Source organism: Helianthus annuus, chromosome 14 (assembly GCF_002127325.2).
Source record: "Helianthus annuus cultivar XRQ/B chromosome 14, HanXRQr2.0-SUNRISE, whole genome shotgun sequence".
NCBI classification, from domain to species: Eukaryota; Viridiplantae; Streptophyta; class Magnoliopsida; order Asterales; family Asteraceae; genus Helianthus; species Helianthus annuus.
In genome coordinates this window covers 154684395-154820768 of record NC_035446.2, presented here as the reverse complement: position 1 = coordinate 154820768, position 136374 = coordinate 154684395, and the positions used below count along the sequence as shown (strand labels likewise).

General features: G+C 37.2%; 1 protein-coding gene, 1 long non-coding RNA gene and 1 pseudogene across 6 annotated transcripts; 1 reads left to right on the top strand and 2 right to left on the bottom strand.

Moving 5' to 3' along the window:
• Positions 1-17852: 17852 nt before the first annotated feature.
• Positions 17853-20993, bottom strand: LOC110904473 (annotated as a pseudogene).
• A 16059-nt stretch (positions 20994-37052) lies between these two features.
• Positions 37053-76906, bottom strand: LOC110906130. 3 transcript variants are annotated; one of them, XR_002573684.2, is made up of 5 exons: positions 76339-76906; positions 76127-76204; positions 38188-38614; positions 37948-38123; positions 37053-37412 (listed from the first exon to the last, which is right to left on the bottom strand). It is a non-coding gene; the product is annotated as an uncharacterized LOC110906130 (long non-coding RNA). The 3 variants fall into 3 exon arrangements; XR_004879672.1 differs by having other exon boundaries at positions 37948-38118; XR_004879671.1 differs by having other exon boundaries at positions 37948-38105.
• A 23325-nt stretch (positions 76907-100231) lies between these two features.
• On the top strand, positions 100232-103089 carry LOC110904464 (transcription factor RAX2). Of its 3 annotated transcripts, none has more exons than XR_002572541.2 (4): positions 100234-100489; positions 100563-100692; positions 100802-101602; positions 102804-103089. XR_002572541.2 is itself a non-coding variant. In XM_022150309.2 (3 exons), exons 1-3 carry the CDS (start codon positions 100354-100356, stop codon positions 101532-101534), a joined length of 999 nt encoding a protein of 332 aa, XP_022006001.1. In that variant the 5' UTR covers positions 100232-100353; the 3' UTR covers positions 101535-101789. The 3 variants fall into 3 exon arrangements, 1 of the variants encoding a protein (XP_022006001.1); XR_002572540.2 differs by having other exon boundaries at positions 102800-103089; XM_022150309.2 differs by lacking the exon at positions 102804-103089 and having other exon boundaries at positions 100232-100489; positions 100802-101789.
• The last annotated feature ends 33285 nt before the right edge of the window (positions 103090-136374 follow it).

Below are 136374 nucleotides of genomic sequence, written 5' to 3'. Positions count from 1 at the left end.
AGGGTACTTAAACCTGTGGGCTTATCACCAACCTGCCCCTTGTTCCTTCAAGCCTCCTACTCCATGTCTTCATCGCTACCATCACCTCCACCCCCATGCCTCGCCATGTACTCCCGGATGCTACCGATATCATCTTGTATATCGTTAATGTTGCGCTCGATAGCTCCAACCCGGTGGTATGTGTTGTTGGCGAGATTGTAGGTGTTCCTGGTGCACATGAGGTTTTCCTGCAAAAGATCATGTAAACTTTGAAAGTTAGGAAAACCGCCTCCTTGAGAGGAGGATTGACCCGGATCGCCCTGGGGTTGGTACTGATAATGGGGAGGTGGTGCATGAAGAACTAGAGCCTCCTGCGGGTTCCATGCATAGCCTTGTGTCCTTTGAAAGCTCACCGTCCCGTCTTCCGCCTCATAAAGTAAGTTCATGGCTCGGCAAATGTGGTAGTCAACTCGTCCCGACCATGGACTCCTTTCAAAGGACCTTGGGATATTCGTGAAATGCTTGAAAAGACGGTACACCCATCCCCCGAAGAAGATAGGTGTAGGAGCGTGAGCAAGGCGATTTAGGTGCATGTTTCGTAACAAGAGATAAGGAACATCGAGAGGCTTCTGGTTGTGGATGCAGTGAAGGACAACCAAATCTTTCAACCCTACAACGCCACTACTGTCGTGACGCTGGTTCAGCGAGTAGGTGAGGAGCCTGTGAATGTAGCGGTAAAGCGGGTCCCTCAGTTTGGTACTCTTGGTGCTGCTAGGGTTGTAGATTCCTTCACCGATCTGAGCCCATGCGGCTTGACGTTCAGTTGCATCCAAGTCTCGTAATCCCCCAGTATTCTCTTCATTCCCCGATTCCTCTTCACTATATAGCCCTATGATAGATCCAAACTGTGCCATGGAGGTTGAGAACACAGTCCCTCCACATCGGAATTGGACCGCCTCATGGTCAAACGGGTCACACCTTGAGTTGAAAATGAAAGTACTGTAAAACTCCATTGTGCATTGATGCACCGACCGAAGCCGGGTGTTCAATGCAACTGCCAGTGGACCTCTCACGATGTTGTTGAATCGGTCAAGTTGATTCACCATGGTTAACAAGTCGGTACATGCCCGCCTAGGGTACTCCTCCGGTATTGTTTGTAGTATCTCATACCGTGCCCTAGCGTCAAGTTCGCTTGCGTTAAACCTCGTGAACTTTGACATCTGAAAGAATACATCAAAAGTTAGTACGAAACAAGGATAATTGTAGTGAAACTGCAAACAGTGGGCTGGACACCGCCCCGTGTTCAGCGGACACGGCCCCGTGTCTAGGCATCTGTAACCCAAAAATTTCATTTTTCGTCCCGGTTTCGAAAACCTGAAAATTTTTAGCCCAATAGAAGCGGTTTCCCCCGAAAATGAAACCCTAAGGGTCCGTTTGGTATGGGGTAATGGAATAGACGAAGGAATGGAATGGACGAGGTAATGGAATGGATGAGGGAATGCAATGGATCATTACCATTCCATGTCTTGTTTGGTTACCACCATGTGTGAATGGAATGAATTATGACTTTGTATTGTTTGGTGGCAAGAAAAACGAAGCAATAAAATTACCGGTGAATGGTGGTGGTCGGTGGTAGTGATTGTGGGTGGTTATAGGTGGCGATGGTGGGTGGTGGCGGCGGCGATGGGTGGCGGTGGCGGCGCCGACGACGAGTGGCGGTGGCGGCAACGGCGGCCGTTGGTGGTGGGTGGCAGCGGCGGCGGTGGTTGGTGGTGGCGGTGGCGGTGGTGGCATCGACGATGGTGGTGGGTGGCGGCAGCGAGTGGTGTTGGCGGTTGGTCGTGGCGGTGGGTGGTAACGGTGGCGGGTGGGTGGGTGGCGGCGGCGGCGGCGGTGGCTGTCGGGGTGACGGGTTGCGGGTGGCGGCGATGGCGACGGTGATGGGTGGTGGTGGTGGGTTGTGGCGAAGGTGGTGGGTTGTGGTGTTGTTGATGAATGGTGTAAGAGGGGATGGAATGAAAAAAAAAAACATGGGGGATGGATGGAATGATTTTGAGGGAATGGAATGCATTTTAGAATGGATGATTCCATTCCATTGACCAACCAAACATTCTTTTCTCCATTCCCTCGTAATCATCCATTCCATTCCGCCTCTCATTCCTACATACCAAACACTACCTAAGTGTCGTTTTTCCCAAAACAAACCGTTTACCCTTTCAATTTCATGTTTTTCGGTTCAAGAACAAGGGTTTGGGGTTTTAGTTGGAAATCGAACAAATCTATCAACAATACATGTTTATTTACTTCCTACTATACTAATCTAAACTACTACTAACAGATTTCATCAAAAATTTTGAGTTCGATCCGGATGAACATGAAGAACCCTAGATTTTTCCCCAATTTTTTTGATGTTTTAACTACATGCAAGTAACTAATCTAACTACTAAAGATGATAGAATCATACCTTGACGTTGTTAAACTCGGTAGTGACGTCGGAAAACTGCAGAAAATCGCCTGGAACCAGAGCGTTTTCGGCTATACGGGGCGTGTGGAATGATGTAACTGATAAGAAAAAAGGGTTTTATCCCGACAGTTGCCTCGACACGGCCCCGCGTCCAGCGGACATGGCCCCGTGCTGAGCAAAGTTTTTGAAAAAATATTTTTTTTTGATGTGCTCGTGTTCATGCCCCTTATTTCCAAAATTGGCTAGAAGACTTACCGGTTTTTAAACGTACACTTACCTGTAACATGTCGGGTATGAGTTTATTCGTTAACCGTTTGAAGTGAGATCTCCTCTTCCTCATCTTCAATGGATCCTCGGTAGAGTTTTAGCCGTTGGCCATTGACTTTAAATGGTATTCCATTTCGAGTTTTAATTTCTACTGCACCGTGTGGAAAAACATGGGTGACGGAAAAAGGTCCTGACCACCTAGATTTTAGCTTACCAGGAAATAATCGAAGTCATGAATTAAACAATAGAACTTGATCTCCTACCCGAAATTCATTAGATTTAATATATTTATCGTGTAAATTTTTCATTCTTTCTTTATAAATTTCGGAGTTAGAATATGCATAATTCCTTAGCTCGTCTAATTCATTTATTTGACAAAATCGATTTTTACCGGCATTTTCTAAATCTAAGTTCACGTTTTTTATTGCCCAGTAGGCTTTGTGAGCTATTTCTACTGGCAAGTGACAACTTTTTCCATAGACGAGTTTATATGGGGTTGTGCCTATAGTGGTTTTATAGGCAGTTCGAAAAGCCCATAAAGCGTCGTCTAATTTGTCGGCCCATTCTTTTTTATTTATTCCTACGGTTTTTTCAAGTATTCGTTTTAAACCTCGATTAGTCACTTCGGCTTGCCCATTTGTTTGAGGGTGATATGCTGTTGAGACCCGGTGATAGACCCCATACCTTGTTAATATTTTTTCGAGTTGATGATTGCAAAAATGGGTACCTCTATCACTTATTAAAGCCTTTGGTGTCCCGAAGCGAGAAAACAGTTTTTTCAAAAATTTTACCACTACTCTTCCATCATTTGTTGGAAGTGCCTCGGCCTCCGCCCATTTAGACAAGTAATCGACTGCCACAAGTATATATTTGTTTCCCTTTGAAGGTGGGAACGGTCCCATGAAATCGAGTCCCCACACATCAAAGATTTCACAGACGAGAATGCCATTTTGAGGCATTTCGTTTTTGGAAGAAATATTACCTGATCTCTGGCAGGCATCACATGTCTTTACAAGGTTTTGTGCATCCTTGTAAATGGTTGGCCAGTAAAATCCTGAATCAAATACCTTTCGTGCGGTACTTGCGGCACCATGATGTCCTCCGTATGGACCTTCATGACAATGACGGAGAATTCTTCGTGCTTCATTACCGTGGACACACCTTCGGATGAGCTGGTCGGCACACATTTTGAAAAGATAGGGGTCTTCCCAAAAGTAATGCTTTACATCAGCAAAGAATTTCTTTCTTTGATGATGTGGCCATCCTTTGGTGACTATACCGCTAGCTAGGAAATTAGCGTAGTCGGCATACCATGGCTCTTGTCTACTCTCCATCATTTCCAAGGATTCCGTGGGAAATTTCTCGTTGATTTGCTCGTCTCTGGTTGTCTCCAAAGCTGGGTCTTCTAAGCGTGAGAGATGATCTGCAGCAGTGTTTTCTGCTCCTCTTTTGTCCTTGATTTCGATGTCGAATTCTTGGAGGAGTAGAATCCATCTGATCAAACGGGGTTTTGCGTCTTGTTTCTTGAAGAGGTACCTGATGGCTGCATGGTCTGTATAGACTACTGTTTTAGAAAGAACAAGATAAGAACGAAATTTATCAAAAGCAAATACCACTGCTAGTAATTCTTTTTCTGTAGTTGTATAATTTTCTTGTGCATCATTAAGAGTTTTACTAGCATAATAAATTGGGTGGAAATACTTTTCTTTTCTTTGTCCCAAGACTGCTCCAACAGCAAAGTCACTTGTATCACACATGATTTCGAAAGGAAATTTCCAATCTGGCGCTATCATGATAGGTGCATTGACTAGCATTTCCTTGAGGGTTAGAAATGCTTGATTGCATTCCTTGTCAAAGATGAAGGGTGCATCTTTTTCAAGTAATTTTGTTAGAGGCCTTGAAATTTTAGAAAAGTCCTTGATAAACCTTCTATAAAATCCGGCATGTCCTAGGAAACTTCTGATTGCTCTTACGGAGGATGGAGGAGGTAATCGAGAAATAGTTTCTATTTTTGCTCGATCAACTTCCATTCCTTCGCTTGAGATTTTGTGACCGAGTACTATTCCTTCTGTTACCATGAAATGGCATTTTTCCCAGTTAAGGGCGAGGTTAGTTTCCTCACATCGGGATAGCATCCGCTCAAGATTATCGAGGCATTGGTCATATGAGTCTCCAAAGATGGAAAAGTCGTCCATGAAGACTTCCATTGTCTTTTCTATCATATCATGGAAAATGGCCACCATACAACGTTGGAATGTTGCAGGCGCATTACATAGACCGAATGGCATGTGTCGATATGCGAAGGTTCCGTAGGGACATGTGAAAGTTGTTTTCTCTTGGTCTTCTGGTGCTATCGGTATTTGAAAGTAACCTGAAAAACCATCTAAGAAACAATAAAATTTATGACCGGATAATCTTTCTAACATTTGATCAATGAAGGGTAAAGGAAAGTGGTCTTTCCTTGTTGCTTCATTTAATCGCCTATAATCTATACAAACTCTCCATCCTGTGACGGTTCTCGTTGGTATTAATTCATTTTTCTCATTAGTTATTACCGTCATACCTCCTTTCTTTGGGACTACTTGAACGGGACTTACCCATGGGCTATCGGAGATAGGGTAGATTAGTCCGGCGTCAAGTAGTTTGATGACTTCATTCTTAACCACTTCTTGAACATTGGGGTTCACTCTTCGTTGTGGTTGAATTACCGTTTTGTAGTCATCATTCATTAAAATTTTATGCGTGCACATGGAAGGGCTTATTCCTTTAATATCTACAAGCTTCCAAGCGATCGCGTTTTTGTGTTTTTTAAGTAGGCTAATTAATTTCTCTTTTTCTACGTTACTTAATTTAGATGAAATAATTACCGGTAAACTACCATCTTTGCCTAGAAAAGCATATTCCAAACCTTTAGGAAGTTCTTTGAGCTCAATGGGTGGGTCTTTAGAAGACACCTTATTTTGTGGCTCATTTAGATTAAGAACCTTAAAGGTTTGTTCTATGGCTATCTCTTCTTCGACAAAGTGGTCTTCTTCGTTAGTCGTATCGGGTGGTTCAGCTTCATCTTCAATTAGGGGGTCATTATTGCCAAAAGGATATTTCATTGAACGCTCAAGGTCTATGCTCCTTTTGAATGCCCCTAACTGAAGAGGTAGATTGTTGAATTTCCGGTTTTCCAAAGCTTTATGAGTTTGTACAAAAGGTTTTCCCAAGACTAGTGGGGAGTCATCAAGGATGACGAAGTCGGTTGGGATTATCAATTGATTTGTTTGAACCAAAACATCTTCAACTACACCGATTGATTTTATCACTTTTCGATCGGATAGAAAAATGGGAATTTGAAGTGGAGTAAAATCGCTAATACTTAATTTTTCAAAAATGTAGTTAGGCATTATGTTAACACAAAGATCTTTATCAATGGTGATATTGCTAATAAATGAATTTTGAAAAAAACATGGAACCGGTGTAATGTTAATTTCAAAAGGGTCTTCTTTTATTAGCGAGGTTTGATCATTAGTTAACTTAACACTTACTAAGTCTTTGATTTTAGCACTAGTGTTTAACTCTTTTAAAAACTTGGCATGAGGGGTTACTAAACAATGATTTTCGAAAGTAGGTGACAAGAGAAAAATTTCTTCAAAATTAGACTCTTCATGAATTTTAACATTATCGGACTCACCTTTTTCGTTGTTTGACTCATGTGTCGGTTTTTCACTTTCTTGTTCTTCCATTTTTACATTTTCAACTATCTCTACGTTATTGTTTTTTAATTCTTCTCTTGCGCGGGATTCCTCTTCCCTTGCGCGAGATTCTTTTATGTAACGTTCGATAGTTTTAATGTGTTCTAATATCCTATTGGTCACTTCGGTGAGAGAAAAAGAATTTGGATCCTCAAAGCTTGAATCCGGTTGTTCGATCCTTGGCTCCTCATAATTCTCATATGAAGTAGATGGCTCACACCATTGTTCTTCATTGTAAGTATATGATGGATAAGGGTCGAAACTTTGTTCTTCATAGTACTCATATGAGGTGGGTTGTTCACACCATGGTTCCTCATAATAAGAATATGAAGGTGGTGGCTCATATCTTGAGCCTTCAAAGTATGAGTATGAAGGCTCATACCTTGGTTCCTCAAAATATGAGTATGAGGGAGGAGGTTCATACCTTTGGTCTTCATAGGATGTGTATGAAGTTGATGGCTCGTACCTGGGCTCCTCATAGTAGTTGTATGAATTGGATGGTTGATATGAGTTATTATATTGAACCGAGCGTGTGTTACGACAATTAGTGCAATAATTACCCCTATAATCACCCTCATCATAGGTGTAGTTGCAGCCTCTTGAGTATTGATCCATAAGAATCACTCAACAGACCACAACTGAGTCTCGGGACCAGAAAACAAAAATAAAGACGGAAACAGAAGCTGGACACGGCCCCGTGTTCAGTGGACACGGCCCCGTGTTCAGGGACTGTATCTGGGCGTTTTAATTAAAGTTACTGGTCACGTTGAGCACGGGGGCGTGTTCAGTGAGCACGGCCCCGTGTTCAGACTCTGTATCTGGGTATCTAACTAAAAATATGCAGCACGGGGGCGTGTTCAGCGAGCACGGCCCCGTGTTCAGGCTACTGTAAATGCAAACTAAACTAAAATGCAGAAAAATGTGCGCGCGTTTTGAAAAGGTTTTGAAAAACTGATTAGGCCGTCGATTTTAAGCTTTCTTAAAATCCTTGTGTCCCCGGCAGCGGCGCCAAAAACTTGATGCGTGTGTAGTGTAATATAATTTAGATGTATAATTAAGCCCCTTTTTACACTTTTAGCCAAGTTTTAAATTTATAAAACACGATATTTACTAACACTAAACACACATATGGGCAAGTGCACCCATTGTGGACGTAGTATAGTGTTGGTAAGATACCGAGGTCGTCCAAGGACACAAGAGCTTTTAATACCGGTTTATCCTCAACGTCTAATCAAATCAAAAAGTGAGAAAAATGTTTTAAACTAAGAAAAATAAAAACTAACTAAATGCTGAAAAATAAAATAAAATAAAAACAGATAGACAAGATGAATCACTTGGATCCGACACGTGTATTAGTATAACCTTTGATTATTTTCGCACTTTTGCACTTGTTTAAGAGATTATCTTAGTTATTGTAGTAGGCCCCTCTTTTGAAGGCGACGTTACCCTCAACCCAGTAGTTTGAGTCAGCAAGGATACAATCCTAAAGGGTCGGATTATTGAAAGATAATGAATAAGTTATTAATGCAAATTGTGGTAGGCCCCGCTTTCGGCGGTGACGTTACCCTCGGCTAAGTAGTCTGAGTCAGCAGGGATACAGTCCTAAATAGACGGGTTATAGTATTAATAGTAGTTAACTTATGAGGGGGTCAAAGAGTTTGGATCCCCGCCATCCAATACCTATGGGCATTGAAGGAGATCCTACTAAATTTGACCCAGGTCCCAAGCAGGACCTCTAAACGCTGAACAAGGGCAAGACCCTTACCAAACCGTTCCCTTAACCCCCGACCAGGTAGCCAACATACCTCCATATAGACCGTGGAGATATGAATGGTGAAAATCTTTTATTTTATATAGACAGTAAAATAACGCCAAGACACCACGGACAAACGATAAGGAAAGATCGCCTTCAACATAAGTAACTAGTTATTAAAGTCATTAATACAAAACCAAATAAAAAGCGCAAAAGATTAAAAATAAAAAGTATTATACTAAACACTTGTCTTCACCAAGTGATGTAAGAGACTTAGGCAAACATGGCCTTGATTGTCAAGAACTCTTACGATCAATCTTGGATCCCGAGACGACTCACACACTCTACGATGGACAATGGATGATGGTGGTGGATGATGGTGTTATGGTGGTGGTGGGTGGTGGATGAGGTGTGAGAGAGGTGGTGTGCCAAGGGATGAGATGGAATGAAACCAAGCACCCCTATTTATAGGCTGAACAGAAGGCTGGGCACGGCCCCGTGTCCGCTGGACACGCCCCCGTGCCCGTCTGACATTCTCTCTCTTCATTAATTGTAATTCGCAATTACAATTAATGCGCCTGCTGTACTTTCACCACGCCTTCGTGCCCACTGGACACGGCCCCGTGGTGGGCAATGGAAGCTTCTACTGGTTTGTCTTTTCTGCTGCTTCTTGGGCACGGCCCCGTGTTCGCTGGACACGGGGCGTGTTCAGTCTTCTGTTTTCTCTTCTTTGCCTTGGGGGTTGCCGTTGAGGGTCCGGGCAGTCTACTTTTATTCCTTTTCTTGTATTTATGCTAGAATTAGTTGTCTTTTTGCTTCTTTTGTGATTTTGAGCTCATTTCATCCTGAAAATACAAAAGAAAGACAAAAACACTCTTTTTCCAACATTAGTACTTAAAAAGGGTTAGTTTTATGCCTTAATTGATGTGATTTATATGTTGCATTTTACACACATCAGTTGCCACCACCACCACCACCCGTCAACGATGCCCACCGCTGGTGGGTCCCACCAGTCGCCACCACCCGCAACCCGACACCGTTTCCACTAGCCACCGCCTCCGACGGCCACCCCGATGGCCACCGTCGCAGTCGCCACCCACCCGCCACCGTTGCCACCTACCGCTTCCTCCGACGCCACCAACGCCCACCACTATCGCCGCCACCACCGCAACTCGCTGTTGTTGCCACCCACCACCTCCGGCATTACCACCTTCGTCGTCACCCAATGCCACCGCTACCCACCACCATCGCAACCACCCACCACTAACGCCCACCACTGACGCCGACCGCTGTCGCCCCCTGCAACCCATTACCGCCACCACCGGCCACCACCTCCGCCACTGCCAACCACCATCATCACCCACCCGCCGTCGTTGCCACCCACTGTTGCCTCCATTGCCACCAGCAACCACCGATGGTCACCGCCGCCGCCACCCTCCCTTCACCGCCACCCATGGCCACCGCCACCTTTCAGCACCCACCACCACCACTCACTTCCGATTTTATTCCTTCGTATTTTCTTACCTACTAAACAATACACGGTAATAATTCATTTCATTCCCACACGGTAACTAAACAAGACAAAGAATTGTAATGATCCATTGCATTCCCTCGTCCATTCCATTACCTCGTCTATTCCATTCACTCATCCATTCCATTACCCCATACCAAACAGACCCTTAGCAGATTGTCGAATGACGTCTTGCCCCATTTGCAATATAGTGCATAGTCAGCTTTGGACGGATCAACGGTCTTCAGGGCCATTTCAATTCGAAGAAGATGAATGGTTGGTAAGTTTGGGGAAATGTTTTCTGAAACGGTGTCCCCTCAGTCATTTTATATTACACTGATACCTTTTTTGAAATTTGAATTTGGAGCCTAATAAAACACGTTTTTCTACGTGGTTGTTTTAGCTGTCACTTCACTTATCCCATAACTGACATACGCCGTCGTTACCCATCATTTTTGAAGCACGGGTTTTCCTTCTTCTAGGGTTGTTTTCCTTTTTTTCTCTTTTAAGTCCGACCCCAGGCATAAATCGCATAACATCGGACTGTGGGACATGATGAGGTATGACCCAGTCTGGTCTAGTTAAACCTATATTTTAATAATATAATATATATTATTCTAGAACATTCTGGTAGAAGATACATATAATATATCTACCAAATCTCCAAAATGTTAGGAAGATCTACATGATCTCCTAGGAATGGGTCTGCTACTAAGGTAACCGTAATTCCTAAATATGGGGAAACCCTAAAACCACCAAATAGTATAAATTGGGAGCAAACATTAAGGTAAGGATTCATTCACTCTCGTTTCTCTCTCTCATATTCCATTCCTTTACCAATACTTATTCTCACGTTAGAGGATGGTTACATGAATAACCATATTCCTGTAACGAGTCCTAACGGTGTTCTCTTTTGCAGATCGTGGCTGAGATCATTGCTTTTGAAAGCACACATCGAAAATACGTTCATCAAGTTTACGTTTCTACACTCATCAATTCAAGTAGTCGAACAAACTATGTTTATGTAGTTTCCAATTGGTAACCTGCGATCAAAAAACAGTTTTAAACCTAAAACCTCAGTATTATCCATTTTTCCCCACATAGTTTTCTAAATCAATTTTAGTTCCCACTAAACTTTCACAATCAAATCCAAATCTCAATTTTACGTTAATGTCTAGTTTAAGTAACATCTTCCTAAACACCATTCTCTACTGATTCTTCGAGTTTCGACACCCTACTTACATTACATGTACTAGTTAAAGGTGATTAGGACTTTGATTTTAAACTTACTTCTACCGACCTGTAGACATCGATCAACACGTGTACACACATACAAAGTGTTAGGATCAAATAAAAATATTAAACATATAAATAACTAGAGTAATTATGCTAATACTAGACTAATTAGTAATACTCTACAATTTTTTACTAAAGTAATTAGTATTACTCAACTTCAATTTTTAGAGTGTAATTACCCTAGTTTAAAAATAATAACTACTATAGTTACTTATATCCTTAGTAGGTTAATGTATATAAACATATTATTTTTTGAAATTATATATTTCATAATATATTTTTTACATAATAAATGTGTTTTTATCTACTAACCATAATCAAATGTTCGTCAACAATGTCAATATTATTTAATTTAAATAATAATAATAATTATTATTATATTTAGGATAATTCTTATTAATTATTTCACCAAATATTTAGAGGACCGTGCTACCTCGTTTAATCCCCTTCAAACACGTACTTGATTAACGTTACTCAATGTGTGACCCTTTAAGATCATAAGTCTAAAACAATGTTGTTACTTAGACATACATGTCCAACATATTTATAATATGAAATTGACTTAGTAGATGATGCCCTTAAATTTTGAGATTTTAGTTAGGACATGAAATCACAGAGTTATTTGTGAACATGCTTTAATTCCTTCTTGATTAGCCATCACCAAGAACTCATATTCAATAATTTTTTTTCTTTAAATGTCTCAAGTGTTGACATGCTTTAGAACCCTGACTCCATCCTTCAAACTTCTCTTTGACTCAAAACTAAAGCGCTATTACATAGGTTGTGTCATACTGTCATCATAGAAAGCATTGCACTAGGTTAGGCTTACCAATAAATGGTCAATGTATAAGCAGAAAGCTTATTTGTTTTGGCTGATGAACATAGAGTCGGACGCTCACCTTATACCTAGGGGGTGAGTGCAAAACACTTACGCATATTTATGTCTTAGTTAGTGCAATCACCTTATGACAATAGGGTTGATGACTTGACGTTAAAAGCAGCAATGGTGGTGGTGGTGGTGGTGGTGATGATGGTAGTTATACTAATTGTAGTTTGTCATCACCATGGCTTAAAAATTTGGGCATTTGTGCAAAGGATCATGCCATCAACCTTATCGTGTAAGGATGCAAAGGATGAGTAGGGCCAATTCATGGGAGCCTTGTCAGCAATCTTGTAGAACCATTGGTATAAGGTGTCACACCCCAACCGATGGCGGAAACATCGGGGTGAGGCACTGAGCTAAACAGATTGTCCAGAAGAAATTCATAACAACTAAAATTTCCAGATATTTAACGTTACGTCCCATACCATAACATATCAAATAAAAGCAGTTATTATAGACACTGTTTTCTCAAAGACAAATATTGTTTCGACAACTACAATATTATTTAGTTTGTTTCTAGACCACCTAATCTTGATTCCATGACATCCAGCAAATCCTAGCATCTTAAACACCTGTCACATACGTTAAAATAGGTCAATACACATAGTGTAAAGGTGAGCATACAAGTTTAATAGTATAATAGTAGCGAAAACGATTTATGCATAACCAGCATGTAACATGTTGAAAAGTGAAGCTAGCAAGTTATCGACAATGAAATATGCACAGACATGACTGCGAGTTATAGAAAGCGCAACAAATATCACCACTGTGACACGTGAAGAAATACCCTTAACAACCCCTGTCCACGACATGTGCTGAGTCCAAACTATAGTACTATCGTTGCTAAGGTGTCAGGAAACAATCACTGTGTAAATATAACATACAAGCATTCATCGAATATCACGTATAACATGTAGTAACGGTTAGCGTATAAAAGTGTTTGCGTTATGTGTCGATTGTGATTGGGATGGGTAACGTATGTAACACTCAAAGGTGCGTAAAGCAAAAAGGGTTCGAGTATACTCACAGTTCGTGTTAAATAAATAACACAAGCTTGGATTGAAGGGAACTCTGGAGAGTTAGCATGAATAGATAAAAACAGTATAAGTGTTGGACGGTGCGTGAAACGGTGTCGAGTGAACTGAGTAACGGATATTGATCCGCACGGATGACCATTCGGTCGGATAGTCATTCGTTTGGGAAGGATGTGTTTGTGTATGATGTGAACTTTGAAGTTTTCGTTGTAGCATTATAAAAGATGAAAAGTATCATTATTTGTCCAGCCATCCGGTCGGATGGTGGTTCGTTTAGAACGTCACAAAATTTTCACGTCCATTGGTAGAATAGTCATTCGATTGGATGGTCGTCCGATCGGATGACTATTCGTTTGAAACATATATTCTTTGAGGTTTTGTAGAATGTTTAAGTGTTGAAAAGAAAAAGTCATCCGTTCGGATCGTCGTTCGATCAGATGGTGATCCGATCGGACGACAATCCGTTCGGCGGTCTGTTCGTTTGAAAACTTGTAAAATTCGTTAAGTTCAGAAAGTTGCGGTTTGACCGAGACGATGTGACAACGTGCTAAACAACGGAAACCTCATCAGGTCCAACTTATCCGGTCGGACGGGAATCACCCCGTTCGATCCGAACCAGCTGTTCATGACGATGTTTCATGTTCAACCCGTGAATCGGTTGTCTCTTTGATAGTAATCCGTTCTCAGACCGGCACTTCACCAAGAAACGAGTAGAAGGCCCGAACGAGCTCAGATTCTATCGGTTTTGAGTAAGAGTGAAGAAAGTTTGAAGAAAAGTTTGAATCTAGTTGAAAGTGTTCAGTTTTAGGTGAAATCATTGTTTAAACATTGCAGAAATCCCTTAGATCTGAGTTGTTCTTGGTGGAATGAGGTCACACTTTGGTGTTCATGAGAACCCATGATGATATCATTCTAGAACAACCCAAATCCACAGATTTCATGGTGAAAAGTTGAGATTTGTGGGTGAAATCGATGGAAAAGTGTGTGTAGATCAAGGAAGTACAAGATTTGAGATGAAAACTTACAAGAATTGCGAGGAATCGAGAGAAAATGGCTGAGAATGCGAAGGGTCGGAGGAGAGCTGTTACATCATGAACAATGATATGACAGGTGAGTATTTATAGGTGAAGAGGAGAGAAAGGCGGTGGGAGTGAATGACCATTCGATCGAACGGTCCTTCGATCGGATGGCTCGAGTGAGTTGGTTTTTCGATTTTCGTTTCGTGCGTTGAGCGTTGCGATGCGTTTAAGCGAGCGTCGAATAAGCGATGCGATAGTTTTAAATAATAGTTACACAAATAACATAACTAACATACAACAATATAAGTAACCTTGCGTTTCCAGTTCGCGATGAGATTGTGTTGCGATAGAGTTGCGATTGCGTTTGCGATTAATCGCCTTTAACATAATTAAACATGCACAAGTACCACATAATAACAGACACACATAAAACAATATCCAGAACTGCGATTCAAGTTGCGATGCGATAGCGTTAAATAGAATAGCGTTTAACAGCGTTTATTGCGTTTACTCCACATAAAACAACTAAAACAACTTAAATTAAAGTATCGATATTCGAGTCAAAGAGTACAAATAATAATTAGCAAATAGTGACAGATCGAATTAGCAATCTTTTTTTTTTACTTTTATTTTGACTTTAACTTGTACTTTGATTTCAAAAAATCGAGTTGTTACATAAGGAGGCATACTTAAACTCTAGTGACAATGACAACTATTGGTGACGACACAACAAAGAAAAAGAAAAAAAAAATAATGCTTGTTATATTAAATTAAAGTGTATATAGTAATTTTTGTAAACTATAGTGTCTAAATACTTAAAAGAATGAGAAATGGAAAAAACATGAGGGAAGTGGGGTTTAAACATTTATAAACAAAAAAAAAAGAGGCTTTCCATCCACCAAAGCAACACTTAACTAGTCAACTTTGATTATTATATTTCACATTAAAGCAACACTAAATTTTATTTAGGAGAAAAATGCCCGGATAGTCTTTGTGGTTTGTCAATTTTTCACTTTTAGTCCTTAACTTTCTAAAATTATACCTATAGTCCCCAACTTTTGCAATTTCATCCCGGATAGTCCCTGACGTGAATGGGAGTTAGTTTTTAGTGTTAAGTGAAAGTGAAATTACTAAAATACCCTTGTTATTAAAAAAAACAAAAAGAGAGGCCCACCCTTCATCTTCTTTTCCCCACCTCTCTCTAACCCATCACCACCTCCTCCACCTCCATTATCAACCCATCATCACCAGAGAGGCAGGGGCGGATCTAGGTTTATACGTACGGGTTCACACGAACCCACTCGGTTTAAAATTACTAGTAGAAATGACATTAAAAAAATCGGATGAACCCATAAATGATTTGAGAGATGAACCCATAGCAAAATTCCTGAAGCGGCGCAGTGGCTAAACATTAGCCCTTCTAATTTGGAAGTCAAGGGTTCGAATCTTCTATTACTCATAAATTTCCTTTTAAGTCTGACCCTAACTTAACTAGGCAAACCCATTGGATAGCTGAGTACAATTATATATCTCATATTTGGGGTGGTGATTACAATTACTAACATATTATGTCTTCAGTGTCTTTTTCTTCTTTTTTTCATCTTGCATTGCACTCTTTACTACTCACACTTAGTATTAACAATATTACAATAGCTTTCGCTATATGTGTGATTCCTTAGATAACATGCAACACTTTTAGGTAAAAGGTAATTGTTTTGGTATTTAGAGTACTATGCCACTGTGCTAATATATGTTCATGTGTGTACATTCAAGTATGGATGAGCTTGATACCGGAAGTATCGGTACCGAAAATCCTCAAAAGTGGGTACTGGTACCGGTATTTAAGGATAAAAACCGGTAAATACCCGACCGGTACCGAACCGGTACCGAAAATGTAACCGGTTCGGTAAATTCGGTACCAGTACCAGTTCGATACCGGTACCGGGTACCATTTGCTCATCCCCACATTCAAGCTTGTCATAAAGCTAGATCTTTTGCAAGTTACTTAATACTTATAATTTATTTTATTTCAACGTGTATTTGCAAATACCATCGTATATATGTTACGTGTTTTATAATTTCTGATGATCATGTTCTTTATTATTGTATCGTATTTTTTATTATGTGATGTATTTTTATTATGTGATGAACTTAACCCGACCCGAACCGTCAAACCGACTCGAAATTTTTACGTCTGGTCCTATGAGATTGGAGCATCTATAAAGAATGAACCCACTGAAAAAAATTCCTGGATCCGCCACTGCAGAGAGGTCTCATAATTGTGGAAAAACCCGGTCGACTAAAGGGTTATTTTAGCCAAAGGACTAAAACCGTTACCTCCCCTACAAATATATATGCCGGTAGAAAGAACCCAGTATCTCTGTGCGCCTTGTTTCCGATTCAAAATTCCATACGTTTTCAAAACCCTCACTCTCACATATTAGCTGCTCATCTTCATCGTTACCGTTCTGTGTTCGACGGCGTTCTACACTTTCGGAATTTCATGGTTTCTATTCGCAATGTCGGTGAGTCATAATCGCACCTGTATTTTGTTATTCTTTTTCTTCTTGCTGTTGTTACGATCTTTGCTGTTGAATCCTTTTTTATGCATGGTAGTTTTGTTGAATTTGTATGCATCTGTTTAACCTAAAATAGACTTAACGGATGCATTTTAAAACAAGTGAAATTTGGTGTAATTAAGCACATTACTCGTGTATTTCGTTTGAAATATTATAATTTGAATTAGAATCGTAATAATATCGTTGTATTTTTTATGATGGTGATGATCGTTGAATTCATTAATATCTGTTTTTTGTATACACTGGTTTATCAGCAAAGCAACTGGTTTGTATAGAGAAATGGAGGAGGTGGTGGTGATGGTGGGTTAACGGTGGAGATGGTGGAGGTGGAGGTGGTGGGTTAAGGAGGGTTGGGGGAGAAGAAGATGAAGTGTGGGCTCATGTCTTTTTGTTTTTTTTAATAACAAGGGCATTTTAGTAATTTCACATCCACTTAACATTAAAAACTAACCCCATCCACACCAGGGACTATCCAGGAACGAACTTGCAAAATTTGGGGACTATAGCTGTAATTTTAGAAAGTTAGGGACTAAAGGTGAAAAATGGACAAACCACAGGGACTATCCGAGCATTTTTCTCTTTATTTAGAGTTAAATGTCATTTTAGTCCCTGTGGTTTGTGTTATTTTCTCAGTTTAGTTCAAATGTTTCATTTTTTACCTATGGGTCCAAAAAGGTTTTAGTGTTGCCATTTTAGTACACTGGGTTAACTTCATCATTTTTTTGTTAACGAGAAGGGCAATTCGGTCATTTTATATGTAATTCTGTTAACTAGAAGGGCAGTTCGACCATATAAAATGACCTAATTGCCTTTCTCGTTAACAGAAATAATGTATGAAGTTACCACAGTGAACTAAAATGGCAACGGTGAAACCTTTTTGGACCCACAGGTAAAAGGTAGAACTTTTGGATTAACTGGCAAAATGACCCAAACCACAAGGACTAAAATTAACATTTAACTCTTTTATTTATTACTCCACATTTCTACAAATATTGTTGATAAGAGTATTAATCTAAATCTAACTATATTAATCACATTATAATTATAATCTTACTAGTGGGAAGGCCCGCGCGTTGCAGCGGGTGTTCCGAAGTCATTTGCCGGCAACGGTCCTAACTTAAAAAATAACCGGTGGTTGCCCCACCTTTTCATATATTATAAACCAATGAACCTTGACTAAACCGAAAAGGACAAGGGGATAAAAATAAATTAAGGTTCTATTGGTAAAGGTCTATTAGTTGACAATATGTGAAAAGGTGGAACCACCACCGGTTATTTTTTAAAGTTGGGACCGTTGCCGATCAACCGCTAATAGTTAGGTAGCTTGCTTCCATAAAAACTCAATTTGATTTGAGTCAAGTAACTCTAAATGAGCCGAGTTCAAGTTGACCCTTGCCCAACTTGGTTCATGAACATGCCTAATACAAAAGGGGCTTAATGCTCTTAAAAACATTTTGGAAACCATTTGTTTCTATTGGATGCTAAACCCTCAACCATTTTAAGTCTGTTAAAGATAGTACATCCTCAAAAATTTGTTGGCAAAAGCTATAAGCAGGTCTCAACCTGTTGCACCTGCAAAAAAAAAACATAACACCATTGTTATACGAAAATCGAACGAAATTTAATAAACGAAAATAAAAAGATTTAAGCATTATTACCACATTGTTTGATTGCTTGTTCACAAGCTGGAAGTCTTTGGTTTATTTGGTTGTAATCTGATTTTGAGATCAGATTATTAGCCAAAGCATAATCTGTGTAGGCTTGATACTGGATTCCAGGGTGGGTTAGCCCATTCCCGATTCCGAATCCCTTTAAGTTTATATGAATCCCTTCTTTGTTCTTGTTTCCACGGTTAACCCGAGCAGCAAAAGCTGGAATATAGTGTCCGGCATATGAGTCTCCCGTGATGTAGAAATCGTTATCGATGTAATCTGGATGGGCCTTGAAGAATGCCTGTGATTATAACGTTAGATTCCCATGGATGAAATAACAAAATTGTTGATTCTAGTATCTCAATGAGTGAACAAACCTGTAAGAAGTTGTAGAGATAATTGCTAACACCATGTTCATCGTGGCGAATATGTTGATCGTTTAGAACTATAACTAAAGCCAGTTAAACAAAATTCTGTTATTTTTCATACTAAAATTATCATCGTTTTCGTGTAGAAATACATTTAAACCCACTATTATTTCTTTGTTATGAACAATGGTCCTTACACCATGACCCGTTATCGATTCGAAGTTTTGCACTTCTGCTCATACCGGGTTCTCTTTGTCTCCTCTAAATTTCTTCGCATATTCTACAATAGGCTTGGCTAACGGGTGTTCACTGTACACCTAAAACATATGCATAAATGTCAAAACTAAACATTTTAGTCAAATTAAACCGCTATTTGTGAACAAGATGTACCTCAGCTGCAGCAATCAATTCATAGAACTCTTTAAGTACCATGTTCTTTAGCAATCTTGTGTTAACAACTTGCGGCTTGCCGATTGTAAGAGTCCCCGTTTTATCAAACACAATGCAAACCACTTTATGTGCACTTTCTAATGCTTGACCTCCTTTTATATGAACGCCTTGAGAAGCCCCGACACCGGTACCAACCATTACAACAGTTGGAGTAGCCAAGCCTAAAGCACATGGGCATGCGATAACCATAACCGATATCCAAATTGGAGAGCGAGCTGATAGCTATCCATAGAAGAAGGTATCCAAGATTTCGGGTACCCGTCAAATTTTCGGGCAAGAAACCAAGCAAGCCATGTAGAAAACGAAAAGAAAATGTCCAGAGGCACGAAGAATTTCGAAATCCGATCAGCGAGTTTCTGAACCGGAGCTTTAGCCATCTGAACCGATTCAACAAATTGAACTATTTGCAAAAGCGCGCTTTCCGACCAAACCCGTGTCGCCTTAATATGCAAAACCTCGTTCTCATTAACTGTACCCCCGATCACAGGGTCACCCTTCCTCTTTCCCACGGGTCGAGCCTCACCCGTGATCATACTCTCGTTTACATGACTCTGTCCCCAAGTAACAGACCCATCCGAAGCTACCTTCGCACCCGGAAGAATCTTAATCATGTCGTTCCGTTGAATCAGCCGACTATCAATCTCTTCTGCATTTACGACATTCCCTTGACTATCGAAACTCAACAGTGTTGCGGTATCAGGAGTTAAATCCATAAGCTTTGCGATCGCCTCAGATGTCTTTCCTTTCGCCATAACTTCTAAATACTTTCCGAGTAAAATAAACGAAATGAGCATCGCACTTGTTTCAAAGAAATCAGTGGCTTCGAAATGTGGTGAAACAGCAGCTCTTAACACGGAGTAAACTGAATAAAAGTAGGCTGCGTTTGTTCCCAGTGCGATTAAAACATCCATATTTGCGAAACCGTGGAGCAATGATTTGTAGGACCCGGTGTAGAATCTACGACCGATAAAGAACTGAACTGGAGTCGATAGTATCCACCTAAACTTGATGTAAATTTCATGGACGTGATGAAATTGAAGCATTTGGAATTCTCAGGTTGTCAATGCTCCACATCACACGCTCCTGATGCACAGAATCTACAATCAAAGAGTATACAACTTCAAATCTTTCAATTACATTAGCTAATGAATTTTAGAGGTGTTCATCGGTTTGGTAATCGGTTAATTCAGTTACGTCTTCCGATATGGCTAACCAAACCGATTAACCTCGGATAAAAAAAATTAAACTGAATTCTGCAGCTTTTAACAATTTACCTTCTGACGATCATTCAATGATGACATAGGCAACTTCCTCTCCTTCAAAATAACATTATGATTAACTCGACATTCTCGTCTATAACTCTCCACCAAAAAAAAACTCAAGCTTTTTCTGATTCACGACATGAGCATTACATACAATAAATTATCTCAAATAACCTTCATATCAAGTGTCAATATTCACTTTCAAACACTCAACAAAACATATACACAACAATACCTACAAAATAAACATATAAAAAAATCAAAAACCAAACCAAAACATACAGAACCAACGGTGATCAGGTTGAATATGAGTAGACAGAAGCTCTTTCTACTTCAAATCGTATTTCAGAATCGTTCTTTAGCGTCACGTTGATACGATTCTATTCAAAAAATTTAACAGTCTCCATCATCGGTTGAATCGTGCAAACCCTAATTTAAGAAAAAAACAGTCTCCATCATCGGTTGAATCGTGCAAACCCTAATTCAAGAAAAAGTATGTAATCTGATGAAAATTGCCTGAGGATGAATTCGAGATCAAAATTAAACAACCGGCACAAACTGAAATGGGTTACATCTTAAATATTGGTGGATCAAGAGGAAATTCAATCATCATCTTCAATTTTACGTTCCATCGTTCAATCTGCTACTCGCTTTTATGGTTCCGTTTCACTGTGACTATTAGGTTTCTTGAGGGGCAGTTGAGGAAAGTTTTTTTTGTGCGTGCGTATGAAGTGTGATCTAAATTACTATTATACCCTCTAAGTGTCTTAAAATTCCCTACTTTTTACAATTTCACCCTTATAAAATAAGCATTGTTTAGTTGTACATATTGCATAAAATGATGGACGCCATGTAAAATTACATGTGTGTACATCACTTCTCCTTTTTATAGTATTATTATTATTATAGATATAGATTAATCACGTTATAAATTTTGTGACTGCGCAGGTCTATATGTTGTGCATAATGTTATACTTGTTCATGTTTTTACTTTGTTATTCTTCCATCTTCCTTTTTTATTTATGATGCCTTTTTATTTAGTTGTGTTTAGTTTTTGCTATCTTGTTTAGAGTCGGGGGTCTCTCTGGAAACAACATCTCTATCCTAAGGGATGGAGGAAAGGTGTGACTACATCTCAACTTCCCACACCCTACAAATAGCTTGACTATGAGTGGGATTTACCGAGTATGGTTGTTATTGTTGTTATTTTGTTTTCCTCTCATTTTTTTTCATTTGTTTTGATTCGTATATAGTTTGTATCTAATATATCTTAATGTAATTTCAGCCTTGAAACAATAGACCGTACGTTCTCACAATATAACAATGTAATTTTCTATTTCATTTAGTCATTGGTTGTTGGAATGTAATTCTACTATTTATTTTAGTCGTTGGTTGTTAGAATGTAATGTTTGGTTAATTCATAGATAGTCATATCATAGTTGTGTTGACTTGTATTCTTTGTTTGTTGAGGTCATATTGATTGACAGTGCAAACGGGTATTATTTAGTCATAACTTCAAAATTACCCTATATATTAATAAAAGAAAAATGCTCGGATAGTCTTTGTGGTTTCGGCTTTTTTACCTATAGTCCCCAACTTTCTAAAATTACCTGAATAGTCCCCAAGTTTTCATTTTTTGTTCCCGAATAGTCACTGAGTCTAACTTCAGTTTGTTTTCTCTCTTAAGAGGGTGTGAAATGACAAAAATACTCTTTCCTTAAAAGGACAAACCACAGGGACTATCCGGGCATCTTCTTCATTTTTATTTATAAAACCCCACCACCACACTTCATCTTCAACCTCCACCCACCATCTCCGTCCTCCACCCTCCACCATCACCGCCACAGTCACTCTGCTCAAATCTGAGGTGTCCCAGTCTGCTCTAATTTTAATAACACCAAAAATCCCAAAATCACACCTACTCTCCAATAGCCACCACAGCCGCCACCAGAGCCACTGACGCCACCCGAACAACCACCCTTCGCCGCCGTAACTCCATCGAAATCCCACCCTTTCTAACCCTCCACAACAAACACCACCACCCATCTTCAACACCCTCATCATCATCAGCTTCATCAGCCGACTACGAGCTGGTGTCTATGAAGCCGGCTTCTTACACCTCACTCCGTGACATCTTACCAAATACAGTCGTCCAGTCACCCAAACTGCTGTCATTTGCCGTTAATTCCGGTTATGAGAAACCGACTTGTGAAACAAGCGGCTTGGACTTACCTCCAGCCGATGTCCAGCTCACCTGGAGCCGGCGGCTCCACTGTTTTTCAACGCGTGTGGAACCGGTTTTCTAATGTTTTTATTCGTATTATGACCAGAATGTTTGACTGCTTTCTCCGGTTATGACTTATGACCAATAATAAGGTAATGAGTTGTGAAACATGTTTTGTGTTATTGTCAAACTGTAGAAACAGATAAAACAATTGAATTAATAAAAAGAATTGTATTACAAAGTCTCTTGTTGTTGGTACTTATATAATAATTTACAATCTGTACTAAAGATAGATAGATATGGATAGTTTAAGGGAATTAAAGGCCCATCGATTGTCGAAATCGTAGCCAAGTTGGTTCGTTGTGAGCCGTGCTGTACCCGTGTTGGTGTTGGTGTTGATGTTGGTGGTGGTGGTTGTCGGTAGTGGGAACCGGAGGGTGGCGGTGATGGTGGAGGGTGGAGGAGGGTGATGGTGGGTGGAGGTTGAAGATGAAGTGTGGTGGTGGGGTTTTATAAATAAAAATGAAGAAGATGCCCGGATAGTCCCTATGGTTTGGCTTTTTAAGAAAAGGGTATTTTTGTCATTTCACACCCTTTTAACAGAGAAAACAAACTGAAGTTAGACCCAGGGACTATCCAGGAACAAAAAATGAAAACTTGGGGACTATTCAGGTAATTTTAGAAAGTTGAGGACTATAGGTGAAAAAAGGCGAAACCACAGGGACTATCCAGGCATTTGTCTCTATTAATAATCAGATGTAATGAACAGTATTTTTAAAATATTTAATATAACAAACCATTAGATACAATTTTTTTATAGTTTTATTATTTTAATATTAGAGTTAATAGCCAAAATGGTCCCCGAGGTTTGCTCACTTTTGACACTTTAGTCCAAAATCCAAATTTTTTAAATCTGGGTCCCTGAGGTTTGCATTTTGTTGTCATTTTAGTCCAAATTTCAAAAAAGTCTAATTTTGTCAGAATTTCTTACTGAATTTTGTCTTCTTCCTCATTTCTCGTAAGGGCAAAATTGTCATTATAGATTATTATAAACTAATTTATATTAAAAAAATACACAAAAGTCTCAAAGAACTTTAAATAACCCTAATCGATCAAAACCTCTCACCTTCCCCCATCATCTTCTTCCTCAGACCTGCATCAACAATGGTGGTATGCACATGTGATGCGGGTCTGAGGAAGAAGATGATGGGGGAAGGTGAGAGATTTTGATCGATTAGGGTTATTTAAAGTTCTTTGAGACTTTTTTATTTTATTTTAATATCAATTAATTTATAATAATCTATAATGACAATTTTGCCCTTATGAGAAATGAGGAAGAAGACAAAATTCAGTAAGAAATCCTGACAAAATTAGACTTTTTTGAAATTTGGACTAAAATGGCAACAAAATGCAAACCTCAGGGACCCGGATTTAAAAAATTTGGATTTTGGACTAAAGTGGCAAAAGTGAGCAAACCTTGGGGACCATTTTGGCTATTAACTCTTTAATCTATAATACTATAAAAAGGAGAAGTGATGTATAAAAATGTAATTTTGCCATATGTACAAGTTTTGATACAGTATGTACAAATAAGTCCAAGCAGATAGAACAGAAAATGAAACAACTTTTTAAGACGCTCCAGGGGTAAACTCGTGAAATCCTTCTCCTGCATTTAGAATCAAGAAACCCAATAGTCAAAACCGTCGGAGTGTAAGAGGATGCCTGGTGTTCCCGGAATGTTGATTCATCATGGCAGTCCTTCAATCGCATGACTTACCCCTTCAAGAAACCATCACTCTCTGGTTTGTATTTGCTTTTGTTTTCTTCAATCCCACAATTGAAACGGCCGATTAAATATCTCATTATCAATTGAAATCAACAGATCACAACTTGAACCAGGCGATTACATCTGTTAGGTTTCTCCTCTCTGTTCTGATGAAGATGGTGGTGCCAGGAAGAGGATTGCGGCTATATTACGAGTATCATCTCTTTCATAAAACCTCATCAGAACCCTTTTTTTCCTTTTCATGAGGTTTATACTCTGGTAAAGTATTCACCACCTGATTTACTTCATTGTTATGTTCTTCTGAATGATTCGAATTCAAGATACGTGTTAATTTTTGTTTTAATTATTACTTGCGAGTGTAACCTAATTTGAACGATTTGTAAATGTCTCGTATAAATGTCGCTTGAAGTTTTTGTTGATATTACAATCGCCCGATGACTCTATTTTGGTGTTCTGAGAAGATTTTTGTTCATATTGGTACGGGTCATTTCATTGAGGTTTATGTTATTTTTTTTCTGTTTAACATTTTTGGTTTGTGTTGCCTTTATAAGTTAACTACATTTGTTTTTTTATAATTAGGGTTTGTATATGGTGGACAAACAGGTTAATGTAAGTCTCCGGTGAACTAATTGGCGTGTGGATGGGTGGATTAAAGGCTGGGATAAAATACGTCGATGAACAACGAATCTAATTCGTTCATGTCACTCACAACATCTCTGCACAGGTGCAGGGTGATCTTTTTCTCTTAAAGAATACCTATTTTATATCAATTCAATATAACTTTTGATGTTAGCTTAAAAAACCAAATCACACGCGTCTGATAAAAACCGAGCAGTTATCAAAAGAATCAAATGCGTTCTTCTGAGAGTGGATAGCGGACACTACATATGCAATTTTTGAAAAGAACGCGCCAAATCTGGAATATGAACTTTAGTTTACTCTTTTTTAAGTTAATTTTTATCATTTTTAGCCAACTAATATTGACTTTAACAATCTTTGAAAGACAATAAGTTGTACTTTGTGCAGAAGTAGCAATAATACTCGTCTGAATAAGACCAAGCCCCTGAAGTACAAAAAGGTTGAGCCGCTCCTGCCACTACCATCATAAAATAACACCCTCAAAACACCGAAATGACATCGTTGTGGCTGGAACTCCTGTCAAGCAGAATCGCAACAACTATTGATCATGTCGGTGAAGACCTTCTTCAAAACATATTTGGCAGACTTCCGGCCTTGTCTTTTGCCTCCGCTGCTTGCGTTAGCCGCTCGTGGAACCTTGTTTGCAATCACATCCTTTGTTGCCCCAAGCTCCCCTCCGCCTGCTTGGTCAACCCTTCCCTTCAAGTAGGTTATTCCGGGCCCTTACGTTTACATCAATCATAAATTATATCAGGAATTGTGTTATTCGAGTATTCAACCATTCTCTATTGTTTATGCCTTAATATTCATTACGTTGCTATAGAAGGTGTGGTGAATAAAGTACTATCAGAGCCAATTCGTCCTCACTTTGCCATTGCTTATGTTGGTCCTTTTTTCGGTTTGCAAGAGGCTCACCAACTCGTATGTTATTTGGACTTCAAAACTTTTGAAAAAAGAAGATAATCATGAACGGTTTTCTCTCCATTGATTAATTATTTTTATCGATTTCACGGATGAATTGCAGATTACTGCAAAACTAGGCTCCAAGGTTCCGGTCGTGACTAATCGTCCTGCTGGAGTTATAGGAAGAGAAGAGTTTATAATGAATTCAAAGAGGTTTACTTTATTTTCGATTTTTCTTTTTTTGCTAAAATTTGTTGCTTGTCTACGTGAAGAAAGTAATGAATCAAATAACCTACAGATTTGGTGGAAACGTAGTGATATCCACGGCTGGAATTATAGGAAGAGAAGAGTTTATAATGAATTCAAAGAGTCTATTGCCGATCATATGTATCGAATGGCATTAATGGCTTTAATTGCTGATGATCTTCCCGGTATTAACAGAGAAAGGTCTTATTTTTATTAATCTTTGCTATTGTTTTATTACCATTGAACCTACTTACAAAATAAAGTCATAAGCTTCGTTTACTTTAAATAGGTGCATCAAGATTGCCCTTGTGCATGACATTGCCGAAGGTACATGTTTATTACTTGTATACTTTTTTTTTGTCATATTTGAGCTTATAAATGATATACTAATCTGCATTTTATAGCTATCGTGGGCGATATAACACCATCGGATGGTGTACCTAAAGTAGAAAAGAGCAGACTTGAGCAAGCGGCTTTAAACGAGATGTGCGAGGTTCTTGGTGGTGGAAAGAGGGGTACTTTTAAGTTTTCATTACTTGTTATCAAAGATCGATATATTTATATTTTTATGAAATGGGTTTGAACCATTTATTTTTTTTTATAACCTAAAGCCGAAGAAATAAAGGAACTTTGGAGGGAATACGAGGATAACGCCTCCCTTGAGGCTAATCTTGATAAAGTACTCTTTTTATTAATCTTTTCCTTAGCTCATTGTATAACAATTAATAAAAATGTTATCTTTTTGTGACATTTATTCTTGATATAAACAGATTGAGATGATTCTGCAAGCACTTGAATATGAAACTGGTACGTTTAGGTCACGATCGTATTATTGCTTACAGTAATATTGGACGACTTTCAACCCATTTAACTCATTTGGAAAACATTTGAAGTAAATAGTTAGAATCAATGGTCTGGCCTAAATATTGTTGATGTGGGCAAATTTCTTCAGCTTTTTTTTAAATAAATGCATCTGTTTATCTTGTTATATATGTTTTACATTTTATATATGTATAGATATAAATTCTGCATGATATAAAATTACCGATATCCCACCGCGATAACCTATATCTCAAATTTCGGCCCTTGAACGCTATTTGATTTTGGATCGCTATAACTGCATAGCCCTTGACCAGTTTGGTCAAAACAAGTTTTGACCCGAACCGAAATGATTTATTTATGAAACGGTTCATTTTGACCCGTTACCCGCCCCACCTTTTTTTGCCAGGCTTACAAAAAATGTATTTGTTTATCTTGTGCATGCTCTCTGCATTCTTAGCTTATTATACATGTCCTTGTAATGTTTGCATTGATGTTTGTACTGCAGGGAAGTTTCAGACCGAAATCGGCAAGAGTTAGGCCGCTGAGATCATTGCCAGGAGAAATTCAAGACTGGCAAAGATGGGGTTGATGTACAAGATCCTGATCAAGAAGTTCAAGAATCCGACTCTTTAAGAAAGAAGAGTAAGATACGTTATGAATAATCAAGCTTTATCTTGTGATGAAGAGGATAATGATCTGACCAAAAATGATGTATTAATCATTGCAAAAGAGGTATTTTTTCAAAATATACACGTCTACAGTGAGACTTAGCTATTAAATTTGGAGCATTCATTGGTCGTTTAAATTTTTTTTAATACATGGCAGTTTTGACGCGTTTTACATGTTCAAGTTGTTTCATTTTATCTTGTTTTTTTTTTTTTACATTTGACCCTTTATAAAAAGACAACAACTAAAATTGATATGCTCTTAAGTAAATGATCTGGTGCAGTCCCCTGGATTTCGTTGTTGTAAAACATATGGGAAGTAATGGTTTTTTGCGTTGGTGCTCAAATTCTACTTAGTGTCGGTTTTGACTGTAACAACATTAGTGGAGGTTAAAATCTAAGTTATTTTTTTTTTTTTGTAAATTGAAAGCCCTATTTCATGTGTGGTTTTTAATTTTAAAGCTTGGATGATTGTTTATTTTAAAGATGATAAATAAAGTGATGGTTGAGATACCAACATCATCAAACCCGTGATGATACAGATTTATAGAATGTATCAGTGTATAAAGCAACTCGTCTCCAAACTCTTGCTTGATAGTATCCTATATATTGTAGTTCTATAATTACAATTAAGTCCATATATTAATTCCTTTCAAGCTTAAAACCATGATATGAAATTTTACATCTGGATAAAGTAACGATCCTTCAAAGTTGGTGTCAATATACTTGATGAAATCAAGACTTTCTCCTTGGACTTCAGTGTTGCGTTCTAAAATTGGCACCTATGACATAACAAGACACCACAAGCAAGTTAATTTTATTAACATATTACAAATAGCATTTTGTCAAAGCTTTGCCTCATAGGTTTCTACTCGGCGCATTTTTACATGTTGAAAAGGTGTAAATGTGTAATAAGAAATAGATGTTGAAAAGTCGATTTTTTTATTAAGGTCAAAGGGTTTAAAATATCGTCTACCATCTATTATATTATTGTTTTTTATGTCAATTATTTTATTCATATTCAATTGCTCCTTGTGAATTAATATAATAGCTTTACTAACATATTATTCGTATAAATAAAATCCGTGAAACCCGTCATGCAACATGCGACAAAAAAACATAAATACCCGCGGCAACGCGCGGGCATTCCCACTAGTGGGTGAAGAGATATATAAAATTGTTTTAGATTTAGTGAGGTCGGAGACGGGTCAGACTAGTGGTTAACGAATCATATTTAGTGAGGTCAGACTTTCCCACAAAGAATCATATTTAGTGAGGTCGGAGACGGGTCAGACTTCGGGTCAACTGTGGTTAACGCAAGTAAACCGAGTCAGATTTGGTGCTTATATATACACACACAACTTACATATGATTCTTTTTATTGCTTTAAGATTTCAACCATGTTACCACCTCGTATTGTCGACTCCGCGAACGCCCGGGTTCCCACTATTTCAAATACTTTAGCTGTTTTACGAAATTGGTATTAAAAAAGATTTGCGCCAAAAAAACATAATTACTCGCGGCAACGCGCGGGCATTCCCACTAGTGGGTTTCCCACTAGCTGTTTTAGATTTAGTGATATTATAAAATTGTTATTTTCTTTACTTTTTAAGTTTGATAAGTTTGGTGTCAACAGGTACTTTTATCGAAAATACCGGTTCGTTATCCATACATAAAGATAAAAACCAGCACCAGCCTGAAACATGATATTTGATTTCGGGCCTATATAATTTATAAATGATACATTGGGTCGTGATTTATTAGGCCGAACAACACAGGCCACACTTTTGGACCTTTATAATGTGATTTTTTGTATACTTTATGGAATTGTATCTTTGGTCCCTAAGCCTTACTATAATGTTAATTAGTTAATGTTGCTTAAAGGAACGAGTTTCAGACGTTGTAGATTAGACCTTGAGCTTTGGATATTCTTTATAGGAGGAAACAACAAATAATGATAATCATCATCCACTTTATGTTATACTAGTATTAAGCCCTGCGTTGTAGCGGTTGTCATAAAACTGTGTTAAGTAGTAGCAATACTATACCATTGTCAGCGACCACCAACACCGGAAAAGTTCGTAAAAACAAAATAAATAAAAACGGGAAAAAATAACGCCGAGCGAAAAGCAGATGTAAAATCTTTGAATCACGCACGCTTGTTGCTGACGTAAAACATAGAAAAAAATAACTAAATCCATCCAGGACCCGCTTATTGGACGAACTTGTTAAACGGAGAAAAATAGATGTGACGCGACGGGCCAGTCAAACGGAAAAAAATATATGAAAAAATGTTGAACCCCACACGCACGTTGCGGTGCGTTAACTCACAAAATTTAGAACGAAACGAAAAACTTGGGAAAGATGAAAAGTTTGGTGGATCAAAATTGAAAATAAAAAAATGGGATTAAATTGTAAAAGATGAAAAACTTTGGGTTAAAAGTAAAAAAGAAAAGGTCTAAATTGCAAAATTGAAGTTATTCATTAATTTTAGATAAAGATAAGGATAAAAATAAGTGATATCTATAGATTGGTTATTAATTAATATTAATATTAAAAGAAATTTATTAAATAAATATAAATAAAATTTATGAGGTTCATTATTTAAAGTCTTTTATTATAAGTTAGATAGATTACATACTTATATTATTATTTTAAAAATATTCTTATTATTATAATTTATAAATGTTTTTGAATTAGGAATCTAGTAATTTTAAGATAATGAAATAGTCACGTACATGAAAAGAAATGGATAATAAAATATCTCTTAAATGGAAAGGTAAAAAGTGGGTTAAGTTTGTATATTTTAAAAAGAGTTAATTGCCCGGATGGTCCCTGTGGTTTCACGTTTTTTCACGTTTAGTCCCTACCTTTCGGAAATAGCAGGTATGCTCCCTATGGTTTGTCATTTTGTTACTCGGATAGTCCCCTGACATTTACTCAGGGGACTATCCGAGTAACAAAATGCAAACCATAGGGAGCATACCTGCTATTTCCAAACTAACTGACATCTACTCAGGGGACTATCCGAGTAACAAAATAAGAAACCATAGGGAGCATACCTGCTATTTTCAAAAGGTGGGGACTAAACGTGAAAAAACGTGAAACCACAGGGACTATCCGGGCAATTAACTCTTTTAAAAATATTTAAAATGTTACGAGTATGTAAAATAGATAAACAAAATAATGATGCGTGTTTTATAACTATAAAAATAAAAGATCTATAAGCTTGGATAATCGAATACAAATAATATATCTAAAAATTAGTAATTCTGGATTAGTTGTCCTCAATTGTTCATATAAATTACTTTTGTCAAATAAGTAGTGACAACGGATAGTTAGTAAACTAGTAATAACTGATAACAGAAGTTGCACATCGCTGGGCACTGGTTGACCAGACTCGTGTGTCAAATTGTCAATTAAGTTTATAAAGCCAACCCAATCAGTAGTTATGGGCCATAATTCATTTAAAGTCCAAGATTTGTCACGTCAGGCCTCCTGTAAGTTAAAAGATAAGAATTTTTTTAGTGAAGTTACAACTCAAATTAACAATTTACATACTAAACATATAGTAAGATCTTTATGGCATTGACTTTGCAAATAGGTTTCAGAGAATGTCATCTGAAAATATGATTTGGTTTAACTGCGAATATGAACTTAAAATTTTGGGTCTGAGTTTTTGTTTAATCACTTATTGATTCACATTTAGACGGCCTGCATTTTCTAGTCTTTACTATTGGACTATCAGTTATAGACTTTCTTAAGATTCATAATCGGGCCCAAATTTTTGGGCTTTACTATTAATTATAGGCTTTCTTAACATTCAAATATATGTAATATAATCTACTAACAAATTGTCGAATACCAAAGGCTTGTAACTTAGTAATATGAACATGGGAAAAGATCAAATAGAAAGTTAATTTTCGCTAGGAAGGATAGGAAGCCATAGGATTATGACATGTGGCAAATTTTAAAATAAAGAGAAAGGGTGGGTATTTTAGTCAATCCAACTCCTTCTTCTTCCTTTTTCAAAACCCAGTAAATTCAAAAACCCACCATTTTCAAAACCCACCATCTTCAACTATTTCTTCACTTTCTATCTCAATAATCACTACATTATACTGTGATTTTCATCACCAATCAATGATTCATAACCCGATGAACGTGTTCTTCAGCTTTTTTTTGAAGAAAACCCAGTTTAATTTCATAAAAAAAATCTTGTTTTTCCGGTGATTTTGGAGATAATCACTCGATTCGTTCGATTCGAGTGTTGATAAGTGTTTCTATCATTCAAATTTCGTCAATTGATGAAGAAATCGGCTTCAATCCATGTAAGAAATTCTTTAATTTCATTTTCATGATCTGGGTTTTTGATTTAGTCATTGCGTTTTACGATCTTTGCGGGGGTCCGGGGGCGGCAGCCCCTGGCGGGGTCCAAGGGGCAGAGCCCCTGGCTGGGGTTGAGCTGACCTGGCTCATTTCGATTAAATTGTTGTACTAAAAACGCATCAGAAAAATTAATTTTCCAGAAATTGGCTCATTTCGAAGACAGTAATTCGTAGACAATTCAGACAGTTCACATTGACAGACAGTTTTATGTGGTTTCTGGCTATTGCGTTTTAGGAAAAAACACATTTTTAAGTGTTTTTAGTCATTGCGTTTCAGGTAAAACACATTTTTAGGTGTTTTCAGTCCATTGCGTTTTAGAATGAGTCATTTTTAAGTGTTTTCTGGCCATTGCGTTTTACATATAAGACATTTCTTTGTGTTTTTTGTGCATTGCGTTTTAGGTAAAACACTTTTTTATGTGTTTTCAGTCCATTGCGTTTTAGAAAACAGACATTTTAAGTGTATTCTGGCCATTGCGTTTTACAAATAAGTCATTTCTTTTGTGTTTTTGGTGCATTGCGTTTTAGGTAAAACACTTTTTTATGTGTTTTCTGGCCATTGCGTTTTACAAATAAGACATTTCTATGTGTTTTCTGGCCATTGCGTTTTAGAAAAATGTCATTTTTTAGTTTTTTTTTCATTGCGTTTTACGTGGTCTTTCTATTGCGTTTTACGCAACTGGGTTTAAATTTTTTTTTTAAAATATAGCAATAGTATACTCGTTTTAAAGATAAAAAAACGCTCGTTTTTTTTGGTGCAATTTTTATAAAAAAATAATGTCGTATGAAAGAGTTATTAACGTTTAAAAAATGGGGGGGGGGGGAATTGGAGGAGAGAGAAACTATTGGCTTGGATTGACTAGAATGCCCTTGAACAAACTCACGCGGCCTATTTTCTTCCTTTCAATTTCCCTGATTTAATCTTAGCCCTTGATTAACTTAATGGATGGTCAAGATCACTTCCTATCTTTTCTAGCCAAATAAACTTCCTATTGTATCTCCACCCATATAAACATGTTCCTTCTTAGGTGATAAAAGATTAGAAGGTTCTCGTCTTATGATGAATATTGATGTAGATTTCGAAATAAGTTGTTCTAAAAAAAATATCTAATAACAACTATTCAAACAAAACTCCTTTAGTCCAAGCATTCAAACAAAAGTTAACCCATTAACAAAAATATTAAATATTCAAAATGGTGACAATATCAAATGTTGTAATCCATTCCAGACAAAGCATGTCTTTGTAATTTTCGTATATAATCCCAATCTTCATCTTCAATAACCAATTCTTTCACATTTGCTCTATCAACATCAATAACGAGTGGATCACTTAATTCATGCTCGAAATCTGGATGTTTCCATCTACAATTAATCAAAGAAAAACTACAAGCATGATCACATATAATCAGTATCATATATAAGTATTATATGAGCCACATGAAAAACATATAATTAAATAGTGTAGGTAAACAACAAGCATATAATTGTTGTTTATCAGAGCCTTCAAGGTGCATGTACGTAATCTATAACAATAATATGACATATTGCTTCAAATCATCATCAGAACTTCATTAGGCTACCATCGGTGTGTGTTAAAACAAAGCATACAAAAGAGTAATGATTTTGTTGTGTTTTTTTTTACTTGAAAACAGTAAAAGGGTCACCAACTCACCATGACAAGTAAGGGTGTTCAGAATTCGATTCGGATTCGAAAAATTCGAAATTCAACTCGGTTTGAATTTGATTAATAAGGTTTGAATTTGAGTTGATTCGTATTCGACTCCAGTAATCGAATTCGAATCGAATACTAATTTATGATTTTCAATTCGATTCGAAATTCGGGTTCAATTTATATATATTTTTTAATATATGTATATACACAAATAGCTCATATTGCTTATTTCTAAATTTTTACCTAACTTAACTCGTTATCAGTAATCAACTTATCTTCTAAATTTTAGCGTTTTGACATACTGATAGTTAATTAATTTTGCAGATTATTATATTCTATGTTGAATATAATTAGTTTGTAGTAGTTTTAACAAATGAAAGTAGAATAATTTATTGTTTAGGAATCTGAATTAAGTAGGGTTTGCTATTCAGAAAGGGGTAGCGGCGCAGCTTGTTGCTCGTCTACCTACCATTAGTTTGTAATCGTATTGAGAAATCTTTCGAGTTTGTCGCCAATTTGCTCCCTGGCTCTAGCTCAGTTAAACCGTTCAATTAAAAGTACATAAATATATGCATAGTTGGAGATTTTGTCATTAAGTTGAATTTATTCGAATTCGGTTTGAATTCGAGTTTCAAATATTAATCGAATCGAATCGAATACGAAATAAGGTAAAAATAATAAAAATTCAATTCGAATAATTCAAAAATTCGTTATTCGATTCGATAAAGAAGAGGCATACACAGAGCAGTAATGGCTTTTTTTAATTGTTTTGATGAGAAAACTATATGACTCAAGTTGACATTTCCCTTTTCTATATCCGTTTAAGATTCAAGTCATATTAAGTTGTACAGAGCCAATTGTATAAACATACTAAACTGCAGGGGCGGACCCACATTGGTGCCACCGGGGTCCCCGGACCCCAATTTTTTTTAAAAAAATAGTAGATTCGGTATATTAAATTATATATGGACCCCATAAATACAATTAGGTGGACACTATAAAAATAAAAAGAAAGCTGGTGTAGTGGTAAATCTCCCTCTTTTCCACCAAGAGGTCATGGGTTCAATCCTTGATAAGCCCATTTTTCTTATTTTTTTTAAAAATCTAGTTCAAACCTCACTTTAACTCGACCCGAATGAGGACCGACCCGAAAATGGACCCCATTGAAATAAAATCCTGGGTCCGCCGCTGATAAACTGACACAGTCAAAAAGAATTATTCTACGTAACCCATTTGCTATATAATATAACACTTACATTTATTGCTCAGAATCTGCTAAAAAGTTTAATTTAAAATGTCATTGTCCATGACACAAAAGCTGTATTTCTAAACAATTCAAAATGACAATTTTCCCGTTAAATTCGGAGCAATATGTCCCTATATAAACTTTAATATTTTTCAAGTTATATTAAAATATTCATGGCATGATATTAACAAAACAAAATCCCCGTTGACATTTTCTTTTTCAAATTTGCTGTCGAGTTGAATTTTTGATACCTCCGTTACACCTAACCATTGATAATTCAGTATACTTCTTTTATCCATTTATATACGAGTGCGATCATTTTGAACTTAAAATTATATGATACACAATTTTAGCATTATATGCGGAACATTAATATTTTTGTTAATTGACTTATCTTTTTTTATTTTTTATTTTTGTAAGGATGGTGAGTTACAACAAAATAACTATTAATATCTATAGATGTATAAGTTTTTGTCAGTTTGTATTTTAAACAAACGTTTTTGAAAAGTAGCACCTTCAATTGAGGTGCATATATAGCCATTGATTTAGGTAGATGACGATGGGATGTGTGTGTCACACTCTTTCTCACTCGTAAGGCCGGAGGGTGTGGAGCCGCTACCACGGCCACCTCATCTCCCATAGCGCCTCGAAGGCGCCACCACCAACACTACCTTCTTCAAGGAGGGGGCGCCATGGTGGTTTCGCCAAGATAGTAACGAAGACTGAAGGGCTTTATCGATGAAGGATTGGTTAAATGGGGGGGGGGGTCGCTATAGCTTGAAGGGGCTTTATCCCACACCTTTCAAGTTAAGGGGAGAAGCCTTAAAGCCCCTGCGTGACGTGACGTTGATAAAGCCCCTTCCATACCCTCCAGCCTAATAACTTATATGAATATTTTTTTGTATGACTTATATGTAGAAGGATTATAAATATTTGCAATCTGATTCAAAAGTAATTTTACATTTCATTACATATTTGTCAATGATGTAAACTTTCTCTAGTTTCAAATTATCGAGTGGTTATAGTAGATGACGTGAGTTATATGTATATGCCAATGATTGGATGAAACAAACACATGTAAACCAAATAAAGATTTAAATCAAAAATAAACAATGATTGGGAACAAAAAGTGAGAAATGATATGTTGTTAGGTAAAGCAACATTAACAACCAATCTTTTCAGCCTTTGAATATTGTTACCTATTTTGAACAACATTTTCAACCACTCCATGCATGATATATGATTCGTATTACAAATTTTACTTGATCATTAAGCTAGATGATGACTTCACTAACATATAACAAATAGTTAAGATTATCATCATTTTATATGAACATGACTTTTATTACTCTACTCAATATTATAATAAACTTGTAATTTCTTCATGTTTAATTGTTTGAACTCCATATTTTATGTCACCGAGGTTTAGATTAATGGTTCTTGAATCATTGTTGTAAAGACTTGTTACTACTAGTTAAACCAAAAGTTACTTGGATAGGATTACAATAACGAAGCTTGCTATTTGTTTGTTTGTTGGGATAACTTTGTTAAATAGTAGCCAGGTTTCAGTAGTATTTCAGTCAGGCCACTCATATTCTTTTTTGTTACAGTTAGGTCCCTAAAGATCACTTTGATGTTTCAATGCTAAATATTTTACTTAAATAAAAGATCATTCATCCTACATCACATTTATTTATGTTTTTAAAAAAAATATTTTGACATGGCTTATAACCTGTGACCCGATTGGTTGTAGCTCTATCTAGTGGTCGGATGGATCACAACCTAATTTCGTGTGCATTGTTATTTAAATTAGGTTACAAAGGCTAATCAGTAGGCTTAAGCTTTGCCTGTTAAATCTGCAATGTGAGTCATTCTCTTTTTATCAAATTACTTTCAAAACCCTATTTGCTTTCCAGTTATAATTACAGGGATTAAGTCTTTGCAAATCTTAAAGTTACTGGCAGTAAGTGGGGTATTGTGCACATTACTGTTGTTTTTATCAGTTTAGGTGGGCGTACCTAAATTATGATACATGTCACTTTTAGGTGAACGAACCTAAATAGTGATACACGTCACTTTTGGGTGAACGGACTCAATAGTGATATGACCACAGTCATAGATCCGGTCGAATGACAACTAGACCAGATAATTATAAGATAGGAGCAATTGTAATCGCTCTTAATACTGTAAATTATAACAAACTAGATTTAAAGCCCGCCGCGTTGCGGCCGGGAGCCTTACAAATTAAGGATCAATGTCTGGTCCCTTATACTACCTTTAAGCCAGCCCTCGGTTCACCTCTTTAACATCTCTAGTGTAGTAGTGCAGCACTAGGATGCTTATACTACCTTTTAGTGAGCCCTCGGTTCACCTCTTTAACATCTCTAGTGCAGCCTGGGATGATCCATAGGAACCAAATGCCCCGCATCATGAACCTTGAGGAAGTTAAGGGGCCCATAGTTTTTAAGTAAGCCTACATTCCTTCCATAAACTCCGAAAGGGACTTAAGGAGAGGCGTTAAAATGTTCCTTTCCTTTTTGGAGCAAGAACCCATATCGAATTAACCTACACCATAACTGAAACAAAGTAAATAAAAATTAATCTTGATTTTATTAGTGTCTAATGAATGAACTCTAACCAAGTAAACGTTTTGAGTCGTTATCGTGGTTTAAATCAGGGGCGTAGCTTTCAAGGGGCCGGGAGGGGAGCCCGACCTCCTGAACTTTTCGCTCAGTAGTGTTATGTATGTACGTTTTGTATAGAATTTTTTAGGTGTATGCGTTTTCGACCCCCCGGTTTTATAAAAATAAAATTTACTTCTATAGAATTTTTAGGTCCGGTGACTTCCGACCCCCCGGTGGAAATTTTCAAGCTTTGCCACTGGTTCAAATTGAGATTCAGAGACTGGTTTTAATCTGAGGACTATAATGAGATCTGCCCAAGAGAAACTTCTGGGTGCGGCATGAAGTCTTGTTTCATCCTATTTTATCAAAATTGGGATGCTACAGCCTATATTGTTTTAAGGATATAGTTGGAACAATATTTCGTTCAAGATTCATTGTAACAAATCAATTACATGCAAACAGGGAAGAAGAAATACCTTATGAAAATTCTAAAAGAGAACCACCATAGAAGCCATCAACCTAAGTTGGTGTCGATAATCGAGAAAACCAAACTTAAGTTGGAAATTGGCTTATAAATCTGATTGACCAAGCTTTGTAAACCTCTTAGAATTGGATTAATCTTTCTTCAACTAGCCTTCAAAATCATACTTTCCTTCAAATACATAGTTTGCAAGTATTAATAAAAATAAGTAGTTAGAACTATTAATGTTTTTTACCTTCTATTGGCGAAGAGAAGAAATGATTAATGACACCACCAGACACTTGGGATCAGCGAGATGACGTGTTTAGACATGAGAGCCCTAAGAATACAGTCGTTGATGGGATGTACACGTGGAGATAAAATGGTCAAAAGGTCACTGATGTTAAATCTTGGACGTTGGAAAATCGTGTTAGGTTGTGCCTTTTTTTATCGAAAGCCTAGCAATCTCACTGTTCGTAGCCCATTGATGTTGTTAAATCTTGGTTGCTGGAAAATCGTCAACATTGCCTATGGTTCACACCATCTTCGTCGTCGTCATTGCCTATCACCTTCGTGCTACCATCTCCCCTACTCTCAGACGTCACCAGTGTTAGTATCATTCATTTCTCCTTGACCATCAAGAGTGCCTGAGTTTCCTATAGACTCTTCCACGTTCTCTTTAGCTGTCGAATCCCAACACAAAGATACATAAGGGAATTGACATATCTAACAAAACCAGATAAACTGAAATAAGAACAATCAGGTTGTTCGATACGGAGGACAATCACAAAACCGAAAATGCCACCAATGCTCAATAAAAAATCAGACGTCATTTCTCAAACTAAATAAAACAGCATTAGTGTCTCCAATCAACAGAAACCGCTGAACAGTATACTTGTCAAACGAAGAGGCAATGTATAAGGAAGAAAACATAAGGTACAACAAAGTAATGCTATAAACACAAATGAAGCAGAAGTTACAACAGCAACATGCAGGAGGTACAACACACGAAGCAAACTAAACTTACAAATTAATATATACCAGGCATGTCACACCCCTAATTTCCACGTGTCACCGGTGGGCCCGGTGGGGAGTATAGTGACGTAGTTGGCATCATCATAGACAAACAACACAATATATAAATGCACAGCGGAAGCAAAGATAGATTCATTTCAACTTTAATAGAGTGTAATATCAAATATCACTAATAGTTGAAACGGATCCACAGGCGGATCAAAATAAAATAAGATATTGTTCAACAGATTTATTGTCATCCAAGCTTGCGAGACTTATTGTGGACGCTCTAGAAGACAGCCAGCCTATTACGTGTAGTACCTGCACTTAACCTTTTGGGAAAATACGTCAGTTTACACTGGTAAATACAATTTAACTGACTCATTTTGAAAAGGTTGAAAATTGATTTGAATGCTCAAGGCACAAAACATTTTTATAACTTGGGATAATTATTTATTATAATCTTGTGAACGAATTACATGTTACTTGTGCGTTCAGTAGCCCGGATCTTGTCCGGGTTAAAGATCAATAGACACACCATAATAATGAGTTATACACTGACAGGTGTACGCCTACACCTCGTGCTCTGGTCGTGGCCATCTCGTAAAATGATGCCAAGGATATCCGGGACATGGTCATTAATCCCCCAAAGGCTTAAAGTAAACAAGACTGTTTAAACGAGCCGATCAAATTATTCAATTAACCACCCAAGGATGTAAGATTTGATGCTTGATCAAGCGGTATTCTATATACCGTAACCCAAGCCCGTATAGTGAAAATAAGTTAAAAGTATTTACCTTGTTAAGTATAAATCACAACTAGCAAGTGAAGGTAGCTTTTACTGGTTCTTATATTCTGGAACAAAGGTTTATAATAACCTATTAGATTCCTAACGGATCTTTATTTAAGCCTAAGCTTAGACCGGTTAGTTTTAAGGACGATACGGTTCAAACGCACGATTAAGCGAAGACCGGATAGAACGTGATTTAGACCCGACAAGTTTGAATACTTGTATAATATGGGTATGCTAAATACATTCTGGATTTTGAGACAAAAATGATAATATTTGACCCGTTTCGGTCAATTTATGCAAACTAGTTACATAAACCGAACCGAACGCTAAAAGAGCGTTACGGGTAACCATAAGAGTCATATGCAAGTTTCCTGAGATAATATGCCTTAAATATGTTATACTATCAGTAAGATATCTTCTATTATGCCCCATACGAAATTTAACTCAATTTACGCCTCATAAGGGCATTTTGGTCATTTAAAAGATTATAAAAGAGTTAAATTTCTAATCTGAGTTACAGGTCTGATTTACACAGCAAATACACTTAATTTAATATGTTATAACAGTAGGTTATGACCCGTATGTGAAACTTATCATTTAAAACCAAACTATGCCCCTTAGGGGTATTTTGGTAATTTCACAAGGGCTCAAACGATCAAAACTGGAAACCTGAGTTCAAAAACTCGTGCTTACTGTTATTATATAAAAATATACTAGAAACATCAGTAGGTATTAACCTTATATGTTTAATATGATTATAGTACATACTATGCGTTAAAAATGCTTAAAAAGCCGATTTGGAGCCATTTCCGGGTTTTTAAAAGAAAGCTGAGATTTTTATAATTCCCGAAGGCTCAAATTATTTTATTTAACAAATAAAATCAGTAGAAAAAGGTTTGTAGAATTCATTTTATGGCCAAAAAGGGCAAAATCGGTATTAACCGAATTAAACTTAGAGACCTATGTTATGCTCAGCCAAAAATTAAATAAAAATCATCAAAAATCCCAAAATATTATATTACATCAGTGGGTAAAAAGTTTTATATCAAAAAGTGGGTTTAAATAGGCTATACGCTAATTACGCCGTTTACTTAACATAAAGCTTTCAAATTACGATATTGAGCATAACTCTTAATCTAGACCTCAAACTGATATCAAATTTTAAGTGCAAGCTTATAAATCAGTAACAAACGTTTCTACTCTTTCACTTTTTCAAAAATCGCGTTTTATAGCAAAAAGGGCATAATAGTCAACTTTTAAACATAAATCGGAAACATGCATATGCATCGGATGAGTATTGAACCAAGTTGTAAAATCTCAGAGAGGTGTACATATATGAAATTGGTTCAAAATAAACTCTAAGGCAGATCTCAAACATGCATGCACGGATCAGAATTGAGAGTCAAAGAAAAAGTCAATTTATGAGACTTTCGGTTCCGATCCGGGTTTAAACTGAAAATTGTCGAGATGAACTTGTTGAGACACGTTCTTACATTGATTACCAAGTTATTTTAATGATCAAATAGGTTGCATGTACCCTACATTGCTAATCATGCTTAAATTTGCAAATACACATTCTGTTGACTTTTTGGAAACAAGCTTTGACTCGACAATTATCATATTTAGAGTGGGAATCTGAAAATACTCTTTTAAGGGTTTGTTACCCACATAAATACCAACTTGTAGGTACTTTCAATTCGAGAAATGACTGAGCCATTTTCGATTAATCATGAAGTCGAACTAAATTTACGACGGATTGACTTTCGGTTAATAAACTAAGCTAGAACGAATTAGGGAAGGGTATGAATACTTACAAGAGTCCTAATAACAAGTAGGAAGCCCTATGAACCCTTGTTGATGACCAGAGAGCTCCAGAATTGATCTTGTGAATTTTTGTAACTACAAGTGTTGAATGTTTGTAAGCTTCAAGACCCTTTTATGCCAACTTTGATCTCATTAGAGGGTGCCACAATAGTCTAGGGATGTTGTAAGATGGATCCAAGTGCCCCTAGCTGCATGTAATACTATTGGTGAGGCTCTGGAGTGGACAACAGCTGTAAACAACTCGAAATCAGGCCTGAAACTGGCACCTGGCCGTTTTCTGTCGCTGGGCAGGTCTCGCGGCCCGCTTAAGGACCCCAGGCGGGCCGCCTGGCTTCTTCTGATCCACAAAAACCTCTTAAATGTTGATGTTTTGGTCCTTGGTCCTTTGTTACGTGGTTTTTGCTATTTGTCTTGCACATTAGACCCTCAAATATGATTTTTAAGAGCCTTGGGACATTTACAAACATGGTAAAGTCCTTGGTTAACTTTGTGCTTACCCGAAAAGTCACGAATTTCAACGTTGACGCATTTAACCCTTCGCGCACAGTTTTGATCATAACTTTCTCATACGATAACGAAACTTCATGAAATTTTTACCACATATTCTAGTGAGTATATTTTATCATTACAAAGCTTCGGGTTTGCCAAAAGATCACTCAGAGGTATACATTCAACATGTTGACACAATTAGCCCCTGTAGTTTGCAATTCCTCACTTTCTTTCATTTTCCGCTTTGTATGATCCATGATATATCCGTTTAGGATTATAAACACCATGTAGGGTTATTGTAGAGCCTATTTTTCCATTGTTGACACTTTGGACCCTTATATTCCCATAGTTTCACTGTTTGTCAATTTTAGTCCCTCTAAAGTATGTTTTCACATATCCAAAGCCTATGCCACGTGTCAATGCATTATTGGACGTAAATTTCCGAGGTGTTACATCCTCACCCCCTTAAAAGAAATCTCGACCTCGAGATTTACTGGAACAAATGAGGGTATTTTTCTTTCATCGTGGATTCTACCTCCCATGTGTATTCGGGACCTCTACGGGCATCCCACTTGACCTTAACTATAGGTACATACTTCCTTCGAAGCTTCTTCACCTGTTGATCCTCAATCGACAATGGTTTTTCCACAAACTTCAAGCTTTCATCTATGTGTATATCTGTATGCGGTATGACCAGTGATTCGTCAGCGAAACACTTCTTCAGATTACAGATGTGGAACACATTATGTATACTACTAAGTTCTTCAGGTAAGTTTAGCTTATAGGCAACTGATCCGACGCGTTCGATAACCTCAAAAGGTCCTATGTATCTCGGGCTTAGCTTACCTTTCTTACCAAATCGCATCACTCCCTTCCAGGGTGATACCTTAAGCAATACTTTGTCACCTACTTCAAAGTGAAAAGGCTTACGCTTTGGATCAGCGTAGCTTTTCTGCCTATCTTGGGCCGCTTTCAAGTGATCGCGAATCTGGACAATCTTGTCCGTTGTTTCAAAAACCAAATCTGGTCCTGATAACTGAACTTCTCCTACTTCTGCCCAACAGATGGGTGTTCTGCATTTTCTACCATATAATGCCTCGAAAGGCGCAGCCTTAATACTAGTATGGTAGCTATTGTTATAGGAGAACTCTATCAATGGTAGGTGGTTATCCCAACTACCACCTAAATCAATCACACATGCTCGAAGCATGTCTTCCAATGTTTGGATGGTACGCTCACTCTGTCCGTCTGTCTGCGGATGGTAAGCCGTACTAAAGTTTAAGCGCGTACCCAAAGACTGTTGGAAACTCTTCCAAAAATGAGAGGTGTATCTCGTATCTCGGTCAGAGATAATCGACACTGGTACACCATGTAGAGCTACGATCTTATCCACATACAATTGAGCTAACATGTCAGAGCTGTAAGTTTCCTTAATGGGAAGAAAATGTGCTGACTTGGTTAGCCTATCTACTATAACCCATATAGTATCATTTCCCTTCCTTGTCTTGGGCAATTTGGTGATAAAATCCATTGTCACCATCTCCCACTTCCACGTGGGAATTTCAGGTTGTTGAAGCAAACCTGACGGCTTCTGATGCTCAGCTTTGACTTGCGCACAAGTCAGACATTTAGCTACATACGCAGCTACAGACTTTTTCAAACCAATCCACCAGTAGTTTGCCTTTAGATCCTGGTACATCTTATCAGCTCCAGGATGAACGGAATATTTGGAGCTGTGGGCTTCCTGGAGGATAACATCTCGAAGTCCTCCATAAACTGGAACCCATATTCGCCCATTCAGTCTTAGCATTCCATCCTTGTCATAGGATAACTGCTCCTCAGTTACTCCTAGCTTTTCTTCAGGATAGTTAGCTTCCAACACAGCTTCCTTCTGTGCAGCTAACACCCTTTCGTTCAAATTATTCCTTATTTCTATGCGCTTGGCATTGATTCTTATCGGCTTCACTCTTTCTTTTCTGCTTAAGGCGTCAGCAACTACATTTGCCTTGCCTGGATGGTATCTTATCTCACAGTCGTAATCATTTAAAGTTTCCATCCATCGTCTTTGTCGCATGTTCAATTCCTTCTGATTGAACAAATGTTGAAGGCTCTTGTGATCCAAATAGATCACACACTTGGTTCCATACAAGTAGTGTCTCCAAAGTTTCAATGCAAATACAACGGCACCCAGTTCCAAGTCGTGGCTGGTGTAGTTTTTCTCGTGCACCTTGAGCTGTCGTGAAGCGTAGGCAATGACCTTGCCTCTCTGCATGAGTACACAGCCCATACCAGGGTGTGACGCATCGCAATACACCATGAATTCCTTTATACCATCGGGCAATGTTAACACTGGTGCATTGCTCAACTTCTTCTTTAGAACGTCAAAGGATTCCTGCTGCTTAGGGCCCCAATCAAACTTGATCTTCTTACGTGTCAACGAAGTTAGGGGCGCAGCAATCCTTGAAAAATTTTCGATGAATCGCCTATAGTATCCTGCTAATCCTAGAAAACTGCGAATCTCGGTAGGTGTCTTTGGCTCTTGCCAATTCATAACTGCTTCTACCTTAGCGGGATCTACTTGGATACCACGCTCACTTACCACATGTCCAAGGAATTGGACTTCTCGAAGCCAAAATTTGCACTTTGAAAATTTGGCATAGAGTTTCTCATGATGTAGAAGTTTGAGAATACAACGAAGGTGTTTCTCGTGGTTAGCTTGGTTCTTTGAGTAGATAAGGATGTCGTCGATAAAGACGATGATGAATTTATCCAGATAAGGCTTGCAGACGCGATTCATGAGATCCATGAATGCGGCTGGTGCGTTAGTGAGCCCAAAAGGCATCACTAGGAACTCGTAATGTCCATAACGAGTCCTAAACGCTGTCTTGTGAACATCTTCATCCTTGACCTTCAACTGGTGATAGCCTGACCTCAAGTCGATCTTTGAAAAGTAGCTTGCCCCTTGTAACTGATCGAACAGATCGTCGATCCTAGGCAAAGGATACCTATTCTTGATGGTGACTTTATTAAGCTCGCGGTAATCGATGCACAGACGCATCGATCCATCCTTCTTTTTGACAAACAAAATCGGTGCTCCCCAAGGAGACGAGCTAGGCCTAATAAAACCTTTAGCTAACAGATCATCTAACTACGTCCTTAACTCCTTCATCTCCGTTGGTGCCAACCTATATGGTGCTCTCGCTACTGGCGCCGCACCCGGAATGATGTCAATTCGAAATTCCACTTGCCTATCCGGTGGTAAACCAGGTAGTTCTTCCGGGAACACTTCAGGGTATTCCGAAATGACAGGGATATCTTCAATCTTTGGCTTTGGCTCATCAACAGTAACTTGTGCCATGTAAATGACACAGCCCTTCTGCAGACATCTGGATGCCTTGAGCATGGACACTTGCTCAGGCAATCCATGCTGAGTATCTCCTTGGATAGTGAGTGACTCACCAGACGGAGTTTTAACTACCACTTGCTTTCTGTTGCATAGAATCTGGGCTTGGTTATGCGATAACCAATCCATACCTATCACTATATCAAAACCGGCTAGCTTAAAGGGAAGTAAGGATAATGGAAAAGAGTGATTCCTAATGGATATAACACATCCATCTAAAACAGTTGAGGCGATTTCTATGGTCCCATCAGCTAATTCCACCTCATACTTCACACTTAAGGCTTTTACAGGTAATTTTAACAACTCACAGAACTTATTATCTACAAAAGACTTATCTGCTCCAGAATCAAACAATACTCTAGCAAAAACATCGTTTACGAGAAAAGTACCTGTAATCACGTTGTCATCTTGAACAACTTCCTTAGCGTCCATCTTGAAGACCCTTGCGTTGGTCTTTTTCCCTTCTTCGGTTTTCTTGGTGTTCTTTGGGCAATTAGACTTAATGTGCCCCTTCTCATTGCAACCATAACATGTTGCATCCTTCAGCTTCTTACATTCCAAGGTCTTATGATCTGTGGATCTGCAGATTCCACAGGATCTTGTGCAAGACTGGGATTTCGACTCAAATCGACACTTCCCAAAGTGGTTCTTCTTGCAAGTTTTACATTTGGGCTTATCCCCTGATTGTTGCCCGTCCTTCTTAGTTCCCGACCCTTTCTTGTGGTCGTCATTTCCTCGGTGTCTCTTATCTGATCTTCGTGAGGTATCGTCCTCACGCTTTCTCTTACTTTCTTCTGAGTTCCTAAGAGCTCTCAACCTGACTACGTCCATGGTAAGAGATAGAGACAGATCTGCTGCTGATCTGAAGGTTGCAGGCCTTGATGCCTTAACACTTGCTTTAATCTCTAGGGCTAAACCCCCGATGAAGCGAGCAATTCTCCTAGGTTCTGGGGTTACCAAGTACGGAACCAACCTAGATAGGGTATTGAAAGTGGTGAGGTAAGCCTGACAGTCTAAATTCTTCATCACCAATGATACGAAATCTGACTCGATTCTTTCTACTTCATGCTGCGGGCAATAATTGTCTTTGATAAGAGCAACAAACTGATCCCATGATAAGCTGTAGAGTGGGATTTTCCCAGTAGCTTGTATGAGAGACTTCCACCATGCCAATGCTACTCCTTTGAACGATTGGGATACATATTTTACTACATCCCTTTCAGCACAACCGCTGATGTCTACTACCGTATCCATTTCGTCCAACCAGGTCATGCAGTCAACCACTTAAGTATATAAACTTGTTTACGCTCGTTTGAATCGACCATTTGCTACATTGACCCGGTTCGGAGCCGAATGTCGCAAAAGTTTGACTTTTGCTTTGACTTCAGTTCTGACCCATTTTAGTGAGGTATAGATATGCCTTAGGACTCTCTTAGGACCAGGTTACATGGTGATATAAGCCTCTGTGACCGGTTCATGATTTGTCCGAGTCTTTTACGCATTTCCGTTAATCGCCTAAAAGTTGACCGTAACGGCCTTTATAAAATAAAACGAGTATTCCGGACACGTGAACGGACCATAACCTTGATTATTAAATTATAAGCATGTCCTTAAAGTTTCACGTCAATCCGAGGTCTAGAATGAGAGTTATGCTAAATAGCGCAATTATAAGAAACTTTTGTAATAAACGGCGCAATTAGCATAACACCCATCTAAACCAAGATTTCGTCTCCAAAACTTTTACCCACTGTAGTAAAATAATATTTTTGGAATTTTAAAGATTTTTAATAATTTTTACCTTGCTCATAACCTGCGGTTATGGCTACGGTTCGGTAAATACCGAATATACCCTTTTCGGCCAAAACTTGAGTTCTACAAGGTCTTTTGACCCGATTCCAGTTGCCATTGATTTTAAATAATAAATAAAGTATTTTAGACTTTACAAACTGATCGGGAAACTCAGATTTCCTGTAGAACTCGAAAAGCCCTTTAAAAGTCTTTAAAATGACCGAAAAGCCCCTACGGGGCATAATATTAACTTAAACTCGTTACGGGCGTCACGGAAGGTATCCTACTGATACCACAACCTCTTTAAGGCATATTGACTTAGGAAATAAGCGTAAGACTCTCATGGTTAACCGTTTCGCCTATTGCGCGCACGGTTCGGCTTATGAAACTAGTTTTCGTAAATTAGCCGATATGGGTCAAATTATATTATTTGGACCCCAAAATCCAGAGTGTGAACCTTAAACCTATATAAAACAAGTCTCTGAACTTGTTGGGGCATAATCACACTCCATTCTCGGTTTTCGCCTTTTCGCGCAATTAAACCATATCTATATTCCGGAACCAACCGGTCTAGGCTACGGCCAATATAAAGACCCGTTAGGATTCTAAGAGGTTAATTAAAACCTTCGTTCCAGATTAGGAGCCCAGTAAAAGCTATCGGTGATTTAATCAAATTAAGGAATAATACTTGCAAAGGTAAATACTTTTAACTTATTTCCCCTATATGGGCTTGGGATACGGTATAATATTTACCGCTTGATTGAGCATCATATCTTCCATCGCTTAGGTGGTTAATTAAATATTATGATCGGCTCATTTAAACAGTTTTGTTTCTTAAAAGCCTTTGGGGGGTTAATGACCGTTGTCCCGGATATCCTTGGCATCATTTTACGAAATGGCCACGACCATCGACATCCCGGTGTAGGCGTACACCCGGTATATATTGTCGACATTTAATTAAAAGACGTAGCCGTTGGTTTCTATACTACGGTTTTACGCAATGTGGTGTGTCTATTATTCTTTAACCCGGCACGATCCGGGCTACTGAACGCATAAAAGAACATGTAATACGTTCACAAGATTTTAATAATTTTCCCAAGTTATGAAAGAATTTGTGCCTTGTGCATTCAAATCAATTTTAAATAAACATTTTCAAATGTGTCAGTTGAATGTATTTACCAGTGTAAACTGACGTATTTTCCCCAAAAAGATTAAGTGCAGGTACTATACGAAATTGGCTGGTATTAGCTTCCTAAGCATCACGAATAGTCTCGCAAACTCGATGCCGAATCTGAATGAACAATATTTTATTATTTTGATCCGCTGTGGATACATTCGACTTCTGTAATACATTTGATATTACAACCAGGGGTTGAAGTATATATTTATCTTTAAGCTTCCGCTGTGCATTTATATAATTGTGTGGTTTGACTATATTGTTGCCAACTACGTCACGGTAATCCCCCACCGGGCCCACCGGTGATACACGTGGAAATCGGGGTGTGACAGGTTGGTATCAGAGCCAACATTGAGTGAATTAAACACGTTAGGCAATGTGTTTAATCTCAATGACACAATTGCACATACTTGAGTCTAGACAAGAACTTAGGACAAATTCGAATTGTTATTCCAATTTTGTCTTTTTCTTTTATTATTGGTATTTAAAGTTTTATAAAGCAGGAAACATGCTGCCAGTGATATTCCGAGGAAGGGGAAGAAGAGGCAGAGGAGATATCGTGACGCATCACGATCACGAAGCTGGACCGTCAGGTACAAGACCTCCTTCAATGACAAGGAGCGAAGAACCACAACGACGAAGAGACCTTTACGAACCCGCGAGGCATTCCACCTCGCACAGCTCGACGCCATCATACCGGCACTCCTTTGGGCCAAACTCAGAGAATGATCCCAACAACCCACAACCTTCCTTCATACCTCTACAACGTTCGGTATCACACCGAAATTACGACGACCCTACTCCATACTTCATAGGTCAGTTTAATCCAGCTGACTACATACAGGAACCTTCAGGCTTTGTTCCATTAGGGCCACAAGATCACTTCTCCGAAGACCATATGGATGAAGATACTGATCCAACAGAACCTGCTCGTGGTACGCCCACGCATCCGATAGAAGTCTCTGATGGGTCATCCTTCCATGGCACACCCTATCAGGGACCAGACAGTTTCCAAGCGTTGTTTGACCGACATGAGTGGTACTACACACCACCTCAACAGACATCACAACAACCGCGACATCCACAGGATCCCTCTGAGGATTCACGCTTTGTGGCAGTTACGCCACCACCTCCGCCACCGGCGCAACCAGTAATGCCTGATCCGCCAAGGCGTAGGAGGACAAATGCTCGTATGTCCACACGAGGAGGAGGGGGTATCCACTTCAGCACCCCTCGACACTCTAGTAGTAGCCACTATCCGCCACTACAAGAAGAAAGACCTTCAAGTCCTATACAGGAGGCGAACTCCGCACCAGCTGCACCAAATTCGTCACCATTTGGGTACGACCAACCCATACCTGCTTACACGGGTCCAACGGCTTACAACCCGTTCGAACCGTCACAAGCACATTACAACTACAATTACGAGCACGACCCATATGTGGTGTCGGCTAGATATAATGCACGCTATTCTGACGGAGCTCATGGGAACATGGGAGCACCGGACTACTCAGCTCATGGGAACATGGGAGCACCGGACTACTCAGCTCATGGGTATCCAATACCTCCCAGACCTCCAGTTCCGCAACAAGCGCCACAACCACGTTTCTCTCCTCCTGAACAGGAAGAGATACTCCATCGACTAGATCGTGTGGAGAGAGAGTTCGAGGAAGAGAAAAAGAGCCACCGGGGATTTCTCAAAGGCTTGGCGAACCTACTAAAGGGCAAAAAGAAGAAACGTGACCACTAGCCCTTAATAGTTGTACTAATGTAATTTCTACTTTGAAAGAAGTCCCTGCGTGGACATTTATCGTATTTCAGTCCCTACGTGGACTTATCTTTTAGTCCTTACATGGACACTTATCTTATGTTAGTCCCTGCGTGGACTTGTCACTTATTTTAAACATCTATGGAGGTATGTACTATTTGAAAGACCCGTTTAGGGCAATATGTGATTGTATTTGAGATTACGGAATGTATGTTATGAGTTTTGTTTTAATATATATGAAATAAATCAAAACCATTCCTTTTAAATTGATCTGCCTAAATAAAGAATCTTACGAGTGAAACCTAGCCTGGTGTCTTTTAAGATCCGGCCAAGATGGTACGACCAAATTAAAAGATTCAGATTCCCTGTTAACCTCTGCAAGCATGTTGACATTCATGGCAGATGTGATTCGTTAAAATCACACACGTCATTCTTATACAATAATCCTTTAAAGGATTTTAAAAAGACCCAACTAAATGATTTATAAATCATGGGTTAAATCATCAATAGAGATGATCACTTATTAAAACATCCATTAGTGATGTAGTGCCTGCGGGCCAATCTTATTAAAACATCCATTAGTGATGTAGTGCCTACGGGCCAAATCTTATTAAAACATCCATTAAGTAATGTAGTGCCTACGGGCCAACCTTATTAAAACATCCATTAGTGGTGTAGTGCCTATGGGCCGTAATAATTGTCTTATAAAGACAAAAGACAGTGGTGGTCTATGACTCCCTGCCAGAAAGGGGTAAGAGAACTACGGTTCAAACCTCTTTGCCCTTGATTCTCTGAAATCTCGGCTAATATTATAAAACATCCTCATGATTAGGCTTTATGCCGCCAATATTATTGTTATAGCTAAAATAGGATGTATTCAAATCCTAAAACTAAGTAAGTAATAAGTTAACCAAATATGGTCTCTGTTACCATGGTTAACGAATTGTCATAAAAGACAATTCCATAATAAGCTTCTAAATAAAATTTTGTTATCTTCTGTAACAGAATCAAGTTACAATGGCGGATCCCAATGGAGAGAACATCCATACAAATGAAGATGACTACGACAATGTGCCAGGGCATCTGACAGGCGCACAGTTAAAGGCTCTGATTGACAACGCTGTTCAGGCAGCTCTGGATCGTCAATATACCGAGTCCCAAGGCAGAACCGTATCAAAACCACCCTCCAAACCAAAGTCACAATCCAAACCACTCTCCAAACCCAAGAAAGATGATGATAACCACTCGTCCGCTGAGAATAGTATTCGTCGTGAACGAGAATATACTGATGCGTCCGGTGCCAAGGGTTGCACCTACAAGTATTTTGTATCTTGTAAGCCCCGGGAATTTACAGGGGAGAAGGGTGCTGTAGACTGCATCACCTGGCTGGATGAGATGGACACTATTGTGGACATCAGTGGGTGCGCAGAGAAGGATGTGGTGAAGTTTGTGTCCCAGTCATTTAAGGGCGAGGCCCTGGCATGGTGGAGAGCGTTGGTGCAGGCATCAGGTAAGTCTGCTTTGTACAAGATGACATGGGAGGAATTTATTGCTCTCATTAAGGAAAACTACTGCCCTCAGCATGAGGTTGAGAAGATCGAGGCTGACTTTGTGTCACTGGTGATGACGAACCTGGACTGCCAGGCTTATTTGACGAGCTTTAATACGATGTCTCGCCTGGTTCCGTACCTTGTGACACCAGAGTCTAGAAGAATCGCCCGTTTCATTAGGGGCTTGGAGCCTGCGATAAAGGCTAGCGTGAAGGCCTCTCGGCCGACGACCTTCAGGTCAGTTACTGACCTCTCCTTGTCTCTCACTTTAGATGCTGTCCGTCTGAGGACGCTAAGGAGCAAGGAGGCTGAGAAGAGGAAACGTGAGGATGATACCTCACGAAGGTCAGGAAAGAAGCACCGTGGAAACGGTGACGGCAAAAGAGGGTCGGAGACGAAGAAAGATGGGCAAACCGGTGAAAGACCCAACTGCAAAATCTGCAAGAAACCCCACTCTGGGAAATGTAGGTTTGGGTCGAATTCGCAGTCTCAGCCAAAGACTTTTGCCTGTGGACTATGCAAGCCCAAGGATCATAAGACCGTGGATTGCAAGAAGATCAAGGATGCAACCTGCTACGGTTGCAATGAAAAGGGGCATATCAAGAGCAACTGCCCTAAGAATGCCAGGAAGGCGGAGGAGACCAAAAAGACAAATGCGAGAGTCTTCCGCATGGATGCAAAGGAGGCTGTGCTGAACGACAATGTGCTTACAGGTACTTTTCTCGTAAATAATATATTTGCAAGAGTACTTTTCGATTCAGGCGCCGATAAATCCTTTGTAGACCAAAAGTTTTGCCAACTATTAAATATGCCTATCAAAACCCTAGATGTGAAATACGAGGTAGAGTTAGCAGACGGCACGGTAGAAACCGTCTCCACTGTTCTAGAGGGATGTGAAATGTCCATTAAGAACCATTCTTTTCCTCTATCTCTCCTTCCCTTCAAACTAGCGGGTTTCGACATTGTTCTAGGCATGGACTGGTTATACCGTAATCAGGCCCAAATCATTTGCGGCAAGAGGCACATAGTATTAAAGACTCCGAGTGGTGAATCGCTTACCATTTGAGGAGATACGCAGTACGGATTTCCCGAGGACGTATCTATGCTCAAAGCTTCTAGGTGTTTGAACAGAGGCTGTGTAATTTACATGGCTCAGGTAATAATTGAAGAACCTAAGCCGAAGATCGAGGATCTTCCTGTCGTTTCTGAATATCCCGAGGTTTTTCCTGAAGAACTACCTGGTTTGCCACCAGATAGACAAGTGGAATTCAGAATAGATATCATACCTGGAGCAGCTCCTATAGCAAGAGCACCTTACAGACTAGCTCCGACGGAAATGAAGGAACTAAGAACCCAGTTGGATGAACTGTTGGCAAAAGGTTTTATCAGACCTAGTTCGTCTCCCTGGGGAGCACCTGTCCTATTTGTAAAGAAGAAGGACGGATCGATGCGGTTGTGTATCGATTACCGAGAGCTGAACAAAGTTACCATAAAGAATAGATATCCTTTGCCAAGGATCGACGATCTGTTCGATCAGCTGCAAGGAGCAAGCTATTTCTCGAAGATCGACTTAAGGTCGGGCTATCATCAGCTAAGGGTCAGAGATGAAGATGTACATAAGACAGCATTTAGGACTCGCTATGGTCATTACGAGTTCCTAGTGATGCCTTTTGGGCTCACAAATGCACCGGCTGCGTTCATGGATCTCATGAATCGCGTCTGCAAGCCGTATTTGGACAAATTTGTCATCGTCTTCATCGACGATATTCTTATATATTCCAAAAGCCAAGCTGACCACGAGAAGCACCTCCGTTGCATTCTCGAATTACTACAGCGTGAGAAACTCTACGCCAAATTCTCGAAATGTGAATTCTGGCTACGAGAGGTTCAGTTTTTAGGTCACGTTGTAAGTAAGCGTGGTATCCAAGTGGATCCCGCTAAGGTAGAGGCAGTCATGAACTGGCAAGAGCCAAAGACGCCTACCAAAATTCGTAGTTTCCTGGGATTAGCAGGATACTACAGGAGATTTATTGAGAATTTTTCAAGGATTGCTGCGCCCCTGACCTCCTTAACCAAGAAGAAAGAAAAATTTATTTGGGGCCCAAAGCAGCAAGAGTCCTTCGAAGTTCTGAAGCAGAAGCTAAGCAACGCACCTGTGTTGACACTACCTGAAGGTACAGATGAATTCGTAGTTTACTGCGATGCATCACACACAGGCATGGGGTGTGTGCTTATGCAGAAGGGCAAGGTGATTGCCTATGCTTCAAGGCAATTAAAGGTGCACGAAAAGAATTACACCACCCATGATTTGGAGTTGGGTGCCGTTGTATTTGCACTGAAATTGTGGAGGCATTACCTTTATGGTATTAAATTTGTGATTTATTCTGATCACAAAAGCCTCCAGCACCTGTTCAATCAGAAAGAGTTGAACATGAGGCAGCGTCGTTGGATGGAAACCTTGAATGACTATGATTGCGAGATCAGGTACCATCCCGGCAAGGCGAATGTAGTCGCTGATGCCCTGAGCAGAAAAGAAAGGGTAAAACCTATTCGAATCAATGCCAAGAGCATTGAGGTCAAGAACAATTTAATTGAAAGGATATTAGCTGCACAGCGAGAGGCTGTTGTCACGGCCCCCGCCCCCGGTTTGACCCGGATCAGGAGCCGCGGGACAGGAAACACGCGGTAGTCATGTTTACAGCGGAAGTCTTAACAGGATCGTTTAAAATTTGAAAATGCCCGAGTATTATTTATTTACATTTCGGGATAAACCCCGTAAATTTCATCATTTCATTATTTTACAAACATGTTTATTTATTTTATATGAGCCACTACTTCAAGCTTGATGGTGCTCCGTAGCACGTGTACTGAATTCACAGTATGTCACCTGAAACATGTTGTAAAAAGGTTTTGTCAGCGGGGAAATACTGAGTGAATCATTCAGTTTGCTAAAACGACACATAGTTATTAATTACAGCATAAGAGCGATTACAATGGCAGGATCTTATTTTATATCTGGTCTTGCCACCCGTGTGACGATGGTCATACCACTATTGGGTCCAGTCACCCAATTAGTGACGGTTTGTCACTGCTAGGTCTTGTAGCCTAACCCATGTTAGGGCTTATTGCCTAACCGTGAAAAATTAGTAATGTGCACAATACCCCACTAACCAGCGATCAAGATAACCACGACTTAATCCCTGTAATTATAACACTTTGAAAATACTTTGAAGTATTGTAAAACAGTTTGATAAAAAGAGAATGACTCACATTGCAGTTTTAACGGGCAAGGTATAAGCCTACTGATTAGCCTTGATTATCCTAATTCAAATAATAATGCATACACGCAAACAGGTTAGTGATCAATACAGCAGTTACGATAATTTCCCGAGATCAATTCTTACAATGAATGACCAAGTGCAATACTTCAACTCATTTATCAAAATGACAAACGACAAAGTATAGTACTTCAACTCGTGTATCGAATTATCGACAACGACAAAGTACAATGCTTCAACTCATTATCGAATTATCGACAACGACAAAGCATAGCCCAATGTGGGCAGCACTTAAACATTCTTTGGATATATTGATTTCGGACAATGAATCGTAATAGCGATCGAGTAATTACCCTGATTACGGCAGCACCTCGTGATCGTGTGTGTTTAATTGTAGTAAATAGTGTATAACTTCGTCTACGAAGTGAATTTCTTCGTCGAATTAACACCAGAGTGCAAGTGCCAGACCCCTCTATTTATACCCAAAATTGGTATCTCCCGCGTGTCGCGACAGAATTCGGGGAACCTTCCGCTACTCGCCTGGGAAGTCATTTTTAGGGTAGGGTAGGTACGTGTCCAACTAGCTCAGGTGAGTCGACAGTTTTTATAAATTCAATTTCGACAGCGTATTATATGGATAATCGTAAGCTAGGGTTTATCCCCCCTGAGTTTTAGGGGTCCTGATCCTGATTCCGATTGTTCTAAAAATTTTAGGGTTAGTGCAGAATTACTTGGGTTTCTCAATTAGGGTTTTCTTATGGACTAATTATCATCCTAATTATTAATTTTAATGAGAGTTGTTACATCCTCCCCACCTTAATAAAAATCTCGTCCTCGAGATTTACTAGAAATGATCCTACGTACCTTAGATTTAGCTTTCCTTTCTTACCGAATCTAATAACTCTTTTCCAAGGAGATTATTTTTGATAACATTTTGTCTCCAACTCGAACTCCAACATCTTTTGTTTATAATCGTCTCCAGTGATACTAAATATTGCAGTTGTATTTACTTAGGATTTTCTAATTCTTGTTGCTCAAATATGTATCTTAAATTCTTATGACCCATATAGATAGTAAACTTACCTCTTTTCAGATAATGTTTCCAAATCTTAAGGGTAAATTTATGGCTTCTAAATTTTAGATATAGAGGTGGAATTGCTTTCTTCGTGCTTTTGCAATTGCCTTGATGCATACACAATTACCTTTTTGTGTGGCATTATCATATCTCCGAATTCTAGCTTTGAGGCATTACCGTATACTTTTAAAACCTTCTGTTCCTTCTAGAATTGGGACCCTTGTTAATTTATACTGTAAAATTTTAAAGGCTTCTTTTGGTTTAGGTTCTTATTCAGTCTTAAACTGTTTTAGCTTAGTTTAGGGATATATCCTACCTAGAAAAATATTCCAAATAAACTGTCTACAGTATCTGTCTGAATTTACATAATTCCTAATTTCTCTTTAGGGATTGCGGAATCTTCCATTTAGTCATTTGCTGCTATCTTAGCAAGATCTAAGTGAATACCTTCAAGATTCACTATGTGTCTTAAGAATTGCACTTCTTAAAGTCAGAATTCACATTTTGAGAATTTAGGCATATGTAAATGCTTACAACAGTCCTCCTGACTTTTGGAAGTAAATAAGTATATTGTTTGATGAAAACAATTACAAATTTATCCAAATATGGTTTACATATTCTGTTTATCATGTCCATAAATGCTACTGGGGCATTTGTTAATCCGGAGAGCATGATTGTGAATTTGTATCGCTCATACCTAATCCTGAGAGCAGTTTTAGGTATGTTTTCTTCTTGTTCTTTCAAGTGATAATATCTAAAACACAAATCTATCGTACACAAATACCTAGTTTTCTAGAGTTGATCAAATAGATCATCAATCTTAGGTAATGGGTATCGATTCCTAATTATAACTTTAATTCCCTATAATTGATACACCTTCTCCTTGATCCGTCCTTTCTATTAACACGGAAGCTTTTATTATAGAGAATTCGAGCAAAATTAGTTTATTTAACCAATCTATTCCTATAACATCAAATCTGGCTAATTTATTAAAAATTTACGTCTTATTAATTCAATATTCGCAAAATATTAACGAAATCTGTGTCATCTGTAGAAGTCAGCCTAAGGTTTGGTTAAAAGTAAATTAAGGATTTGGCAAAAAGGGAGTATTTGTAAAACTTTGGTTTGTACCAGAATCAAATAATACTTTTGCCTAATCGTCGGGAACTAAAACGTACCAACTAGGATGTCAGGAATTAGTTCAGCTTCCTGAGTAGTCAATTGAAAAGTTCTTGCGTTTCTCTTGGCAGTCCCTTCTGCAGGTTTCGCCTTTTCGTTTGCTGGGTTGCCTAATTTCGGGCAGTTCGTTCTGTAATGTCCGGCTTCTCCACAATTGTAACAGGTTATTGCCTTCTTTTTCCTGCAATCCTCTTCCCGATGTCCTGGAATTTTGCAGAAATTGCAGCATCCTTTGCATTTTCCAAAATGCTTTCCCTTGCAGGTATCGCAAAATGGAATAGTAGGAAATCGCTCATTTCCTCTTTTCCTGAGATGGTTATTACTACCTATGTGAAATTCTTGGGAAATTTTCTGGGCTAAATCTTTCCTCCTATTTTCTTCCCGAGTGCGTACCAGTCCATCAGTTAGAGTGTTGGCTAATTCTACCGCATCGTCAATTGTACGAGGTCTCGCGGCTTTAACAATGTCACGAATTTCACTAATCAATCCCCAAATATAGCGAGATATAAGTACCGGTTCTGGCGAAGCCAGAGTAGGTACAATTCTGGCATACTCAAAGAATTTTGAAGTATACCCTCGACAATCTACATCTACCATTCGGTGACTTAAAAACTTATTTGCCATTTGCTCTTTCTCATATTCGGGACAGAATTTTCTTTCTATTAATTGCTTAAACTCTTCCCAACCCATGGCATAGGCTACGTCACTTCCTTTGGCTTGTAACACTGTATTCCACCATTCTAACGCTTCTTCCTTGAAAAGGTGCGAAGCATACATAACCTTATCTTCCTCAACACATTTGCTTATTCTGATCACTGCCTCGGTTTTTTCTAACCAACGCAGTGCCGCAGTTGCCCCTTCATTGCCTGCGAATTCTACAGGTTTACAGGCAAGGAACTCCTTATAAGTGCAACCAGGTGTTGCAGCTTTCCTTTTCTTAGGAAGCGGAGCTTGTCGCGGTTCTTTATCATGATTAACATGATCATTACCTCCGTTTACGCTATTACTGAAATTATCTTCAGAAATACATTTGCTAGGAATGATTTGCTGTGGTTCTACGGGATTTTTAACAGCAGCAACAATTGCTGGAATAGCGTTGGCTATCCCTTGAGCAATTATTGTTGGAATAGTGTTGGCGATCCCTTGAGCAACGATATTTTCTATATCCTGCCTAGTCATATATTGACCCCCTGACTGTTGCTCAGATTGATTACCCTCGTTAACTGGTTCGTTATTAGCGTTTTCCATTGGATAACTGATTTATAGATAAATAATTAGTATACAAGAAATAATCCAATGTTACCCTTAATTGCACATAATCACGTGAACCCAATTCTGTAAATTTTCTAAGTTTTTCATTATATCATGCTTCTATATACATCCGTTTTATTTTACACATACTGATTTTACTTATTACTATTACATAATCGTAATTTCATAATTCCTTTATCCTTTTGTTAGATAATAGTCTAGTAACGGTGTTTCCTTGGATCGTAATTCCAGGAGATTTGTTTCCCAATCTCTTGGATCCTATTTCCAATATTCATTAGTTCTTGATCCAAGTAGTGAAGTCTAGTTGTATTCTCGTTACTCTTTGGTGGATTTGGTAAAGGTTCTAGATTGAACTGAGGAAAAAGCTTATAGGGATTGTTCTGTAACTGTATTTCATGAGTCAACCATTCGTCTATGTCGAAAGGTCGCGAATGTACTGAAAGGTTTGGAATAGCTGGTTCTAAGTTCATTGATAGTTGTGTTTCATTAATATTCTTGATAGTACTATAGTCTGTTAATGTAAGGTCTAATTCTTCTTGAGATGGTAACCCTTTAATTTGCCTAGAGCTTTCCCCAATGTCTATTTTCTTGGGCTTGGGTTTCTTGAGAGGTGAAGCATCAAATTCTATAGGTTCTTCTCTATCTGGTATATATCTATTGAAATCTCTGGAAACTTCTACTCTTACTGGATAGAGATTTAAATTCTGAAGGCATCAGACAAATCACTCATGCTGTTTAAAAATACACACACAATTTATTAAATCAGAATTTATAACAGATTTTGATTTTATCTACCAGAACAACTAGAATTTAAAGCAACCTATGTTTTATTTATAAGTTTATTTATTTACGGAATAAAGCTTCTAAACTGCAGATAATGAAAGTACTAAAACTTTGGTTCAAATTTATTTAAAAATTTGTATTCATTGCTACGTTGACTAGTATATAAAGATCTGTCCATACTGTATACAATTAGTCAGATAATGAAACACATAATCACAGAATAGCAATTCATAAAATTAAGTATTTTCTAAATATTTGATAGGCTTAAATCAGTGGCTTGATTAGTGGCTCTGATACCACCTCTTTCCTGTCACGGCCCCCGCCCCCGGTTTGACCCGGATCAGGAGCCGCGGGACAGGAAACACGCGGTAGTCATGTTTACAGCGGAAGTCTTAACAGGATCGTTTAAAATTTGAAAATGCCCGAGTATTATTTATTTACATTTCGGGATAAACCCCGTAAATTTCATCATTTCATTATTTTACAAACATGTTTATTTATTTTATATGAGCCACTACTTCAAGCTTGATGGTGCTCCGTAGCACGTGTACTGAATTCACAGTATGTCACCTGAAACATGTTGTAAAAAGGTTTTGTCAGCGGGGAAATACTGAGTGAATCATTCAGTTTGCTAAAACGACACATAGTTATTAATTACAGCATAAGAGCGATTACAATGGCAGTATCTTATTTTATATCTGGTCTTGCCACCCGTGTGACGATGGTCATACCACTATTGGGTCCAGTCACCCAATTAGTGACGTTTTGTCACTGCTAGGTCTTGTAGCCTAACCCCTGTTAGGGCTTATTGCCTAACCGTGAAAAATTAGTAATGTGCACAATACCCCACTAACCAGCGATCAAGATAACCACGACTTAATCCCTGTAATTATAACACTTTGAAAATACTTTGAAGTATTGTAAAACAGTTTGATAAAAAGAGAATGACTCACATTGCAGTTTTAACGGGCAAGGTATAAGCCTACTGATTAGCCTTGATTATCCTAATTCAAATAATAATGCATACACGCAAACAGGTTAGTGATCAATACAGCAGTTACGATAATTTCCCGAGATCAATTCTTACAATGAATGACCAAGTGCAATACTTCAACTCATTTATCAAAATGACAAACGACAAAGTATAGTACTTCAACTCGTGTATCGAATTATCGACAACGACAAAGTACAATGCTTCAACTCATTATCGAATTATCGACAACGACAAAGCATAGCCCAATGTGGGCAGCACTTAAACATTCTTTGGATATATTGATTTCGGACAATGAATCGTAATAGCGATCGAGTAATTACCCTGATTACGGCAGCACCTCGTGATCGTGTGTGTTTAATTGTAGTAAATAGTGTATAACTTCGTCTACGAAGTGAATTTCTTCGTCGAATTAACACCAGAGTGCAAGTGCCAGACCCCTCTATTTATACCCAAAATTGGTATCTCCCGCGTGTCGCGACAGAATTCGGGGAACCTTCCGCTACTCGCCTGGGAAGTCATTTTTAGGGTAGGGTAGGTACGTGTCCAACTAGCTCAGGTGAGTCGACAGTTTTTATAAATTCAATTTCGACAGCGTATTATATGGATAATCGTAAGCTAGGGTTTATCCCCCCTGAGTTTTAGGGGTCCTGATCCTGATTCCGATTGTTCTAAAAATTTTAGGGTTAGTGCAGAATTACTTGGGTTTCTCAATTAGGGTTTTCTTATGGACTAATTATCATCCTAATTATTAATTTTAATGAGAGTTGTTACATCCTCCCCACCTTAATAAAAATCTCGTCCTCGAGATTTACTAGAAATGATCCTACGTACCTTAGATTTAGCTTTCCTTTCTTACCGAATCTAATAACTCTTTTCCAAGGAGATTATTTTTGATAACATTTTGTCTCCAACTCGAACTCCAACATCTTTTGTTTATAATCGTCTCCAGTGATACTAAATATTGCAGTTGTATTTACTTAGGATTTTCTAATTCTTGTTGCTCAAATATGTATCTTAAATTCTTATGACCCATATAGATAGTAAACTTACCTCTTTTCAGATAATGTTTCCAAATCTTAAGGGTAAATTTATGGCTTCTAAATTTTAGATATAGAGGTGGAATTGCTTTCTTCGTGCTTTTGCAATTGCCTTGATGCATACACAATTACCTTTTTGTGTGGCATTATCATATCTCCGAATTCTAGCTTTGAGGCATTACCGTATACTTTTAAAACCTTCTGTTCCTTCTAGAATTGGGACCCTTGTTACTTTATACTGTAAAATTTTAAAGGCTTCTTTTGGTTTAGGTTCTTATTCAGTCTTAAACTGTTTTAGCTTAGTTTAGGGATATATCCTACCTAGAAAAATATTCCAAATAAACTGTCTACAGTATCTGTCTGAATTTACATAATTCCTAATTTCTCTTTAGGGATTGCGGAATCTTCCATTTAGTCATTTGCTGCTATCTTAGCAAGATCTAAGTGAATACCTTCAAGATTCACTATGTGTCTTAAGAATTGCACTTCTTAAAGTCAGAATTCACATTTTGAGAATTTAGGCATATGTAAATGCCTACAACAGTCCTCCTGACTTTTGGAAGTAAATAAGTATATTGTTTGATGAAAACAATTACAAATTTATCCAAATATGGTTTACATATTCTGTTTATCATGTCCATAAATGCTACTGGGGCATTTGTTAATCCGGAGAGCATGATTGTGAATTTGTATCGCTCATACCTAATCCTGAGAGCAGTTTTAGGTATGTTTTCTTCTTGTTCTTTCAAGTGATAATATCTAAAACACAAATCTATCGTACACAAATACCTAGTTTTCTAGAGTTGATCAAATAGATCATCAATCTTAGGTAATGGGTATCGATTCCTAATTATAACTTTAATTCCCTATAATTGATACACCTTCTCCTTGATCCGTCCTTTCTATTAACACGGAAGCTTTTATTATAGAGAATTCGAGCAAAATTAGTTTAGTTAACCAATCTATTCCTATAACATCAAATCTGGCTAATTTATTAAAAATTTACGTCTTATTAATTCAATATTCGCAAAATATTAACGAAATCTGTGTCATCTGTAGAAGTCAGCCTAAGGTTTGGTTAAAAGTAAATTAAGGATTTGGCAAAAAGGGAGTATTTGTAAAACTTTGGTTTGTACCAGAATCAAATAATACTTTTGCCTAATCGTCGGGAACTAAAACGTACCAACTAGGATGTCAGGAATTAGTTCAGCTTCCTGAGTAGTCAATTGAAAAGTTCTTGCGTTTCTCTTGGCAGTCCCTTCTGCAGGTTTCGCCTTTTCGTTTGCTGGGTTGCCTAATTTCGGGCAGTTCGTTCTGTAATGTCCGGCTTCTCCACAATTGTAACAGGTTATTGCCTTCTTTTTCCTGCAATCCTCTTCCCGATGTCCTGGAATTTTGCAGAAATTGCAGCATCCTTTGCATTTTCCAAAATGCTTTCCCTTGCAGGTATCGCAAAATGGAATAGTAGGAAATCGCTCATTTCCTCTTTTCCTGAGATGGTTATTACTACCTATGTGAAATTCTTGGGAAATTTTCTGGGCTAAATCTTTCCTCCTATTTTCTTCCCGAGTGCGTACCAGTCCATCAGTTAGAGTGTTGGCTAATTCTACCGCATCGTCAATTGTACGAGGTCTCGCGGCTTTAACAATGTCACGAATTTCACTAATCAATCCCCAAATATAGCGAGATATAAGTACCGGTTCTGGCGAAGCCAGAGTAGGTACAATTCTGGCATACTCAAAGAATTTTGAAGTATACCCTCGACAATCTACATCTACCATTCGGTGACTTAAAAACTTATTTGCCATTTGCTCTTTCTCATATTCGGGACAAAATTTTCTTTCTATTAATTGCTTAAACTCTTCCCAACCCATGGCATAGGCTACGTCACTTCCTTTGGCTTGTAACACTGTATTCCACCATTCTAACGCTTCTTCCTTGAAAAGGTGCGAAGCATACATAACCTTATCTTCCTCAACACATTTGCTTATTCTGATCACTGCCTCGGTTTTTTCTAACCAACGCAGTGCCGCAGTTGCCCCTTCATTGCCTGCGAATTCTACAGGTTTACAGGCAAGGAACTCCTTATAAGTGCAACCAGGTGTTGCAGCTTTCCTTTTCTTAGGAAGCGGAGCTTGTCGCGGTTCTTTATCATGATTAACATGATCATTACCTCCGTTTACGCTATTACTGAAATTATCTTCAGAAATACATTTGCTAGGAATGATTTGCTGTGGTTCTACGGGATTTTTAACAGCAGCAACAATTGCTGGAATAGCGTTGGCTATCCCTTGAGCAATTATTGTTGGAATAGTGTTGGCGATCCCTTGAGCAACGATATTTTCTATATCCTGCCTAGTCATATATTGACCCCCTGACTGTTGCTCAGATTGATTACCCTCGTTAACTGGTTCGTTATTAGCGTTTTCCATTGGATAACTGATTTATAGATAAATAATTAGTATACAAGAAATAATCCAATGTTACCCTTAATTGCACATAATCACGTGAACCCAATTCTGTAAATTTTCTAAGTTTTTCATTATATCATGCTTCTATATACATCCGTTTTATTTTACACATACTGATTTTACTTATTACTATTACATAATCGTAATTTCATAATTCCTTTATCCTTTTGTTAGATAATAGTCTAGTAACGGTGTTTCCTTGGATCGTAATTCCAGGAGATTTGTTTCCCAATCTCTTGGATCCTATTTCCAATATTCATTAGTTCTTGATCCAAGTAGTGAAGTCTAGTTGTATTCTCGTTACTCTTTGGTGGATTTGGTAAAGGTTCTAGATTGAACTGAGGAAAAAGCTTATAGGGATTGTTCTGTAACTGTATTTCATGAGTCAACCATTCGTCTATGTCGAAAGGTCGCGAATGTACTGAAAGGTTTGGAATAGCTGGTTCTAAGTTCATTGATAGTTGTGTTTCATTAATATTCTTGATAGTACTATAGTCTGTTAATGTAAGGTCTAATTCTTCTTGAGATGGTAACCCTTTAATTTGCCTAGAGCTTTCCCCAATGTCTATTTTCTTGGGCTTGGGTTTCTTGAGAGGTGAAGCATCAAATTCTATAGGTTCTTCTCTATCTGGTATATATCTATTGAAATCTCTGGAAACTTCTACTCTTACTGGATAGAGATTTAAATTCTGAAGGCATCAGACAAATCACTCATGCTGTTTAAAAATACACACACAATTTATTAAATCAGAATTTATAACAGATTTTGATTTTATCTACCAGAACAACTAGAATTTAAAGCAACCTATGTTTTATTTATAAGTTTATTTATTTACGGAATAAAGCTTCTAAACTGCAGATAATGAAAGTACTAAAACTTTGGTTCAAATTTATTTAAAAATTTGTATTCATTGCTACGTTGACTAGTATATAAAGATCTGTCCATACTGTATACAATTAGTCAGATAATGAAACACATAATCACAGAATAGCAATTCATAAAATTAAGTATTTTCTAAATATTTGATAGGCTTAAATCAGTGGCTTGATTAGTGGCTCTGATACCACCTCTTTCCTGTCACGGCCCCCGCCCCCGGTTTGACCCGGATCAGGAGCCGCGGGACAGGAAACACGCGGTAGTCATGTTTACAGCGGAAGTCTTAACAGGATCGTTTAAAATTTGAAAATGCCCGAGTATTATTTATTTACATTTCGGGATAAACCCCGTAAATTTCATCATTTCATTATTTTACAAACATGTTTATTTATTTTATATGAGCCACTACTTCAAGCTTGATGGTGCTCCGTAGCACGTGTACTGAATTCACAGTATGTCACCTGAAACATGTTGTAAAAAGGTTTTGTCAGCGGGGAAATACTGAGTGAATCATTCAGTTTGCTAAAACGACACATAGTTATTAATTACAGCATAAGAGCGATTACAATGGCAGTATCTTATTTTATATCTGGTCTTGCCACCCGTGTGACGATGGTCATACCACTATTGGGTCCAGTCACCCAATTAGTGACGTTTTGTCACTGCTAGGTCTTGTAGCCTAACCCCTGTTAGGGCTTATTGCCTAACCGTGAAAAATTAGTAATGTGCACAATACCCCACTAACCAGCGATCAAGATAACCACGACTTAATCCCTGTAATTATAACACTTTGAAAATACTTTGAAGTATTGTAAAACAGTTTGATAAAAAGAGAATGACTCACATTGCAGTTTTAACGGGCAAGGTATAAGCCTACTGATTAGCCTTGATTATCCTAATTCAAATAATAATGCATACACGCAAACAGGTTAGTGATCAATACAGCAGTTACGATAATTTCCCGAGATCAATTCTTACAATGAATGACCAAGTGCAATACTTCAACTCATTTATCAAAATGACAAACGACAAAGTATAGTACTTCAACTCGTGTATCGAATTATCGACAACGACAAAGTACAATGCTTCAACTCATTATCGAATTATCGACAACGACAAAGCATAGCCCAATGTGGGCAGCACTTAAACATTCTTTGGATATATTGATTTCGGACAATGAATCGTAATAGCGATCGAGTAATTACCCTGATTACGGCAGCACCTCGTGATCGTGTGTGTTTAATTGTAGTAAATAGTGTATAACTTCGTCTACGAAGTGAATTTCTTCGTCGAATTAACACCAGAGTGCAAGTGCCAGACCCCTCTATTTATACCCAAAATTGGTATCTCCCGCGTGTCGCGACAGAATTCGGGGAACCTTCCGCTACTCGCCTGGGAAGTCATTTTTAGGGTAGGGTAGGTACGTGTCCAACTAGCTCAGGTGAGTCGACAGTTTTTATAAATTCAATTTCGACAGCGTATTATATGGATAATCGTAAGCTAGGGTTTATCCCCCCTGAGTTTTAGGGGTCCTGATCCTGATTCCGATTGTTCTAAAAATTTTAGGGTTAGTGCAGAATTACTTGGGTTTCTCAATTAGGGTTTTCTTATGGACTAATTATCATCCTAATTATTAATTTTAATGAGAGTTGTTACAGCTGTGTTGGAAGCTAATTATCCTAATGAAAAGTTAGGAGTAACTAAGGAGCAGTTGACTCTTAGCAAGGATGGAATCCTTAGACTGAACGGACGTATATGGGTTCCGATTTATGGAGGGCTACGAGATGTTATCCTCCAGGAAGCCCATAGTTCCAAATATTCGGTCCATCCTGGAGCCGACAAAATGTATCATGACTTAAAGGCAAACTATTGGTGGATAGGCTTGAAAAAGTCTGTGGCCGCCCATGTAGCAAAGTGCTTGACTTGTGCTCAAGTCAAAGCCGAGCACCAAAAGCCGTCTGGCTTACTACAACAGCCTGAGCTTTTCGCGTGGAAGTGGGAATGTGTAACTATGGATTTTATTACCAAGTTACCGAAAACCAGGAAGGGAAACGACACGATATGGGTCATAGTCGATAGGCTGACTAAATCAGCTCATTTCTTACCCATCAAGGAGACGTATAGCTCCGATATGTTAGCCCAACTGTATGTTGATAAGATTGTAGCCTTACACGGCATACCTGTGTCTATTATCTCCGACAGGGATACTAGATACACGTCACATTTCTGGAAGAGTTTCCAGCAATCTTTAGGTACGCGTTTGAACTTCAGTACGGCTTACCATCCACAGACGGACGGTCAAAGTGAGCGTACTATACAGACGTTAAAAGACATGCTTCGTGCATGTGCGATCGATTTAGGTGGTAACTGGGATAAGAATCTACCCCTAATCGAATTCTCCTACAATAATAGCTACCATACCAGCATAAAGGTTGCGCCTTTCGAGGCATTATACGGTAGGAAATGTAGATCGCCTGTTTGTTGGGCGGAAGTAGGAGAGGTCCAATTATCGGGACCAGAGATAGTTTTCCAGACAACGGACAAGATTGTCCAGATACGGGAACGTCTCAAGGCTGCCCGTGATAGGCAGAAAAGCTACGCTGATCCGAAGCGTAAGGACCTTCACTTTGATGTAGGTGAAAAGGTGTTGCTTAAGGTGTCGCCCTGGAAAGGGGTGATGCGTTTCGGCAAGAAGGGCAAGCTGAGTCCGAGGTACATAGGACCTTTTGAGGTCATTGAACGTGTCGGGTCAGTTGCCTATAAGTTGAACTTGCCTGAAGAGCTCAATGGAATTCACAATGTGTTCCACATCTGCAATCTCAAAAAGTGCTTCGCCGATGAATCATTGGTGATTCCACACACGGATGTGCATATAGATGAGAGCTTAAAGTTTGTAGAAAAACCTTTGTCGATTGAAGATCGACAGGTGAAGAAGCTTCGAAGAAAGCACGTACCGATTGTAAAAGTCAAATGGGATGCTCGTAGAGGTCCCGAATACACGTGGGAAGTCGAAGCCACAATGAAAGAAAAATACCCTTATTTATTTGAGTAAATCTCGGGTCGAGATTTATTTTAAGGGGGTGAGGATGTAACACCTCGAATTTTTGTGTCCAATAATGTGTTAACACGTGTCATTTGATTACACGTGGCATTGATATTAAATAAAGGACTAATATTGACAAACCTTGAAAGTATATAAATTCGAGGGTTATAAATGTCAATCAAGGGTAAATATACTGTATAGTAACCCTAAATAATGCTTGTACCTTCAAACGAATAAATCATAGATCGTACGGAAGTGAAACGCGGAAGAAAGTGAGAGATTACAAGCTACAGGGGTTAACCGTGCCAACATGTTTAATTATACCTCTGAGTGACCCTTTAACGTTCCCAAGGCTTTGTAACAGTATTATACGCTCACTAGAATATACTGTATAAATTCCGCGAAGTTCCGTTTTAAAACGAGAAAGTTATGATCGAATTCGTATGAGAAGGGATAAAAGCGTCAACAATGAAAGTTAAGGCTTTCTGAATAATTAATAAACTAACCGGGGACTTAACAACGCGGGTAAATAACACGAGGTCCTTAGTTGTAATTAACCGAGGGCCAAACCGCAAAGTTACCCCTTCAAACCCGAAAGGTCAGGTTAATAATTACGAAAGATTTCGTTATTAATTACCAGGATTTCGTAATGATTATAAAAGATTTTAAAAACCTGAAAAACAGGCCTCTCGCGACCCGCATTAGAGTTTGGGTTAAGTGAAAGCGGGCCGCGAGCCATCTAAGATACGCGCCTGATTTTAAACCTCAGGCGGCCCGCGTTCAAATGCATGGAAAACTTCCATGCGGGCCGCATTGGACGCCCAGATGCAGAAAACTTGGATTTTCTTGCCTTTTGAGCTTGTGAACGATCAAACATCAATAAATGAGGCATGGGCACCCTATACTCGACCCATAGCTCTATGGGACACCTGCCCATCATCCATGATCAGTTGTAGGTGTTGTGTAATGATCTTGAGTGCCTTGTTTCACTATAAATAGCCATCCTTGGTTCATAACTTTCATCACAACTCAAAACACTCAACTGATCATTCTAAGAAGCTCTCAAGCATTCTTCTCTGCTCTCTAAGCAAGACACAACTTCTGTAAGTCGTTCACATCCATTGTGGTCTTGTATTTCCATAGATTTAGCTTATAAACCAAACCGTCGTAACTAACGGTTGTCATAGCGATAATTCACAAATGGTCCAGTGAATTGTCGGATCAAAGGTAGTTATGAGTTGGTATTTATGTGGGTAATAAACCCCTAAAAGGGTTCCCTCTGATCACCACTCTAACTATGTCAAATGTCGAGTCAAACGTGCACTTAAAAAGTCAACAGAAAGCTATTTTGCCGTTTTGTACATAATCTGTAATGTATATGCTATGAAACCTGTTTTGGCACTCATAAAACATGATATTAAGTATATCAACTTGTTTACGCTCGTTTGAATCGACCATTTGCTACATTGACCCGGTTCGGAGCCGAATGTCGCAAAAGTTTGACTTTTGCTTTGACTTCAGTTTTGACCCATTTTAGTGAGGTATAGATATGCCTTAGGACTCTCTTAGGACCAGGTTACATGGTGATATAAGCCTCTGTGACCGGTTCATGATTTGTCCGAGTCTTTTACGCATTTCCGTTAATCGCCTAAAAGTTGACCGTACCGGCCTTTATAAAATAAAACGAGTATTTCGGACACATGAAGGGACCATAACCTTGCTTATTAAATTATAAGCATGTCCTTAAAGTTTCACGTCAATCCGAGGTCTAGAATGAGAGTTATGCTAAATAGCGCAATTATAAGAAACTTTTGTAATAAACGGCGCAATTAGCATAACACCCATCTAAACCAAGATTTCGTCTCCAAAACTTTTACCCACTGTAGTAAAATAATATTTTTGGAATTTTAAAGATTTTTAATAATTTTTACCTTGCTCATAACCTGCGGTTATGGCTACGGTTCGGTAAATACCGTATATACCCTTTTCGGCCAAAACTTGAGTTCTACAAGGTCTTTTGACCCGATTCCAGTTGCCATTGATTTTAAATAATAAATAAAGTATTTTAGACTTTACAAACTGATCGGGAAACTCAGATTTCCTGTAGAACTCGAAAAGCCCTTTAAAAGTCTTTAAAATGACCGAAAAGCCCCTACGGGGCATAATATTAACTTAAACTCGTTACGGGCGTCACGGAAGGTATCCTACTGATACCACAACCTCTTTAAGGCATATTGACTTAGGAAATAAGCGTAAGACTCTCATGGTTAACCGTTTCGCCTATTGCGCGCACGGTTCGGCTTATGAAACTAGTTTTCGTAAATTAGCTGATACGGGTCAAATTATATTATTTGGACCCCAAAATCCAGAGTGTGAACCTTAAACCTATATAAAACAAGTCTCTGAACTTGTTGGGGGCATAATCACACTCCATTCTCGGTTTTCGCCTTTTCGCGCAATTAAACCATATTTATATTCCGGAACCAACCGGTCTAGGCTACGGCCAATATAAAGACCTGTTAGGATTCTAAGAGGTTAATTAAAACCTTCGTTCCAGATTAGGAGCCCAGTAAAAGCTATCGGTGATTTAATCAAATTAAGGAATAATACTTGCAAAGGTAAATACTTTTAACTTATTTCCCCTATATGGGCTTGGGATACGGTATAATATTTACCGCTTGATTGAGCATCATATCTTCCATCGCTTAGGTGGTTAATTAAATATTATGATCGGCTTATTTAAACAGTTTTGTTTCTTAAAAGCCTTTGGGGGGTTAATGACCGTTGTCCCGGATATCCTTGGCATCATTTTACGAAATGGCCACGACCATCGACATCCCGGTGTAGGCGTACACCCGGTATATATTGTCGACATTTAATTAAAAGACGTAGCCGTTGGTTTCTATACTACGGTTTTACGCAATGTGGTGTGTCTATTAATCTTTAACCCGACACGATCCGGGCTACTGAACGCATAAAAGAACATGTAATACGTTCACAAGATTTTAATAATTTTCCCAAGTTATGAAAGAATTTGTGCCTTGTGCATTCAAATCAATTTTAAATAAACATTTTCAAATGTGTCAGTTGAATGCATTTACCAGTGTAAACTGACGTATTTTTCCCCAAAAAGATTAAGTGCAGGTACTATACGAAATTGGCTGGTATTAGCTTCCTAAGCATCACGAATAGTCTCGCAAACTCGATGCCGAATCTGAATGAACAATATTTTATTATTTTGATCCACTGTGGATACATTCGACTTCTGTAATACATTTGATATTACAACCAGGGGTTGAAGTATATATTTATCTTTAAGCTTCCGCTGTGCATTTATATAATTGTGTGGTTTGACTATATTGTTGCCAACTACGTCACGGTAATCCCCCGCCGGGCCCACCGGTGATACACGTGGAAATCGGGGTGTGACAACCCAGTTGGGATCCTCCGTAAAGTTATAACCTGTGGGGATCGTCTGCTCGAAGGGATTGTATGCTGCCGCGCTAGTATAAGCAGGGATTGGGTCTCCGAAATCCTGTGGTGGTGGTGGCGCGATTGGCGCAGAAGTTACTTCTGAGACGGGATGTGAAGATTCTCCCATCTCTGGTTTTTCATGAAGTGGCGAGTACCGGCTGCCACCTGAATGTGGAGGGGTGCCGATGCGCACTCCCCCTCGTGCGGAAATTCGTGCGTTCGTTTGTCTTCGCCTCGGAGGCGGGGGAGGCAAAACCGGAGGTGGTGGCAGCGGTGGAGTGACCTCGACAAGTCGGGAATCCTCAGAAGGATTCTGCTGCTGCTGTGGCTGCTGTTGCTGGGGGTGCAAGGGAGAGCTGTGTTGCGGCTGGTGCAGGGGAGAGTTATGGTAACTAGGGGTAAATACCCAGTCATACTGCCTGAATCTCTCCTCAAAGCTGTCGGGACCATTGTATGGTGATCCCACAAATGGTGACCCATCAGAAATCTCGATAGGGTGGTTCGGAGTTCCAGATGGTGGCATTGAGGGATCGGTATCTTCATCGACATCCATCGCATTGCCACCAGGAAAATGGTCTTCTGGTCCTAGTGGGTTAAAACCCATAGGCACATCAAGGTAGTCAGCGGGGTTGTACAGGCCTTGGAAAACAGGTGATGGGTGGTCAAAGGGTGATTGGTGTCCTTGGAGAGGAATATAGGACTGGTGAGAGTTGTGGGGCTCATTTTCTGATTGAGGCCCAAAGGAGTGTGGGATAGAAGGTGAGGTACTCAGTGAAACCGAGTGCCTTGCGGGTTCAGTAAAAGACCTCCACAGATTTTGAGTATCTGTGTTATGGGAGCCTGAAGGTGTTCGCCTGTGCGAAGGTCCGGCTTCATGGTCGTTTGGGGCTGCATATGCTCCTTGTCCCCTTCCTCTTCCTCTCATACGCGGCGGCATTTGTGAACCTGTCAAAAATCAAACAAGTGACACAACAAAATATATTTAAGACAAAGTTAGAAAATAAAACAAATTTTTGGATATTTCCTAAGTTCTTTGTCTAGACTCGAGAATCGAGGAATGTGCAATTGTGTAACTGAGATTAAACACAAAAAGCTAGTGTTTAATTCACTCAGAGTCGGCTCTGATACCAACCTGTCACACCCCTAATTTCCACGTGTCACCGGTGGGCCCGGTGGGGAGTATAATGACGTAGTTGGCATCATCATAGACAAACAACACAATATATAAATGCACACCGGAAGCAAAGATAGATTCATTTCAACTTTAATAGAGTGTAATATCAAATATCACTAATAGTTGAAACGGATCCACAGGCGGATCAAAATAAAATAAGATATTGTTCAACAGATTTATTGTCATCCAAGCTTGCGAGACTTATTGTGGACGCTCTAGAAGACAGCCAGCCTATTACGTGTAGTACCTGCACTTAACCTTTTGGGAAAATACGTCAGTTTACACTGGTAAATACAATTTAACTGACTCATTTTGAAAAGGTTGAAAATTGATTTGAATGCTCAAGGCACAAAACATTTTTATAACTTGGGATAATTATTTATTATAATCTTGTGAACGAATTACATGTTACTTGTGCGTTCAGTAGCCCGGATCTTGTCCGGGTTAAAGATCAATAGACACACCACAATAATGAGTTATACACTGACAGGTGTACGCCTACACCTCGTGCTCTGGTCGTGGCCATCTCGTAAGATGATGCCAAGGATATCCGGGACATGGTCATTAATCCCCCAAAGGCTTAAAGTAAACAAGACTATTTAAACGAGCCGATCAAATTATTCAATTAACCACCCAAGGATGTAAGATTTGATGCTCGATCAAGCGGTATTCTATATACCGTAACCCAAGCCCGTATAGGGAAAATAAGTTAAAAGTATTTACCTTGGTAAGTATAAATCACAACTAGCAAGTGAAGGTAGCTTTTACTGGTTCTTCTATTCTGGAACAAAGGTTTATAATAACCTATTAGATTCCTAACGGATCTTTATTTAAGCCTAAGCTTAGACCGGTTAGTTTTAAGGACGATACGGTTCAAACGCACGATTAAGCGAAGACCGGATAGAACGTGATTTAGACCCGACAAGTTTGAATACTTGTATAATATGGGTATGCTAAATACATTCTGGATTTTGAGACAAAAATGATAATATTTGACCCGTTTCGGTCAATTTATGCAAACTAGTTACATAAACCGAACCGAACGCTAAAAGAGCGTTACGGGTAACCATAAGAGTCATATGCAAGTTTCCTGAGATAATATGCCTTAAATATGTTATACTATAAGTAAGATATCTTCTATTATGCCCCATACGAAATTTAACTCAATTTACACCTCATAAGGGCATTTTGGTCATTTAAAAGATTATAAAAGAGTTAAATTTGTAATCTGAGTTACAGGTCTGATTTACACAGCAAATACACTTAATTTAATATGTTATAACAGTAGGTTATGACCCGTATGTGAAACTTATCATTTAAAACCAAACTATGCCCCTTAGGGGTATTTTGGTAATTTCACAAGGGCTCAAACGATCAAAACTGGAAACCTGAGTTCAAAAACTTGTGCTTACTGTTATTATATAAAAATATACTAGAAACATCAGTAGGTATTAACCTTATATGTTTAATATGATTATAGTACATACTATGCGTTAAATATGCTTAAAAAGCCGATTTGGAGCCATTTCCGGGTTTTTAAAAGAAAGCTGAGATTTTTATAATTCCCGAAGGCTCAAATTATTTTATTTAACAAATAAAATCAGTAGAAAAAGGTTTGGGGTCAAAAGGATTTGTAGAATTCATTTTATGGCCAAAAAGGGCAAAATCGGTATTAACCGAATTAAACTTAGAGACCTATGTTATGCTCAGCCAAAAATTAAATAAAAATCATCAAAAATCCCAAAATATTATATTACATCAGTGGGTAAAAAGTTTTATATCAAAAAGTGGGTTTAAATAGGCTATACGCTAATTACGCCGTTTACTTAACATAAAGCTTTCAAATTACGATATTGAGCATAACTCATAATCTAGACCTCAAACTGATATCAAATTTTAAGTGCAAGCTTATAAATCAGTAACAAACGTTTCTACTCTTTCACTTTTTCAAAAATCGCGTTTTATAGCAAAAAGGGCATAATAGTCAACTTTTAAACATAAATCGGAAACATGCATATGCATCGGATGAGTATTGAACCAAGTTGTAAAATCTCAGAGAGTTGTACATATATGAAATTGGTTCAAAATAAACTCTAAGGCAGATCTCAAACATGCATGCACGGATCAGAATTGAGAGTCAAAGAAAAAGTCAATTTATGAGACTTTCGGTTCCGATCCGGGTTTAAACTGAAAATTGTCGAGATGAACTTGTTGAGACACATTCTTACATTGATTACCAAGTTATTTTAATGATCAAATAGGTTGCATGTACCCTACATTGCTAATCATGCTTAAATTTGCAAATACACATTCTGTTGACTTTTTGAAACAAGCTTTGACTCGATAATTATCATATTTAGAGTGGGAATCTGAAAATACCCTTTTAAGGGTTTGTTACCCACATAAATACCAACTTGTAGGTACTTTCAATTCGAGAAATGACTGAGCCATTTTCGATTAATCATGAAGTCAAACTAAATTTACGATGGATTAACTTTCGGTTAATAAACTAAGCTAGAACGAATTAGGGAAGGGTATGAATAGTTACAAGAGTCCTAATAACAAGTAGGAAGCCCTATGAACCCTTGTTGATGACCAGAGAGCTCCAGAATTGATCTTGTGAATTTTTGTAACTACAAGTGTTGAATGTTTGTAAGCTTCAAGACCCTTTTATGCCAACTTTGATCTCATTAGAGGGTGCCACAATAGTCTAGGGATGTTGTAAGATGGATCCAAGTGCCCCTAGCTGCATGTAATACTATTGGTGAGGCTCTGGAGTGGACAACAGCTGTAAACAACTCGAAATCAGGCCTGAAACTGGCACCTGGCCATTTTCTGTCACTGGGCAGGTCTCGCGGCCCGCTTAAGGACCCCAGGCGGGCCGCCTGGCTTCTTCTGATCCACAAAAACCTCTTAAATGTTGATGTTTTGGTCCTTGGTCCTTTGTTACGTGGTTTTTGCTATTTGTCTTGCACATTAGACCCTCAAATATGATTTTTAAGAGCCTTGGGACATTTACAAACATGGTAAAGTCCTTGGTTAACTTTGTGCTTACCCGAAAAGTCACGAATTTCAACGTTGACGCATTTAACCCTTCGCGCACGGTTTTGATCATAACTTTCTCATACGATAACGAAACTTCATGAAATTTTTACCACATATTCTAGTGAGTATATTTTATCATTACAAAGCTTCGGGTTTGCCAAAAGATCACTCAGAGGTATACATTCAACATGTTGACACAATTAGCCCCTGTAGTTTGCAATTCCTCACTTTCTTTCATTTTCCGGTTTGTATGATCCATGATATATCCGTTTAGGATTATAAACACCATGTAGGGTTATTGTAGAGCCTATTTTTCCATTGTTGACACTTTGGACCCTTATATTCCCATAGTTTCACTGTTTGTCAATTTTAGTCCCTCTAAAGTATGTTTTCACATATCCAAAGCCTATGCCACGTGTCAATGCAAAATTGGACGTAAATTTCCGAGGTGTTACAAGGCATCACAATGACTTCTCCAAAATCAATCACCGGTTCATTCTTGATTCTTACCAACCAATCCAAAGTTTATTCAGAATGCTAAAAATCTTTTAAATAGTTATACTTTAAAAAATTAACTTGTAATCGTAAGTAAACATCTATTTTAACTTATTATTCAACACGTCCATATCGTCACTTTACAACATGAACACAATAACGTATAGTGACCCATGCTCACTCACTACTCACCTTTAAATTAGGATTGGCCGCACAGCCCTTCTCGGTAGCCATCTTGATCAATTGACCCACCACTTTTTGGTAAAGAACCTATGAATCATCAAATTATATTTGTGTCAATAACATTTACTCAGAATATCCACAATCTGTACGTTATTCATTTTGGTTATTGGCTCAACCTTTTTTCTTTGTGACAGTTGTTTCAAATCATCATCTATACTTACCCGAACGTCATCAGAGTGAGATCGTTGTTCTGAATGTAAAGAACTCGGCTTCTTTTGCAATCTCATCAGCGATTAGCGTAACCCAGGGAACCTCGATCATGGTGACCACCTTATACTCAAATGTCAACCGCATATGAGTGAGATCGTTGTGCATATCAATGATCCGTGCTCAGAATCCTCAATCGCCGACCGATTTAGTCACATAACCCTAATAACAACACGGCCCCACCGTTATCGTATCGATTTAGGGCAATCACGTCGGTGGTGAGTGGTGGATAATTGGATATCAAGAAATATTGGTCGATTTAGGTGAGCGGCAGCCGTCGAGACTTGAGGCTAACGTGGCTACTGGTTACCACCATAACCCTTGTCGTTCAGGTTCGGCGTGCAACACCGTTACCACGGTCGACCACCGACTTGCACGGCCGTACACCGACTACCAGCGGAAGAGTTCTCCCTGCTCTCTATCTCTCTCTTGGTCGATCGCATGTGTGTGGGGTGTAAGAATGTAACTGGTTGTAGATCAAAGAAACATACAAAAGAGAGAATCAACGGTGGTGGGCGAGGAAAAGAGGAGGAAAAAAACCTTGTACAACTCTTTATGTAGAGAATACAACCATTAATGCCTAAGAATGTTGCTAATTTATAATATATAATGTGTCGTTTTAAGTAAAATGAATGATTCACTCAGTATTTCCCCGCTGACAAAACCTTAAACATGTTTCAGGTGATCTGTTGTGATCCAGGAAAAGTGTCGTGAAGCACTACAAGCTTAAGGAAGTGGCTCAAAATAAATAAATAAAGAAACATGTTTTGTAAAATAAAGATTTCCCAAGTGAAATCACTTTATTGTAAATTACAGGGTTTTATCCCTAATTTATGTAATAAAGTAAATGGGCATTTTAAAGTATTAAAAGATCCTGTATTAAAGACTTCCGCTGTCACCTAAATTAAAATACCACGGGATTCCTGTCCCGCGGCTCTGGACCGGGTCAAACCAGGGCTAGGGTCGTGACACTAGGTTCAAAGACACCCAGGCAGATATAAAAGCCATCAAGGCTCACTTGCTGAACACCACTAGCACTGCTCCTCCCTCTATCATCTTTGTGGACAACCCACCACCAAATGATGCCAAAAAGGGGGAGAAAATAAGGCAGTTGAAGAAAAAGGGATATGAAGATGGTCTGTACATTGCACTAGATAATTCAAGTATGCTTGCAGACATCCCTTTGCCAGATGGTTCCAAAAAGGTTAATGTAACCTTAAATGCCATTGCTGATGCAAAAGAAATGGTGAAAAAGGATATGGAGGCAAAGGATAAAGCAAGGTTTGAACAGGAGAAGAGAGTTTTTATGGAGATGAATGAGCAGGGTACTTCTGAGTCAAAGGTGTCACACCCCGATTTCCACGTGTCACCGGTGGGCCCGGTGTGGGGTACAGTGACGTAGTTGGCATCGTCATAGACAATCAACACAATATAATAATGCACAGCGGAAGCAGAATAGATACATTTCAACTTTAAATAAAGTGCAATAATAAATATCACAGTAGTTGAAACGGATCCACAGGCGGATCAAACAAAATAAGAATAAATAGTTCAACAGATATTTGTCGTCCGAGCTTGCGAGACTATAGTGGACGCTCTTAGGAAACAGCCAGCCTATTTTCGTATAGTACCTGCACTTAACCTTTTGGGAAAAATACGTCAGTTTACACTGGTAAATACAAATCGACTGACTCATTTTGAAAATGATTGAAAATTGATTTAAATGCACAAGGCATAAATATTTTTATTAACTTGGGATAATTATATAATATAAACTTGTGAACGATTTACATGCACTCGTATCTTTGGTGGCCCGGGATCTGCTGTCCGGGCTAAGAATTAAATGACACACCACATTAAAGAGTTATACACGCCGAGTGTACGCCTACACCCCGTGCTCTGGTCGTGGCCATCTCGTAAGATAATGCCAAGGATATCCGGGACACGGTCAATAACCCCCCAAAGCCTAAAGTAAGACAAGACTGTTTAAACGAGTCGCACAAGCTATTCAAGACTGTACACCCATAAGGCGCAGGACTTGTGCGCCCGATCAAGCGGTATTTTAAATACCGTACCCCAAGCCCGTATAGGGAAAATAAGTCAAAATGTATTTACCTGAGCAAGTATGTAACACAAACGGTGAGTGTGGTAGCTTTTACTGGGCCTCCTAATTTGGAACAAAGCTTTATAATTAACCTATTAGATTCCTAACGGGTCTTTTATTTAAGCCTAAGCTTTGACCGGTTAGTTTTAAGAATGATACGGTTTACGCACGATTAAGCGAAAGACCGGATAGAATGTGATTTAGACCCGACAAGTTTGAATACTTGTATAATATGGGTATACTAAATACATTCTGGATTTTGAAATAAAAATGATATCGTTTGACCCGTTTCGGTCAATTTACGCAAACTAGTTACGTAAACCGAACCGAACGCGAAAAGGGCGATACGGGTAGCCAAAAGAATCAAACGCAAGTTTCCTGATGTAATATGCTTTAAATATGATATAACATCAGTAAGTTATGTTCCATATTGCCCGGAATAAGTTTAAACTCGATTTATGCCTTAGAAGGGCATTTTGGTCATTTAAAAGATTGTAAAAGAGTTAATTTAGAAATCTGAGGTTCGGGTCTGGTTCATACAGAAGATATACTTAATTTAACATGTTATAACAGTAGGGTATGACCCATATATCAAATTTATCATTTAAAATCAAACTATGCACCGTAGGGGTATTTTAGTAAATTCACAAGGGCTAAAAATGCCAAAACTGGAAATCTGAGATCATATACTTATACTTACTGTTATTATATGAAAATATGCTAATTACATCAGTAGGTATAAGTCTTACATGTTTAAAACAAGTATAACGCTTACTATGCGCTTAAAACGCTAAATATGCGATTTAGAGCCGTTTCCGGGTTTATATATGAAAGCTGAGATTTTTATATTTCCAGAAGGCTCATAATAATTTATTTAACATTTGAAATCAGTAGAAAAAGGTTTCGGGTCAAAAGGATGTGTAAAACTCATTTTATGGCTTAAACGGTCAAAACCGACATAACCCGAAATAACTAGGCGATCTAGGATCCGTTCAGCCAAAAATTAATTAAAAATCATCAAAATTCCCAGAATATTATAATACATCAGTTGGTAAAAAGTTTTATACCAAAACGTGGCCAGAAATAGGTCATATGCGAAAAGGGCCGTTTATGTAAATTAAGAACATAGTTTTACGCTAATGGCCATAACTCAAAATCTGGACCACCAACTGATCCGAAATTTTCGGTGCAAGTTTATATATTAGAAATAAAGATTTCTACTCTTTCACTTTTCCAAAAATCACGTTTTATATCAAAAAGGGCAAAATAGTCAACTTTATGCATAAATCGGAAACATGCATTCGAATCGGCTAAGCATAGACTTAATCAACAAAAATTCCAGAAAGTTTTACCAAAATAAAAATGGTCAAAAATACTCTCCAATACAGATCTCAAACATGCATGTACGAATCCGAATCGATAGTCTACGAATTAGTCGTTTTATAGGACTTTCGGCTCCGATTCGTATTTATACTATAGATTGTCGAGTTGATCGTGGTAAAATACATTCTTATATTCATAATAAAGCTATCTATGAAGATCAAACAGATTGCATGTCATTTATTTTACCATTTAAGCTATTTTTCTCAAAAATCACTTCTGTTGACTTTTTAGAATCACGTTTGACTCGACAATTAGCATGCATGTAGTGGGATTCAGATAATACCCTTTAGAGGGTTTGTTTCCCACATAAATACCAACATATATCAGGTTTCAATTCGAGAAATGACTGATTGAAACTTGTTTAATCAGAAAGTCAAAGCTTATGAACAAACAGTTTGACTTTTAGCAATAATCAAAGCAAGAACGGATTAGAGGACGAATTAGAAGCTTACAAAGGTCCTATAGGTGCTTAGTGAACACTAGGATGCTGCCTTGACGTTCAGATTAGCTCCAGAAATGCCTTGAGAGTTCTTGAGAGTTTATGGTTTTTCTTTGTTACAACAAGTGCTCAAGAATGAAGGCTTTTGATCCAATTTATGGTGTAATCAGAGGTTGTAGAGGTTCACAGAGGTCCTAGGCATGCATGGGAGCTGATTGGAGCAAAAGGGAGGTGGAATGAGCTGGTATGCACTTCAATTTTGGACCAAGATTGCAATTTTCGTATTTTTCTGTTACTGGCAGTCCCATGCGGCCCGCTTGGGTCAGTCCAGGCGGGTCGCCTGACCTCCTGTTCAGCCAAACAAGTTTCCAACTTGGCAGCTTTGGTCCCTGAACTTGTATGCGATGTTTCGGCTGCTTTTCTTGACCCGTAAACCCCCAAACTTGGTTTTTAAGAACCTTGGGACATTTACCTACATGGTAATGTCCTCGGATAACTTTGCGCTCAACCGAAAAGCCATGAAATTCGACGTTGACGCTTTTAGTCCTTCAAGTACGGTTTTGGCCATAACTTTCTCATACGTTGACGAAACTTCACGAAATTTTAACCACATATTCTAGTGAGTATATTTTAGCTTCTCAAAGCTTCGGGTCTGCCAAAAGTTCACTCAGAGGTATAATTTAAACATGTTGACACTTTTGGCCCCTATAGTTTGAAATACTTCACTTTTGTGCGATTTCCGCGTCGTATGATCCATGAACCACCCGTTTAAGGTTATGAACATTATGTAGGGTTATCATAGAGTCTATTTATCCATTGTTGACACTTTGGACCCTTACGTTCCATAGTTTTCACTGTTTGTCACTTTTAGTCCCTCTAAAGTTCGTTTTCACATACCGGAACCTTATGACACGTGTTAAGACATTATTGGACGAAATTTTTCGAGGTGTTACATCCTCACCCCCTTAAAAGAAATCTCGTCCCCGAGATTTACTGAAACAAATGGGGATATTTTTCTTGCATCGTGGATTCCACTTCCCACGTGTATTCGGGACCTCTACGGGCATCCCATTTGACCTTAACAATAGGCACGTGCTTCCTTCGAAGCTTCTTTACCTGTCGATACTCAATCGACAAAGGTTTTTCCACAAATTTTAGACTTTCGTCTATGTGTATATCCGTATGCGGTATAACCAGTGAATCGTCAGCGAAACACTTCTTCAAATTACAGATATGGAACACATTATGAATAGCACTAAGCTCTTCAGGCAAGTTTAACTTGTAAGCGACTGACCCGACACGTTCGATGATCTCGAAAGGTCCTATGTATCTCGGGCTCAGCTTGCCTTTCTTTCCAAATCGCATTACACCCTTCCAGGGCGATACTTTAAGCAATACTTTTTCGCCTACATCGAAGTGAAAATCTTTGCGCTTAGGATCCGCATAACTTTTCTGCCTATCCCTGGCAACTTTCAAACGATCGCGAATTTGAACGATCTTGTCTGTCGTCTCAAAGACGATATCTGGTCCTGACAGTTGGACTTCTCCAACTTCTGCCCAACAAATGGGCGATCTACACTTTCTACCGTATAGGGCCTCAAAAGGCGCAGCCTTTATGCTGGAATGGTAGCTATTGTTGTAGGAAAATTCAATCAGTGGTAGGTTCTTATCCCAACTACCACCCAAGTCGATCGCACATGCACGAAGCATGTCTTCCAGAGTTTGAATAGTACGCTCACTCTGACCATCAGTCTGAGGATGATAAGCCGTACTAAAATTCAAACGAGTGCCCAACGATTGTTGGAAACTCTTCCAAAAATGTGACGTATATCTAGTATCTCTATCAGAGATAATAGATATAGGTATACCATGTAGCGCTACAATCTTATCGACGTATAATTGTGCTAACATATCTGAGCTATACGTCTCCTTGATGGGTAGAAAATGGGCTGACTTAGTCAGTCTGTCTACTATGACCCATATGGTATCATTTCCCTTTTTCGTCTTCGGCAACTTGGTGATAAAATCCATTGTCACCATTTCCCATTTCCATTTGGGAATTTCAGGTTGTTGAAGCAAACCTGACGGCTTCTGATGCTCGGCCTTGACTTGCGCACAAGTCAAGCATTTAGCTACATGCTCAGCTACTGACTTCTTCAAACCAATCCACCAGTAGTTTGCTTTCAAATCCTGGTACATCTTATCAGCTCCAGGATGAACTGAATATTTAGAGCTGTGGGCTTCCTGGAGGATAACATCCCGAAGTCCTCCATAAACTGGAACCCATATTCGTCCGTTTAGTCGTAGCATTCCATCTTTGTCGTGGGATAACTGCTCCTCAGTTACTCCCAACTTTTCTGCAGGATAGTTAGCTTCCAGCACAGCTTCCTTCTGTGCAGCTAACACCCTTTCATTCAAATTATTTCTTATCTCAATGCGCTTGGCATTGATTCTGAATGGCTTCACCCTTTCCTTTCTACTTAAGGCGTCGGCAACCACATTTGCCTTGCCTGGATGGTATCGTATCTCGCAGTCATAATCGTTTAAGGTTTCCATCCATCGCCTTTGTCGCATGTTCAATTCCTTCTAATTGAACAGATGCTGAAGACTCTTGTGGTCTGAATATATTATGCACTTGGTTCCATACAAGTAATGTCTCTATAACTTCAAAGCAAATACAACTGCACCCAATTCCAAATCGTGGGTGGTGTAGTTCTTCTCATGCACTTTGAGCTGTCGAGAAGCGTAGGCAATGACTTTGCCTTTCTGCATGAGTACACAGCCCATGCCAGTATGTGATGCATCACAATACACCACAAATTCATCTATACCATCGGGCAACGTCAATACTGGCGCATTGCTCAGCTTCTGCTTCAGAATGTCAAAGGATTCCTGCTGCTTAGGGCCCCAATCAAACTTAATCTTCTTACGGGTCAATGAGGTTAGGGGCGCAGCAATCCTTGAGAAGTTCTCGATGAATCTCCTATAATATCCTGCCAATCCGAGGAAACTGCGAATCTCAGTAGGAGTCTTCGGCTCCTGCCAATTCATGACTGCTTCTACTTTAGCGGGATCTACTTGGATACCACGCTCGCTTACTACATGTCCAAGGAACTGGACTTCTCGAAGCCAAAATTCACACTTCGAGAATTTGGCATAAAGCTTCTCTTGATGCAAAAGTTTGAGAATACAACGAAGGTGTTTCTCATGTTCAGCTTGGCTCTTCGAGTAGATAAGGATGTCGTCAATAAAGACAATGACGAATTTATCTAGATAAGGCTTGCAGACACGATTCATGAGATCCATGAATGCGGCTGGTGCGTTAGTGAGCCCAAACGGCATCACCAGGAACTCGTAATGTCCATAACGAGTCCTAAACGCTGTCTTGTGCACATCTTCTTCTTTGACTTTCAACTGATGATATCCTGACCTTAGGTCAGTCTTGGAGAAATAGCTTGCTCCTTGCAACTGATCGAACAGATCGTCGATCCTGGGTAACGGATATCTATTCTTGATAGTGACCTTGTTAAGCTCACGATAATCGATGCACAGACGCATCGAACCATCCTTCTTTTTAACGAACAAGATTGGCGCTCCCCAAGGAGATGAGCTTGGTCTAATAAAACCTTTAGCTAATAAATCATCCAACTGCGTCCTCAACTCCTTCATCTCCGTTGGTGCCAATCTATATGGCGCTCTTGCTACAGGTGCAGCGCCTGGAATGATATCTATCCGAAACTCTACTTGCCTATCTGGTGGCAAACCAGGTAGCTCTTCAGGGAAAACCTCAGGATATTCCGAAATAACAGGAATATCTTCAATCTTCGGCTTCGGCTCATCAATGGTAACTTGTGCCATATAAATGACACATCCTTTCTGCATGCATCTGGATGCCTTGAGCATGGACACTTGCTCAGGCAATCCATGCTGGGTATCTCCTTGAATAGTAAGTGACTCACCAGACGGAGTCTTCACTATCACCTGCTTTCTATTGCACAGAATCTGGGCTTGGTTACTCGACAACCAATCCATGCCTATTACTATATCGAATCCAGCTAGCTTAAAGGGAAGCAAGGATAACGGGAAGGAATGATTCCTAATGGATATAACACATCCATCTAGAACAGTCGAGGCGGTTTCTATGGTTCCATCGGCTAATTCCACCTCATATTTCACACTTAAGGTTTTAACAGGAAGGTTCAACAGTTTACAAAACTTATCATCTACAAACGACTTATCGGCTCCTGAATCAAACAAGACTCTAGCAAAAACATAATTTACAAGAAACGTACCGGTAATGACGTTGTCATCAAGGACTGCTTCCTTAGTGTCCATTCTGAAGACTCTCGCATTAGTCTTCTTCCCATCATCTGCTTTCTTCGCATTCTTTGGGTAGTTGGGCCGAATATGCCCTTTCTCGTTGCAACCGAAACAAGTTGCATCCTTCATTTTCTTGCAATCCACAGCTTTATGATCTGTGGACTTGCAGATCCCACAACGTTTCTCGAAAGACTGAGACTTAGACTCCTGCCTGCATCTCCCAAAGTGATGCCTCCTACAAACATTGCATTTGGGTTTCTCACCCGACTGACGATCTCCTTTCTTAGATCCCGACCCTTTTTGGTGGTCGTTGCTCCCTCTGTGTCGTTTCTCAGACCTTCGTGAGGTGTCATCCTCACGTTTCCTTTTGTTTTCTTCCGAGCTCTTCATAGCTCTTAGTCTGACGACATCTTGAGTGAGGGAGAGGGATAGATCAGCTACTGATCTAAATGTAGTAGGCCTTGAAGCCTTGACGCTTGCCTTTATCTCCGGTGCCAGACCCCCAATAAATCGAGCAATCCTACGCGGCTCCGGGGTCACCAGATAAGGCACTAACCGGGATAAGGTGTTGAACGTAGTAAGATACGCTTGACAATCGAGATTCTTCATAACTAGAGACACAAAATCCGATTCAATTCTCTCGACCTCATGCTGCGGACAGAAATTCTCCTTGATCAGTGCTACAAACTGATCCCATGTCATGTTATACAGAGCGGTCTTTCCAGTAGCTTGTAGAAGCGATTTCCACCATGCTAACGCGTCTCCCTTGAACGACTGGGACGCGTACTTCACAACATCCCTATCAGCACACCCGCTGATATCGACCACAGTATCCATCTCATCAATCCACGTCATACAATCGACGGCTCCCTTTTCCCCAGTGAAATCTCTGGGCTTGCAAGATACGAAGTATTTGTACGTACAGGACCTGCTGTGCGTATCATGGTTCATCTTAACTTCTTGCTTTGGGATGCTGCTGTGGTTGGAGGAGTGATTATCATCCTCAGCTTTCTTCGGCTCACTCTTTTTAGAGGGTGGCTTACTATGAGCCTCAGAATGAGTCTTGGGCTTCGCGTGCGTTTCTGTTCGGGTCCTACTCCGAGTACCACTAGATTCCCTGAATTGCCTATCCATAGCTTTGGCAACAGCGTTATCTATCAGTGCTTGCAACTCTGCACCGGTAACGTGAATCTTTGCATTATCTGAGTGTTCCCCAGAATGACTGTTGGTCTCCTCCGATTTGGCCATTGTAGCTTTAAGCTACAATAAAGGACAAGGTCTATTTAGAACCTAACAGTATCATCGTTCTAAACGATTTATTAACCATGGTATCAAGAACCTTAACAGTTAATTTGGTAAATTTCATTCAGGCTTTTAATAGCAATCAAGGAATGAAAAAATATATATTTTGGCACCATAGGCCTAGTCACATGGACAATTACTAAATTATAAATTTAGATTTTTATAGGATTATAAATTGTATAATTAAACAAATAATCCTTTACTAGACAGAGAGTCATAAACCACAACTGTCACTATATGACATAGTCATAACCCGTAGGTATCAAGTCATTAATAGACTTGTATACAGATAAAATCTGTAGATAATTTATTAAAAAAAAGGGTGGCTTGTGTGATTTTACAGGTCACGCTTAGCCAGGAATGTTAACAGGGAGTTGAATCTTTTCAACCAGGTTTTACCATCATGGCCAGGCCTGTTAATAAGGCATTCAAGCTAGGTTATACCTTACTAAGATTCTTATAAATGGCAAATCGAATAAAAATTGATATTTTCCATTATTTTAATATTATATTCATGCATATAAAAATGAGAATTTCCAATTAACCATTTCAAATTTCAAATAAAGTACTAGTACATATTTGCCCTAAACGGGACTTTAATTCAAATAACACAAATAACATGCCCGCGCAGGGGCTAAACAACTAACAACAACAACAAATAAAATAAAACAAACCCACGCAGGGGTTAACAGAACAACATACCCTCGCAGGGGTAGAATAAGGGAAAAATATACCCACGCAGGGGTAGAGTACAGAACAGATGTCCACGCAGGGACATGAGTAGAGAGATAACAATCAAAGGATCCAATGATCCTTCTTACTCTTACCCTTGAGTAAGTCAAACACCTTCTTGAACATACCACTGTTGCGTCGGCGATCAGCTCGCATCTCGTGTTGCAACTCACGTCGCATACTGTTAATCCCATGCAGGATTTCTTGAACCTGCGGCGGCGACATCATAGGCGCCGGTGGCGGTGGCTGATACTGCTGCGGCTGCGGTGGCTGTGGCTGCTGGTAACCCGGAGGGTAACCAAAAGTAGACTGCCCAGCAGTCCAAGTGTCTCCAAATGGACCACTAGGTGGGAGTGAGCTGTAGTTCACAGCTTACCAATAAGGGTCTCCTGTGTAATCATAACCCTGAGGGAAAACCTGCTCGAACGGGTTAAACTGAGCTGCGCTGGCATAAGCCGGAATCGGCTCTCCATAGTTCTGCGGCGGCAGAGGCGGGATCGGTACTGAAGTGACCTCCGATACGGGATGCTGAGACTCCCCCGTCTCGGACTCCTCGGGAAGAGGCGTGTAGCGGCTGCTACCAACATGTGGAGGGGTACCTATGCGAATCCCTCCGCGCGTAGACATACGCGCGTTCCTCCTTGGCCTCTGAGGCGGAGGAGGTAAAACTGGTGGCGGCGGTGGTGACGGAGTGATCACGTCACGCCATAGGGCCTCAGATAGGTCCTGCTGTAGAGGCGGCTGCTGCTGAAGCTGCTGCTGCTGAGAGTGGTGCTGCGAGTGCACCGGCGAACCATGGCGAGACTGGAGCATCGGAGAGTTGTGGCGGCTGGGGGTGTAATACCAATCGTACTGCTTAAATCTCTCCTGAAAGCTGTCCACACCATTGTAGGGTGATCCCCTAAATGGCGACCCATCCGATATCTCGATGGGATGGTTGGGCGTACCTGACGGTGGCAGAGAAGGGTCCGTGTCTTCATCGACTTCCATCTCGTGATCACCAGGAAAGTGGTCCTCTGGTCCGAGTGGGTTATGACCCACTGGCTCATCCACAAAAGCATCAGGGTTATATAAACCCTGGTAGACTGGTGCTGGATACTGGTGCGGTGACTGATGCAAAGGTATGTAAGATCCATGAGAACCATGGGGCCCATTCTCCGAGTGGGGCCCAAATGATTGGGGTAGTGATGGTGAAGTGCTCATAGACACCGAGTGTCTAGCCGGCTCGGCGAATGATCCCCAAAGATCATTGGCTGCAGTGTGGTGCGTAGCTGACGGAGCTCGCCTGTGGGAAGGCCCTGCCTCATGGTCGTGAGATGTAGCGAATCCTCCTCGACCTCTCATCCGTGGCGGCATTATGATCCTGTCAAAATTCAAACAAGTTGCACAACAGAATATATAAGACAAAGATAATAATAAAAATAAAATAAAATAAACGAAATGTTGAACATTTCCTAAGTTCTTTGTCTAGACTCGAAAATCGAGGATTGTGCAATTGTGTAACTGAGATTAAACACAAAAGACTAGTGTTTAATTCACTCAGCGTTGGCTCTGATACCAACCTGTCACACCCCGATTTCCACGTGTCACCGGTGGGCCCGGTGTGGGGTACAGTGACGTAGTTGGCATCGTCATAGGCAATCAACACAATATAATAATGCACAGCGGAAGCAGAATAGATACATTTCAACTTTAAATAAAGTGCAATAATAAATATCACAGTAGTTGAAACGGATCCACAGGCGGATCAAACAAAATAAGAATAAATAGTTCAACAGATATTTGTCGTCCGAGCTTGCGAGACTATAGTGGACGCTCTTAGGAAACAGCCAGCCTATTTTCGTATAGTACCTGCACTTAACCTTTTGGGAAAAATACGTCAGTTTACACTGGTAAATACAAATCGACTGACTCATTTTGAAAATGATTGAAAATTGATTTAAATGCACAAGGCATAAATATTTTTATTAACTTGGGATAATTATATAATATAAACTTGTGAACGATTTACATGCACTCGTATCTTTGGTGGCCCGGGATCTGCTGTCCGGGCTAAGAATTAAATGACACACCACATTAAAGAGTTATACACGTCGAGTGTACGCCTACACCCCGTGCTCTGGTCGTGGCCATCTCGTAAGATAATGCCAAGGATATCCGGGACACGGTCAATAACCCCCCAAAGCCTAAAGTAAGACAAGACTGTTTAAACGAGTCGCACAAGCTATTCAAGACTGTACACCCATAAGGCGCAGGACTTGTGCGCCCGATCAAGCGGTATTTTAAATACCGTACCCCAAGCCCGTATAGGGAAAATAAGTCAAAATGTATTTACCTGAGCAAGTATGTAACACAAACGGTGAGTGTGGTAGCTTTTACTGGGCCTCCTAATCTGGAACAAAGGTTTATAATTAACCTATTAGATTCCTAACGGGTCTTTTATTTAAGCCTAAGCTTTGACCGGTTAGTTTTAAGAATGATACGGTTTACGCACGATTAAGCGAAAGACCGGATAGAATGTGATTTAGACCCGACAAGTTTGAATACTTGTATAATATGGGTATACTAAATACATTCTGGATTTTGAAATAAAAATGATATCGTTTGACCCGTTTCGGTCAATTTACGCAAACTAGTTACGTAAACCGAACCGAACGCGAAAAGGGCGATACGGGTAGCCAAAAGAATCAAATGCAAGTTTCCTGATATAATATGCTTTAAATATGATATAACATCAGTAAGTTATGTTCCATATTGCCCGGAATAAGTTTAAACTCGATTTATGCCTTAGAAGGGCATTTTGGTCATTTAAAAGATTGTAAAAGAGTTAATTTAGAAATCTGAGGTTCGGGTCTGGTTCATACAGAAGATATACTTAATTTAACATGTTATAACAGTAGGGTATGACCCATATATCAAATTTATCATTTAAAATCAAACTATGCACCGTAGGGGTATTTTAGTAAATTCACAAGGGCTAAAAATGCCAAAACTGGAAATCTGAGATCATATACTTATACTTACTGTTATTATATGAAAATATGCTAATTACATCAGTAGGTATAAGTCTTACATGTTTAAAACAAGTATAACGCTTACTATGCGCTTAAAACGCTAAATATGCGATTTAGAGCCGTTTCCGGGTTTATATATGAAAGCTGAGATTTTTATATTTCCAGAAGGCTCATAATAATTTATTTAACATTTGAAATCAGTAGAAAAAGGTTTCGGGTCAAAAGGATGTGTAAAACTCATTTTATGGCTTAAACGGTCAAAACCGACATAACCCGAAATAACTAGGCGATCTAGGATCCGTTCAGCCAAAAATTAATTAAAAATCATCAAAATTCCCAGAATATTATAATACATCAGTTGGTAAAAAGTTTTATACCAAAACGTGGCCAGAAATAGGTCATATGCGAAAAGGGCCGTTTATGTAAATTAAGAACATAGTTTTACGCTAATGGCCATAACTCAAAATCTGGACCACCAACTGATCCGAAATTTTCGGTGCAAGTTTATATATTAGAAATAAAGATTTCTACTCTTTCACTTTTCCAAAAATCACGTTTTATATCAAAAAGGGCAAAATAGTCAACTTTATGCATAAATCGGAAACATGCATTCGAATCGGCTAAGCATAGACTTAATCAACAAAAATTCCAGAAAGTTTTACCAAAATAAAAATGGTCAAAAATACTCTCCAATACAGATCTCAAACATGCATGTACGAATCCGAATCGATAGTCTACGAATTAGTCGTTTTATAGGACTTTCGGCTCCGATTCGTATTTATACTATAGATTGTCGAGTTGATCGTGGTAAAATACATTCTTATATTCATAATAAAGCTATCTATGAAGATCAAACAGATTGCATGTCATTTATTTTACCATTTAAGCTATTTTTCTCAAAAATCACTTCTGTTGACTTTTTAGAATCACGTTTGACTCGACAATTAGCATGCATGTAGTGGGATTCAGATAATACCCTTTAGAGGGTTTGTTTCCCACATAAATACCAACATATATCAGGTTTCAATTCGAGAAATGACTGATTGAAACTTGTTTAATCAGAAAGTCAAAGCTTATGAACAAACAGTTTGACTTTTAGCAATAATCAAAGCAAGAACGGATTAGAGGACGAATTAGAAGCTTACAAAGGTCCTATAGGTGCTTAGTGAACACTAGGATGCTGCCTTGACGTTCAGATTAGCTCCAGAAATGCCTTGAGAGTTCTTGAGAGTTTATGGTTTTTCTTTGTTACAACAAGTGCTCAAGAATGAAGGCTTTTGATCCAATTTATGGTGTAATCAGAGGTTGTAGAGGTTCACAGAGGTCCTAGGCATGCATGGGAGCTGATTGGAGCAAAAGGGAGGTGGAATGAGCTGGTATGCACTTCAATTTTGGACCAAGATTGCAATTTTCGTATTTTTCTGTTACTGGCAGTCCCATGCGGCCCGCTTGGGTCAGTCCAGGCGGGTCGCCTGACCTCCTGTTCAGCCAAACAAGTTTCCAACTTGGCAGCTTTGGTCCCTGAACTTGTATGCGATGTTTCGGCTGCTTTTCTTGACCCGTAAACCCCCAAACTTGGTTTTTAAGAACCTTGGGACATTTACCTACATGGTAATGTCCTCGGATAACTTTGCGCTCAACCGAAAAGCCATGAAATTCGACGTTGACGCTTTTAGTCCTTCAAGTACGGTTTTGGCCATAACTTTCTCCTACGTTGACGAAACTTCACGAAATTTTAACCACATATTCTAGTGAGTATATTTTAGCTTCTCAAAGCTTCGGGTCTGCCAAAAGTTCACTCAGAGGTATAATTTAAACATGTTGACACTTTTGGCCCCTATAGTTTGAAATACTTCACTTTTGTGCGATTTCCGCGTCGTATGATCCATGAACCACCCGTTTAAGGTTATGAACATTATGTAGGGTTATCATAGAGTCTATTTATCCATTGTTGACACTTTGGACCCTTACGTTCCATAGTTTTCACTGTTTGTCACTTTTAGTCCCTCTAAAGTTCGTTTTCACATACCGGAACCTTATGACATGTGTCAAGACATTATTGGACGAAATTTTTCGAGGTGTTACAAAAGGATCAAGAAAATCCTCAGCCCACAAGAAAGTCTACTATAAAGGTCAGACAACCCAAAATCACACCTCCCAAATCCATAAAACAAACTCCCAAACCTTCCAAAAGCTCCACACATCAATCTTCCAAACCAACAGGTGTTAAAACACCTATTGTATCAACAGCTGTTGATACTTCAGTGGTTTCAACATCTGTTACCCAACCAACTACCACCACTACCATTTCAACACACACTACATCCACTGCCTTATCACCATTACCAAAAATCACTTCACCACCACCAATACCACCTGCCAAAAGGCAGAAGACAACAGTTGACACATCATCTGTGGTATGGAAACAGTGGTTGAAACACCAGTTGTTTCAACAGCTGTTAGTCAGACACACACCATCACTACTCAACACCACAAACAAAACCATCATCACAAAAATCACCACCTACCTTAAAGTAAAAGACAACTGTTGATACATCAACAGTTGTAGTGACAACAGTGGTTGAGACACCAGTTGTTTCAACAACTGTTAGTCAGTTACCTACCACTTCAAACAATCCTTCCCAAGCCATAATTCCTTTTGCTCCAAAACCTCAAACAGAAACATTTCCTCCTGAAAATGTGTATGCTAGAAGAAAAAAGTTTCAAGTGTATGATGATGACATACCAGCACCTGATCCTGTTTCATCTGTACCTTACAAAATCACCAAACCTGAATCTTTCATTCATCCAAAGTTGGTCAACCCAATCAAAGATCCAATAGCTCTTCAAGGATATGACTCTGCAGATAGTACACCAGTAGCTGCCAGTTATCCACTGGAACTGCATGTAGTAAAGAATGAAATGAGGCAGTTCTACACAGTGGATGATCCTTCAAAAAGGAAATTCCCTTCTCTGCTTGGTTTTAGAGATCCAAAAAACATGGATGGATATGTAAAACTAAAAGCTAGACAAGCTGAAATAAGAGCTAGACTTGAATGCCAAGGAGAAAATGATAATGTGGTTTCAAGTCATTATCAGTTTTTACTCACCAAAGTCAAGCTCCTGGAAGACTATGCTAGATATTTGAATAAAGAAATGTCAAATTTACCACCAGAAGTTGGCCTGCAAAAGGATATGAGAAAAGACATTCTGGCACTAATCACGAGTGAGAAGTTCTACCCTGCCAAGGAAGAACAATTCCAAGATTGGCCATTTGTTGCTCTTAAGACAGAACTCAATAGAATTGAAAGAACAAAAAGAGATCCAAGCATGAAAAGGTCAGCACCAAACTGGTGTAAATACAAAAAGGCTATTGATGATCTTACCTTGGAGTATAAAAGAAAGAAACAAGAGTTGGTTGATGCAAAGGTTGGAACTGCCAAGGCCATAGCAAAATGGACAAAGTAGTACACTGATGAAGCTTATGAAAGGCTGAGAAAAAGGAGAGAAACAGATCCTAGCCTTCCAAAGAAGCCTGATTACAAAACCACTGACAAGTCAAAGAAGCAGGTCCACACTTCTGAACCACTGTTCACATCATCAGATACCTCTGTCATTATGTTAAACCAAAGAAAGAGACAAAAGCTGACTGATGCAGAAGAGAAAAAGCAAGAAGTTGTTTATTTTAAAGAGGCCATCAAGAGAATGGCACTTGAAGATGACAGCTCAGCAAAAGCTGACTGATGCAGAAGATTTTCAATAATGAATGGTTTTGGCATCATCTGTTCCAGGGGGAGATTGTTGGGGTTGAACCCTACAGAGGAACAGATGATAAACGCCAAAACTGGTTCTGTACAACAAGATCCACAATAAGCAGTGTTTACACTAAGCTTTCCCCTTGACAGTGGCTCCAACATCTGATATACTCTAAGTATTGGTCTTGTAAACAACTGTTAAGTCAAAGCACTGATGAAGCATAAAGATTAAAGCTCAAACTACTGATGGGATCCAAGCACTGTTGAAGATCAAAGCACTATCCATTCAAGGTCTGATCACCCTTTGAAGAAAGCACTGATGCTCAACATGTTATCTTGTTATACCAAACGCTTCCGCTAGCTTATTCGCATCTTTTTGGTCCATGACTTGTTATCTTGTCCAACTTTGTTAGTAGTCGTACATTTGTAAAACTTGTTGTCTTTGTTTGTGGTGGTTTTATGTCAAACGGATCGTAGAATGTTATTTAATGGACCCAGTTAAAAACAGGGGGCATGTTCGTTTTTCGAACGGGTCATGCCCAATTTTTGTAAAAATTTTAATTATGTATCAAAGTTGGTATTTTTGATGTCTATTAAATTACTCTAGTAAGTAATTTTATAATTACGGAAAAGCGGACCTTACAACGCCCCATTTACCGACAAATTAGTACTCAGAGGAATCACATAAACAAATTACCGAAGGAACTAGGAAAGTATAAGCCAATATGAGGTAGTCCATTGGGCAATGAGGATTAATTAATTGATGTAATATTGTAGGAGTAAGGTTTGCCAATAAATAAAAAAATTATATGAAATTATAAAACCCTTATATTCTGAAGTATACCCCTAATATAGTTTGACAATTGATATTAGTCTAAAAAAAAATGTATGAAAGTATAAAACCCTTATATTCTGAAGTATAGTCACCCCTAATATAGTTTTACAATTAATATTAGTCTAGAGTGTATCAACAATGTAGAAATAGAAATAGTATTCTTATTATTAATTTAAATCGTATATTACCCGCAACTTCGATTCATAGCGACCATTTATGACATATTTAAACATATTATAATTTTTTAATTGAATAAAATCCTATTATTAGCCTCTTAAAAAAAGTAACAATTAGCTTTTATAATTAGCCATGGTTTTGTGTAGAATAGTACATTTTAGTGCACTCACATTGACTTGGCTCTGCCTTTATAAAGAAACACAAATATGAAATAAAGAAAGAAAGAAACTAAAGTGACCATTAACTTTTTTTTTCTTCTAATAAAAAAGTGGCCATCACTTTCGTACATGAATTGTTTTCTATTGTTAGGGAAAGACTTTGGATCCACGTCCGGCGAGGCAGCACATTAAACAAGACACCTCACGTAAAAAAGCTCTATATAGTTTAAAATTGATTATATAGATATATGTATATTGTTAAATTTTGAATTATACATATATGTATATAGTTAATTTTAAACTATACATATATGTATATTACGAAACACTTAGTAAAAATATGTGACACAGAATGTTTCTCAAGTTTCTCAATTAGCTTAGTGTTTCTCAAACGATCTTAACCCTATATACACACACCACACATAGACACGGATATATGCACACACTAAAATTTTATGTAAAAACACACACAAGAAATTCAAATACCTTTTTTTATATATCAGCGGTTTATATTTTTTTTAATTTGTACGTACTTTTCAGATACACATATGTAGATTCATCATCATCATCATCATACTCATACTTATGAAATCATCATCATACATATGTAAACTAATTTGTCATTTTTTTAACTTTATACCGTTTTATTATTTTTTTATATACATAACATACGGATGTGTATGCAATAAAGACAACATTTTATAAAATTATGAACAGCTGATTGCAATAACGACAACATTTTATAAAATTATGAACAACTGATTAATAAATGAAACAACTTAATTTTTTATTGTTCTCTAATTAATAATTCATTTCTTTATGAGTAAAAGAATAAATTTATTTGAACTTATTTTATGCTCGGTTATCAAATGAGTATGCTAATAAATTTGATAAATATAAAAGTTTAAATGGTCTATTGGCTTGCATATATATGATCATGAATTTCTAACAATAATCGTTTAATAATGATTATATTAATGATTTTCAAGATTATAACTCCTGTTAATTTTGCTTGTTTAGGTTTTTATTGAATGTCAAATCTAATTCCTACTATAAATTACACCCTTGATTAGGTTTTAACTTAGAACGAGTTAAAGCATACCCGCGCGTTGCAGCGGGATGTTGATTATGAACATCTTTATCATCACTATATATGAGTCTATTAGATGTGAAATATTTTAATTTTGCTTTATCCCCATCCCTATTGATGAAAAATCACTCAAATAAGTTTTTTGTCAGTTGTAATTCAACAATCCTTCAACACCTTTGAAATTGGGGCAAAACACAGGGTAAGGATAATGTAAAAAGGGCCTAAAGTGTGAGAAGTGTATTATAACACTATATATAATACTATATAACACCATATAAACACCGTATAACAATATGTAACACCGTATAATACCACATAACACTATGTAACACTATATAACATTATATAACAAATATAACACTATACATCTATCATAGACATGCTATCAGACAACCTATAGTGTTATATTTGTTATATAATGATATATAGTGTTACATAGTGTTATATGGTATTATATGGTGTTACATATTGTTATACGGTGTTTATATGTTGTTATATAGTATTATATATAGTGTTATAATACACTTCTCACACTTTGAACACTTTTTAGAGGATCCTCTACCCAAAACACATACTCCTCAATAAATTCATCAATATATCATCATATTTTTGATGAGTATGATTTCCTTCTTGAACACCCGCCATCTCTATTCAATAATTTCAAAACACCTGAGCTACCAAACAGATCTAACAAAACTATTCTAATTCCTCCGACAATAGTTGTCATCATCCATAAATACATAAATATACAACACGAAACCAATGTCAACGTTACTTCATGACATATACAACAAAAGATATCAACATGAGGAACACCTTATAACACAACTGACTGATAACTTACACAAAATCATATCTATTTGCAATACACTAAAGATTCAATCATCTTTCATCACAACTACAAAAATGAAACCTTCATGAAAGACTAATTTAATAAATTCAAAATATAAATGCAAAAAACTACTTATTAGATCCAACAAATCTATTCTAATTCCTACAACAACATTTTTTTTGTCATCATCCATAAATACATGAACATCCCACACAAAATCGATATCAACATAACTCCATAATACACTGTTAAAAGTCAACATGACCAACACAATTGACTGCATACAAAAACTTAAAAAAAGATTTGTAAAAAAATTCAAGCATACAAATGTGTGAATCAATTAAATTCTAAGGAACAAATACTAAGAAATTCAAGTATATAAATGTACGAATAAATTAAATTCAATGGAACCAAGAAGAATAGGTACTTGATAAATGGCGGTGGAACGACGTGAATGGCGTTTGTGAGAATGAAGATGGTGAGTATTCAATAATTAACATATGATAAAAGTACCCTTTGGAAGAGGTGTGTGCATGGTATGGCAACCTTTTAAATAGTCACCACTATTTAACCATCATGATGGTTCATATTTATATATGTGATTTAGCAAACCATCGCATCCATTTGAAGAGCATTAATTATACATGTTAATTTGTTGTCCATTTGATCAACAAACCAACGCATCTCCTTGAATACATTATAAAAAGACATTATTAACTTGCTAGCACTTAATTTAAATATACAGATATAAATGAAGATATAGCACTTAAGTTATTTCACCCTGCATGAACCAAGGAAATTGTAATTGTTTCAAACCAGAAATTGAAATTGCGTGAACAGATTGGTCATACAATCAATCGAATGAAATTTGTAATTTGTATAATGTTAACTTAATTCTCATACAGGTCAAGTTATTCTACAAAGGCTTCTAATTGTAAGAAGTGTAAGAAGGATTTATAGAGTGACAAGTGTCCAATAACCTAAAACTAAACCCATTACATCACCACCAAAAACCTAAACACCCACCCCCACCCCACCCCACCACCACCCAAAAACCTAACCCCCCCCCCCCCACCAAAAAACCTAAACCCCCCACCCACCCACCCACCCACCCCCCCCCCCCCCGGCAAAAAAAAAAAAAAAAACTATACCTCACCAAAAAACCCCCAAAAAACCTAAACCCCCCCCACCCCACAAAAACCTACCCCCCCCCCACCCCAAAAAAAAAACCTAAAAAAAAATCTAAAAAAAACTAAACACCCACCCCCACCCCCACCCCCACCCAAAAACCTAAACCCCCACCCTCTCGGCAAAAAAAAAAAATTTTTTTTTTTTTAGGGTGGGTGATGTGGGGGGGAGGGGGGGGTTAGGTTTTTGGTGGTGGTGGACGTTTAAGGTTTTTTTTTTTTTTTTTGTAGTGGGTTTAGTTTTAGGTTATTGGACACTTGTCACTCTATAAATCCTTCTTACACTTCTTACAATTAGGATCCTTTGTATTTGATCCTAATCCTTCTCATATATAAGTGGTTGAATTTAGAATGTTTTCGATACATCAAAAACTATTCTTAGTATGCAAACATTAGTATATGTTAACTTCTGAAGATTTAAGTTGTCTGACCCAAGTCTAACAATTCAAAACATTGCATACAAATTAATAAACCGTTTTGGTTCCATAGGAATCGTTCAGGAAACTAACCTGTTTACCCGTTACATGTCATACCCTGACAAACCGGTTTAGTAAATGGTCTAGTTCCGGTTCTTGAAATACATAATTACGGTCCCTGGTTCTTGATCGTTCCGTTCCGAGTCAAACCCGTTTGATCACCGTCTTATATAAATCTTTTCTGCTTGTAGTATCAAAATTTGAATCAACAAACAAAGAGACTTAGATCGATCTAGTACAAATCCGTAACATGTAGGCATCAGGCATGTATATTAATTATTATATCTAATAATATATAATTAGTACCAGCATACAATTAAATGATAATACATCTGAGATAGATTCAAGATAATCAATAATTTGGGTTGGTGTGGAGAAAGATGATGGATGACGGCCATCAAGAACACCGGAACCAAACAATCATTCAAATCAACGGCTGCACCATCCCTAACGGTAGAAACAACAATCATCCCACCATCAAAAGCATGGAGACCATTGATCCAACGTCCCAACTATACTCGATGTTTTCCATATCTTCTTCTCAAATTGGTTAGAGGACAGTTTGGTTTCCTTCTGCCCGGCGAGTGATGATGTGCATCTAACAGAATTTGGTTGTTTGCATGTGTGTGTGTAAGTTTATGTATATTGTGTTGGGGTATGTGCCTATTTGGAGGGGTACGTCGATTGCATGACGGTTTTTGCCATATGTTTGACTTGCAAACCACGTGCCTTATAGTGGGTAAATGATAAAAGAAAAAGGAACGGAAAAAAATTATAAAAACCGTAATGAATGGGAGTCGAACAGGCGTCATTCGGTTGGCGGACAGTCATGACATCCATTTCGATGAATTGTGTCTTGTTTACATTCCTTTTAATTTTTATATATAAAACATGCGCTGTATATACACATAATTTTCTAACCAACGTGACTTTTAAACGAAAAGGTATAATAATTATGATTGAGTGGGTATTTTATGATTCGAAGCATTTGCCAAATCAAAATGTGGTATCCTTTTATAATTTCAAACGAAGTTGTTTCGACGCGTTGGTTCGGTATCATTTCAAAAGGTGGCATCCTTTTATAATTTCAACCCAAGCATGTTGGTTTTTTCTAAGCAATGTGACTTTTAATTGAAGAGGCGCCGCTTCAAAAAAAAGACACCAATAGATGTGATGTTTAAGGCATATGTTTTCTTTAAATAAATTTTCTGACGACCGTTATGTTTAAACAGAAGAGACATAAACCAAATTGGACATTATATGTGTATATAAGATATATGAAGGTTCTGACTTTTTGTAAAGGGTGTTATATATTTAAATGTAGTTTGAAAGGTTGTGACTTTTTGTAGAGGTATGATATATTTAAAAATCTTTCATTCAAACCATTGTGTCTTAAGTTACTTTTTGTAGTTATGTATGAAAGAGTGCGTAAAAGGGTGTGTCTTAATACATTAGTTTGAAGGGTTGTGACTTTTTGAAGAGTTGTGATCTAAATCATGGTACCCCAAGTTACTTTTTGTAGGGTTATATAATATCTCCAATAAGATCATGTGTAGTGGAAGACACAAATAATGGTCCCATCTTTGGACGTTTTGCGGCATGTGCCACTCTAGTCAGCAATGGGGTACTATGGGTCGTTTTTTTCTAAAATGAGTGTAGTGAGAATGCGAGCATTGTGGGACATTAGTTAAAAGAGGTGTAATAGAATTAAATTAAAAAAACCATAAAAAAAAGGTATTGACCAAATAAAAAGAAGAATACCTGTCATTGGCCAAACAATTGAACATGGGGCGTGGAAAAAAGAACGCTTTGGACAATTTAAAAAAAACGCGGAAGAGGCGGGTGTGGGGCGAGGGGGGTGTTTTTTTGGGGAAAAACGTCCAAAAACCTCCTACTACGGATGGTCTAAGAGATATAAGTCTCTATCAAATGAGTCAGCCGACATTGTCGCCACAACATTTTTTATCTTTAAATATCAAAATATCTTTATTCTTGTGAATTAGTAAAGTAATAATTGTCCCTTGACTTCTGTTCATCTCTCTCCACAGTTGATTTAATTTCAAGACACCCACAAGTCTTCTTAAGCACATAATTCCAACCTTCATTTCCCCACAACCAATATCCCTTTTCTCCTTACACACACAAAAAATTTGAAAGAGAGAGAGATGGGAAGAGCTCCATGTTGTGACAAAGCAAATGTGAAGAAAGGGCCATGGTCACCTGAAGAAGATGCAAAGCTTAAAGACTACATACAAACTCATGGTACTGGTGGCAACTGGATTGCTCTCCCACAAAAAGCAGGTATATATTTCACTATTTTACCACCACACTAGCTTTGTGTTGTTTCTTGATTTTAACTTTAAACATAGTACAGGCCTTAGAAGATGTGGTAAGAGTTGCAGGTTGAGATGGCTCAACTATCTCAGACCAAACATCAAACATGGTGAATTTTCTGATGATGAAGACAAACTTATTTGTACCCTTTATGCTAGCATTGGTAGCAGGTACTCTCAATTAAATATCTGTAATAATCAAGGGGTTTTTGTAAGATTAGTGGGTGGTTTTGAAGATCTGTGTTATCTTAAAGTTTTGATAGAATAAGTTAATGTGCAGGTGGTCAGTAATGGCAGCACAGTTACCAGGAAGAACAGATAATGATATCAAGAACTACTGGAACACAAAACTGAAGAAGAAGATGATGAGCAACTTAATTACCATGCCTGAAATTCAAAAACCTCTTCATCATCTTCAATCTTTCATTTCCTCAACAAACTACAACTACCCATCACTGTCAAATGATATCAATATTAATGCTCCATTATCATCACCACCACCACCACAGTCATCATATATCTATAGCTCACATACTTCTAGATATCATGATCAAACCCTATCTATCCCATCAAGTCCTATAACAACAACAACTGCTTCTGCTGCTGCTGTTGTTTCTGATCATCATCACCATCCAGTTCTACAACCACAAGATCATGGGCATCTTGGTTACCAAAGGGTAAAGGACAGTTCTACCCTTGTGATGTTTGGAGGTGATCAAGCTAGTTCCAGTAATTCTAACTCTGAGGGGAGTTGTCAATATGAGTATGGTACTGGTATAGGTGTGTATGATCACAACAAGTACAACATGGGACATATGAGGAGCAATCCTTTCAAGGAATGTGGGATGATGACATATGATAAGGATTTAGGGTATGATGATTCTTCACTGGACTCCAGTCTTGAGGAGATTAAGCAGCTTATTAGCACAGATCTTTGCAGCAGTAACATTGACAGCAATCTCAACTTTTATGTTGATGAAACCAAGGAAGTAAAAAAAGTTATGTACTTTTAGTTCTTGAGTCAACTATGGATGCTGAACATGGTCATCATCACCATCACCATGTTCCTCAACATCACGAGGTATCTAGTATTAGGGAAAACTTGTAAAAACTTTGTGCGGTTTTCCTAACTTTATTTCTTTTTAACTTCTTTTTGAATATTATATATTCTTAGGGCAGTAAAGATAGTAAAAATTGTTTCTTTTGTTCACCTATTTCCATTTTGTTAATCCATAGTTGTTAATGTAAAACTTATAATTCAATTAACATATGGGTTTACGGTAGAAATTTTTGCGATTTTACGTTAAATAATAATTGTGTTGATGTTGATCCTAATCCAAGTCTTGCAAATAATTTAACATTTTTCAAAGCATATAAAATTATTGGTATCCAATAATGATACAATTATACGTAACATACAGTTAATCACAAGGAAAACATTTCTATATTTTCTTTAAGCTGAGGATGATCAGAAATTTGGTTTAATCTGATGTTGATCCGAATCTATTCAAATCTTGGATTACAATAAACTAGTTTATCATGTTTTCTAAAAAACTACTATGAAAAAGAGGTTAATTATGACGGCCAACTTAAATTTAATTAGATACATTATTTTAATAGAACATGTATATTAAGTAAATTATTTACTTATACATGTGGACTAGCCAACCTTCACTGACTATGATACCCGCAAAAAAACAAAATCTTGACTAGAAAAATGAAATAACTAGAAAACTCCAACTTGGAGTACAAAGATTTAGAAATTTGACATAAAGAAAGCCATTATAGAAGCTAGAGATGGGATGTGAAGAGTATTAAAACTTCAGAATCATTGTTTAATTAGACTGAAATAAAATAAGATTGGCATATGAATTCCCATCATAAAGAAAAAATAAAAAAAGAACAATATAATAATTTAATAAATGAATTTTTAAAGATGAATGCATTGACCTTCTAAACAAATTTGTCCATTTCTGGATAAAAAAAGATTAGATGGGTTCATGCCAGCTAATTCTAAGTTAATTCAAAATTTTAGCTAAAAGGTTTTGAAGCTTTCATGGAAGAAAAATGCCTTTTGGGAATGTCGACTGTCAAGTACAAAAATGTCAAAAGGGGTTCACCTAATAAACCAAATTAGGGTTTATGTTGTATGTATGCATGTGTCATGAATCTGTATGTCATTCTTTATATTCAAATTTATATGCTTGTCTGTCTAGCACTCTAGCTTTGATGCTTTCACATACTTCTTAGTTCTTACTGATAATGGCAATGTTTTTAGTCAGGTTTTCTACACCCTTTTTCACGGCCACCACAAATGTTGAATGTTGATGGAATCATTGGATCTTGTGCCTTATTGTTTCTCCGGTTTTTTCAAGGTTGGAAAAGTTGTTTTATAGCATGTTCTAAAATCTGTTGCGCCACAACTAAAGCGAGAGGGTGATAATACTATATTTTATTACTCTCCTGTAATCAGTTTAAAATAACCCGATTATATTACCATGTATAACCCAAAGATAAATCCAGACTATATTTAGAATTTGGTCCTACCAATCAAATTGTTTTCATGCAGATGTTACGAATGTGTTTTGTTTTCCAAGAGGGCTAACCTCGTAAATTTCTTTCACTCAGAGCCATTTTAGATGTGAAGTTTTTCTTTTATCCACAACTAGCATCCTTAAAATGCACTAGATATTCCTTAATAAGGCAAGACCTTATTTGATATATATGTGTGTGCGCGCTTAGAACTATTATATATATATTAATTTGCAACAACTGTTGGCATTGTTATTTGTAACATGATGCTTAGTGACTTGTACCACTAAAGACAAATTGTTATTTATATAATATAATATCAATTTGTAATACACTTAGGCTTTAAATTGTTGTAACTTTTGCATTAATTGTGTTTCATGCTTAGTTTTGTTATACCTTTATGTGTTGGGGTTGTACACTTTGTTAAATTATTTATATTTATATTCTATTAATTTTTAACGTTATGGTGCATTAGAAGTTGTATTCTAAGCATATATTCTTGGACATTGGTTTTTTTTTTTACAAAACAACTAGGTAGTGTGGGTTATTGTTTTGGGCCAACTCTCTTTAATTGTGCGGATACCCATTATCCCCGCCTTTTGGTGCCAATATCGGAAGGGTACCGGTATTTACAGGTAAAATACCGGTACTGGTACCGAACCGATATATTCGGTACCGGTACCCACTTTTTCCGTTTTTCTGTACCGGTACAGGTTCAATACTGAACATGTACCGTGCTCATCCCTAATCAACATCAAGTATTTGTATTTTCCTCCACAAGACATTTGGAAACACAATGTGATCATTTGGATATCTAACTTGATACAAAGGTATGTAGTTAATCCTTAGGTTTGTGGTTTTAAAACGCAACAAGCGGGTCGATAGATAAGTATAAAATAGATTCATTGTGTCGTAATTTGTAAGGGCCTAGCCATATAAAGTTGATTCATTGTGTCGTAATATGTAAGACCCTAGCCGCAACCCTAGCCGCAACGCGGCGGGTCTTACATCTAGTTTATTTATAATTATAATAACACACAAAGCATAGGTTTTTAGTACCATTGGGACTGTAGAAAAGAACACGGTTTCTTGATGTCAATAGGGTTTTATTATAGGAATATTGGATTTTAATAATCCAAACTATTCGTCGTTTCCGCCAACAATCTCAACTCCTAAAATAACCAATGACAGTCCCAACTATTAATATATTGGCCTTCAATAGACTCTAACTTGGTGGTGCAGAGTGAGGCATTGGTGGGCAATGATAGGAGACCCAGGGAAACCTGGGTTAGATCCTTGAGCCAAACGGGTTTTATCGGTAATTTCATCGTTGTGCCTATGGGCGGGTGGGTTACCGGGTTTTCCCCGGAATTGGTGGTGGACTCGAGTTACTCTCGGAGTACTCCGTTTGTCCAGTGGGTGCCCCGAGAGTGCTCGGGATTGAGTTTGTTGGCCGTTCAAAAAAAAATAGACTCTAACTAACTGAACCCTAATGTCGTTAGTCTTCGATTGTCGGAAAACTCTTTTTTGGTCGGAAAACTCATCATTTTCGTCACAAACCTCTTTGTAACCTTATTACAGACCTTTAGAAATCTTTTTCTAGTAAAAACCCAATTATTGGGGCCACCGACAAACTTCATTTTCGCCAAAAGAATTATTTTTGGCTGAAAAACTCAACTTTTTGGTCGGAAAATGCAACATTTTCGTCCCAAACTTCTTTGTAACTTTAGATCGGACCTTTAGGAACTTTTTCTGGCCAAAAACGTTTTCCAGCGACCGGAGACTAACATCGTTTGAGTTCTGCTAGTCAGGGTCCATTGGACGCCAATATGTTAATAGTTGAGATTGCTAGTGGTTATTTTTAAAGTTGGGACTGCTGGCGGCCTACGACGAATAGTTGGGATTATTAAAATCTAATATTTCTATATTATATAGTTTGAAGTTAGTTTATGAGTAAACTGCTAAAATGGTTCCCGAGTTTTGGTCACTTTTGCCACTTTGGTCCAAAAATCAAACATTTGAATGTGGGTCCTTGTGATTTCAATTTTGTTGCCATTTTCATCCAAATCAAAATCTGGTCAGATTTTTTCAGTTAAAATCAAACTTTTTGTCTTTTTCCTCTCTTTTAATGAAGGACAAAATGATTTTTTAACGTTTTATTATAACAATTTAAAAAAATCTGACAAGATTTTAACTAAAAAAACTGGATGTTAACGGAAAAAACTGACCAGATTTTGTTTTTGGATGAAAATGGCAACAAAATTGAAACAACGGGGACCCAGATTCAAAAGGTTTGAGTTTTGAACTAAAGTGACAAAAGTGACTAAAACTCAGAGACTATTTTGGCAGTTTACTCTTAGTTTATTATAATACAATACAACCTAGTGTTTTAGTACTAACTAGGATATGTTGGATCATCTATACCGGACCACACCCATAGGCGAGAATTGATCTAATTCAGCAAGTACGTGTCAACACTTTTAGAGCGTGGAGTGGAGTTTGCAAGAGCCACACGCGTCGACGGGTGTGGAGGGAGGAGGCGTGGTTCTAGCTATGGATGAAAGGGTGGGTCTGTTGCAAGATGGTGATTGTTCTGACGTGGTTTTGACGTGGCATATGGTGGCCACTCTTAGGACGTGGATCACTACACATAGCCATAAAATGCAGTTTGGTTTCTTATTGCCAACCGAGTTGTATTCTATATTCTAAAGAGTTTAATGTAGTTGCATATAAAGTATGATTTTCTTAATACCAACTGGATTCGATTACTAAAAAGCGAGAATTAATATATATGTATATATGTGTGTGAAATCAACAATTATAATACATATTATAATTGCTTTTCTTGTAATATCAAGCTTTTAAACAATTATAACACATATAAATTATTAGTTTAACCAATTTTGTGTTCTTGAGCTTTTTATTTACTTTTTTTGTATACATTCTAACGTGAAAGGTAAAATATTCGGTCTTTTTAAAGCATACCAAATTCCTGAATTTTCAAATATCTAATACTGGCCATTATGTGTTAAAAATGTCCAAACTGCCAAACCAAAGCGATCCGTCCTACCCAACCAACAAAGCTAGTCCGATATAGTTTATCTAAAAAATCATACTTAACAATTTAACCTATATCTCTCAAAAAAAATCAATAACACAGAACCGTGAACATCCTTACTTTTTTCCCTTAGGCTACTTGGTGTGGGGGGCGTTGTAGGCCAGTCGAGCCCCGACGCCGCCCATGTACACCATTTCCACAGCCGCAGGGTCGTCTTCAGCGTCCTCCACAAGACGTTAAGGCTGGGCCTACCCCTTCTCACACACACGTATACAACACACACACACACACATATATAGGCTCGTCCTTCATATCCCATGGTCCATCCTTGGAGGGGCATCCTCCTTGGATGTTGACGTGGCACTAAGGTGAAAAAGTATCCTCCCAAGGACTTATCTTCTCCCACACCGAGTAGCCTTACAACAAATTGATTCCTCATGTTAAAGTAAAATGATAGCTTCTCCCAACCAACACAATCATAACACCTTTTTCATTCAATTATTTGGAAGAAAAGAAAACAACAACAAATACAACAATGTTTATATATTTGGTGTTTGTATGTCGTCTAATAATCTATAATGCATATCATACATGTACCATGTACCGTATCAAATCATTAGAGGGTAGGGGCGTCCATCACACACCACTCACTCATCACTCACAACATTCAATCAATTTCCGTCATGTCATCGAGCATTATTCCATCACTAGTGATGGATTTTAGTGGAAATGTCCATCACTCACCACACAAACATCTACCATTAAAAACAATTCATCACACAAACATGTAAAATGCGTGCTCACTATCACGCTTCTTGCATTCCACGCGTGATCAAGGTGGATGGCGGCGGTGTTCCCTTGCATTCCACGCGTGACGGAGGGGCCATCACAGGGGTGCCCCGTCCCCCTAATAATGTAATATAGGAGGGAGAAAGATATCTTTTTTATTATATAATTTATTAATATCACTTCCATCATCGAACCGAACATTTTATAGATTGCTCGTGAATTATTTGACGTGGAGTTTATTTATGTTCGTTCATAAACGGACAAATATGAACAAAAACTTTTATTCGCTTAATTAAACGAACTAATATGAACACAAATTTTGTTCGTAATTTATGTTCCTTTATGTTATTTTGTTTATCTTTGTTCATTTAAAATTTAGTAAATATATAAGAAGTAATATCTATCTGGGGGGTGGGTTTGTTTGAGAAGAAAAAAATGAGAAGAAAAAAATGAGAAGAAAAACAACAAAGGGTACAACTGTAAAACATTAAATAGTTTTTCTCTGATCTCATTTATTATTATATTTGACTAATTAATTAGTTATAAAGACAATCATCCTCCACACTAATTTTTTTCCAACATATATCAAAATAAATCCTACACGTTTTAAAATTTATCCTACACATATTGAAATTTATCCTGCATAGCTCGTAATTCATCCTACACACCTTGTAATTTATCTTACAATTTAAATTAATTTTTTTCTTCTTTGAAAAAATATATTTTTTGAAAATAATTTACAAATTTAATATAGTTAGCTATTAAAAAGCAAGACTACAATTAATGATCTATCTAAGTTTACCAATATACCCTTACACTAATATTAAATAAAGTAAAATAAAGCATTCTTATCGGTTGAATTTTCTTCTTTTTTATTCTTACAAATAAGTTTTTCTCATTTAAACTCTCCACTATATATATATACATATACATATATATATATATATATATATATAAACATAGGGTGGGATTCTAGAGTGAACACTAGTGTATTTGTGAACTGAGCGAACAAATCCCGACTATTGATTTACATCATCAAATCGTACAATACACTAGTGTATTTTCATCATCAAATCCTAGCCATTGATTTACATTTATGTAAACACTTGTGTATTGATAATAAAGGGCTAGGATTAGTTCATTAGTCTTCACTATCAAGGGGATTGTTCCCTAATAAACCTAATCCTATAAAAATAAAAGGGATTTCTAACTACCTATATAAATAAAGCTAATTATTAATTATTAATTATTCATGTATTTGCAAAACTAGTTTATGTTCGTTTGTGTTTGGTCAATTATGTTCATCTATGTCCGTTTATGGTTGTTCATGTATGTTCGTTTATGTTTATTTAAGTTTATTTGCTAGGTTATAATTATAAACCCATGTATCACACAGTGTTATATGATAGAAACAATATAATTATATAATGTGCAAAAAAAAAAAAAAAAAACCTTATATAACTGTGTATTTTTATTACCATATAATAATTCACACAACTAACTTGAATTTATCACAAAAACTGGCATATTTAATTAGTAACACTGGAATACCATAATAGTTTATAATAGTTTGTGTATTACACGAGTTAAATACTGAAATATATGTAATACACAAATATATATATATATATATATATATATATATATATAGGACAAAGATCCGTTAGGAACCACCCTTTATTGCGAGAACCGCGAGAACCAATGTGAACACAACCAAAAATGCCTAAAAATAGCTAAAAAACACACAACTTTTTTTAATATTTTTTATAAAAAATCGCTACTTTTAGCAGCTAAAATTTTTTTTTTTAAATTTAAAAAAAAAAAATTTTTCTACTAAAAGTAGCGATTTTAATATAAAAAATATTTAAAATAATTAGATTTTTTTTTATTTTTTTAGATTTTTTGGGGGTTTAGTTTTTAGCATTTTAGCTTGGGGTGGGGTGGGGTGGGGGGTTAGGTTTTTTGGGGGTTTTAGTTTTTAGCATTTAGCTTGGGGGGGTTAGGTTTTTTTTTGGGGGAGGGGGTAGGTTTTTTTAGGGTTTTTTTAGCTATTTTAGGTTGTATTCACATTGGTTCTCGCAGTTCTCGCAATAAAGGTGGTTCTCGCATGAACCTTACCCTATATATATATATTCCTCATGTGATTGAAATTACATACTACATTACATGTAATAGTGCATATAAATACTAGGGAAATTGGCATGTAATAATCTCACCTAAACCTTATTGGCCATTAATAATCCCACCACAAAATATTCCCCCCACCAGTCCCAACTTTCACCTATTTTTCCTACAATGGTCCCCCGTTAAAAAAACTTAACGGAGTTAAGCTTTTTTCTAAATTACAAACATATTTTTTAGAGCTTTTGATTAGAACGACGATACGAGTCCATTGATGTAAATCTTGCCTCGAAACGTACTCCAAACGATGAAAACGGCGCTCCAATTCGGGTGTTTAAATTTCCAATTAACCAAAATCAAGTCACTTGGAGCACCATTTCAAAGTAAGTTTTACATCAATGGACTTGTATCATCGTTCTGATCAAAAGCCCTAAAAAATCTGTTTGTAATTTGGAAAAAAACTTAACTCCGTTAAGTTTTTTTAACGGGGGACCATTGTAGGAAAAATATGTGAAAGGTGGGACTGGTGGAGGGAATATTCTGAGGTGGGATTATTAATGGCCAATAAGGACTAACTGGGATTATTACAAGTCAATTTCCCTAAATACTATTATTTTTTATTATTGAGTATCTTTTAAATATAACTTTTATTTAAAAAAGGTGAAAATAAATTTATTGATATGTTATAAACTAGATTTGTTATTCTTATTAGACCATGAGTAATGGGCATTATAGGAGACATGAAGTGACTTGATAATTCCCCTAATACCATCTCCGTGGGCTTTATAGGGGCATGAAGATTGATGGACATTTCTAGTATAATTTCTTATGGGGAAAACAAAATTGGAAAGTAATAATGGAATGAGTGCATTAAGGGGCGTTAACCATTATACAATTTTTTAAGGGGCATTATGGTGTTGATGTGGCTGAAAATGCCCATTAGGGGAATTAACCATTACGGGTAGCCTTAATAACTGTTATACGAATTTTAATTAATGATTAGTTAATTAAATGTATTCATAATTAATGGTTAATTTACTATGTCACAAATCGATAAAAAAATAAATAATAAAAAATAGGATTAAGTTACTATTTCTTACTTTATAAAACATTTCTTTATTTAGGGTCATGGAGGGACTGGGTGGGAAAAAAATTGGTGAGGTGAAATATGCTAGTGACACGTGTCCAAGTTTATATTCATTTATTAAGTAAGTGTATTTTTGTTTACGTTCATGAACTAGTCGTTTAGATTTAAAACGGACAAACATAAACGAACATGAACATGTCCATTCTCTTAATGAACTAACAAGAGCAAATAAAATTTTCTCGATATATGTTCGTGTTCGGATAAGGTTAAATGAACAAACCCATTTCGTTTCGTTCAGTTTATTTACAGGCCTAAACGCGTACTGTAATATGTTATTTCCTGACACTAGAAACGATGATAATACTCATTGTTGTAATGTATTAGAGCACTCACATAGTCACATCCCATTTGGTACAATTCTCTTATCGTTATATTCATTATATAATACTCTAATTTTCAACAACTTTGTGCAATGGATGTTGTACATATGGCGCTTTATATGTTTTCCAAGCAGTTGCTTATTGTCCAACCATTGCTTCCTTTTTCAAGAAATAGAGGGGGGGGAGATATGCGATAGTAAACCCTAGCTCCACCTTCCACCGCTTCAACGCCACGCTGGTGTCACAGTCACCGTCAACGTCTCAACCCCAACAGTGGCAACGACAAGAAGGGATTTGAGGGTTTAGAACTGATTTGAGGGATTTGAGGGTTCAACACTGATTTGAGGGATTTGAGGTTCCGCAAAAAGAAGTGAAAGGAAGAGAGAGAGAGATCGAGTGGAACCGTAATTGGTTTTCCAACGTATAGGGTTTCGATTATGAGCTAAAGACTGAGCTTTGCCATCTCAATTCTCAAAGACCAGGTACGTCATTTAGGTTTTTCTGGTCCGTCGAGGGTTTTTGATGATTTGGTTCTCATTTTTCTGAGAAATTTATGTGGGTTTTTAGTCTGATTTGTGGATTTGCTATGATTTGGGAGATGTTAGGTGGTATATATACTGTTGGGAGATGATTGGAGGCAAAATAATAATATAGTTTCGACCAAGGTTACGCTCTCAGTTCATTGACGACCGATCTGAAGTCGACATAAGCGTCAATCATCATTCTGGTATATTCTTGAACAGGTTCTGCTATTATGTGAACTGAGCAGTTTTGGAATGTGATTTTTGTGAAAATATTACAATTTACTGGCAATTCTATTTCTAAGGTTGTTTTTAATGTAACTTTTTAGGTGGAGAATGAACCAATTTTAAGCAATATTTTGTATGTTATCATATTGTCACATGATATTTTAGAGCTAGTATTGGGATTTATTATTACTTAGGCTCGATAATAATAATACTTTATTAGAAGCCCAGCTAATGGATATATTTTGTGATGTATTAGCTCCCAACTGAGGCATAAAACGGGCATTGTGCATGGATCTACAAGTGACACCATTAGCATGTATCTAATGTCTTCATACTTTTTACATCATTTATTGATATTTTGGGTTTGCATTGATACTTAATTTAAAAAGGAGCTTATTTTATTGTTCAAATCAACACCCTTTCGCAGGCCTTTAAAGAAAGAGATCCTTCATGGTTATCTTATTGCTCTGCTCTTTATACCTAAAGGTATTTCAACTATAATTGAACTTTTCTTATCAATATCTCTAACAACATTGTTTCATTTAACTTACTTTCATGAAAACTATTACCAAATTCGTTTTTCTTCGTCATTGGCTTCTAGACCCTTCTTCGTCGTGAAGTGATAAATTAATTGGCATTTATTGAGTTCATAATACTTTAGTAGGGTTATTATTCCTTACAAACACATCAAGTAGCACATGCATTGTGGAATCAAGTATGCAAGGTGTTTGCCCTTGCACTACAAAGTCGAGTCACCGAGTCAGTGAAGTAATATATGATTATGTAATTTATCTTATTTGGGTATCTTATATATATATATATATATATATATAGAAAGTATAATGTACTTCAAGGCTTAACCTACATTAACATACATGACAAAAAATATAACGTGCGTTATTATCATAGAACGTGCGTGATTATAGTCCCATGCATGATTATGTGGTCTCATGCGTGATTATGTGGTCCCATGCATGATTATACCCCTGATCCAACGGTTACCATTGTCTCCTACGTGATGTATGATAAGGCTTTTTGTATGTTAACCTTACTCTATATATATATATATATATATATCCGTGTTGTTTCTTCTTTTTTTCTTAAACTTTTGATTTGTATAGGTGTTTGGAGACATTTTGTGTAGGTGTTTGGAGTCCATATACATCCAGGTATTGTTTCAAAAATGTTTTCTTCAACATAAGTAATAGATTTCTACTGAATTTTACCAATAATTGTTTCTCTTGTGGCTACACAGCTGCCAAAATCGGGGAGGGAATATTATTGGATCATGGGACGGGATTGCCTATTAGAGAAACTGTTGTCATTTTATACTAATGCAAGTAACTTGCTTTTATAACTAACTTAAATCTGCATGGACCCTGAATTTGGTCATCTCAACTATATTGGAATTGGAGTTTGGGTTGTATTTGGGAGCTTGTGTATATGATTTTGGATCATGGGACGGGATTGGCTATTGGAGAAACTATTGTCATTTTATACTAATGCAGGTAACTTGATTTTATAACAAACTTAATCAGTTAATCTGCATGGACCCTGAATTTGGTCATCTCAACTATATTGGAATGGGAGTTTGGGTTGTATTTGGGAGCTTATGTATATGTGAGTTTTCCATGGAAACAGGTGAATTTGTTGATTTTTTTAATCTGGAGCCTAGATGGTTACGTGTCGACCAATAAGCGTGTAGATTGTTTACATCTTTGAGCCTAATTTGAATTTTTATGTAAATGTTTTTCAGCTGTGATTTAGTGCATCCCCTTGCATCCTTGACAGATAAAGTCCGGCTATTTAGAATAGCTGCCTCTAGGCTTAAACAAAGAGTTGAATTAGGAATTGTGCGCAACGTGCCTCCTATTAGTTTGTTTGATATTCCTTATGATCATAATCAACAAATTTTTCGTATTCTTAATTTTCTAAAAAATATTTTCTTTGGGTATGTCACACCCCGATTTCCACGTGTCTCACCGGTGGGCCCGGTGGGGGATTATCGTGACGTAGTTGGCAACAATATAGTCAAACCACACAATTATATGAATGCACAGCGGAAGCATAAAGATAAATATATTCCAACATTAATTATAATATCAAAATATCACCATTGTTGAAATAAAATCCACAGGGGATCAATAATAATAACAAAAGTATTGTTCAACAGACGAAGGCATCCTTAAGCTTACGAGACTCTTTTAAGATGCTAAGGAGATATAGCCAGCCAATTACGTTTAGTACCTGCATTTAATCTTTTTGGGAAAATACGTCAGTTTACACTGGTAAATACATTCAACCGACACTTTGGTAAAATGTTTAACAAAATTGATTTGAATGCACAAGACACAAACTTTTTATAACTTGGGATAATTTATAATTAAATCTTGTAAAGAATTACATGTTTACTATGCGTTCGGTCGCCCGGGTCGTGCCGGGTTAAAGTTTAATAGACACACCACATAGTATAAAACCGTGGCGGGAAAACCAACGGCTATACCTTTATAGTCATGGACATAATGCCGGGTGTACGCCTACACCCGGATGTCAGGGTCGTGGCCATTTCGTAAAATGCTGCCAAGGATATCCGGGATATGGTCATTAAGCCCCCAAAGGCGTAAAGCCAACAAAACAAATTTTTAAACGGGTCACATTGATAATACCCAACTACTAATGAGTTGGGGTCAATTGCCCGACCAAGCGGTATTTTAAATACCGTAACCCAAGCCCGTATAACGGAAAATAAGTTAAAAGTATTTACCTTTGCAAGTATAAATCCTTAATCGAAATAAATTGCAGATAGCTTTTACTGGTCTCCTATTCTGGAACGAAGGTTTTTAAATAACCTATTAGAATCCTAACGGGTCTTTAATCTAGCCGTAGCCTAGACCGGTCAGTTTCAAATGATAGTTACGGTTAAATCGCGTGAAAGGCGAAAACCGTGAATGGAATGTGATTTGGACCCAACAAGTTTGAAGACTTGTTTTATATGGGTTTAATAACCACACTCTGGATTTTGGGGTCACAACAATATGGTTTGACCCGTTTCGGCTAGTTTATGTAAACTAGTTACATAAGCCGAACCGTGCGCGCAAAAGGCGTAACGGGTAACCGTAAGAGTCCTACACTAGTTTCCTAAGTCAATATGCTTTAAAGAGGTTGTGGTATCAGTAGGATACCTTCCATAATGCCCGTAACGAGTTTAAGTTCATATTATGCCCCGAAGGGGTATTTCGGTCTTTTTAAAGATCATAATAGAGGTTTCTGAGTTCTACAGGAAATCTGAGTTTCCCGAACAGTTTATAAAGTTCAAAATACTTTATTTATTATTTAAAATCAGTAGCAAGTGGAATCGGGTCAAAAGACCTTGTAGAACTCAAGTTTATGGTCGATAAGGGTATATTCGGTAATTACCGAACCGATGCCATAACCGCAGGTTATGAGCAGGTCAAAAATAATTAAAAACTTTAAAAATCCCAAAATATTATTTTACATCAGTGTGTAAAAGGTTTGGTGTCGAAATCTGGGTTTAGATAGGCGTTATGCTAATTGCGCTATTTAATTACTAAAGTTTCCGTAATTTGCGCTATTTAGCATAACTCCCATTCTGGACCTCGGATTGACGTGAAATTTTAGGGACATGCTTAGAAATTAGTAACTAAGGTTATGATCCTTTCATATGTCCGAAATTCTCGTTTTAATTTAAAAAGGGCGTTACGGTCAACTTTTAAGCATTTAACGGAATTGTGTAAAAGACTCGGACAAACAACGAACCGGTCACAGAGGTTTATACCATCATGTAACCTGGTCCTAAGAGAGTCCTAAGGCATATCTATGTCATACTTTAACGGGTCAGAACTGCAGTCAATGCAAAAGTCAAAGCTTTGCGACTTTCGGCTCCGAACAGGGTCAAAACAGTAAATGGTTGGATCAAACAAGCTTAGACTAGTTAATATACTTATTATCATGTTTTATGAGTGTTTAAATAGGTTACATATCATCTACATTACAGATTATGTATGAAATCGCCAAAATGGCATTTCTGTTGACTTTTTCTAAGCACGTTTGACTCGACATTCGGACTAGTTAGTGTGGGAATCAGAGGGTGCCCTTTTAGGGGTTTAATGCCCACATGATTACCATCATATAACTATCCTTGATTCGACAAACCACTGGACCATTTGTGATTTATCGCAAAGTCAATCGTTAATTACGACGGATTGACTTTTAAGCTAAACTATGCATAAACTAAGCCATAAAAGGGTAGGCATACTTACAGAAGCTTGGTGCACGACTAAGGATGTTAGAAGAGTGTTTGAGAGCTCCAGAGATGATCAGAATGCAGGTTTTAAGGTGTGTTTCAATTGTGCACAATGTATGTCCTTTTATAGTGAAATATTGAGCTTAAGATCATTACAACTCACCCTACAAGGGTTCATGGATGATCAGCAGGTGGCCCTGGGTGCTAGGGGGCAAGTAGAGGGCGCCCATGCTCCAATAAATGCACACAAGATCGTTCACAAGCTCAATTAGTGAATCTGCCCATGTTTTCTGCATCTGGGACTCCCACGCGGCCCGCATTAGAGATCAGACAACATGGACGCGGGCCGCCTCAATCCTTATGTTAGTAAACGGATCTTCAACTGGCGCGCGGCCCGCATTAGCTCACCCTTTTCATTAACGCGGCCCGCCTGAGGGTTAAATTCCAAGATTTTCAAATCTTTTGTAATGATTAACCTGACCTTTCGGTTCTGAAGGGGTAACTTTGCGATTTGGCCCTCAATTATTTACAACTAAGGGCCTCGTGACTTTTACCCGCATTGTTAAGTCCCCGGTTAGTTTAATTACTATCCGAAAAGCCTTAACTTTCATTGTTGACGCTTTTAACCCCTCGCATACGAATTTGATCATAACTTTCTCGTTTTAAAACGGAACTTCGCGAAATTTATATAGTATATTCTAGTGAGCGTATTTTACTGTTACAAAGCCTCGGGTTCGTCAAAGGGTCACTCAGAGGTATAAATTAAACATGTTGACACAATTAACCCCTGTAGCTTGTAATCTCTCACTTTCTCCCGCGTTTCGCTCCGTACGATCCATGATTTATTCGTTTGAAGGTACTAGCATCATTTAGGGTTACTATACAGTATATTTACCCTTCGTTGACATTTTTAACCCTCGAATTTACATACTTTCAAGGTTTGTCAACTTTAGTCCTTTATTTAATATTTAATGCCACGTGTAAACTCATGACACGTGTTAACACATTATTGGACACAAAATTTCGAGGTGTTACAGGGTATTAGTAAATAATGTTCATTTCTACATGCATATTCGTGAAGATCGGTGATTTTTTATTGAATTTCAAACTAGGTTGTGTTGGATTGGGAGTAGAAGTTATAGTTTTTCTCCGAATCTGTGAACAAACTTTTTTAATATGAATTTGTGACTTGAACTCCATGATTTGAATATGTTAACTTGTAATATGTGAATTTGTGACTTGCTGGAATTCATAGTTTTCAAGTCCAATTCCTAATCACACCTCCAATTCACTTATTCAACCCATCATGCAAAGAAGCAAGGGAGCAACATTGATTTTGCAACATCAAAGAATTTTGCAAAGCCACATGGGAGCAACTATGATTTTGTAAATTGAAGGCGGTGGCAGTGATGATAAGTTGCGACCATAACACATATTAAACCTAGACATGAACTTTTGGGTCTAGCTTATGCATTTAACTAAATCAATGTGACTTAACGACAATTGGCCGAATATAGCTTTAAATCTAGCCCCCGCCGTATCGCGACGGGTTGCATTTCTAGTTGAAATTTAAATAAAGAAACTCCAAAATCATTCCTCTATCTCATTCTTTAAAATAATCATTTTCTTTAAAATTTGAAGGTATATTTTATAGTAGGTTCTCAGAATTACCAACTCATGTATACTTCATATCCTTATCTTTATAATTTTAAGAAATAGCATCTGTGAGATTTTTGGAAAAAGAGAACTAAATATATGAGATGATGATTTTTAGTTAAATTTTAAGGATATGGATACCAAATAAGATGTAAGTACTCTTAGACTAGTGTAATATTAGTGATAATTTAGAGTCTCGATTGTAATATGTCTCTCTATGTAAGAGGCTACAGTTGTAACCGTAATCACACAACATTATCAATACAATCACATTATTGGTATTAATTTGGTATAAGAGCTCACAAGCACAACCATTAGAAAACGTCGTTGGTGAGACGGCCGGTTGGCGCTGTCACTTGATCCAAACACCTTTCATTTCATCATTTCTTTACAAGCTTTCTTTTTATTCCTTTATATAATTGTCCATAGATCAGATCTAGGGAGCCATCAGTGCCTTCACAACACAACTTCCACAAACAGTCGCCACAACTATACCTAGATCCGCTATCATTATTGCCCTCCTACATTACACAACATCATGTTACTGCCACCACAGGCAGCTGCCGCTCCATCTCCTTACCATCAACTGTCCCATGTATGTTTAGGCTTCACAAATACAACCTGCGCTTAGAATCGTGGTCGTCGTATACAACGCATTGGCTTTTTGTCTTCATCATCGCCATCGCTATACAACATAGGCATTGTGTTCAGGGTTGACAAAACCCCTATTATCTGTGAACCGGCGATGATTTCATATAAGATGGAGTTCTCGCATGATCAAACTTCATAGCGATAGTTTTCGCATCACCAACGGCAGTCAGCGGTGATCAGAAGAAGCATACATAACTCGGAGGAAGAAGCGTACGATGGTAGCAATTCGATGGCAGTTGTTCCTTTTAATGTATGGTAATAATATTCACGCCGTGACATTTTGTAATTATGTGAAACACTGTATGCAATATATTCAAATGTAATACCCCTAAAAATATTAATACTTAACATTAATATTTACCTTGATGGTAAATATTATAAACATGAATGATATCATAATTTAACTTGGTTAGTTGTTTGTTGTTAGTTAATAAAACATTGAAAAGTGTCCGTTTTATAATAAATAATACATGAAGGGATGAAATGGACAATTAGGAAACTTAATTTAATAAAAATGAAATAATAAAACCCGAAACACACACTTGTGTGTGTTCAGGGGCGACTAGAGAGAAAGAAGAAGGAAGAAACCTTCTTTAAAACAAAATCAACAAATTGAAGATTAAATAGGGACCTAAATTCGTGTATGATTAGGGATTTTCGTTCATCTAATCATAACTAACACAAGGTATGTTACAATTTTCGTTTTAGAAAATAATGATGTATATGGAAGAACTTGGTTTATTGAGTTCTTGAGAAATTGTTGTTAGAATGGCCTAAGTAAGGTGTAATACAGACCTAAGGCTTTAATTTTAACTGAAATTGCAAATACTTTAACAAGAATCAAGTGTTAGGGTGTGATCTTGGTGTATGAGAAAGTGGGTTTTTGAAGAGATTGTGTAATAGATGGATTATGGTAGTAAAATTACATATTTGATAGAAACTCCATTGAATCCTAGTTACTAATTGAGTATTTGATCATGTTGAAGTTATAAGATGCAAATACATAGCCTAGTATTGATTAGTAGAAATCGTTTAACTAATATATGAATTCATGCCCACAAGGTGTTTGATAATATGCCTAAAAGAAGATTTATTTGTCAAACAGATTGTATTATTTAATAAGGAACTTGTGAGTGATAATTGACAAATTTACATGTCATAGAATACGCTATGAGTTCTAAACGACAAATTGGGTTACACGCTTTAGGCAACTCGAGTGGAGCTCCGGACGGTCAAACCGGGACATTTATATTATGTAATAAGAAATTTGTATGTTACATTTTTTTGGACATATATATTATGTAACAATAAATTTTTAACATTTTTTAAAAATAAACTACTCGACGCTTTTTTGTTTTCTTTTATAAAAAATGTTCAAAAATATGTATGTTACATTTCCTATTTTTTTAGAAAAAAAAAATAAAATGTTACATGGGGTTTTTACAAATGTTTTTTGAGTTTTCTCAACTCAAGTGGGTTTTCGTTTAATCATTCCCTTAAATATATATATAGCAAAATGAAAACTTATACGAGTTGTAAAAACTTAGAGAACTCGGCCTTACGAAAGGTTTTTTCAAAAAAAAAAAAAATTAACCAAAAATCCCGAAAAAGTCAACTTTTCAAAAAAAAAACTAGTTTTTTTTTTCATTTACGGCAGCCTTAAATGCTGTAAAAAATATGCCATACTTAAGTAATCAGCTGTTTACAGCTGCTGTAAGGGGCCCTAAAACACCACTTTGAATTTAAAAAAAATACGACAATTTTTTTCTAACATTTTAATCTAGTAGTGTGAAAAAATGGGGGCAAAACTCACACGGGAAGACCGAGTTTTCTAAGTTCTCATAACTCGGAAGGGTTTTCCCTTGATCTTGATATAGGTGAGGTTCGGCTATAAAGTCTAAATTTCCTAAAAAGTGTAAAAAGTCATAAAACACACCTAAACCTCACAAATAACATAGTGAAGATTACTAATACATTATATTCAAACCATAATATTCCATAAAAATTTCAAAGACAATCGTAGCACTATGAATATAAAACACAAGAATGTTTATTCGATAATCAGAACCTTATCATCCAAAACACAAAACACGACCCACATATATGATGTTTTAGTATTATCATTTTGTTAGTTGTGTGTTTTATAGTTGACATTGTGGTGTTTTATGACTTTTTACACTTTTTAGGAAATTTGAACATTGTAGCCAACTCCTAGCATATATATATATATATATATATATGTATATATATATATATATGTATATATATATGTATATATATATACATATATATATACATATATATATATATATACATATATACATATAGGATAAGGATCATTACAGAACACTAATTATTGCGAGAACAAAAAGAACAACTCTAAATCACTATATTTTAGGATTTAAGGTTCACATTTCTTAAATTTTATGTTTCTTACATTCATATGTGTATTCTATATACATAAAAAATCATATATTTTTCACTACACATAGTCTACATACATGTAGGTAATTTAGCCTACACATAACCTACATGTGTGTAGGTTATTTAAAAACTGAAGATTTTTCATATTTTGTTTTAAATTCTAATATAAGAAACAATAAATCTTACATTTATAACATTTTCATTTACTTTTTAGGCTTTTAGGATTGAAAAAATGAGTGATTCATTTTGTTCTGCGTGTTCTCGCAATATTTAGTGTTCTGCATAGAACCTTCCCCTATACATATATATATATATATATATATATATATATATATATATATATATATATATGTAGGGGAACGCTAAAATGAGAACCACCTCGAGTTGTAAGAACCTTGAGAACTACACCGTACGGGGCGAGGTGGATAATTTTTTTCCATAAACGTAGATGCGTGTATTATAAACACATTTTGTAAAAAAAAAATCAAAAAATATGTCGTGTGTGTAGTTTTGAGCACCACAAGTTTGTGTTTACGGGTACCGTAAACCTTAACGGAAAATTTACGGTACCCGTAAACACAAACTTGTGGTGCTCAAAACTACACACACGACATTTTTTTTTTTTTGAATTTTTTTACAAATGTGTTTATAATACACGCATCTACATTTATGAAAAAAAATTGGTCCAACTCGCCCCGGATCAAGTAGTCCTCACGGTTGTTACAACTGGAGGTGGTTCTTATTTTAGCGCAATTCTATATATATATATAGTGAAAGTGTAAAATACAATATTGCTTAACGTACGAGCGTACGTTGTGACATTACGCACGTTGTAAAATTCAAAACCCTAATCGCGCATGTTGGAAAAAATCATAATCACGCATGATATACTTAGGTAATGAAACATGTTATAATTATGTAATGAAGTATGTTATGGTTTTCAGCATGCTTGATTATGTCTCTTCAACATGCGTGATTAGGGTTTTGAGTTTTACAACGTGCGTAATTTCATAGCGTACACTCGTACGTTAAGGAATATTGTACGTTAACTGGACTCTCTCTCTCTCTCTCTCTATATATATATATATATATATATATATATATATATATATATATATATATATATATATGGAGAGTATCATGAGAAAACTACATATAAATGAGAAAACTAACTAAAAAAAGTTAAAAAAACATACCAAATCTTTCTAACGTAAAAATGTAAATTTTTTAATTTGGCCTTTTATAGTTAGTTTTTTGGTTTTCTCATTTAAACTAGTTTTCTCATGATCCATCCCCTATATATATATATATATATATAGGGAGAAGATCATGCGAGAACCACCTCTTATTGCGAGAACCGCGAGAACCAATGTGAACACAACCAAAAATGCCTAAAAATAGCTAAAAATCACACAATTTTTTTTAATATCTTTTTATATAAAAATCGCTACTTTTCGAAGCAAAAAAAAATTGCCACTAAAAATAGCGATTTGAGCATAAAAATATTATAAAAAAAAAAGTTTTAGATTTTTTTTTTGATTTTTTTTAGATTTTTTTAGGTTTTTTGGGGGTTTAGTTTTTAGCATTTTAGCTTTGGGGGGGGGTTAGGTTTTTGGGGGTTGGGGGAGGGGGGTTTAGGTTTTTTTTTTTTTTTTTTTTTTTTGGGGGGGGGGGTTAGGTTTTTTGGGGGTTTTAGTTTTTAGCATTTAGCTTGGGAGGGGGGGTTAGGTTTTTTTTTTTGGGGGGGGGGGGGGTTAGGTTTTTTTAGCTATTTTAGGTTGTGTTCACATTGGTTCTCGCGGTTCTCGCAATAAATGGAGTTCTCGTATGAGCCCCTCCCTATATATATATATATATATATATATATATATATATATATATATATATATATATATATATATATATATATATATATATATAGGGGACCGCTAAAATGAAAACCACCTCCAGTTGTAAAAACCACGAGAACCACTTTCTGGCCATTAGATCAAAATGATGGATTGATGAGATTAAAAGTAGTTGAAATTAATATTAAAAACTTTTTGTCTTATTATGTTTTTAATATTTTATTCTTAAAGGGTTTATAAGTAAAATTGTATTTTTTGTCTTTTTATATATATTAATTTTAAATTACCTTTTTTGTCCTATTCATTAATTAATTTTTTGACTTAATTATTTTTTATTTATAAACAGATTTTTTTTGTTAAACAATTTTTTGAAATCAAATTTTTATTATAATTTTTTTAAGATTTGTTTAAAAAAAACCTTTTGAAGAGCCGTTTTTTTTACGCCCGGCTTTTTCAGGCGTCGTTTTTTTAAACGCGCCATCATTTACGTTAAAAGCTTTACGTTTTGCGTTACGCGCCGTCATTTACGTTAAAAAACTTTACGTTTTGCGTTAAAAAATTTACGTTTTCCGTTTTACGTTAAAAAATTACGTTTTCCGTTTTTTCGCCCGACTTTTTCACGCATCGTTTTTTAACGGGGTCGTTTTTAACGCGCCGTTTTTTCGCCAGGCTTTTTCAAGCGTCGTTTTTTTAACGCGCCGTTTTTACGCCGGGCTTTTTCAAGCGTCGTTCTTTTTTACGAGACGTTTTTTACGCGCCTTTTTTATCAAACGTCGTTTTTTACGTTTTACGTTTTATGTAAAACTTTTTACGATTTACGTTTTACGTTTTACCGTTAAAAATTTTACATTTTTACGTTAGAAAGTTTACGTTAAACTTTTTACGTTTTACATTTTACGTATAACTTTTTATGTTTTACGTTTTACGTAAAAAAATTTAAGTTTTACATTTTACATAAAACGTTTTACGTTTTATCTAAAATTTTTTTTACACAAAACGAACGCACCCAGCAAATCGCTACTCGATAGGTGTCTCAGATAGATTGTTATCATCATCGACGCCTCAAAAAAATAAAAACCCACACAAACAAAAATCAAAAGAACGAGTGGATTTCTCGAAAAAAATGATGTTTTGGCTCAGATTTTCCGATAATCAGAGGCTGCAAAAGTGGGGTTGCAGGTTCAAAAACCTACCCTCCACCGTCCTTGCCGCACCATCGTCATCAAAATATACGTTTTATTTTATTTTATTTTTTGCATCATCACCGCCCCATTTTCAATCATATTCAAAGATTTAACAGATTCAAAAAGCACGAGATTCAACACTATCCAAAAATAACCAGATTCAACCATATTCAAAAAAACACCAGATTCAACCATATTCAAAACATTCAAAAGGCACCAGGATAAGCAAGAACACAGGCAAACCCACAAAAGTCCACTGAACAAAAATCACCAAAGTCCACTGATCAAAAACACCATATAAAAACAAGAACACATGCAAAAAATCAAAGAAACCCAACCAAAAAATCAAACCATCAAACCCACATAGTTCATCAGACCCACATACCAAATCAAAATCCCCAACATATCAAAACAGAGATAAAAAAAAATACCAAAGAAATCAACAAAACAGGCCAAAGGAACTCGTCTGGAGGAAACCGGGACCTCCGCCGCTCACGGCGGCGCTGCCGCCGGTCCACCACCCAGCCGTCGAACCGCCACCACCAGTCTTGAACCAACTAAACCCATAACCTCCAAAGTCGACCAGAGCATAAACTCGCCGGGATAAGACCGGGACCTCCGCCGCTCACGGCGACGCGGCCGCCAGCCCTCCCCCAGCCAACAACCCACTGTTAGAACCACCGCTGAAACGACACCCAAAACTGACCGGAAATCTTTGACCGGAAATCTAGCGGGTCCACTGCCGGAGGTTTCATCAGCGGCTCCAATGTCGGAGGTTTCATCTCCGGCAGCCGCCGGTTTGCCGGCACCTCCTTTGTGGTTTCGCAGATCTTGAAACGAGAGGGAGAGAGTGAAACCAGATCTAATATGGAGATGAGAGAGGAGAGAGTAAATGTGAGATGAGAGAGGATAGAGTAAATGAGAAATGTCAGTCACATTAAATAGAGAGAGAGAATAGACTAGACATTTAAGAGTAAATGACCAAATTACCCCTTTTCCTGATTGGTTGAGAGTGGTTCTCGCGGTTCTTACAACTGGAGGTGGTTTCTATTTTAGCAGCTCCCTATATATATGTATATATATATATATATATATATATATATATATATATGAGAGAGATAATAAGAAAACTTTTATGTATGAGAAAACTTTATCTAACTATCACTAAACTCTAAATCTTAATCCCCTAAAACTCTAAAAGGGGTAACCCACGTCGGAGCATTTAGCTTCTAGAATGTAATAACTTTAGCTAAACTCTAGCCTCTAAATATTAAACCCCTAAAACCCAATAAAAATTCAACACAATCGTTTGATAGAGTTTTCGAACAGAGAGAAAGTTTTTTCATTATTCTTTTCAAATATACATATATATAGATATAGGGTAAGGTTATTGTAAAAAAGACCAAAAGTGTGAGAAAGGTAAGAAATAATCTCAGCCATTAGATCTAAATTAATTGAAAAGGGTAAACAAGTAATTTTATCATTAATTCAATTAATTAAAAACTTCCAATAACCGCCACCTTAATTATAGGAAGTATATAACACCATTCAGCAAATATATAACACCATTCAGTAAGTATATAACACCATTCATCATTCAGCAAGTCTATAACTCCATTCAGTAAGTATATAACACCATTAAGCAAGTATATAACACCATTCAGTAAGTATATAAACCATTTAGCAAGTATATAACACCATTCAGCAAGTATATAACACCATTCATTGCTAAACTTCTGATCGAAACATATTTTTTTCTCTATATAAGTATAGCAATATGGTACTCATATTAAAGATAAAAAAACGCTCGTTATTATGGTGTATTTTTTTTTTTAAGTTACGTATAAAAAGTTATTGACGTTTAAAAAAGACGGGGGAAGTTACATGTGCATTACCTAATTTCTAGTGGGTTTAAAAGACTATATTGCCCCTAGATATTTCAAATCAGTCCAAATTAATGAAAATATTTTACAATTTGGTCTCTATTGATCTCAACCATTAGATCAAAAGATCTAATGGCTGAGATTCTTTCTTACCCTTCTCACACTTTAGGTCTTTTTTACAGGATCCTCTACCTATATATATATATATATATATATATATATATATATATATATATATATATATATATATATATATATATATATAGGGTAATGCTAGACAAAAAACCCTCAAATTCTTAGAAAACTCTACACCAAATCTCCCCCCATTTTTACCCAACCTCCCGACATTTTTTTTTTGAAAAAAATTACACATGTAATATACATGTTTTAGAGTGTTTTGGGCCAAAAAAACAAAAAAGCGCCGAAGGGATTTTTTTTAAAAAAAATAAACAAAATTCAGTGCCTAACATGTGTTAGACAAAAATGCTGAAAGTTGCTGAATTTTTTTTTTTTTTAAATTATCCCTTCGGCGCTTTTTTGATTTTTTTGGCCCCAAACTCTTAAAAACATGTATATTACATGTGTTGTTTTTTTCAAAAAAAAAAATGTCGGGAGGTTGGGTTTTCTAGGGTTTTTTATATAGATAGGGTTTTCTATCTAGCCCTACCCTATATATATATATATATATATATATATATATATATATATATATATATATAGGTAGAGGATCCTGTAAAAAAGGCCTAAAGTGTGAGAAGGGTAAGAAAGAATCTCAGCCATTAGATATTTTGATCTAATGGTTGAGATCAATAAGAACGAAATTGTAAAATATTTTCATTAATTTGGACTGATTTGAAATATGTACGGGCAATATAGTCTTTTAAACCCACTAGAAATTAGGTAATGCACATGTAACTTCCCCCGTCTTTTTTAAACGTCAATAACTTTTTGTACGTAACTTTTTTTTAAAAAAAATTACACCATAATAACGAGCGTTTTTTATCTTTAATATGAGTACCATATTGCTATACTTATATAGAGAAAAAATATGTTTCGATTAGATGTTTAGTCAATGAATGGTGTTATATACTTGCTGAATGGTGTTATATACTTGCTGAATGATTTATATACTTACTAAATGGTGTTATATACTTGCTGAATGGTGTTATATACTTGCTGAATGGTGTTATATACTTACTGAATGGTGTTATATACTTGCTGAATGGTGTTATATACTTGCTGAATGGTGTAATATACTTGCTGGATGGTGTTATATACTTGCTGAATAGTGTTATATACTTACTGAATGGTGTTATATACTTGCTGAATGGTGTTATATACTTGCTGAATGCTGAATGGTGTTATATACCCGCTGAATGGTGTTATATACTTACTGGATGGTGTTATATACTTGCTGAATGGTGTTATATACTTCCTATAATTAAGGTGGCGGTTATGGGAAATTTTTAATTAATTGAATTAATGATAAAATTACTTGTTTACCCTTTTCAATTAATTTAGATCTAAAGGTAGAGATTCTTTCTTGCGTTTCTCACACTTTTGGTCTTTTTTACAATAACCTTACCCTATATATATATATATATATATATATATATATATATATATATATATATATATATATATATATATATATATATATATATATATATATATATATATATATATATATATATATGGTAAGGTTCATGCGAGAACCACCTTATTGCGAGAACCGCGAGAACCAATGTGAACACAACCTAAAATAGCTAAAAAAAACCTAAAAAAACCCTAAAAAAACCTAACCTCCACCCCCCACCCCCCAAAAACCTAAACCCCCCCACCCCCCCCCCCCAAGCTAAATGTTAAAAAATAAAACCCTCAAAAAACCTAAAAAAAATCTAACCCCCCCCCCACCCCCCCCCCAAAAAAAACCTAAACCCCCCTCCCCCACCCCCCAAAAACCTAAACCCCCCCCACCCCCCAAAAACCTAAACCCCCCCCCCACCCCCCACCCGCATGCTAAAATGCTAAAAACTAAACCCCCAAGAAACCTAAAAAAATCAAAAAAAATCTAAAATTTTTTTTTTTATTTTTTTACTATTTTTTATGTTCAAATCGCTACTTTTAGTAGCTAAAAAAAAATTTTTTTTAAAAAAAATTAAAAAAAATTTTTTTTTTTTTGGATACTAAAAGTAGCGATTTTTATATAAAAAATAGTAAAAAAATAAAAAAAAAATTTTGGATGTTTTTTAGATTTTTTTAGGTATTACTGTTTGTGTTCACACTGGTTCTCGCGGTTCTCGCAATAAAGGGTGGTTCTTAACGGATCTTTGTCCTATATATATATATATATACTTGTATTTGAATATTGATGACTTTATGTTGTTGTTTGGTAGTATACTTTTAGGATTCTGTTTACCCCATCCATTTTTATAGTGCAAGTTTCTGCAGCTTAGCAGCCGTGTCTGTGGCTGCACTGAATAAGACCTCCACAGTTTCTAACTCATCATCACAAAACTGTTCTCCCACCATACTCATTTCTGTTCCTTTCCTTGTTTTTTTACCAACTCTTATTTTCTTTCTTTCTTTCTGCAATCCATGTTAGCATTACAAAATTCATACTTACGAGGGGTTTGATATTTCATGACGCACTGTTGCTCTATAATTCTTGGATTAGACCGCATATTTTCTTGATCTCTGTTATTATAAAGTTCTTTTTATCGATCACAATTATTATTAAATGTTAGGATATTTAGTATTTTTAGAAATTTACATGTACAATATGCGGTCTAATCGAGAACTGTCATATATAATTGTCAATACCACTGGATGTATCTCGTAATTGTAAATATAAAATATCTTGTTTTTAATTTTTAATGTGAGACAAAATAGCATCATCCATGAAGACATGGAGTAGCAGAATAAAAGATTATAGGGGATCGGTATTGGGTACGTACACACACATATTATCTATAATACAATTATCAAATTTAAGGCTTTTTTTGGTCTTTTTGTTTTGAGTAAATTACAAGTTTTGTCTTTTATGTTTACACCGAATTGCAGACGCTGTCCTTTAGCGCAAAAGTTAACGAGTTTTGTACTTTATGTTTCAAAATCTTGCACGGTTTGTCCTTTGAGCCTAACTTAGTCAGATTTTTTGGTTAATTATGGTCATGTGCCTTGCACATAAAGGCATAGTTGTCATTTCACATTTCCAGGGGTTATTTTGTAAACACTTATTATTGAGGGACTGTAGATACAAAGCTGAAAAATAAAAAAAAAATCTAAACTCTCTCTCACACACAAATCTCAACCCACCACCACAACCCAATAACCACCGTACCCATTTGGGGATAACCAAAATCAAATTAGTTATGTGACTAACTCAGATTGAGGGGTAAGAACAGACCAGAATCTAATTTCATCTTCATAAATCCAGACGAGTTCATCCTCACTGCGATGCTTCGGATCTGTAACAAAAACCTCACCAAAATTGCCATCGGAAACAGTGTCCTTGCAAATGTTCGCTAAAAAAATCCAACAAGGCGTCGATCTATTGTTTGATCTGTATGTCTTTCACGGTTTTTATGTGATTGATTGAACTTATGGTCTGCCATTCTGTTGTTTCAACTGCTAGCTTTTGAGATGGTGAGTTTTTGGAGTCGAGATTCGGCTTGATTGGTTCTTCGAGAAGGATATGGTTTATATAGGCGCGCTCATAGTCTTGTACCGATCCTTAAATGGCTTGTTTTTACCAAAAAAGAAAATATCGGTACGGTTAGGCCTTAGGGTTTATAAGGAGTTTTACCTTCTCGCTGCCTCTACGATTTGAGGTACCAATAGTTTAGCAAGAAAGTTACCGTTGATAGGTGTTTAGTCGTACTTTATCTGTTGTGGAATATGAAGAGGTTCTGGTCGGTGGTAGATCGCCACCGGTGGATGATGGCGGTTGCAGAATCAGTTGTCATTGAAGTTCAGTTTCAGCGGCTGTGGTACAACAATGATGATGGAAGTAAATGTATGTGTAAATTTGAGCTCAAAAGCTTGTGAAGATCGAAGTAAGGAGTGAGAATCAATCAATAGTTTGGGTGGCGACGGTGAAGGTTGTGGGGTGGTGGTGGTGGAGAGAGATTGAGTTGTGGTGGTGGGTTGAGATTACAGAGAGAAAGAGAGAGTTTGGATTTTTTTTTTCCAGTTTTGTAGATACGGTCCCTCAATAATAAGTGTTTACAAAATGACCCCTGGAAAGGTAAAATGACAAGTATGCCCTCATGTGCAAGGCACATGGCTATACTTAACCAAAAAATCTGACTGAGTTAGGCTCAAAGGACAAACTGTGCAAGATTTTGAAACATAAAGTACAAAACTCGTTAACTTTTGTGCTAAAGGACAGCGCCTGCAATTTGGTGTAAACATAAAGGACAAAACTTGTAATTTACTCTTTTGTTTTTATTTTAGGTCTTTTTGTATTTTTTTTTTTTAATACTTTTACACATCAACTTTCTTCAATATTGATACTTACAATCCCTTAACCTTCTAATCGAGTTTTAAGTGTTTATTTATAGGGTTATTAGATTTTAATAATTTTAAGTTTCACCTATTGGCCAATAATAATCTCAACTTTAAAAATTCCCTCCACCGATCCCAACTTGTAAGAATTTGCCCCCATTGATCCTTTTCTAACATAGTTGCACTTAAATCAATTAAGGAAGCTGCATGTGCACTTGAATCTATTGAGGAGACCAAATTCTTATATGTATGAAAAGGATCAATGGGCGCCAAACTTTTACAAGTTCGGATCGTTGGAGAGAATTTTTAAAGGTGAGATTATTACCGGCTAACAGATGAAACTTAGGATTATTAAAATCCAATAACCCTTATTTTTATGTACACGTGGGTATAAATTTAAGTTGATTTACGTTTCGACGTAAATTTTCCTTAGAAATGAGTCGGGTCAAATACGATATGTTCTTATGCTTATTATTATGTGTGTTTTCGATTGGTCTACATTTTGATGTAAATTTTATTTTATTTTTTTCCGAAAAATGAGCCCGGTTAAAAAATAATATGTTGTCGCGACAACACGCAGGGTAATTTACTAGTTCTCATCTATAACCTGAAATATATGTAGTTTAGATGGATTTAGATTCCATATTCCAACATTACTAGCAGCCCAATAACGGTGGGCAAGACCCAATTGTTAGGCCTTTGAATATCGCGTTATAACCATTTCATCTAAAAATATGAAAGGCCCAGGCCAACTCATAAATTAAAAGGCTTGCGTATCTCAAATATTCTACAAAGCTCCTAATTATAAGAAGTGTAAGAATGATTTATAGAGTGACAAATTTACAGTAATCTAAAATTAAACCACTACATCACCACCCAAAACCTAAATACCCCCACCCCACCCCACCACCACCCATAAACCTAACCACCCCCCCCCCCCCGGCAAAAAAAAAAAAAAAAAACTATACCTCACCAAAAAATCCCCCAAAAAACCTAACCCCCCCCCCCAATCCCCTAAAACCTAAAAAAAAACCTACCCCCCCCCCCCCCACCCCTCAAAAACCTAAAAAAAACTAAACCCCCACCCCCAAAAACCTAAAAAAAAAACTAAACACCCCCCCCCCCCTCAACCAAAAATTTTTTTTTTTTAATTTTGGGGGGGGGGGGTGATGGGGGAGGGGGTTTAGGTTTTTGGGTGGTGGTGGATGTTTAATTTTTTTTTTTTTATAGTGAGTTTTTTTAGAAGCCTTTGTACCCTTGTTACAATCAGGATCCTTTGTATTTAATCTCAATCCCTAAAATAGATGATGTGTGTATAGATAAAACTTCTAAATGATGGGTAATGTTGTGACAGTTTTGGTGGCCTGTTGTTAGACTGCATTTGATGATAGTTTCCATCCTACAGGTATGTAATTCGACTCTCACTCCTGCAACTCTGCAAGTGGTTCGTTTGAATTCGCAAAGCTACTCCTTCAGTCTTTCTTTAAACAACAAGGCAGGCTAACTTCTTATTCCTTTATCTGGCCCAAATTGGTGTAATCCAGTGCTTTGTTGAAATATGGTTTAGCTTGTGCAACTAAACTGGTGTCTCAATCGGTTCTTGGTTCAATCGGCCAGTCTGGACTGGTCCTAAGACATTGTTGGTGCCGCTTCAAACAACTAAAGTATCACCCTCGTTACATTGTCATAGAGATCTAAGTGGATCTTTTTAGCAACATTAGCATCATCCGTGAGACTCAAGCTTGCGTGGTTAAAGTTGGCGTAAAAAGACAAAATTGATACATTAGTGTTGTGTTGATTTTAGTATTGTCTTGATGTAATCCTTTGGATACTTTATACTTAAATGGTCTATGTTTATATTATCCCAATCTAATTTGACATACTTTGATAAGATAGATTCAAATTTGATAAACACTGAAAAAACTTTTTAATTAAAAGCAAGCTGTTAAAAAAACAAAATTATAAATGTATATTGTAGACAAACAAACTACACCGTTATTGAACTCTATATTTAATAATTGGTTAGGACTATCTTGGTAAATTATGCATGTCTATTTATGAATGGGGATAATTATTTTAATATAAACTAAATAGAAAACTAAACAATATTTTCCGGATTAATGGTTACTAATTCTAGGTGAATTTGGGTTGAAAATATATATTTCGGACAAAAATGGTTTTTCTAGACATGCAGGATCTTAATTGTAAATCACGCCAAGTTAAAAACAAACATATAATAACTTGATAATACTAACATACTGACTACTAACCCGGTTAGCGACATCCTAACCGTACACCGTTAAAAAAAAACAATTATTTTTTAATATGTTTAGTTTTTAAACTAAATAAAGTATTAAATAAAAATATTTTGATATGTACGTCTCTTTCTCTGAAAGAGTCCAAGCATGAGTAAAAGGATAGTAAAGGATCGGGCCTACATGGGTTGCATGTGTGCATCCACTACCTCCATTTTGTATTTGGTAAGACAAAACAACATCATTAATGAAGAAAGAACTGAGCAGAATGGTCATCAACACAAAGCCGGTGAATGTACGAAACCACCAGAAATGATTTATCATAACTTTCATGATCAATCGAGTAAGTTGTACATTAGCAATATTACCAAGACAAAAAGAGATATATCAAAATTTTATTAAATTTGGAGGAAAATATGTACATGTTAACATAACGAATTAAAACTTAATATGATAGGTGTGTTCATGAACAATATATCTTTTTGATAATAATAATAATAATCTTACTTAATGATAAAGTGATATAAAAAGTTAATGTCAAGACGATTTCTTCACTACATATAGTAAGTGTAGATGAACTCTCATCCTAGGAACCTCTATTGTGTGATCGGAATCTTAGTGGTGTCCTAGAGATTGTCCTTACTCATGTGGTCCTTCAAAACAAGATTTGTGGTTGGATCTTTTCGGCATCATTGCAAAGCATGATGGTATATGTGTGTTATTGGGGGACATTAACTTTGTCATAAGTAAGGAGGAGTGATTGGGATCACCTTTTGGGTGGAAAAAATATATATTTATTTTAGGTAATTTTAATATTGGATTCTTCAACATGTAACTAGTCATTTTGATAAAATGGTCACTCATCAACGAACTAGGTTGATTATTTTAGTTACGTGGAAGGTGACTTGGACTATTACATTACATTACGTTTACGATTGTTATTGTTATCAATTAATATACCAATATAATTGTCACCTAACAAACCACTTATGCTCACCTCACACACTATCGTTGATATTCTAATACCCAAAGAGAATACAACATATATCTAAGACCATATGCACGGATTTTGGTTTGGTGCATGTTGTGGTAAGAACTGCGAACATGTTTAGTTAAACTGGACGTATTTAATAGACTTGATGAGTTTATCGTTTGATTGGTTTAACTCGTTTATTTTTATAATAGTTAAAAGTATGTGGTTTGTGACAAAACTAAGATTGATAGTGTATATTTGTATGCCAAAAAATAGAACATAATCAAAAAATGAGTATTGAGGTTTATAGTTTAAACATAATTATTTATACATGTAATGTTTTTGTTGTTGTTAACTTGTATTATTAGATATTTAACTTAGAAGAAAATTAAATATTGAGTTAAACGGGTCGCGTTTGTGTATACCCTAAAAATTCGTAGTGTGACCGACTTCACAAATTTGACATGATTTCAATTCATGTTCTTATCGAGTTTTAGACTAGTGTTGTATCCAGTTTATCGAACTAAAAACACGGCCTGTTTAACACCGCTTGAACTTCTTCCCTAACCATACACTTAGATAGTGTGTGATCCTAAATAAAAAAAAATATTATCCTTGTATTATCTTTTTGTTTTAGTTTGTTTAAAAACACTATCAACATTAAAATAAAGTTATATGTTATTCTATAACTAATAGTACTTCAGTTTTACTCATTTACAAGAGTAATTTTGACATTCAATTGTATAAAAAGTGTATTAACTATATATTTCCGGTGTCTCGTAAATACTTATTTTAACACCAAGTTGATATTTTATTTTTACCTTTTTATTCTCTAACAAAAATACAAGTTAAATTTCTTTTACATGATACAAATGACAAAATGTGAATGGGCCAATAATATTCAAAGTGGTATCACATGTGTTTAAACATGACCACTAGGCATGCACACATGGAAACTCAACTCAATCCCACCACAAAAGCAATCATTCATTTCATGCCATTAGTGAATTTTCCTCGATTAAGTAACGAGAGTTTAAATTTTGTTGTTCGATTAAGTAACGAGAGTTCAAATTTTGTTGTGAAATAGATAGATGTGAGATGGTAATTAGAAACTATGTCAATTGCTAAATCACTTGAAAAAGGCTCTTGCCTTTTAATGAAAGGTCTCTGTTCAATCCTAAGCAAAGAATGGATTATGATTTATTTGGTGTAGTTTAGGAGTATGTAAACGTTATCATTCAAAAAAAAGTGTAAACTGCCAAAATGGTCTATGTGGTTTGATCACTTCTGTCACTTTAGTCCAAAACTCAAACCTTTTGAATTTGGGTCCATGTGGTTTCAATTTTGTTGCCATTTTCATCCAAAATCAAAACCTAGTTAGATTTTTCGGTTAACATCAAGTTTTTTTTTCTTTTTCCTCCCTTTTAATATATTTGTCCTTCTTTTTCTAAACCGATTCCTATTTTTAATCTCATTTGTAAACCAAATATGTTATCACCTAAAGTCATTTGGTTATTACATTGTTAAGGCTTAATGTGTATAAGATAATCAAAAGTTTATTTTAATTTTGGCTTAAAATAACGGGAAATAAATGTCTCAGTTTTTAGTAATCGTGATTTGTTGAAAATGAATGCCCAAATTATTGTTGAAAGGTAATATTCACATGCCTTGTTTTGTTTTGTTTTGATTTGGTGCTCGTGTAAATACGATAACAACGGCATTAGTTCTACATGATGACTGTCGTTTTTTAACAACACGTTTGTAGTGGGCCGGTGGGCCCTCTTAGTGTCGGAATCTAATCCCAGAATATTTGTTTGGTGATTCTTTTGTTCGTGGTATTTAAATAATACTGATTGTTTGATTAAATGTAAAAGATATTACATGATAATGATGATAAAATGACGCAAAGAAGAAAAGGAAATAATAAAGATGTGATACCTTTGATCAGAAAATTGATATAAAAATGAAGGCACAAACTATTATATATTATATAATTTTATAAGGTAAATTTATATTTGACAAATCGAATACAATGGAATGCTTAAAGAAAATGCGTAACTTTTAATTATATTTGACAGATCGAATACACTGGAATGCTTAAAAAAATGTGTAACTTTTAATAAAATGAGTCAGATATTTTACGATGAAAAATGAGTACTATTTAAAGAAAAGACAATGAGTTAAATATAGAGCTCCATACGATGAAAAATGAATACTTTAAACAGCAAAAATTAAAGAAAAGACGATCAGTTAAATATAGAGCTCCAAGTGATAGAAATTTGTGTGTAACGGTTGGGATACACAACCTATAGCGTTTGTTACATGATTCGGCTAGTTGAGATATTTTCTTAGCCTTGTAAGTTCGAACATGACGAAAACATGTTTTTAAGTTGGAGTCTTTTCTAACCTATTTAACTCTATCAAGTTAATCATCTATGTATTAATAGCTAGCTCTTGTCTTGGCTCCTGTATAAAAGTTATATTTTGCCCATGCATAACTTTGAATCTAGTGTAAAATAACCTATTTAAACGAAGAAAGTCTTCTCTTTATAGGATTTATTTAGGTGCGTAAATGAGTCGAGCTGTTTGTGAGTTACTCGAGATTAGTTTGATAAAAGTTCAAACTAAATTTATATCGGAGCTCCTTTAATAAAGATTCGAACTCGAGTATCACATATGGAGCTTGAGTAAACTTGAGAATTTAGATGCATTGATTATTTATATATATGTTATTAATATATTAAACTAGTGACTTTCCCCGTCACATGTTACAATGGCGTCGAAAACGTAAAGTAAATCGAATTTATACCATATTATATTTTAGTCGACTCCTTTCCAAACAAAATCTATGTTAAAACGTAGACCAACTTAACACTAGGGATGAGCATTTGGTATCAAATACAGGTCCTGTCCCGATACCATCCCAATCCCGATCCCGAAAATACCGTACCGAATTTTTTCGGTACCAGAAACGGTATCCACTTTTTGGCATTTTCGGTATCGGTATTTTCGGGATCGGTACCGGTAAAATACCGAATTTTACCTTCAAATACTGCTACAGTACCGATACCATACTGATACCGTACCATACCGACATATTTCGGTATCGGTACCCAGTTTTGGCGAAATTCGGGATCGGGATTTTCGGGATCGGACAGAAATCCCCATCCCAAATTTCGCCAAAACTCAATTTTGGCCCTTGTTAACCTAAGAAAATTGAGTTTCGGGGTCACTCTCTACAACACGTTAGGGCAAGGACACCCGTCGTTGGCGTAGTGTAGTGATGGTAAGAGACCGAGGTCGTCCAAGGACACAAGAGCTTTTAATACTAGTTTATCGTCAACGTCTAATCACTTAGCTCCGACTCATCTTTTATGTACCCTTTGATGATTTTCGCACTTTGGGTTTTTTACGAGATTATCTTGGTTATAGTGGCATGTCCCTCTTTTGGAGGCAACGCTACCCTCGGCCATATTGGTCTGAGTCAGTAG

Bases quoted from the DNA above. Each gene is read 5' to 3' on its own strand.
- LOC110904464 (XM_022150309.2), top strand. From the start codon at position 100,354: ATGGGAAGAGCTCCATGTTGTGACAAAGCAAATGTGAAGAAAGGGCCA. The intron at 100,490-100,562 runs GTATATATTTCA...AACATAGTACAG, and splicing joins TGCTCTCCCACAAAAAGCAG to GCCTTAGAAGATGTGGTAAG. The intron at 100,693-100,801 runs GTACTCTCAATT...GTTAATGTGCAG, and splicing joins TATGCTAGCATTGGTAGCAG to GTGGTCAGTAATGGCAGCAC.